The sequence below is a fragment of the Syngnathus acus genome, chromosome 1 (genome assembly GCF_901709675.1).
Source record: "Syngnathus acus chromosome 1, fSynAcu1.2, whole genome shotgun sequence".
Lineage (NCBI taxonomy): Eukaryota > Metazoa > Chordata > Actinopteri > Syngnathiformes > Syngnathidae > Syngnathus > Syngnathus acus.
Genome location: NC_051087.1, coordinates 14,965,972 through 15,089,044, shown reverse-complemented (window position 1 = coordinate 15,089,044; position 123,073 = coordinate 14,965,972). Strand labels below are relative to the sequence as shown.

General features: G+C 44.2%; 1 protein-coding gene and 2 pseudogenes across 4 annotated transcripts; all 3 read right to left on the bottom strand.

Moving 5' to 3' along the window:
* Positions 1–4,970: 4,970 nt before the first annotated feature.
* Positions 4,971–60,953, bottom strand: patl1 (PAT1 homolog 1, processing body mRNA decay factor). Of its 4 annotated transcripts, XM_037254485.1 has the most exons (20): positions 60,811–60,953; positions 58,923–59,031; positions 57,008–57,229; positions 54,314–54,553; positions 54,086–54,159; positions 51,367–51,447; positions 48,853–49,050; positions 47,601–47,702; positions 44,034–44,120; positions 40,273–40,493; positions 40,028–40,172; positions 38,996–39,113; positions 29,824–29,921; positions 27,864–27,923; positions 27,642–27,787; positions 22,723–22,882; positions 18,390–18,515; positions 14,029–14,120; positions 13,744–13,893; positions 4,971–5,835 (listed from the first exon to the last, which is right to left on the bottom strand). In XM_037254485.1, the coding sequence occupies exons 1-20, from the start codon at positions 60,823–60,825 to the stop codon at positions 5,814–5,816; spliced, it is 2,466 nt and encodes an 821-aa protein (XP_037110380.1). In that variant the 5' UTR covers positions 60,826–60,953; the 3' UTR covers positions 4,971–5,813. The 4 variants fall into 4 exon arrangements, 3 of the variants coding, with proteins under 3 accessions (XP_037110380.1, XP_037110399.1, XP_037110390.1); XM_037254504.1 differs by lacking the exon at positions 44,034–44,120; XM_037254495.1 differs by lacking the exon at positions 51,367–51,447.
* A 4,418-nt stretch (positions 60,954–65,371) lies between these two features.
* Positions 65,372–65,480, bottom strand: LOC119130191 (annotated as a pseudogene).
* Positions 65,481–66,104: 624 nt separating this feature from the next.
* Positions 66,105–66,213, bottom strand: LOC119130178 (annotated as a pseudogene).
* Between the last annotated feature and the right edge of the window lie 56,860 nt (positions 66,214–123,073).

Sequence of the window (123,073 nt, the reverse complement as noted above, 5' to 3'; positions counted from 1 at the left end):
CTTTACCTGTTGAATTTGCTTCCTCCACACCCTTCTCTGGTACTCTTCCAATTTGTCATGTAATGTTTGGTTTGCCTCTGTCCAATTAAACAACGTGACATACATTTGCCAATTTTCGTTGTCACATCTCTGTCTCAAAACCCACTGTTCCTCTCGTGAGAGCTCTTCTGTTGTGTTCACCTCAGCTTCATAAACTACTTTTCCCCTGCATCGGTGTTGTCTGTAGGTGTGTGAAATTCGAATCTGGGACGTTTTCTGCTGGATGGTCTCATCAATTGTCATCAATGTCCACACAAAAACACAACTTACAAATAGCACTCCTACTAAAATTATCTTATTTAATTAAATCCTCTTTCCTTCTCCGTAATGCTACTCCTACTCCTTCTGTCCCCCCCTTCTTGGCCGTGTCACGGACCCGGCCAAACAGGGATACCTTCATCCTGACGGAACAAACTCTGGGGCCGGACGGAGTTGCGAATAGTGATACCACCTGCGTCCTTTGAAGTTGAGCTGGGCCGCGTGAGACGTCCTGACCAAGACACGAAAGGGGCCCTTCCACCGGGGGTCCGTCAAATTCTTGGAGATGACTCGGACGTACACGTACGGCGTGAGCTGTTTCTCCACCGACACGCCTTCCTCCGCCGCAGCCGCAGCAGATTTCTCTCCAATCTGTGTAGGGATACCAAAGCAGACAAATAGGACCAGTATGCTGTGTGAGACAAATTTGGTACCGGAACATCCTCCGGTGGGACGAGCGTCGTTGCCGGTCCCGGCAATAGACGACCCGTCATCAATTCAAACGGTGCGAATCCAGTGTGCCTGTTAACGGTTTGCTGCACAGACACCAAGGCAAGCGGAAGTGCTTTTAGCCAATTCATTGTCGTCTGAGCCATGATTTTGGCCAGTTTCTCCTTCAGCGTCCGATTCATCCGTTCCACCTTACCCTGGGTCTGAGGATGGTACACACAACCAAATCGATGCTTTAACCCCAAAATTGATTCCACCCTGGCCAAGGATTTGTTGTTAAAGTGTGTGCCATTGTCAGATCGGATCAGGGCCGGGAAACCATGGGTGGGGATGTAATGGGTGATCAAAGCCTTGATCACAGCAGCAGAATCTTCCTTCGAGCACGGATATGCCTCCGACCAGCCCGAGTAAGCGTCAACCAACACAAGCAAAAAGCGTTTTCCATTCACTCTTGTATTCATGTCGGTGAAATCAATGACCACCTCTGCCCCCGGCCACGGGGCCGGCTGAAACAGGCCGGGCTTAGGCTTCAGCGTAGGGCGTGCATTGAACGTCTGGCAAGACTCACAATCCGCAACGAATTTCCAGACCACGTCTGAGAGTCTGGGATGCCACCAACTTCGGAGATGGATCATCATGGCATGGGGACCCACATGGGAAGGTGTGTGTGTGCTTGTGACAGGACCTCCGCCATCAGCCTTCCTTCCGGAAGAGCGGGCTGTCCTTTGGGTCCTACCCACAAGCCATCTGATCGTTTGACAGCCTTTGCTGCCAGCCAGACCGATTTTTGTTTCGGGGACGTGGCGTCCTGGGCGGCACACAGATCGGCATGTGAGAGTGACAGAGGCAAACGGGAGTCGGGGTGTTCCCCGTCCACAATTACAGGACCGCGGGACACCATCATGTCCGCTGCCCCACCGTACCCAGCCGTCTGTTTGGCCAATTCATCAGCCGCTTGGTTTCCCCTGGCCACTAAGGTGTCAGCTTTGGAGTGACCAGGCACTTTGACAACGGCCACCTCGCTCGGGTACTTCAATGCCTCGAACAACTGCAACATCAAGTCCTTGTGTGCAATCTCCGAGCCTCTGACCATTGTGAACCCATTCTGTAGCCACCCTACCAGATCGATTAAGGCCGCCGACACCGCATAAGCGGAGTCAGAATAGATGGTCACGGCTTCCCCCTTACACTGTCGTAAGGCTAACACCAAGGCAAAGTTTTTACAAGCTTTGCGGGCTCGACTGGGAAAACATGTCACGTGACCGGGACGAGCGTCTTGACCAGAATGAACTCGTCGATAATTTTATTTTATTTTTTTCTTGTGCGGCTTGGCGGCCCAGTACCAAGTGACCCAGGGACCGGTAACGGATATTCGGTGTATAAACTGAAGGGAAGACAACATTTTGACCACATTACCATGACAAGTGGTATCAAATCTTCAGTTTTGATTGTGCCTGTGCAGATAAGGCTCTGGAAAACTGGTTAGTCGGTGTATGTATCATATATATTTTTGCATAATACAAAGTATTAATGTTTTCATCGGGACAGTATATGAATTAGTAACTGTTCACAAGCAAAGCACAGCACAAATGTAGATGTGAGCACTGTATAAGCTATAAACTTATGACTATCATAGAATGAGGTTTAATTTCATACAAATGTTACTATTTTAACAACCACACTGAACAAAAACCAAAACTCATCTTTTTGCAGACATCCTGCCTCGACCAAATATAACGTTCTTCTCTGGCTGCACCGGAGAGAAGCGGCAGGAGAAAGTGGAGATCCTGAAGGGCTACAGCTTCTCCATTAAGTGCTCTGTGGAGCCACATTACCCTAAAGGTCACTTTAGCCTGAATTTTAGTGGCCTCCACCAGATTTTCAGCCAGAGCCAGCCAGATGTCGACCACTCTGCTCACTTCATGTTTGCTATTGCACGTTTTCTGCACACTGGAAACTATACTTGTGTGTACCACAACTTTGTTTTCAGTCAGAGCTTCACCTCTGTGAGCGACACTTTCTCTCTCACCATCACTGGTAAGACACTGTGGGCCATATTCTTCCTGTTCTCTGACTAATTTTGTCTGGACTAATAACTAGAATCTTAACACAGAAGCGTAGTCTTTATTTTGCATTGACAGTGTGTGCTGCTTGAAGGTCCTAACATATACTTTTACAGAGACTTGAGAATGCAATTGCAAATCTTGCAAAAACACATTTTACATTTGAAAATGCCTTAAGGAGCAAATACAGTGTGTAGTCCATGGGTGATGTCCGAATCAAGATTTTTTACCTTATAATCCAATCCAATTTTTTAAGGTGTGCCCTTTCCAATACCAATCCGAAACCACCACCCCCACCTACATATCATATCGTGGATCAGGAGGATTGCTTGTGTGATTCATCACACTTTAAACAACACATTAAACAAGCGTTTAGCTGTTTTTAACAAACCTACACTGAGCTCCTTAATCCCTGTGTGCTGCTCCATGGCGAAAACCAAGAAAAGTGCAGTGTGTGAAGGCCAGCAGATACATAGGAGAATATGGCCTCTACAGAACATACCTTGCAAGACAGTGCAACAAACTTACCTTGCCTTTCTCTGTTTTGTAGATGACGATTTGATTTTGGATGACGGAGTGACCAGAGACAATGACAGCATATCATGTTCTGGAAAGGTGTTCGTGCGCCATGAAAACGAGCTGAGGATGCTGAGTGCAGAGTCATTGTTCTGGGACATGAAGCATGCTTCTGTGGTGTGCAGACAGATGGAATGTGGCACTGCAATATCAACCAAAGCCACATATCTTCTGAACAAGCAAGCTGTGTGGCGTTTCTTCTCTGACTGTGATGGATCAGAGTCTGCTCTGTTGGACTGTGGCAGTGTTGCTCCATGGTTTTCTTCCTCAGTTCTTGTGATTGAGTGTGCAGGTAAGTCTAGGGCTTTGTGTTAGTGGTCTCATCAGTTCGTCTCAGACCTAATTGTCTGATGAAAATGGTATGCTTGCAGCAAACCTTGCTACGGGTGGGACTTGATTAAAAATAATAGAAAACTTTAACAGAACGTTACGTCGGACTCGTACACTGCTAGGGGGAAGAGCAGGCTCCTCTCACAGACTACCTATCTATTCTTTATTTTGCATTTTAAAAGTTTAAGTGTAACAAGTATTTAGAAGGAAGTTAACCGTTTGGGGTTGGCTCGTAATAGTCAACCTCTACTTTGCAGATGGCTGGCATTTTTTAGAACATAATCAAGGTAACACTGTCTTTTCGCTTTGTGTTGAATCGTTAGTAAAATAAAAAAACTACCCTTCTTTAAGTGGTATGCAAACTCCTTTTTATACAAAATCATGCTTTTATCTAGGCCGCCATCATTTTTTTAAAAATGTAATTTTCTCATCAGTCCTAGCAAGGCATTTTTATCTGATTCCTCCATTTTGGTAGCAGTCAGCCGAACTCTGATGTGTCAGTGTAATTGCTGCAAAGGGAAATTGTACTGAGAAAGGTCCCACATTGTTTGGAATACAAACTGCGATCTAAATGCTTGATTCTTTTTTTAACGTGTTAAGTATTTGTAATCAATTATTATAAATTAATGCTTTAAGTCCCACCTCTAGTTTCCAACAATTCAATATTGCCTCTTATTTGTAGGTGAAGTGAAATGTGATAAAAGAACTGTAGCTTTGTCTGTCTTGTCTTTTCAGGCAAAAAGGAGGCAACAAATGAGTGATGACACAAAGCACCCACCGCCATTTTATTTTTAATCACTATTATTAGAATAGTCCATTGATTACCTTCAAAAAGTACTTAAGAAATAAAATGATAAAACACTTAGGATTCCTTTTGGTAAAACAGTTTGGCCTGTATGTAGATGTTTGTCATAGTTTTGTATGATTGTAGGACTTGAACTAATGGACCTTTACATAGGTGGATACTTTTTTTGGTATTTCAATCAGCACCAAATTGTGCACCTTCATAGACCTCTTCACAGACCCTCTTATGTCCCCCATTTTGTCAACAAAGTGAAATAAATTCATGGATCCTTACCATCATTATACAGGTTCTTCCTCTGTACCTCTAACGTAAATTGAAACGATGTGAAATTATCCTGTCAAGCAACCCAAATAAATTTGTGTTTAACATATCTGCTTGAATGTTGAATGCATAAGTTCTTTCTGGGTAACCTAACTAGACTGAGTAAAAAAGCACATATGAAAACTTGCGAGTGATTGAATCTTTATTTGCAAAATGTCTCACAAGAACCTTTCCAATTTATGCAGCGATTCTTCAGTGAATGTGGGACATTACTGACTTGTCTTTCAAACACAAAACTAAGAAAAACTAAAACAAATGTAAACTCTCATTTTTCTTTTAAGGAAACCAATTTTATTCATGTATAAGTATCAAATCAAAGGTGCTCCCAAGGCATGTTTGATTAGGAGTAGGTCTATGACCAACCTCCAAGTATATCAGACAAATCTGTGAACCTTGAGTATGAAGCAATTCTATATATTTTTTTTAATGATGGTTGAAAAAAACTTAAGTCTCCAAAAATGCCTTGAAAAATTATCATCTCCACTGCTTTTTTTTAACCAGACACTGATTACCTTTAAAAGGACAATCATTCCTAATACACACTAAGAATGTACAAACAAGGATGTAAAGCAGATTCATTTAGGCTGTCAATTATTTGATCATTATTATTTATCATTCATTTCTATTTACTATGTATTTGTGGGTTGAGGGAGATTATCGTTGCACTAAAAGAACTGGACAAGAAGATAACAGTGCACTTTTTATATAATAGAAATAATTTTTAATTTGAAGGTTCAACATAGGCATAATTGTAAACAAGATTTTAGATAAAAAAAGCAGATTTAATTATTAAAACTGCTGTTAGTTCATTCAAACGCAATCCTTGTTCTTTATCACAAAAACATACATTAAAATGACTCAATGCGGCCATGCACACACACTCACTGGCACAAACACGCGCACGCACAAACACGCGCAGGCACGCACTGCCTCAAGTGTGGGGGTGGGTTGGATTGATGAACTGGAAACTTCTACCTGGACGAGGCAGGGATCCTGGGAAAGACAAAATATATTATCTTAGAAACTGAATAGCATCATGGTCTGGGGCTGCATGAGTGCTGCTGGCACTGGAAAGCTACAGTTCTTTGAGGGAACAATGTATTGTGGAATACTGAATACTGAATGATCCCCTCACCCTCGCTTTGCCCCCTGGAAACTCCTGGATTTTGGCAGTATAGCAACCCCAAAACCATTAATTTCATCACTCAATTTGAACAATTTTGTTAAAATAATATTCCTGCTTGGTGGGCTACCAAGGTGAATATAATACATCAAAATGGCACAATCAATTCTGGAGTTTTTCCTTTTAATGAAAACTGTTAATTTTTTGCAACATACATATATCTACAACCACATATCTTGTTATCAAACACTCATAATACCTATCTGTAGTTAGCATATAAATCAAAACATATGACAAATATATAAAACAGGGATGAGAATGGCAAATGTGAAAAAACACGGAAAAGTAGCAGGGGGATTATATATATATATATATATATACACACACTGCTCAAAAAAATTAAAGGAACACTTTCAAAACACATCAGATTTCAATGGTGAAAGTTTTTTTGGGGATATCTATACTGATATGGACAGTTTAATGTCTAAGGAACAAAAGGATGCCACATCTTTTGATGGAAATAAACGTTTTCAGCCTACAGAGGGCTCAGTATACAGACACCCCAAAAATCAAAGAGAAAAAATGATATGGCAGGCTTGTCCTTTTTGCCTAAATTCAATTTCTGCAACTCAAAATTCTTTTCAATATCTTGTGTGGCCCCCACGAGCTTGTATGCATGCTTGACAACGTCGCGGCATGCTCCTAATGAGATGACGGATGGTGTCTTGTGAGATGTCCTCCCAGATCTGTCTAAGGGCATCAGTGAGCTCCTGTAAAGTCCGAGGAGCAACCTGGCGGCGTATGATGGACCGAAACATTATATCCCAGAGGTGTTCTATCGGGTTTAGATCAGGTGATCGTGAGGGCCAATTGTGTCAATTCCTTCATCCTCCAGATACTTTCTGCATACTCTTGCCACAATAGGCTGGGCATTGTTGTGGATCAGGAGGAACCCAGGACCTACTGCACCAGCGTAGGGTCTGACCATGGGTGCAAGGATTTCATCCTGATACCTAATGGCAGTCAGACTGCCGTTCTCTCGCCTGTAGAGGTCCCTCCATGGAAATGCCTCCCCAGACCATCACTGACCCACCACCAAACCGGTCATGCTGAATGATGTTGCAGGCATCATAGCGCTCTCCTTGGCTTCTCCAGACCCTTTCACGTCTATCACAGGTGCTCAGGGTAAACCTGCTCTCATCTGTGAAAAGCACAGGGCGCCAGTGGCGGACTTGCTAATTCTGGTGTTCTATGGCAAATGCCAATCAAGCTCCACGGTGCTGAGCAATGAGCACAGGAAACACTACAGGACGTCTGTTTCTGACTGATTGGGCAGAGACATTCACACCAGTAGCCTACTGGAGGTCATTCTGTAGGGCTCGGGCAGTGCTCAACCTGTTTCTCCTTGCACAAAGCAGCAGATATCGGTCCTGCTGATGGAATGAGGACCGTCTACGGCCCTGTCCAGTTCTGCTAGAGTAACTGCCTGTCTCCTGGAATCTCCTCCATGCTCTGGAGATTGTACTGGGAGACACATCAAATCTTCTTGCAACAGCACGCATGGATGTGCCATCCTGGAGGAGTTGGACAATCTGCGCAACTTCAGGAGGGTTAAGAAATCGCCTCATGCTCCCAGTCGTGATAATGACTCTTGCTAAAGCCAACACTTGTGGAAAAACAGTTAAAAAAGATCAAGAGGGAGGAACTTGAAATGGCCTCCACCTTCAAAATCAGTCCTGTTTTGGGGACCATCTCGTTGTTGCCCCTCTAGTGCACCTGTTGTTAATTCCATCAACACCAATGCAGCTGAAACTGATTAACAACCCCCTCTGCCACGTACCTGACCAAAACCTTATCAGAAAAATCTAATTGAATTCATGCCATACCCTGATAAAAAACTGTTCCTTTAATTTTTTTGAGCAGTGTGTACACGCACGCACGCGCACGCACGCACACGCACACACACTACGCCTAACATTAGTTTACATGTAACATCATGTTACTTTCTAAACCCACATGCTTTTCAAAGTAAAAACGTACCTTTGTGTTTTTTTATTTCGATGTGCTCCTTAATGTTCCTAGCGCCGCAACCTCCATAGCTTATCACATCTTGACAAAGAATGCACAAAACCTACCTCGGGACATCAAATTTACGGACATGTTCTGTCAAGCAGGTGGTTACGGACTGCGTTCCGAGTTGTACAATGACGCTACTCTCGAGTCATGCCCATCTGAAGCAATTCTTGATCCCGTTCGACTTGTCTATTTCCCTGGCACGATCCTCGTCTTTTTTCTCTAAAACTTTTGCCAGACTGGCGAAAACCAGCGAAAAAACTGCCAGCCACTCCACCCCATATACTACATCAGGGGTGGCCAACCAGTCAGAGGCGAAGAGCCACATTTTTGACTGTGTCATCCCAAAGAGCCACATCACCCCCCCCCCCCCCCCGCAAAGAGCCACATCAGCCCCCCCCCCCCCCCCCGCAGACAGAGACAGACACACACAGGCCTCTGCTCAGCCAGATTTATTGAATATGTCCCACACCAAGATAATGACAGTTATTTAACAGTTAACATTGTGTGCACTGTCTCACACACACAAACTCTCAGTTCAAGCATGTCCACAAACAGAAATATAACAATTTTCAATAACCCTAACCCTTTAATGAAGTCGCCTTCGTTGTATGGCTTTTTAGCCTGTGCAATGTTCCAAGCCAGTTGATATGATGCACGCGTTACGGTCTCTGAGTGGTTTGTAAATTTTTGGAAAAAATGCATCTGCTTTTCTGCCTGACTTTTCAAAGTGACCAACCTGTGCTTGCGAAGTTCAGTCCCTTTTGGAAATTCCTGGTCGATATTAGGATGGACTGAGCTGAAGTGACACTGAAGATTTGAAGCTTTGAAATGCGCTAATGATGCCTGACATATAAGGCAGAATGGCTTGCCATTACGTTCAACAAAAAAATATAAACTCTCCCACTCTGTTAAAAACGTCCTGTGTTCTTCTTCATATTTTCGTTTGGCTGTGCTTTTTTTCCCTGCCATTTTGAGAGCGAACTTGAAACAAATTATTTACAACTCAAATGAACGCGCGCATTTGTCATCAGTACGTCATTCTTCTTCTTTTCAACTCAAACCGATTCAACTGGTCAGCGCACCACCGCCACCTAGGGGGAATAAATGGCAGCGCCAGCCAAGCATTTTGGCGCTTGTCATGTGAAATCTCCTGAAGAGCCGCATGAAACCAGCCAAAGAGCCGCATGCGGCTCGCGAGCCGCGGGTTGGCCACTGCTGTACTACATATAAAAACAATTTTCTCAATGGATCTACACGATTCACAAAAATGATACTTCCGACGGAAAAAAAACACGGAAACCCGCGGAAGATTCTCATCCCTGATTATTTGTTACCAAACGAAGAGGGCATCGCAACTTATAGCAAGGAATTGACCTGGACATCACTATTTCACAACTGAAAGTCACGGCTTGTTTGTAGGAAGAAAAAATAAATAAAAATCACAACTTCATGAATTAAATGTATTGCAGCACGCAATGCACCCTGGTGACCAAGTGGTGCTAGATCATATGACATTTGTACATTATTACTGCGTTCTGTTCATCAATCTGCACTGTACTCTGTATTGACAGCACACGTTTTGGGAATGACAAAAAGGTCAGCCACATGAAAGTTGTTTGAGAAATGAGCAAGCTTTAACTTATTTTCAAAGCACATGCTTTGCCCTCTATGGGAACCAAGTCACCGTCGGCAGAGGACTACTAGCATTGGCATTTTGCTTTGTTGCGCTCAGCTCAGCAGTTGGAAACTATAGATGGCTTAAGCCACATGTGTCAAACTCATGGTCCGCGGCCCACATCCGGCCCGCCGTGTAATCATATCCGGCCCGCAAGATCATTTTACATTATCGTTATTAATGGCCCATCAATATGAAGCACTGATAACACAATACTGCACAGAACTACAGCTCCTATAATGCAACACTTCGGCTGCCTTGCCGCGCACTTCCGGCTGCCTTGCCGCGCACTTCCCGCGTCAATTAAGTCTAGCTATTACAAGCTATTACGAAGATAGCCGTTACCCAAAGATACCCCTCACGATGCCGAAGAGAAAAGGTGATTCTGAAAACAGAGCCTTTAATAACCGATGGGAGGCTGAGTATATGTTTACTGACATTGCCGGTAAACCTGTGTCTCATTTGTGGTGCTAATGTGGCTGTAATTAAAGAATTCAATCTAAGACAGCACTTTGAGACAAAACATAAGGATAACCTGAAAGACCTGGATGCAGAGCAGAAGAAACAGAAAGCAGAAGAGTTAAAGAAGAATCTGACATTCCAGCAGACGTTTTTTAACCCGTGCAAAATCACAAAGTGAAGCTGCTGTGAAAGCAAGTTTTGTCATGGCAGAGGAGATCCCCAAATCAGCCCGGCCATTTACGGAGGGAGAATTTCTCAAGAGCTGCATGATCAAGGTGTTCGACGTCCTATGTCCAGACTAAAAGCAGTTGCTGGCAAATATAAGCCTGAGTAGAAATACAGTTACTGATCGGATTTGTGAGATGGCCACTGATTTAAGAGTACAGTTGAGTGAAAGAAGCAAAGACTTTATTGCCTACTCGCTTGCTGTGGATGAAAGTACTGACATGACTGATACTGCACAACTGGCCATCTTCATCCGTGGAGTGGACTCCAATTTGCGCGTAACAGAGGAAGTAATGGACATGAAATCGATGCACGGGACAACAACTGGAAAAGACATTTTTGAAAACGTATGTCAAAGTGTAACCGACATGAAACTTATTGGACTTACAACTGATGGAGCACCGGCTATGTGCAGTGAAAAATGGACTAGTGGGAAGGATGCGAGTGAAGATGCATGAGGAGAACTGTACTGGTGAGTTAACAGCATATCACTGCATCTTACACCAGGAAGCACTATGTCCTGAAGAGGTACTATGTAATGAGCACTGTAACACAAACGGTAAACTTTATCCGAGCTAAAGGGTTAAATCACCAGCAGTTTCGGTCCTTTATGCAGGAGATAGATTCAGAGTTTGCCGACATTCCTTATCATACAGAGGTGCACTGGCTAAGTCGGGGGAAAGTTCTCAACAGAATTTTTGAGCTCAGCAATGAAATCTGTCAGTTCATGGACAGTAAAGGAAAAGACTCCACCGTTTTGAGGGATGAAAATTGGAAGTGCGAGTTGGTGTTTCTGGCTGACATAACAGCTCATCTTAATGCATTAAATCTGCAGCTCCAGAGACGTGACCGCATGATCACTGACATGTATGACGCAGTAAAGGCATTTCAAGTGAAGCAGCTTTTATGGGAGACACAAATTCAACATTGCAACTTGCCTCACTTTCCCTATTGCCAAGTAATGTTGAACCAAGTCAGCACAACTGTGTTCCCCAAAACGCACTTTGCCGACAAACTGAGCACACTACGCGCTGAGTTCGCACGGCGCTTTAGTGACTTTGAAGCACAATAAGAGTTTTGAGTTGCTTCGCAACCCATTTGCTGTCGATGTTAAAACTGCACCTGTGCAGATTCAGATGGAACTGATTGAGCTACAGTATAATGGGACACTGAAGACAAAGTACGACACTGCAGGGCCCGCACAGTTCATTCACTCCATCCCTGCTACAATGCCCCAGCTCCGTCTTCATGCGGCTCGAACCTTGTGCATGTTTGGGAGCACATATCTGTGTGAGAAGCTCTTTTCAGCGATGAAGATTAACAAAACAGCACACAGAAGTCGTCTCACTGATGAGCACCTGCAGTCCATCCTGAGAATCTCCACAACACAGGAGTTCACACCAAACATAAACCAACTTGTTGCCAAAAAAAGATGCCAGGTGTCCGGCTGCGATCAGAGCATATGATCAGATCAAAGTCATAAGAGCAAAGAAAACTGAATGATTTGAATTATTATTGCTGAAAAGCACACATTTTATGTATATTTCCAGGTTTTGTAGCATGTTCATATTTCTAACTTGTATAATTTTGAGAGGAGATATTTTTAAGGAGAGCAAAATCTTTTGGGATATTTAAGTTTATTTTTTTATGTACATTGACATAGGTGCAAAGGAATTTGAATGTTAATTTAATGTTAATGAGAGCAAAATATTACCGTAATTTTCGGACTATAAGTCGCTCCGGAGTACAAGTCGCATCAGCCATAAAATGCCCAAAAAAGTGAAAAATAAAAACATATATAAGTCGCTCCGGAGTATAAGTCGCATTTTGGGGGGCAATTTATTCGACAAAATCCAACACCAAGAACAGTCATGAACGAGCAACAACAGGCTAAATGATAGGTATGCTAACGTGACAAACACAAACGAAGAGCTGACGTAACATTCAGAGTTATTCAAAAAATTATTACATAAATAACACGTTAATAAAACCATCTGTGTCACTCCAATTCATTAAATCCATCGATCGTCCTTTGTCAACAATGCGTGCGCGCCGCTGACGGCGCTTGCACTTCAAAATATTCCACAGGCCCATATAACGATATATACATTATATATCAAATAACTATTATATAAGCAATAATGTTATCAAACCATCTGTGTCACTCCAAATCATTAAATCCATCGATCGTCCTTTGTCAACAATGGGTGCGCGCAGCTGACGGCGCTTGCACTTCAAAATATTCCACAGGCCCATATAACGATCTATAAATTAGATATCAAATAACTATTATATAAGCAATAGTATTATCAAACCATCTGTGCACTCTAAATCATTAAATCCATCGATCAAATTCGTCGTCCTTTGTCAACAACGCCGCGGGTGCGCCCTGACGTCAGCCTCGTCGTTATTCCACAGATCTAGTATATAACTATATGGTAGCGTTTACAAAGTTCAAGGAAAGACGTGGGTTTGGTAAACAGCTCTTTATTTAACAAAACAAACTTCCAGGCGTGTGGCGGCGTGGACTTCCAGCCTCGGAAGTGGAAGAGAGCTCCATAGAATAGGACCGGGCGTGCGTAAAAGCCATGACCGAGCCCTATCCACCGTCCTCGGACAGCCACCCGGCCGAGCGCCGGCCCCAGACTTCAATCCACGGAGGTGAAAGAGAGCTCCATAGAATAGGACCGGGCGTGCGTAAAAGCCATAATAGTTTTTCAAACCTTCTGTGTCACTCCAAATCCTTAAATCCTTCAAACTCTTCGTCCGCCGTGTCACTTAGAAACAAAGCTGCTAATGATGCCGGTAGTACGTGGGGTCCTTCGTCATCTTCGTCATCCCGTGATCAATCTTTGTCCTTTATGTAAACAACCGCCGCGCCACGCCGCGTCGCGCTGCTGACGTCACTTGAAATTCAAATTACAGTAATCCCTTGCTACATCGTGGTTCGTTTATCGCGGTTTCACTATTTTTTTTTTTGGAAATCTTTTGAAAAAAACACATATAAGTCGCTCCTTATTATAAGTCGCCCCCTCACCCAAACTATGAAAAAAAACGCGACTTATAGTCCGAAAATTAATAAAATAAATATAATTTATTTAAGGTTTAAGTTTGTTTCAGAATAATATTCCTGTCTGTTTTTATTCATATTTATGTTCCAAAAACATTTAGTTTTAGTGTGTTCAATAAATGTTTATCCTGTTCGGCCCGTGACCTAAAGTGTGTTTCGAATTTTGGTCCCTTGTGCAATTGAGTTTGACACCCCTGGCTTAAACCATACATAGTTCATACATGACTTATGTATCTTCATACATGTGGTGTGAAGAGTGATGTGACTTACTGTAGTTTTTCCTGTAACAAGTCCAAGCGCTGACGGTCAATAAAGCGTGAGAAGAGGGTGATCAGGTTGGTAGGTGTGAAGAGAGGAGATGAGAGGGATGTAGAGGGAATGCTGAGCAACTCCCTGGTTACAGAAAACACCAGCTCTGTCCTGGAGAAGGGTTGAGGGTTTGAAAAAAGTGGGGAGGACCAAATAACGGTAAATATTTTAAAAAGGCATGACTACAGACAGTAAAACACACAAGAGTACAAACACTGGTGAAACTAACATCACAAATTATCTCACCATCGATTGTCATCCATGAGCTGACAGTTGGGGTCAGAACTTTGCATCCTCTCTCCTTCACTCAATATCAGATAGAGCAGTGTCACACCAAACTGAACAGAAACAAAATGACACATTCAGCCTTTGTGGCCAGTTACCTGTATGGCAAGACCACTACAAAAGAATACATAATGCCACCTTATGTCATATGGCGATACATTGCAGTGTGGCTGAAATGAACTTGCTGTCCATTAATTGGTAAAAACGGGTGGGGTTGTACTATGAATCGGCACGAGTAAAGTACCAGTAAAAAACCTGGATGTCAAAAATTAAACAATACTACATTATTTTAGTACCAGTATTACTTGTGCAGGCAGCCTTGTGTGTGTCAGCAGCCACCATGCTCTCTAAGTCCTCAAAAGTTGGTGGGTTTTTCTCACTCGTGAAAGCAAGTTTGGGAGACGTAGAGACAGATGAGCTCTTGCGCTCTAGTATACCGCCTGCAGCGCAAAGAAAGAGGCTCTATGGAACCATTATCGGAGCAAAACTATTTGAGTATGTATAATTCAAGCTACAAATGTGCTAAAAATTCTGACGTAACAAAATCCAATAATGTGTCAAATCCGAAAGTGTCCATTGGTCTATATGTGTAATGTGTACATGAATCTTCTCACCCAGAAGACAAAACAGCACCAACAACAACCCATAATTACTGATAGTCTTCACTGAAAAACGACACCTGTACCAAGGTGTGTGTGTGTGTGTGTGTGTGTGTGTTTGGGCAACAGTGGAGTGGTGTCAGGATGGAGAGGCACAGTCAGAGGACTCACGATATACAGTCAAACCTCGGTTTTCGAACGTCCCGGTTCTCGAACAAATCGGAATTTTTTAACAAAAAATTTGAGATTTTTTTTGCTTCGGTTGTCTAACAAAATTCAGAGGTTGAACCTCGCGAGATGAGCCGGGAGAACCCGAGAAAACCCGACCGCTGTTATTGTATTTTCGTTACTTTGAGGATTGTATTAACCCCTAATCATGCCTCCAAAGGAAGCAAGTGGGAGCAGTAAAGCCATCCTAAAACACAAAGACGCTCTTAAAGCAATGCAACAGTGAGCGCCCGGCGCCCTGCGGTTGCGCGATCGGACCATATTTAGCTCCCTGCGCACTGAGGTCCAGTTACATTTTGGAAAGTACATCAGGACTTTAAAAATATTTTCTAAATTTCAGCGATGGCTCTGTCACAATAATGCGACCAGCGCGGTGCAGTTGCGCGGTCGGCGACGCGCTACGGTTGTGCGTTTGGCGGTGCGCTGCAGTTGCGTGATTGGACAAAATTAAGCTCCCTGCGCACTTAGGTCCACTTAAATTTTGGAAAGTACATCAGGACTTTAAAAATATTTTCTAAATTTCAGCGACGGCTCGGTCACAATAATGCGACCAGCGCAGTGCAGTTGCGAGGTCGGCGACGCGCTACGGTTGCACGTTCGGCGGTGCGCTGCAGTTAGGCGATCGGACAAAAATGCGCAAATGACAAAATGCTTAAAAAAGGCATTTTTTGCTTGGAACGGTTTAAATTCTTTTCCATTATTTGTAATGGGAAAACATGATTCGGAATTCGAACGATTCACTTCTCAAACAGCCTTCTGGAACGGATTGTGGTCGAAAATCGAGGCTCCACTGTACTTTAATTGCGGCATTTATCACACAAAGCTGTTCTTCCGACAAGTGTGAATTTGTAGCCATTTTATCAAACACCTTCACTCGCTGCCTGGTTCTGAGAGCCTATGAAATGCCGCGGGATTTGCCTTGAAATTAGGTCACAATCAGAGTTCCGGATTGACACGTTTTCTGATTGGGCCAAGGATAACGAAACCACGCGAATCTTTCCTGGAAATATTTGATTTCAGACGGATTTGAATGATCGACTGAAAAAATGCCAAAATATAGAAAATATACCGTTAAAGAGAAGCTAGCAATTGTAGCTGCTGCCGAAGCAACTTCTATTAATGCAGTTTCTAAAGCAGGGGTCTCAAACTCCAGTCCTCGGGGGCCGCATTCCTACATGTTTTCCAAGTTTCCCTCGTTAAACACACCTGATTCAAATGATCAGTTCATCCTCACGTTCTGCAGGAGCCTGATAATTGAATCAGGTGTGTTTAACGAGGGAAACTTGGAAAACGTGTAGGAATGCAGCCCCCAAGGACTGGAGTTTGAGACCCCTGTTCTAAAGAATATAATGTCGATTGCCCATTTCAGTGCCTCTTGGCGATCGGACAAAAAGTGTTCTCTATTAATCGCCCACCTCCCCTGTTGGACATAAACCTTCTATAAATACGGTGTATATACACGTATATATATAATATTGTATATACATTCCATGTTTTTTCAATTTATATTTTCATTTATATTTTTTAAATTCATTTTTATTTACACTTTTGTGATTCTTGGCCCCACAAAGCAGAAGGAAATATTATTGAAATGAAGGGGGTAGGTCCTAAGTGTGTCTTGGATATTACACTTAAAAAATCAATTTATTTTTTGTTTAATTTATTATTTCAATTACCGTATTTTTTGGACTATAAGTGGCGTTTTTTTCATAGTTTGGGTGGGGGACTTATATGTGTAATTATTCACAAATTTTTACTTGATCATTAACACATTACTGACTTACTAGTATAGTTGATCACTTCACATGTTATTTTCACTTTAAACCGCATGAGGGCGCACTATGGCTGTGGAATAATTGGAGCCTCACTGACAATGAGTTCCATTCACTGACTTCCAGAGTATGGAGACTTTATGATTTGGAGTGACACAGATGGTTCGATAAACTTGTTATTTACGTTATAGTTATTTAATATATAGTTTATATATCGTTATATAGGCCTGTGGAGTAATTTGGGGATCCAGGGAGCTTGCTTATAGCACTGTGTTGGCTCATATGTTGAGCTCTTGTTTTGTGAAATAAAGAGCCGGTTACCAAACCCAAGTCTTGCCTGGTCCTTTAGTAACGCTACAATATAGTTATATACGTAGATCTGTGGAATAATTGGAGCCGCAATTGATGATGAGGCTGACAACGAGGCTGACGACGAGGCTGACGACGAGGCACGTAGTTCCGGAGTGAACAGCTGTTTTTTTTCTTTTTCCTAAGTGACACAGCGGATGAAGATTCCGATGGATTTAATGATTTGGAGTGACACGGATGGTTCAATAAAATTATAAAATATATTATTGTTATTTGATATATAGTTTATATATTGTTATATGGGCCTGTGGAATAATTTGACCTGCAGCTGACGACGACTCCGACGTCAGCGGCGTGCCGCACACGCCGCCGTTTACATAAATTCGATCGATGGATTTAATGATTTGGAGTGATACAGATGGTTTGATAAAATTGTTGTTTATATTATAGTTATTTGATATATAGTTTATATATCGTTATATGGGCCTGTGGAGTAATTTGAACTGCAACTGACGACGAGTCCGACGTCAGCGGCGCGTCGCACACGCGGCGTTGTTTACATAAAGGACGAAGAATTCGATCGATGGATTTAATGAATTGGGGTGACACAGATGGTTTGATAAACGTATTATCTATGTTATAGTTATTTGAATAACTGTTAATGTTACGTCAGGCCCGTTCTCAGCTCCTCGTTTGTGTTTATGTCACGTTAGCATACCGTATCGTTTGGCCTGTTTTTGCTGGTTCATGTCTGTACTTGCTGTTGGATTTTGTCAAATATATTTCCCCCAAAATGCGACTTAAACTCCGGTGCGACTTATATATGTTTTTTCCCCCTTTATTGTGCATTTTATGGCTGATGCGACTTGTACTCCGGAGCGACCGAGTCCGAAAAATACGATGTATATATTTTAGATATTTTTTTATTTTCACTCTTATTTTTCATGTTGGTGTTTTTTGGTATATAGTATATAGTACAAATAGTAACGCAGATTAAAAGTTTCTCAAAACGTCCATTGTTATTGAGTAACTTGTTACTAATGCATTATCGGCATCACTGATTATAACCCCTTGGAAATGTCCAGCCATCATACTGTTCAGGAGGGCGATTTTCCGTAGATTTATATTTTTCATTTATGAAGTTTTATGTCCCTGAGCTAAACATGGTTAGTTCCAAAACGTGCAGATCCCAAGACCAAAAGCAAAAGATCTTGTGAACATATTGCTTAAGTTGCTAAGAACATGAACACGAAAATAATTTGGGATTTAAAACTAAAATTCAAGACGAAAAAATAATAATAATGGATCATTACTGTTCTGTTTAATCTAATTGGATGTGGGAGTCCCATTATCATGCAGGGTTTTATGTGTAGTAAGCTGACTCTTCTGTTGTGTTACATACAAGTGTGTGTACCTTGTTGTGTAGTACAGTGGCAAGTTGACCCTCACTGCCCTGAAGCTCCTGGAGCAAGTCTGTGAGGGCAGAGCTTGATAAGGACATGATCACCGCAGAGACAGGCTCCACTAACAGGCACAGCACCTAATAATGGCAGAGAAATATCAGTCCTGATGTGCAGATACGATACCTGTAAAAAAAAAAAAAATCACTTCCACAAATACTGTACTTGACAGCAATTCCAATCTACTGTAGCTCCTACCCCATACTTTAACCACTCATCCCCCTCAACATCAGGACAAAACACTTACCGTAATTTTCGGACGAAAAGTCGCTCCGGAATATAGTAGGTCGCATTAGCCATAAAATGCACAATAACGTGAAAAAACCATATAAGTCGCTCCGGAGTATAAGTCGCATTTTGGGGGGAAATGTATTCGACAAAATCCAACACCAAGAACAGACATGAACGAGCAACAACAGGCTAAACGATAGGTATGCTAACGTGACAAACACAAACGAAGAGCTGAGAACGGGCCTGACGTAACATTCAGATTTATGAAAAAAACGATTACATAAATAACACGTTTATAAAACCATCTGTCACTACAATTCATTAAATCCATCGATCGTCCTTTGTGTCAACAATGGGTGCGCGCCGCTGACGGCGCTTGCACTTCAAAATATTCCACAGGCCCATATAACGATCTATAAATTATATATCAAATAACTATTATGTAAGCAATCATATTATCAAACCATCTGTGTCACTCCAAATCATTAAATCGATCGATCAAATTCCTTGTCCTTTGTCAACAACGTCGCGCGTGCGCCCTGACGTCAGCCCTGACGTCAGCCCTGACGTCAGCCCTGACGTCAGCCTCGTCGTTATTCCACAGATCTACTATATAACTATATTGTAGCGTTAACAAAGTACAAGGAAAGACGTGGGTTTGGTAAACGGCTCTTTATTTAACAAAACAAACTTCCAGGCGTGTGGCGGCGTGGACTTCCAGCCACGGAGGTGGAAGAGAGATCCATAGAATAGGACCGGGCGTGCGTAAAAGCCATGACCGATCCCCATCAACCGTCCCCGGACAGCCACCCGGCCGAGCGCCGGCCCCCGACTTCTATCCACGGAGATCAAAGAGAGCTCCGTAGAGTAGGACCGGGCGTGCGTAAAAGCCATGTCCGAGCCCCATCCACCGTCCCTGGACAGCCACCCGGCCAAGCGCCGGCCCCCGACTTCAATCCATGGAGGTGAAAGAGAGCTCCGTAGAGTAGGACCGGGCGTGCGTAAAAGCCATAATAGTTTTTCAAACCTTCTGTGTCACTCCAAATCCTTAAATCCTTCAAACTCTTCATCCACCGTGTCACTTAGAAACAAAGCCGCTAATGATGCCGGTAGTACGTGGTGCCCTTTGTCATCTTCGTCATCCCGTGATCAATCTTTTTCCTTTTTGTAAACAACCGCCGCACCACGCCGCGCACGTCACTTGAAATTCAAATTACAGTAATCCCTTGCTACATCGCGGTTCGTTTATCGCGGTCTCACTTTTTTTTTTTTTGAAAATTTTTGCAGAAATTCACATATAAGTCGCTCCTCATTATAAGTCGCTCCCCCACCCAAACTATGAAAAAAACTGCAACTTATAGTCCGAAAATTACGGTAGTTTGAAGCCATCACCTTTTCAAGTGAGTAAAACTGACATGGAACTGACATGACTATATCAACAAAGTTAATAACATGACTATATTAACAAAGTTAATAACATTTAATATTTGGTGGCATAAACTTTGCATTAACTTTGGACCCAGACCCTATTTTCATGACATATTTGCATCTCTAAACCAATAAAATGCAAAATCACGATGATGAAAAAACACTGCTGGTTAATAATTGGATCCTGACAGAGGCTTGTAAACTTAAGAGGTAATGGCTGCACTCACTGGTCATTTCTCAATATAAAGAACGCGGAGTACACCAAGTGTAATCTTTCTAACACACACGCGGGAACTATATTGTGATTGAATCTTGTCGCCAGAAACGCTTGCAATATATTTGGTGTGAATACAGCATTACACATGAACCCATAAGCACATTTTTTATAGCTCAAGTATGATGCTGACATTTACTTATAAATTATATTATTTCATTCATTAAATATTTGGGACAAAATGTCCTAATACTGTACACTGTCTTGTTTAATAAACGGCAAATGGTGTGGTAAATGGAGTTACATTCAACCTGAGTTTAAAAAATATGTGAAATTGTGATCTTTTTTTTACTTCTTACTAGGTTTTTTGACGGCTCGGTGAAGCACTGGTTAGCACGTCCGCTTCACAGTTCAAAGGGTACGGGTTCGATTCCACCTCCGGCCCTCCCTGTGTGGAATTTGCATGTTCTCCCCGTGCCTGCGTGAGTTTTCTCAGGGCACTCTGGTTTCCTCCCACACCCCAAAAAAATGCATGGTAGGCCGATTGACCTGTAGGTGTGAGTGCGAGTGTGGATGATTCTTCGTCTCTGTGTGGCCTGTGATTGGCTGGTGTCCCCCGCCTACTGCCCGATGACTGCTGGGATAGGCTCCAGCACGCCCACGACCCCCGTGGGGACAAGCAGTACAGAAAATGGTTGGATAGATGGACTATGTGTTTTTCATTGTTTAATGAAAATAATGTTTAATATAAAAGATGTAAATGGAATTCATAAGAGGTCACGCATGAGAGTGATTGATTATATTGTCCTCCCCAAAAATATTCAAGTGGCGTTTGACTTGAGACTTTTTTTTATTATAGACACAGGATGACAAAGACATTTTAAGCACCTACTGTATATAGTAGAATATATTTGTATGTTTTAGTGCCGGGGCTCCAATGTTTTTGCAAAGGGAGCCAGATTTGACTTACAGCAGCTGTCTGGATTCTCGTGGACCAATCAAGAAGAGGGAACTGAAGCGGATTACCCCCCTTGAAGACACTGCCAGGACAATCGAGGGCACCTCCTGCAGTTCTTCGCTTTGAATTGGACATCCACTTTTCTTTGATCTTTTTATATTATGTATTTTATGTGCTCTCTCTGCATCCATTGCAGCCTGGTGATCCTGAAAGGGGGATCCTCCCATCTGTGGTCCCTTGTCAAGGTTTCTCATTTTTCCCCTAGGAGGTTTTTTTTTTTAGTTTTTCCTTGCCCTCTTGGGAGCTTCAGATCAGGGGATGCTTTGAGAATAATTGTCAGTTTATTTTGTATATGTGAAGCCCTTTGAGACTGCTTGTAATTTAGGGCTATATGAATAAACTTGACTTTATTTAGTTAGATTAAATGTATAGGGGGCTGTATTCGGACTGACATTCCTCAGCCATTACCATTGTAAATTAACTTGTAAATATGTAACTTTGCTGTATGCAGATAGGTTGATATTGCAAATGAGAATATATTGTCAATGGCATCACCAGCATAGTTAAAGATTAAAGTATTAATTGATGATTGAAATTAATGATTTTATGAAAGTTGAATGAATGTTTTCATTACATGTATTGAGTTTGTTTTATTATTGTTATTGTTGTATTAATGAGAAGGGTGATATTGGTGTTTCGACTGCAGTAAACAGGCCAGGTAGTATCATGTCAGACTTTTAATCCAAATTAAATCATTCTCCATTTTATCTTTTTTATTTTAACTTCATACACAAAAAATAAATAATATTTTGCCTTTCCCTGTGCAGCGTCACTGGCAGAGAGTCTCTGATCTTAGCGTCGCCTTAGTCCTTGGTGTGTGGACATTTGAATGAGGAATTGTCTGTGTCACTGATTATCAGATTATCACGAACGGACACTTGTGTGCGCGTGAACTGGGAAGGGATGGGGGAGACTGCGCTCGCACCTGATCATGAGCGCTCGCACCTGATCATGAGCGCTCGCTCATGTGCGTTCGTACGCGTTTCATTTCTGTGGCTTGCTCGGGGGCGGGCAGGTCCCCGCGACAGTGCCAGCGGGCTACATATTGATTTTATGACACAATGCTTCGGGACGGTCTAAAATTACACACCGGATTTGGCCCACGGGCCGGACTTTGGTCATGTCTGTTTTAGTGTGTCTCAATATATTGTAATTTAATATCAACTTCGACTTCTTAAAAATCCTAAATTATGACTTCAAGCCAGAGCTCAGGAACTTTATGCAGCAACCTTTGAGCACTACCAATTTGAAATAATTCCCTTTTAAAAATGAAGGAATCAAAATTAAAAATAAAATGAAATTCACTTAATCATTAAAAAAAAATGAGACGGATTAATGACTTATTAGCATAATTGTTAGTTGCAGCTCCAATATGGTAGTAAAAGGTCTTGATTACCTGGTCCTGCTTGTCCTTCTTGGCCAGGGTCGGAAGGTTTCGAGCAATTGCCATGACAACGGTGGCAGCATGAGAGGGGGGTAGGTAGGGTAGGAGCCTGGAGATGAGCCGCTTGCCTTTCCTCACCGACATGATCATTACGCAACGTTCATCGCTCACCCTTTCCAAAGAGCACAAGGAAAATAATTATTGTGTGCAACATGTGTTTCTGTGGGCATGATAAAATCTTTCATTTATACAGTATACCCTCAGTGATTCGCAAATTGCCATTTGAAAACCATTCTCTGAAACACACACCTACGGTTTTTGCACGAATGAGTGGATTACTAAAAATTCCCCAAATTTATTTTTGAGCGGTCATTGCCAGGGTGGAGCTGTCGTGTAATGTCTCCACTTCACAATACATAAAAAAAATAAATTACCGTATTTTCCACACTATAAGGCGCACCTAAAAACCTCAAATTTTCTCAAAAGCCGACAGTGCGCCTTATAATCTGGTGTGCCTTATATGTGGACCAATATGGAGTCGTGGATGAGGACTAATTTATTAAAGTAAGCTTTACGTGTTTATTTTGTGTGTTGAGTGATATTAACATTTGAGCAACGTTGAGTTATTGATATACAGTCAAACCTCGGTTTTCGAACGTCCCGGTTCTCGAACAAATCGGAATTCGAACGAAAAATTCGAGATTTTTTGCTTCGGTTGTCGAACAAAATTCGGAGGTCGAACATCGCGAGATGAGCCGAAAGGACCCGAGAAAACCCGACCGTGCGGCCCGATGCCGACTGACTCCGTTCGTTATTGTATTTTCGTTACTTTGAGGATCGTATTAACCCCTAATCATGCCTCCAAAGAAAGCAAGTGGGAGCAGTAAAGCCATCCTAAAACACAAAGACGCTCTTAAAGCAATGCGACAGCGAGCGCACGGCGGTTGCGCGATCGGACCAAATTAAGCTCCCTGCGCAATGAGGTCCACTTAAATTTTGGAAAGCACATCAGGACTTTAAAAATATTTTCTAAATTTCAGCGACGGCTCTGTCACAATAATGCGACCAGCGCGGTGCAGTTGCGCGGTCGGCGGTGCGCTATGGTTGCGCGTTTGGCGGTGCGCTGCAGTTGCACGATCGGACAAAAATGCGCAACTGAAAAAATGCTTAAAAAATGTGTTTTTTTCCTGTCTTGGAACGGATTAAATGGGAAAAATAGATTCGTAATTCGAACGATTCACTTCTTGAACCGCCTTCTGGAACGGATTGTGGTCGAAAACCGAGGTTTGACTGTATTGTTATTGTTTTCACTATTTTGAGTGTTACTATATTGTGATTGCATTAACGTTTGAGCAACGTTGAGTTATTTATTCTATGTGCCTTATAATCTGGTGCGCCTTATATAAGGACAAAGTTTTAAAATGGGCGATTCATTGAAGGTGCGCCTTATAATCTGGTGCGCCCTATAGTGCGGAAAATACGGTATTTCTTTCCCCATTCGCCATTTTATTGGGTTTTTTTTACTCATCGGTAAGACACGCCTGGAAATTGAGGCGCAGGAGGTGGCGGGGGAGTAGAATGAGTAGTAGTGGCAGTGGTGATTAGCATCATATACGTTATGACTCCTTATTTGCTATTGTGACTCTTGCAACCATGCCAGAAAAAAATAAACATTTTTACCTTCCTTGATTGCATTGTTAATATGTTCAATAAATGGAGATCATTACAGATAGAAAGTGGCAAACTAAATTACATGTTCAACAACAATGGTCTGTCACTGTCATAATAGATGACATGAAAATAAACAGAGGGGAGGTAGTTTACTGAAGAGGCGCCATTTGAAATTGATAGTTTGAGAAATTGTACTTTGATGGGCAGGGGAAAAAAATTCTAAGGCCATATAACCCTACTGTGATTGGCGAATGTGTGGTAAAAGGCCAGTCTTGGGGTTATGGTGCAAATCTACAAGTTTCACATTCCTCTTATAAACGATAAACAATGACAAAGCGATACATCACTGCTTACTATTTAGTTTTGTGAAGTTAACAGCCATGGTGAAAGAAGTCAAGAAATTCTGTTTTTGGGGATGAGTGGCAGTGCATTATCCGTATAATAAAATAAAACAATAATGTGAACATTCCCTAAATGTTCTGTATGCACCCCTCAAATGTTAAGTTAGGGGCTATTGTGACACTAGTTAAAGTTAGTCTGCCCTGGGCAGCCATTTGTACTTGACACTGAAAATCAAGATTGTAATGGGCCTAATATATCTTGTTAGCCTTTAATGTACCGTATTTTTTGGACTAAAAGTCGCTCCGGAATATAGGTCGCATTAGCCATAAAATGCACAATAACGTGAAAAAAAAACATATAAGTCGCATTTTGGGGGAAATTTATTCGACAAAATCCAACACCAAGAACAGACATGAACGAGCAACAACTGGCTAAATGATAGGTATGCTAACGTGACATAAAAACAAACGAAGAGCTGAGAACGGGCCTGACGTAACAGAGTTATTCAAATAACTATTACATAAATAACACGTTTATAAAACCATCTGCGTCACCCCAATTCATTAAATCCATCGATCGTCCTTTATGTCAACAACGGGTGCGCGCCGCGGACGGCGCTGGCACTTCAAAATATTCCACAGGCCCATATCACGATATATACCGTTTTTTCCATGTATAATGCGCAAACTTTAACTAATTTATTGTCCTAAAATCTGGGGTGCGCATTATACATGGGTACAATTTTTTAAAATTTTTTTTTTTTTTTTTTTTGTGAAGAAAATCATGGCACAACAATTTTTGAAGAAAATCTTGTCACGGATGGTTCTTTACAACGTCACTTTCCTCCCTTTTCATTTTAACCTAACTGATCACGCTGGTGCCTTTCTGGGCAGTCGGAGAAATCAACGCCAACAAAAAAAAATACATCCAGCCTAGTTAAGAAATCACCAGAAAGATCACCATGACAATTGTGAATAATAAATAAATAATTATTATATATATTATATATATTATTATTATAATAATAAATAATTGTGATAAATAACTGGAACATCACTCAAATATTGGTGATCCCGTTGAGAGTCTCACATATTTCTTCGCTATCGAGTTTGCTACTGCATGCGCAGTGATACTGACCGGCAGAATAACATCCGGTTGTTCCCAAAGATGATCTTTTTTCTGAAATAATTTTATGTTTACGGACTTAAGTAACCCGGCCGGGTCATACCAAAGACTATAAAAATGGGACCCATTGCCTCCCTGCTTGGCACTCAGCATTAAGGGTTGGAATTGGGGGGTTAGATCACCAAATGATTCCAGAGCGCGGCGCCGCTGCTGCTCACTGCTCCCCTCTCCCCCAGGGGATGGATCAAAATCACACGGGGATGGGTCAAATGCAGAGGACAAATTTCACCACACCCAGACGCGTGTGTGACGATCATTGGGACTTTTAAAAAAAAAGAAATTTGGGTGCGTATTATACATGGGTACAGGCTTTTTTCCAGCATCGACATGCCATTTTTAGGGTGCGCATTATACATGGGGGCGCATTATACATGGAAAAAAACGGTAAATTATATATCAAATAACTATTATATAAGCAATAATATTATCAAACCTGTGTCACTCCAAATCTGTGTCACTCCAAATCATTAAATCCATCGATCAAATTCCTCGTCCTTTGTCAACAACGCCGCGCGTGCGCCCTGACGTCAGCCTCGTCGATATTCCACAGATCTAGTATATAACTATATTGTAGCGTTAACAAAGTACAAGGACCCAAGCACCGGTGTCGACTTTGAGGCGTGTGGCGGTGTGGACTTCCATCCCCGGAGGTGGCACTTCCAGCCAGGGAGGTGGAAGAGAGCTCCATAGAATAGGACCGGGCGTGCGTAAAAGCCATGTCCGAGCCCCATCCACCGTCCCCGGACAGCCACCCGGCCGAGCACCGGCCCCCGACTTCCATCCACGGAGGTGAAAGAGAGCTCCGTAGAGTAGGACCGGGCATGCGTAAAAGCCATGTCCGAGACCCATCCACCGTCCCCGGACAGCCACCCGGCCGAGCGCCGGCCCCCGACTTCCATCCACGGAGGTGAAAGAGAGCTCCGTAGAATAGGACCGGGCGTGCGTAAAAGCCATAATCGTTTTTCAAACCTTCTGTGTCACTCCAAATCCTTAAATCCTTCAAACTCTTCGTCCTCCGTGTCACTTACAAACAAAGCCGCTAATGATGCCAGTAGTACGTGGGCCCCTTCGTCATCTTCATCATCCCGTGATCGAATCTTTGTCCTTTATGTAAACAACCGACGCGCCGCGCTGCTGACGTCACTTGGAATTCAAATTACAGTAATCTCTTGCTACATCGCGGTTCCACTTTTTTTTTTTTTTTATTCTTGAAAATCTATGAAAAAATTCACATATAAGTCGCTCCTCAGTATAAGTCGCCCCCACACCCAAACTATGAAAAAAAAACGCGACTTATAGTCCGAAAAATACGGTAGTTTTATGTTGAAAGATATTTTATGGAGCACCTTTTAATTGGTTTTAATCGTGGTCAGTAAGGTAAACAATGGACAATGCCAAGCTACATCAATAAATATTTGACAAGTTTTGCAAGGGATAATTGTTTATATGAATCTGACCGCATTTGGTCCATCAGCATGTAATATCGACAAAGCAATTATAAGCTTTTGTTTTTCAAAATACTACTTGAAGTAACATTATCACTTTGATGCATCTAAGTAGATTAGTTATGTAGTTCCAAAACAATTTTGCAAATCGAAAAAGGAAAACCTTTCTGGGATAAAGTTTATAAAGTGACCATGGTCTACCAGTGCCATATGACCATCTGCAATTTTGTGCTATTTAAGATCCCTAACTGCCACGAAAAGCCAGGGTCGACTGTATATTGTCCCTACCTGTCATCCCACTCTTTCTCTTGCAGAGAATTACAGAGCTGCATAGTATTGGTTTTGTGCTGCTCCAGTAAGGTCTCTCTGTCCTCCTCTGGTGCATGGACAAAACGTTTCTCAAAGTCTTGGACCTCAAGCAGCAAACTGTAGATCTGAAGACGGTGAGTCAAATTAAACTTTCAGTATATGGGTTGAATTTGTAGAAGGTTCATCAGATTGTCAATTTACCTTCTCCACAGTGTATAGAATCTGTCGTCTTTTATTCCAAACCTGCTTTTCTCTCTTTTCCTGGTGATGAAAGCATGCAAAATGTCAGAGAAAATATTCAAGAGGACATAAAATACAGTACGGTGTTTCTGAAGGTAAACAATTTATATAGTTTTCTCAAAAGTAAAACACAAACTTCCGATGTACCAGTAACAGAACACAGCATCAATTTGAGTGCAAAATATGTGTGGCTTTTGAAGTATTTGATGACAGTCCTCAAATTCTCAAAAAGGGGAGCTCAGTGGGCTAGTGGTAGAGTGTCCGCCCTGAGACTGGAAGGTTGTGGGTTCAAACCCCGGCCGGGTCATACCAAAGACTATAAAAATGGGACCCATTGCCTCCCTGCTTGGCACTCAGCATTAAGGGTTGGAATTGGGGGGTTTGATCACCAAATGATTCCCGAGCGCGGCACCGCTACTGCTCCCCTCTCCCCCAGGGGATGGATTAAAATCACACGGGGATGGGTGAAATGCAGAGGACAAATTTCACCACACCCAGATGTGTGTGTGACGATCTTTGGGACTTTAACTTTAACTTGCTGGCTGGAGAGATGCCAGTCTGTGAGATTTTGAGCATGAGTGTGCATTTAACCTATATGACACTTTTGAAAAAAATATTTCCACCCTGGGAAAACAAGCAAGGTTCTTCGTGTAGTTCTGACAATTCAAAACAATGTACCGTAATTTTCGGACTATAAGTCGCGTTTTTTTTCATAGTTTGGGTGAGGGGGCGACTTGTGTTTTTTTTCAAAAATTTTCCCCCCCAAAAAAAGTGAAACCGCGATAAACGAACCGCGCTGTAGCAAGGGATTACTGTAATTTGAATTTCAAGTGACGTCAGCAGCGCGACGCGGCGTGGGGCGGCGGTTGTTTACAAAAAGGACAAAGATTGATCACGGGATGACGACGATGACGAAGGGTCCCACGTACTACCGGCATCATTAGCGGCTTTGTTTCTAAGTGACACGGAGGACGAAGAGTTTGAAGGATTTAAGGATTTGGAGTGACACAGAAGGTTTGAAAATCTATTATGGCTTTTACGCACGCCCGGTCCTACTCTACGGAGCTCTCTTTCACCTCCGTGGATAGAAGTCGGGGGCCGGCGCTCGGCCGGGTGGCTGTCCGGGGACGGTGGATGGGGCTCGGTCATGCCTTTTACGCACGCCCGGTCCTATTCTATGGATCTCTCTTCCACCTCCGTGGCTGGAAGTCCACGCCGCCACACACCTGGAAGTTTGTTTTGTTAAATAAAGAGCCGTTTACCAAACCGACGTCTTTCCTTGTACTTTGTTAACGCTACAATATAGTTATATACTAGATCTGTGGAATAACGACGAGGCTGATGTCAGGGCGCACGCGCGGCGTTGTTGACAAAGGACGAGGAATTTGATCGATGCATTTAATGATTTAGAGTGCACAGATGGTTTGATAATATTATTGCTTATATAATAGTTATTTGATATCTAATTTATATCTCGTTATATGGGCCTGTGGAATATTTTGAAGTGCAAGCGCCGTCAGCGGCGCGCACCCATTGTTGACAAAGGACGATCGATGGATTTAATGAATTGGAGTGACACAGATGGTTTTATAAACGTGTTATTTATGTAATAGTTTTTTTTAATAACTCTGAATGTTACGTCAGGCCCGTTCTCAGCTCTTCGTTTGTGTTTATGTCACGTTAGCATACCTATCGTTTAGCCTGTTGTTGCTCGTCCATGTCTGTTCTTGGTGTTGGATTTTGGCGAATAAATTGCGCCCCAAAATGCGACTTATACTCCGGAGTGACTTATATATGTTTTTTTTCACTTTTTTGGGCATTTTATGGCTGATGTGACTTGTACTCCGAGCGACTTTTAGTCCGAAAATTACGGTAATCATTGATAAAAGAAAACTGCACAGACACGCTGTATGAAACGTACCTCGTCATCTGAGCGCGTGGTGACAACTGCATCAATCATTTTGCGTGGATTGTTGACACTAGAAACTGTCAGTTTACCCAAAGAGCCTGCAAATTGAACTGTGAGAAAAGAACAATGAATCAGGGATGAGAATAGCAAATGTGAAAAAACACTGAAAAGTAGCCGGGGGTCTGGGGGGCCGACCGGGCAGCCGTATGATTACGCAATCCTCAGAGGAGGCAAGGCAGGAAGTTGGCTCCTCCGAGCGAATCGTCTTCGGTTTTAAAATAACTATAAAAATTCGGCGATTTTGGTTCAAAATGATACAAAACTACTGAAATTAAAAGGAAAATGACTTTATAATAAAAACAATTGAATTTGTTTTTCCCCTTTTCATGATGGCAGGGGAGGTGCCTCCTCTGACCGCACGTCCCTAATATACGTACTATATATATCATTGAACACTTCACTGGTTCTTCTATATCAAACAAATTATTTTAGGTGCATTACCTGCCATGTTTCGGCGTATACTTCCGCCTTCATCAGAGTGTCACTGATGTGGTTGTGACGCGTCTTTATCAGCTGACGGATGAAGGCGTGGCTCACCTGTCAGATTTGATAGGTGAGTCACGCCCTCTGCTGTCCGTTCACCTCTCCAGAATGCTGTTCCAGGTTGTAGAGAGCATGTAGGCTCTCTCGTCCCTGTTGATGGTCCTCGGGCCCCGCTTGCGGATCTCAATGGCCTCCCTGATCCAACGCTGATGTTTGTTTTCTTCGGTGCGGACGACCTTTTCCCAGTCCATGATGTGATTTTCTCTTTTACAGTGGTCGGTAATGGCTGACTTGTAGTGTTCCTGTTCTGCTTGTTGTTTTATTGCTCTTGTTTGTCTTGTTGCTGTCTCCTTCTCACACTCCTTCTTGTGTTCTGTTTTGCTTGTGATGAAGTTCCTCCCTGTCTCCCCGATGTATGATTTATTGCATGATTTGCAATCATCTCGTATATAGAATTGCATTTATTTTCCGGGTTGACTGTCTTTTGGGTGGACCAGTATCTGACGGAGTGTTGTATGCGGTTTGATAGGTGTGTTTATGTTGTATTTTTTCATGGCTCTTTTGATGCGTTCCATAATTCCTCTCACATACGGCAACGTCACCATTCCGCTGGGTTCTTGTTTCCGTGTTTGTTTCTTTCTTTCCCCTTGTGTTTTGTATTTTTTGTTTTTCACCTGTTCTGCACCTTTGGTTATTGCCCATTGTGGATACTGACATTTTTTGAGTGCGTGTTGTATGTATTTTTCTTCCGGTGTTATGTCCTCCGGATCCGTGATTATTGTTGTGCGTTCGTATAGTGTTCTGACTACTGACAGTTTATGTATAGTGGGATGTTCTGATGTCCAGAGGAGGTATTGGTCGGTGTGTGTAGGTTTTCTGTGTACTTTTATTTTTATATCTCCGTTGTCTGTGTGGTGTATGTTGATGTCTAGAAAGGCTATGGATCGATCTGTTTCTTCTTCATGAGTGAATTTGATGTTACCGGTGGTGTCTATGGTGTTGAGGTGGTCTGTGAGGTGTTGTGTATGTCCTGTTTTTGTTTTTTCTAGAATGTCATCGACGTAGCGTCTCCATAGCGTGGGTTTGTATGTGTCCGGGGCTGTTAAGTTAAAGTTAAAGTCCCAATGATCGTGTCACACACACCTGGGTGTGGTGAAATTTGTCCTCTGCATTTAACCCATCCCCGTGTGATTTTAATCCATCCCCTGGGGAAGAGGGGAGCAGTGAGCAGCAGCGGTGCCGCGCTCGGGAATCAGTTGGTGATCTAACCCCCCCAATTCCAACCCTTAATGCGGAGTGCCAAGCAGGGAGGCAATGGGTCCCATTTTTATAGTCTTTGGTATGACCCGGCCGGGGTTTGAACCCACAACCTTCCAGTCTCAGGGCGGACACTCTACCACTAGGCCACTGAGCCTAGTGCCTTTTGTTCTAAAGCCTCCATAAAAAAATTGCACATGATGGCAGAAAGAGGGTCTCCCATGGGGAATCCCTCTTTTTGCCTGTAGATTGTGTTTCTGTATTGGAAGTATGTGGAGGTGGCGATGAAATGGAGTAGTTGGGTGATGTCCTGTGCTGTTAGATTTGTGCGTTTCTTGAGTGTCCTGTCTGCTGATAGTCTGTCATGTACTATGTGTATGGTGGCCTGTGTGGGTGTTTTTGTGAAGAGTGAAATGACGTCGTGTGATATGAACATTTCATCTCTCTGTACCTTTATGTGTGTGAGTTCTGTGGCGAGTTGTTTCGAGTTTTTGCAGTGTTGATCCGTGAGTCCTAGTAGTGGTTTTATTATTTCTGTGAGTGCTTTTGAAAGGTTGTATGTGACTGACCCTATGCTGTCTACGATGGGGCGGAGAGGTGTACCCGGTTTATGGATTTTTGGTGTGCCATAGATTCTGGGGATGATGTTTGCTGTGGGTATTAAGTGATTGTATGCCTGTTTGTCTATTTTATTTTCAATGAGTAGTGGTTTGAGTAATGCTTTGAGTTTATTTTTCTTGTCTTCTGTTGGGTCTTTTTTTACTACTTCGTAGGTGTCGTCCTGTAGTAACTGTTGCATCGATTCTTCGTAAGTGTCTGTGTCCATAATTACTGTTGTTCTGCCTTTGTCCGCTGGGAGGATTGTAATGTCTTTATTTTTTGCTTGTGTGATCATTGCGTTTGCTTCCTGTTTTGTAATATTACTGGGTGGTGATTTAGCCGTTTTTAATATACCTGCAACTTCATTGCGTAGTGCTGCTTTTTGTCCTGAATTATGTATTTTTTCGCATGCTAACTCCGTGGCTTTATCGTTGATGTGTGTGTGGTCCGGTTGTGCCTTCTTTAGTGCGATGAGTCTGTCCAATTTCCCGATGTGTCGTTTTTTTGTGGCGGCGAATTCCTGTTCGTGTGTTATCTAAATGTCCGTGTAGTGTTGTTTCCGTGTTATTGTCCAGGGCATACCGGTGTTTGAATTGTTCCGTCAGTCACTGTAGTTCATCGTTGATGTTGTTGAGTTTGTTGGTTGTGCAGCGTATCCGTTCTTTGACCAGAGTCATCCGCACTCTCCTGATAATCCTTTGCGCGTTCCTGGTCGGAATTGGGTTCTTGATTGTCAGGCTGGCCGGCGTTATTTCTTCATCCCGGCAGCGTAGATTGAACCTCAGGTGGCTCCTGTAGCGAGCTCGTTTTTTCGTCAGCTTTTCGAGGAGGCGAAATTCCTTGACGCAGTTCTATCCATAACTTCTTCGTAATAGCCTACATGCTCTCTACAACCTGGAACAGCATTCTGGAGAGATGAATGGACAGCAGAGGGCGTGACTCACCTGTCAAATCTGACAGCCATGCCTTCATCCATCAGCTGATAAAGACGCATCACAACCACATCAGTGACACTTTGATGAAGGCGGAAGTATACGCCGAAACATGTCAGGTAATGCACCTAAAATAATTTGTTTGATATAGAAGAACCAGTGAAGTGATTAAAAAGGAAAAACAAAATGAACTTAGTGCAACTATATATCATTGAAAATTTATTCTTTAACGATATCATGATAATATCATGACAATAGCGTAACATTAGCTTACATGTAACATCATGTTACTTTCTAAACCCACATGCTTGTAAAACTAAAAAAAGTACCTTTGTGTTTTTTGTTTCAATGTGATCCTTAATGTTTCTAGCGCCGCGACCTCCATAGCTGATCATATCTTGACAGAGAATACACAAAACCTTCCCCGGGACATCTACTTTACGGATATGTTCCGTCAGACACGTGGTTACGGACTGTGTTCCGAGTTGTACAATGACGCTGCACTCGAGTTCTTGATTCCGTTCGGCTTGTCTCTTTCCCTGGCACGATCCTCATGCTGGCGAAAACCTTTGCTGAGTAGGCCCTAGATCAGGGGTGGGCAAACTACGGCCCGCCAACCCTGAACAAATTGTATTATTAAACATTTTTTTTGGTCATTTTGCCTGCAATGACTGCGTTTCCCCAGTAGATGGGGAACCGCTCGCCTGCGCATTTACTACCGGAAGCCGTGTCAGAAAGCTCGGTGCACACTCACAAGTGCGTGTACGTACTCAGTAGTACGGACATGGCGCACTCGCGCTCTATTTGTATCAGTCCCGAATTTAGAGCGTGGGCTGTGACGACAGCATTCTTGTAATTCGCGCGCTGAGCTTTCAGATACAGTTTTACGCTAAAGCCACCCACAAACCTTCCCCTGGAATCCTTCTATTAAAATGAGTCGTCCAAGGAAAAGCAAGGTGGACACAGTGCCGAGTGTTTAAAAAAGAGTGGCCAATTTGGCTCGACGTACGCGACGTGACGTTCAGCCACATCAACATCAACCCGTCACAGATCGAGGTAAACGGACCAACACCTCGGATCTCTCCTAAGAATTGCCACAACAAATTTTACTCCAGACTATGACGCACTAGCAAAAAAGGGAGACCAACAACACTGTTCCCACTGAAAATGAAGGGGAGGCTCTCAAGTTTGTTGTAAAAAAATGCATTTTGAATATGATTTGTACACATAGCAGGGATTGAAACTAGCGACCATTCTCATTTTCAAACAATGCAGGATGCTCAAGGACATTGATGCACCACCTGTTTGCGACTAATCTTAACCTGTAAAGTTCTTAAGGCTTACTTTAAGGAAGTGTTTCCCGTTTCCTCACCTCTGTTACCAGGTGTTTGTGAGTTAAAACTCTGCTCTGATTTTCAGATACCCCTCACCGTGTTGCCGTTTTGATTACTTTATTTGGATGTATGCTTTCACCGATTCTTCAAGATGATATATTTGGTCAGAATGTTTGCCGTTTGATGTGATCTCATAAGATAAACATCTTTCATTAATCTGACCTGCAGGCACTGAAGTGATGGAGACTGTTATTCATAATAACAGTGTCGTATTTTATGAGAATCACTGATAGCAGTTTTTTAGTGATTTTTTTTTTTTTTCTTTTTAATGCTGTTAATAAATGCATTTGTTTTCAAATAACTTGTTTGGAATATCCATGCTTTACTACCTACTAAAGGCCAAAATCTTTTATGCAATGACCTTTACAGGTCGCTTACATTACTTCACACAAACACTACGTCCATCTGCTTCTGGTTCGGCCCTCCGGTCCAAATTTAGAACCCAGTTCGGCCCGCGAGTCAAAAAGTTTGCCCACCCCTGCCCTAGATCTAACTAAATAACTCGACTACAAGTGATGAAAACCCAATCGCAAATTCACATTGTGGCGGTGTAAAAACACTAGTTCTCCGTGTAAGTTCATCCATCCATCCATCCATCCATCCATCCATCCATCCATCCATCCATCCATCTTCTTCCGCTTATCCGGGGTCGGGTCGCGGGGGCAGCAGCTTTCGGAGGGACTCCCAGTCTTCCCTCTCCCCAGCCACTTCATCCAGCTCATCCCGGGGGATCCCAAGGCGTTCCCAGGCCAGCTGAGAGACAGTGTCTCCAGCGTGTCCTGGGTCGTCCCCGGGGTCTCCTACCGGTGGGACATGCCCGGAACACCTCCCCAGGGAGGCGTCCAGGAGGCATCCTGATGAGATGCCCGAGCCACCTCATCTGGCTCCTCTCAACGTGGAGGAGTAGCGACTCTACTCAGAGTCTCTCCCAGATGAGCGAGCTTCTTACCCTATCTCGAAGGGAGAGCCCGGACATCCTGCGGAGAAAACTCATTTCGGCCGCTTGTATCCGGGATCTCGTTCTTTCGGTCACGACCCATAGCTCGTGACCATAGGTGAGGGTAGGAGCGTAAATCGACCGGTAAATTGAGAGCTTTGCCTTTTGGCTCAGCTCACTCTTTACCACGACGGACCGGTACAGAGTCCGCATTACTGCCGACGCTGCACCGATCCGCCGTCGATCTCGCGCTCCATCCTCCCCTCACTCGTGAACAAGACCCCAAGATACTTGAACTCCTCCACTTGGGGCAGGATCTCTTCCCCGATCCGGAGAGGGCATTCCACCCTTTTCCGACCGAGCATTTGGAGGGGCTGACCCTCATCCCGACCGCCTCACACTCGGCTGCGAACCGCTCCAGTGAGAGCTGGAGATCACGGCCTGAAGAAGCCAACAGCACCACGTCGTCTGCAAAAAGCAGAGACGCGATGCTGAGGTCCCCAAACCGGACCCCCTCAACGCCTCGGCTGCGCCTAGAAATTCTGTCCATAAAAACTGTTAATAAAATCAGTGACAAAGGGCAGCCTTGGTGGAGTCCAACCCTCACTGGGAACGAATCCGACTTACTGCCGGAAATGCGGACCAAACTCTGGCATCGGTGATACAGGGACCGAACCGCCCTTATCAGTCGGCTCGGCACCCCGTACTTCCGAAGCACCCTCCACAGAACCTCCCGAGGGACACGGTTGAACGCCTTCTCCAAGTCCAAAAAACACATGTGGACTGGTTGGGCGAACTCCTATGCACCCTCGAGGATCCTGCCGAGGGTGTAGAGCTGGTCCACTGTTCCACAGCCAGGACGAAAGCCACACTGCTCCTCCTGAATCCGAGGTTCGACCTTCTGACGGACCCTCCTCTCCAGCACCCCTAAATAGACCTTACCAGGGAGGCTGAGGAGTGTGATTTCCCTGTAATTGGAACACACCCTCCGGTCCCCCTTCTTAAAGAGGGGAACCACCACCCCAGTCTGCCAATCTAGAGGCACTGTCCCCGATGTCCACGCAATGTTGTAGAGGCGTGTCAGCCATGACAACATCCAGAGCCTTTAAGAATTCCGGGCGGATCTCATCCACCCCCGGGGCCTTGCCACCGAGGAGTTTTTTAACTACCTCAGGGACTTCGACCCCAGAGATTGGAGAGTCCGCCTCAGAGTCTCCAGGCCCTGCTTCCACAATGGAAGGCGTGTAGGTGTAATTGAGGAAGTCTTCGAAGTATTCTCCCCACCGACTCACGACGTCCCGAGTCGAGGTCAGCAGCACGCCATCCCCACTGTAAACAGTGTTGACGTTGCATTGCTTCCCCCTCCTGAGACGCCGGATGGTGGACCAGAATTTCCTCGAAGCCGTCCGGAAGTCATTCTCCATGGCCACGCCAAACTCCTCCCACGCCCGGCTGCCTCCGGAGTCCCGCAGGCCAAAATGGCTCGATAGGACTCCTTCTTCAGCTTGACGGCATCCCTTACCGCCGGTGTCCACCAGCGGGTTCGGGGATTGCCGCCACGACAGGCACCAACGACCTTACGGCCACAGCTCCGGTCGGCCGCCTCAACAATGGAGGCGCGGAACATGATCCACTCGGACTCAATGTCCCCCGCCTCCCCCGGGACGTGGGAAAAGCCCTGCCGGAGGTGGGAGTTGAAGCTCTTCCTGACAGGGGATTCTGCTAATCGTTCACAGCAGACCCTCACAGAGCGTTTGGGTCTGCCAAGTTGGACCGGCATCTTCCCCCACCATCGGAGCCAACCCACCACTAGGTGGTGATCAGTTGACAGCTCCGCCCCTCTCTTTGCCCGAGTGTCCAAAACATGCGGCCGCAAATCCGATGACACGACTACAAAGTCGATCATCGAACTGCGGCCTAGGGTGTCCTGGTGCCACGTGCACACCCTCATGTTTGAACATGGTGTTCATTATAGAAAATCCGTGTCGAGCACAGAAGTCCAATAATAGACCACCGCTCGGGTTCAGATCGGGGGGGGCCGTTCCTCCCAATCACGCCCTTCCAGGTCTCACTCTCATTGCCCACGTGAGCATTGAAGTCACCCAGTAGAACAATGGAGTCCCCAGAAGGAGCGCTCTCCAGTGCTTCCTCCAGGGATCCCAAGAAGGGTGGGTACTCTGAGCTGCTGTTTGGTGCATAGACACAAACAACAGTCAGGACCCGTCCCCCCCACCCGAAGGCGGAGGGAGGCTACCCTCTCGTTCACCGGGGTGAACCCCAATGTGCAGGCGCCCAGCTGGGGGGCAATAAGTATACCCACACCTGCTTGACGCCTCTCACCGTGGGCAACTCCAGACTGGAAGAGAGTCCAGCCCCTCTCGAGAGGGCTAGTACCGAAACCCAAACTGTGTGTGGAGGCAAGTCCGACTATGTCTAGTTGGAACTTTTCTGCCTTGCACACCAGCTCGGGCTCCTTTCCAGCCAGAGAGGTGACATTCCATGTCCCAAGAGCCAGCTTCTGCAGCCGGGGATCGGACCGCCAAGGTCCCTGCCTTTGGCCGCCGCCCAGCTCACAATGCACCCGACCCCTTTGGCCCCTCCCACAGGTGGTGAGCCCATGGAAACGGGGACCCACGTTTCCTTTTCGGGCTGTGCCCGGCCGGGCCCCATGGGCGAAGGCCCGGCCACCAGACGCTCGCCTTCGAGCCCCACATTTGGCAAGAGAAATCTGAGTCCATATATGTTTTTCTTCATAAGGGGCTTTTTGAGCCGGGCTTTGTCTGGCCCCTCACCTAGGACCCTTTTGCCATGGGTGACCCTACCAGGGGCATGAAGCCCCAGACAACATGGCTCCTAGGATCATTGGGACACGGAAACCCCTCCACCACGGTAAGGTGACGACTTCCGTGTAAGTTAACAAGTGGAAATGATGTGATGAAAGTAGTGCCAAAATGCTGCCGAAAATAAGGCGGATCTTGATGCATCACTGCTGCCAGTGAGTTCGGTTTACAGAGGCAAGCCAATTTCCGTACTCACAGCCGAACTAATTTTGCCTTGAGATGTGCCAAAAGATGCCGTCGTTCGGTACCCCCGAACCTTTTTGTCATGTGTTGAGGAGTCTTCTAAAGTATAATCTAAATTTTAATATTTACTTCTCAGGTATTACCTTTATTTTAACCCAAATTTAACATCTAAAAGGGTTGCCTTGAAAGTAACAAAATATAAATTTTAAAGGAAAGATTACTAGTCGGAAAAAAAAATCGTAATCGAATCAAAGGCAACTCTTGTGAATTGAAATCAAATCGAATCAGGAAAATAGAATCAATACCCAGCCCTTGTCTTATGCGAACAAACCACATTTGGCAAGAGTAATTAAATGAATTAAATTGGTAACTGCTTTGCCTTTTTTTGTTTACCCTAAGCTGCCGGAAAAAAAGTCATCCTGATGCACTGGGGAAGTAGTGTGGGAGTGCACCTGCAGGACAGGAATCTGTTCAGGTTCTGCAAGTGTCTGAATTTACCTGGTCTGTAGGTGTGTTCAATCTTGGCAACTTGTGGAGTGATGAGCTTGGTAGTGTGCTCTTTTTTACTGCTGTCTCTCTCTTTTTCCTGACGCTTTTCCATCTTTTCATAGTAGTGCTGTATAACAATATAATGATGGATTATGACCATAGAATAATAACATAAATTACAGCACAATTTGATTGGCCAGGATTTAAATCAAATTGAAATGCATATATGAGTCTCTGTGCATTTTCATGATGGAATCCCAGAGGTTGAACACAATCCAATCCAGTTTGACCTTTTTATTGTTCTAGATTTTTTATATTCTTATTGTAGGAGTAGAAGGAAATAATTACAATTTTAGAGGAGCAACAATTAATGGGTAATTATTTTCGATAATTGATGAGTAATTTGGATAGTTTTCTAATTCAAAATTGTCCAAATGCCCTGAACTGTCAGGGTCTCAACATTATGCAATTTATGTAGTTCTCTATGAAAGCAGCCCAAAAATATTTGTGTTAAATCAAAATGAAAAAAATTGGTTTTACTTTGGAAAATTATTTTGTTACAAATTATACAAGTAACTGAATCGTAATTAATTCATGTCAATTTGAAATAATGACAGGTTTTTAAATAACTGCATGAAAATTAAAACATTTAAATAATTAGATTCACCGATTAATCAACAACATTTTAATCAGTTGTCAAAATTGTTAGTTGCAGGCCTTTTGATATCATGCTTACTGAAGTGACCTCTCATGAGATATAAGGTTTTGCGTGACGCATATGCAGCACATTCTTTTGGGAAAGTTGTCGCAAAAAAGCCACAAAGCCACACTGAACTGAGGTACATCTTGCAATATGATGTTCCCTGTGACACCGCACAACAGCACTCCAAACTGCTAATGTTTTGTGTGGCTTTAGACGGATATGTTACAAGAAAATGTAATCAAGTTACACTGTAAAACTTCAGAGGCTCCACTGCATGGACAAAGTGACAAGTCAAAGTTTCAACATGAAATACACAGCCATATAACATTCTAACAAACCTGATAATAGTAGTCATCCAGGAAAGGGTCAGTACTTTGAAGTTGCATCATTTGGATTTTAGTGACCCATTCCTTCTCTTTCTGAGTCATCAGGTTACTGTATGGGTCTCTGCTGCGCCAGTCCCCTCCTGTTCTGCTTAGGTCTCTTCAGGGTAAAAAAAATGGTACAAATGAGATTGGTTTTATGAGAAGGCTCAGCTCTTGCATTGTTAAAAGTACATAATAAACGACGGATGATCACATACCCGCTCCTGTTTTGCATGCGCTGGGTAAGTATGCGCCGATGTTGAGGATGGAGATGAGTGGCGTTGTGCCTGATGGGTGGCATGTGGTTAGGATGACCATGAGGATACGGCGGCCCCATTCGATGACCGTGTGTAGGGTGCGGGCCACTGAAAAATGGTCTGAAACCACCACCAGCTGGTAACAAAGGAGGCACTGGACCACCACGAGGAACTCCTGCCACCTAGAAAGAGAAGAATGTGTGATATAAATAATGTCATACATACAGGACAGTACATACAGTATCCAGTGTCCAAATCCAGTTGTGGAGGGCAGCTATCCAGCATGTTTTAGATGCTTCCTGCCTCAAAAGCACCTGATCCAAATGATCAGGATTGTTATCAGGCTTCTGCAGAGCATTTGACTCAGGTGGAAGAAGGAAACATCTAAAACATGTAGTATAGCGGCCGTTGGGAGCTGGATTTAGACACCCCTGCAATACATGCGCACAGTTGCAAGAAAAAAAACACGTTTGGAATTAATAGGAATTTTGAAATTGGTTATGTAATACAATCTGATCTTAAAGATTAAAGATTAAAGATTAAAGATTAAAGTCCCAATGATCGTCACACACACACCTGGGTGTGGTGAAATTTGTCCTCTGCATTTAACCCATCCCCGTGTGATTTTAATCCATCCCCTGGGGGAGAGGGGAGCAGTGAGCAGCAGCGGTGCCGCGCTCGGGAATCAGTTGGTGATCTAACCCCCCAATTCCAACCCTTAATGCTGAGTGCCAAGCAGGGAGGCAATGGGTCCCATTTTTATAGTCTTTGGTATGACCCGGCCGGGGTTTGAACCCACAACCTTCCAGTCTCAGGGCGGACACTCTACCACTAGGCCACTGAGCTGGTAATCTTCATTTTCTCGTTAAAACAAATTGTGTTTTCTTCTTCATAAGAAACAATCATACATTTCCATCAATGTTCCCTCTAATTCTTCATGCTTCGTAGCATTCGCACAAACTCCTTGAGCATCCCTCGGACCATGGTGAGCAACATCAGACATGCACATGATGAGTAAACCAGTATCCCATATGTCCAAAACGTCAGATCCTAACAAGTTATATGATATAGCTGTTAAGAAAAATTCAAACCACCTTTATATCAAAATAGAACAAATAATTGAAGAGGTTTGTAGCTTTCATAAAAAATAAGGCCAAGTTTGTTCATTTCTAGTCACTTGACCATCTGAAACGTGCAGCCTCATTTAAGGGTCTCGTAAACTACGGCCACGTTTGGAATTTCTGAATAGAGTGCCTGAATCTGAGTGTCGCCTGCAGCGTCATGTCTGTAGTGAGTGTGACTGTATGTGTCAATGTACTATGTTTTAAACTATAGTAGAAAATCCGTTTGCACCCTTGGTCGCACTAGTGAAACCGTAAGGGAAGTGGGAATGTGTGGAGTGTCCTGTTCGTAAATTAAACTGGGGTGGAAATGAAGGGATGAGTGTAGAAATGCCATGTGTGTGCGTGGTGACTGAGATTGTGAGAAAAGTGTGAAATTGCTCAGCATGCGTTTTAAAAGGAACATAAGTTTCCATGTTTTTACTGAACATTACAATGCAAGATGTAAAAAGTGTATGATCCACTGGATTTAGGTGAGCATCCTGGTAGCAATGACCTCAACCTAAGGTTTTTTTAAGTTGATACCTGCACAATGGTCCGAATGAATTCTGGAACATTTCTTTTTACAGAACAGTTTTAGTAAACAATATTCTTGGGATGTCTGTGTAAATTGCTCTCTTGGGGTCAAATTGGGTTGAGGTCAGGAGTCTGACTAGGGCATTCCATAATTTACTTCTACCCATTGGGTGAATGTCATTTCACATCGTCCAACCTAGGCAGATGGTGTCGTAAAGGAAAAAGTATTGGTACAGTTGGGAATTCCTGTTTCCAGTAACTGATAGAGCAAAGCAGTCCCAAATCGTGAAGCCCCCTCTACCATACCTCACAAATAGGAAAGGTTTTGATGGTGGTGTGCATTGTATATATTCCTGACTGAAAATGACATCACAGTGACAAGGGCTCAACGTGTAAATGTCACATGACCAAACCCAGGGCTGTACGAATAAGTAAGCCCTAATATCTCCACAAAGATGTGAAAGACGCATTGCCAGTTGTGAAGAAAACTCTAGATTTCGGCTGTTGCTGCTGAGGATTGACCAGGCAGTAGGTTTCAATATTCTTTTCCCACTTAATAAATAAAATGGCCAAATAAAAATGCAGCATTTTATCATTACTTTGATAGTGTTTGTCAAATCATTTCATTATTTTAATTACCGTAATTTTCAGACTAAAAGTCGCTCCGGAGTACAAGTCGCATCAGCCATAAAATGCCCAAAAAACTGAAAAAAAACATACATAAGTTGCTCCGGAGTATAAGTCGCATTTTGGGGGGCAATTTATTCGACAAAATCCAACACCAAGAACAGACATGAACGAGCAACAACAGGCTAAACGATAGGTATGCTAACGTGACAAACACAAACAAAGAGCTGAGAACGGGCCTGACGTAACATTCAGAGTTATTAAAAAAACTATTACATAAATAACACGTTTATAAAACCATCTGTGTCACTCCAATTCATTAAATCCATCGATCGTCCTTATTCAACAATGACGGCGCTTGCACTTCAAAATATTCCACAGGCCCATATAACGATATATAAATTAGATATCAAATAACTATTATATAAGCAATAATATCAAACCATCTGTGCACTCTAAATCATTAAATCCATCGATCAAATTCCTCGTCCTTTGTCAACAACGCCGCGCATGCGCCCTGACGTCAGCCTCGTTGTTATTCCACAGATCTAGTATATAACTAGATTGTAGCGTTAACAAAGTACAAGGAAAGACGTGGGTTTGGTAAACGGCTCTTTATTTAACAAAACAAACTTCCAGGCGTGTGGCGGCGTGGACTTCCAGCCACGGAGGTGGAAGAGATCCATAGAATAGGACCGGGCGTGCGTAAAAGGCATGACCGAGCCCCATCCACCGTCCCCGGACAGCCACCCGGCCGAGTGCCGGCCCTCGACTTCCATCCACGGAGGTGAAAGAGAGCTCCGTAGAGTAGGACCGGGCGTGCGTAAAAGCCAAGTCTGAGCCCCATCCACCGTCCCTGGACAGCCACCCGGCCGAGCGCCGGCCCCCGACTTCCATCCACGAAGGTGAAAGAGAGCTCCGTAGAGTAGGACCGGGCGTGCGTAAAAGCCATAATAGTTTTTCAAACCTTCTGTGTCACTCCAAATCCTTAAATCCTTCAAACTCTTCGTCCTCCGTGTCACTTAGAAACAAAGCCGCTAATGATGCCGGTAGTACGTGGGGCCCTTCGTCATCTTCGTCATCCCGTGATCAATCTTTGTCCTTTTTGTAAACAACCGCCACGCCGCGTTGCTGACGTCACTTGAAATTCAAATTACAGTAATCCCTTGCTACATCGCGGTTCGTTTATCGCGGTTTCACAAATTTTTGAAAAAAAAACACATAATTATAAGTCGCCCCCCCACACAAACTATGAAAAAAAACCGCGACTTATAGTCTGAAAATTACGGTATCTTAAATGTTTAAGTGGGAAACTGCAGAAAACTAAGAATTTGAGAAGGGGAAATACTTATCCACAGCGCTCTATGTATGTGCAGTCTGTCTGTAAGTTTGAATGTCAGATAATTCAAAACTTGTCTGTAAACAGAATCTTATTTTTACTGTGGCTGTACCACTGACCTGAGAGTTGAGGAGCTGGGCCCGTTGAATCTGTGACAGCATCGGGCCGACTCCTGGAGGAAATGGTCCACGACACAGTGGCGAGTTCTTGTGGGGGAGAGGGCAAAAATTAAATAAAAATCTAAATTATAATGGAAAGTTTTGATGATGATAGAACTTTATTAATCCCACAGCAGGGAAATTTACTTGTCACAGCAGCGGACAAGAGTGCAAGAAAACAAGTGCCAAATTTAAAAAAGGATAAATAACAGACAAGGACAAAGACAAGTGCCACTAGTAGCGGTAGAGACGAAACACAATTTTATCAGGCGCCACGCATGTTGTAGAGTCTGACAGCAGTGGGAATGAAGAACCTGCGGAATCTTTCCTTCCTACACCGTGGGTGAAATAGTCTGCTGCTAAAGGAGCTGCTCAGGGACCGCACAATGTCATGGACATTTTCAGTGACAAATGAAACTAAATAAGGAAATATTTTGTTGTGATGATATGAATATCACAGTGATGAGAATGGCAAATGTGAAAAAATACTGAAAAGTAGCCTGGGTGTGGGGGGCCGACCGGGGGTCTGGGGGGGATATACTGTATTTTTTGGACTAAATGTCGCTCCGGAGTACAAGTCGCATCAGCCATAAAATGCTCCATTAAGGGGAAAAAAACATAAGTCGCACCGGAGTTTAAGTCGCATTTTGGGGGAAATTTATTTGACAAAATCCAACACCAAGAACAGACATGAACCAGCAACAACAGACTAAACGATACGGTATGCGAACGTGACATAAACACAAATGAGGAGCTGAGAACGGGCCTGATGTAACATTAACACTTATTCAAATAACTATGACATAAACAACACCTTTATCAAACAATCTGTGTCACTCCAACTCATTAAAGCCATCGATCAAGTTCGTCCTCCTTTATGTAAACAAGTCTGACGTCAGCGGCGCGTTGCAGTTCAAATTTTTCTATTCAAATAACTATAACATAAAGAACACGATTATCAAACCATCTGTGTCACTCCAAATCATTAAATCCATCGAATTCTTCATCCTTTGTGCAAACAACGCCGCGTGTGCGGCGCGCTACTGACGTCGGACTCGTCATCAGTTGCAGTTCAAATTATTCCACAGGCCCATATAGCTAGATATAAACTACATATCAAATAACAATAATATAAACAACAATTTTATCGAACCATCCGTGTCACTCCAAATCTTTAAATCCATAGAAATCTCCGTCCTCTGTGTCACTTAAAAAAAAACAAAAAAACAGTTGTTGACTCTGGAACGCCATGCGCCGCTGACGTCAGACTCGTCGTGGCTCCAATTATTCTACAGATCTACGTATATACTAACTATATTGTAGCGTTACCAAAGTACCAGGCAAGACATGGGTTTGGTAACCGGCTCTTTATTTCACAAAACAAGAGCTCAACATATTAGCCAACACAGCAAGCGCCCTGGATCGTTCTTCCCGTCGCGGAGGCTAACGTTGCCCGGCCAGCTGGCCGGCCGCTTCCCTAACCTTAACCCCCCCCCCTTATTTTGACCATATGATCATTTTTATGCATATTTTCCAACTCCATGCTGTATAAGCTTGAATGCTTACTCAATACAAGCACATCAAGTGATGTGTATTTGTGTTATGAGGGGTAGTGGAGGGTGGTGGGGCCTCAGCAGATCAACACCCAATATAACAGCGCATAATTATTAGGCAGCTTGTATTCCTCAGGCAAAATGGGGCAAAAAAGAGATTCAAGTGACTCTGAAAAGTCAAAAATTGTAAAAAGTCTTTCAAAGGAATGCAGCACTCTTGAAATTGCTAAGATATTGGGGCGTGACGTCAGAACCATCAAACATTTCATTGCAAATAGTAAATTTTCCTAAAAAGCCAGAATCTCACTTTTACTCTCTTAAAGATTCAAGTTTAAGGTTTATTAACATTTTGGTTGACTGAGAGCACTGTAGTTGTTCAAAAACAAAATTAATCCTCAAAAATACAGTTTGCCTAATAATTCTCCACACTGTATATTTTTTCCAAGGCATCAAAACTATGAATGAACACGTGGCGTTATGTAGTTCACAAAAAAAAAAAGGTGAAATAACTGAAAACATGCTTTATATTCTAGTTTCGTAAAAAATAGCCACCCTTTGCTCTGGTTACTGCCCCGCACACTCTTGGCATTTGATCGATGGACTTCAAAAGGTAGTCACTTGAAATGTTTTTTCAACAGTCTTGAAGAAGTTCCCAATGGTGGTGAGCACTTGTTGGGCCCTTTGCTTTCACTCTGTAGTCCAGCTCACCCCAAACACTCTGATTGGGGTTCAGGTCCGGTGAATGTTGGAGGCCAGGTCATCTGTCGCAGAAATCTCTTCTACTTGTTGCCTCTCTCATGGTCAAGTAGGGGCTACTTGACCACGAAGGCCAGATTCAAGCAGTCTCCTTTTAACAGTTGTTCTAGAGATGGGTCTGCCACTAGAACTCTGCATGGCATTCATCTGGTCTATGATCTGAGCTGCTGTTAACTTTCTATTTCTAAGGCTGGTGACTCAGGTGAAGCCAAGGTGACTCTTGGTCTTCCTTCACTAGGTTGGTCCTCATCTGTTTCAGTTTCATTGTCACGCTTGATAGTTTTTGTGACTCTACATGGGGACACATTTAAAGTTTCTGCAGTTCTCCGACTGATCTTCATTTCTTTAAGTAATGACGGCTACTTATATTTGTTTAGTTAGCTGATTGTTTTTGCCATAATTTGAATTTGAATAGTTGTCCAATAGGGCTGTCGATCGGCTGTGTATTAACCTGACTTCTGCACAAAAAACTGATGCTCACAACCCAATTGATGAAGCAAGAAATTCCATTAATTAACCCTGATCAGGCACACTGTGAGGCGAAAACTTCAGGTGACAACCTCTTAAACCTCGTTGAGAGAATGGCAAGAGTGTGCAAAGAAGCAAAAGGTAGCTATTTTGAAGAAACTAAAATACAAAACATGTTTTCAGTTATTTCACCTTTTTTTTGTTAAGTATGCTTGTGTTATTCAAGGTTTTGATGCCTTCAGTCAGAATCTACATGTAAATAGTCCTGAAATAAGAATGCATTGAATGAGCATCGAATGAAACTTTTGGCCTGTACTGTGTGTAATCAGATTGAATTTGAAAACCAATTATGTTGGGATTATTTATCAAATTGCTAAAATAACGATCAATCAATTGCTTTACGGTTTCTCCCCTGAAAATTTCTCAATAGATTTGCGCTTACGTCGAAAGTGGTTATTTGTGGTCTGAAAAAGTTGGAAATCTGCCGATCGGAAGAAAATCTTCATCTCTGTCATCAATATCGCAGTTGTGTAATATGAATTAAGTAGCAAAATCTATCCAGTTTTATCCATCTCAGAAGGTGGCCATTTTGCCATATACTGTCAACTGAAAATGACATCAATGATTGACCGTATCGAAAGATACTTGAAATAGAGTGACTCACACTGATGCAAAAGGTAAAATTAGATGATGTAACACAAAAGCAGTGTGGCATTGATACCCATCGAAGAAGGTAGGGAAAAAAACTCACAGCAAAATTGAGCAGAGTGTTGGGTGACAAACGTTCAGGGAAAGGAGGAGGGTATCTGTGCTGGATTGGGGCTCTCACATGAACTGCTGTAGGATGATGAATCTTCATACACACAAACACAGAAACAAACAGAAGAAGAAAACAGTTTTAGTGTGGATAAAACAGAGTAGCTATTAGTGGTGCAACGGAACCTCTTGATCGGTGATCTGTAACGGATCTCCAATCAGGGTTTGGGTAGCACATGGTCAGCAAATTGGTTGGTGAAAAAGAATCTGTTCACGTGAAGGAAACATTAGCAGAGGAACTTGAAAACTCTCGTGGATCATGCAAGTCAGGTATCACCAAATGTGGTGCCCGCAGCCCCCAAAGGACCACTTCAATAGCTCACGGGCCTGTTCGCTGACCAGTGACATGCATCTATTTTTTTTTTTGGTATGTTAACTGTTCTAAAAAATGGCTCCTCTTGCCAGTAATCTGCGTTATTTTTGTTGTTGCTATTCTTATTGAACCACACTTGTAATGGTCTAAATGTGGAGATGGCACTTATTCTGTATTTTTACACTAGTGAAGGTCAAAGGTCAGCATTGTAGCACATGCCCAAATCATAGAATTAGTAGGGGAAAAAACTGTGGGTGAAATAATGACCAGAAGACTTACTGCCGAATAATTTGAGCAAAATTGTGACTTATTCATCACGAGATATCATCACATTTAAATATGCTGCAAACCAGTGATGCTTCAATTAGCCCTAATTAAGACAGCTGAAACGTTGGCAATAAATTCCTCTGCTAGAGTGCCTTAGCTTCTCCTATGCTTTTAATTCACTATTTTTTGGCCATCAAGCTTGAAAAGCACCTGTTAAGCGTTGACATGACTACGCGTTCAACGTTTTTGATCCACAATAGCACTTTCATCCTCCTCCCTTTTTTTCTTCAAATATATTTTTGCTGATCTGAAAAACTGTCAGAATTGTGACTCAAATCCGTGATTCGGTCTGAACTGTGAGGTTTTTTTATTCGTTGCACCTGTAGTAGCTATTAGCAGGATTGCAAAAAGCTTCTTGTAATCTTGATAAATGGCCAACAGTAACATCTGAATTCTGACATGACTTAGCCAATTTCTATAAATAAAGGTTTTAGTTAGCTCATACATGTAGTCTTGTCTGTTTCTAAAACAAAATCTTCTGCAAAGAAAATCAAACAAGCAAGAAAAAAAAGAAATGTATCCCTGGAAGCTGTGATCTGCTTTGTACCTGATGATTTAAGACGTGACTTATTGGTTGCTTCGGCGGAGTTCCAATGGGCACTGCCCTGACTGGAGGGGAGCCAATCACAGGAGAAGAGGAGCGTGGAGGTGGAACCCTTTCTGACAGATCCCGTCCATCGTTCCTCCCCTGAGATGGACGTTTTGGAAGTCCCACCTCTTTTATTATTGACATTAATGGACTATCCTGAAGAGCCATCCAAAAACAAGCATGGGGTATTAAAACAACAATGTAATTAATCTCATAACACATAAAAAATGTGCCAGATTACCGTAATTTCCGGACTATAAACCGCTACTTTTTGCTCAAGTTTTGAACCCTGTGGCTTGTTGTCCGGTGCGGCGTATCTATGGATGTTTCGTGATTTTTGTGATGACTTTATCACTTTTATACACTCGTAAAAAGGCTGTGGGCCGCTGTTGTGCGAGCGATATGTGACACGGTCATTGGAGAGAAGAGTGGTGTGTTAATCGCATGTCCTATCCGCCAGGCAAATAATGCCATGTAATTGACACATAGAAGAGACAGAAAGAGATCAAGAAGTGATTTGTTCGAATTCTGAATCTATTTATCCCATTGCAAATAATGGAAAAAAATTTAATCCGTTCCAAGACTAAAAAAAAAAAAAACGCCTTTTTTAAGATCATCAAAGAGATGTCTCGCTTTGCCACAAATGCCGTCCCTCGCTAACACTATCCTCCACTAACTGTTGCTCGTTTATGAAAATTAGCAACAGTTTCTCCACTTCTTCCAATACTTGTGGCCTTTGTTTGCTAAGCACAGTCGATCCTTTAGCAACATCACTTGCTTGAAGAGCGTCTTTGTGTTTTAGGATGGTGCTTATCGTTGATTTTGCCATGAAAAACTCCTTAGCTAACTCGGACACACGCACACCAGATTCATATTTTGCTATTAATTCTTTCTTAAACTCAACAGTTTTGCGCACTACTTTCCTCTTTTCACCATCAGCAGCTTTACTGCTCCCACTTGCTTTCTTTAACACAATCCTCAAAGTAACAAAAATACAATAACAACGAACGGAGTCAGTCAGCATCCGGGCCGCGCGGTCGGGTTTTCTCGGCTCATCTCGCGAGGTTCGACCTCCGAATTTTTGTTCGACATCGGAAGCAAAAAAATATCGAATTTTTCGTTCGTACTCCAATTTGTTCGAGAACTGGGACGTTCGAAAACCGAGGTTCTGCTGTATACATTTTTTATAACGTGGTACAAGTGTACATACTGTAAATATGTTTTTAGAACTCTTTTATTATTATAAAAAAATTTCTATAACAAGGTACAACACTGTAAATATGTTTTTAGAACTCTTTATTATTATAACAGTTTTTTTATAAAAAGGTACAAGTGTATGCACTGCAATTGTGTGGACACTCCTTGCCTTCTGCTGGCTGCTCAATTTAGAAGTTTTATTTTGACTTTTAATTTTTTTTTTAATTTGGAGAAAAAATCCACGATGTAGTGAAACCGCGATAAACGAGCCGCGATGTAGCGAGGGATTACTGTGTGTGTGTGTGTGTGTGTATGTGTATATATATATATATATATATATATATACACGTATATATATATATATATATACACGTATATATATACGTATATATATACGTATATCAGTGATGTGCGGTGAGGTTCATGACAATAAATTTACTTTGCTATCCAAGCTCTACAGCGACTACTTAACATGGGATCAAAGTGTCATTTCTTCAGTGTTGTCCCATGACAAGATATAATTAAAACAGAAATGAGAGGGGTGTACTCACTTTTGTGAGATACTGTATATTGGCAGTATTCAGGTTTCGAAAGGCCACGTAGATATTAAATCGGGATATTCGAATGTGGGAGTAACTCGCGCATGTTAACAGGTTACACCGAACGTTTCCAAAACCAGAATTTTGATCTTCACCAAAATTTTGACTGCATGTAAATGAAGTCAATAACAACTACTCCAAATTGTCCCAATGTTTTAGTGTAAATAACAAAGTACATACTAAATAGAAAATCACATTAATTATCATTATGTTGCAAATCTGTAATTTGCAGTTAATGTGTTCTACTTTGCCAAAATCCTCCACAAGGGGTTGAATGGACCACTGGACGGGCTGGTTTTGGCTCCGGGCTGTACGTTTGACACCCCTCCTTTTGAAAGGAATTTTTCAAACGAACAATTAAAATTTACACTTCGTATCAGAGCGTTCAAGCTTTTTCCTACAAAGGTTCTCCCATAGGAATGTCTCCAATGTTCCAATTGCGACCCGTTAGTGTTTCTTAACCATACACCAAAAGTAAGGGCCTACATCCATTTCTCTTTGCTGTTGATAAAGAAGTAAAAGCTAAAATAATAATTTTAAAAAAAAGTTCCAACATTGTAACATGGCTTCATTAATTTTCAATTCCATACGATACACAAAATTCTTAGTGGTCAAAAATCTGTCTTCTAAAATCTGTATAATAATAATGAAAAGAAGTAGAAAAAAAATTACTCACCTCCATGTGTGTAACTAATCCAGGGCTAACACTGACTGGTCCAAACCCCATACTGTTCTCCCAGATATTGCGTGAGTTCATCTTAGAGCGATGAGGGGGAAATGAATAAGTATTAAAAAAAAAACATGACCATCACCATATAGACAGCTTAAGCAAATAAACAAGCTGCTGCAAGGACAAATTTGTATACTGTATATTAAAGACTCACATGGCTGACCCGGTAGTTATGTATTGTTTTCTGCTCTTGAGCTTTAAACAGTGTGTAGCAAGGTAAAACAAGTTTTAAATAAAGTTTAAAATGACAGAAGAGCAATGTATTTGTATATTCATAATTTGATGGCGGTGTTAGCAACATAATTTTGAAATAAGGATGTCTCGATTATTCGGGCCAATGATGTGATTTTGAGCTGATCTGGTATTGCTTGACAAGATGAGTTTCATTTATTTTCTGAACATTTAAAGGGTACAAACTACAAAGCCACACAATAATCCAAATGTGTACATATACTGTATGTATTACAAAATAGAACTAATAGCTTATTTTTAGACAACACACCATTACGTTTCAGGTTGGGTTTTTTTAAGCAATGTACCGTATTGGCCCGAATATAAGATGGTATTTTTTTGCATTGAAATAAGACTGAAAAAGTGGGGGTCGTCTTACATTCGGGGTCTACACATTATACCCATTCACAAGGATAGATGGCGGCAGATATCTTTAAAGATTAAAGATTAAAGTCCCAATGATCGTCACACACACACCTGGGTGTGGTGAAATTTGTCCTCTGCATTTAACCCATCCCCGTGTGATTTTAATCCATCCCCTGGGGGAGAGGGGAGCAGTGAGCAGCAGCGGTGCCGCGCTCGGGAATCAGTTGGTGATCTAACCCCCCAATTCCAACCCTTAATGCTGAGTGCCAAGCAGGGAGGCAATGGGTCCCATTTTTATAGTCTTTGGTATGACCCGGCCGGGGTTTGAACCCACAACCTTCCAGTCTCAGGGCGGACACTCTACCACTAGGCCACTGAGCTGGTATTGCTTGACTTAAAGCGAATGCTGAACTTAACTCCCCAGGCCAAAGCGAACCCGTCACGAAGAAGAAAACGAAAAATAGCGGTAGGACGAAGAAGAAAAATAAAAAATAGCGGTAAGAAAGAAAAGAGAAGAAAATAAGAGAAGAGATAACAGAAAATGTGAGGACAGTGACACTGAGCACAGCGAGGCAGAGGATGTTTGTGAGGAGTAATGTTCTGACACGACAGATCTCAGCTACTCTCAAGTTTAAACCAGTTTGCATTATTTTATTGCAATGTTTTTCCTTATTCAAATTTGTTTCAAGACTACAGTTACAGTTAGACTTCACTTTGATGGTTAATGCAGTTATTGCGATTTTGTTGTTTTATCACAGTAGATTGGTTTATTTACATTTCAAAAACCAGAAGCCATTCATTTACAAATGTGATTGCACTTTAGTTTACATATTTAAATGTTCAGATATTAAGATGTGATAGACAGTTTTTGCATGATTTGAATGAGGGAAAATAACATGCTTTTTCTCTCGAATATATTATTATAATCATTTGTTTCAGATGTACTGTAATTATTTTCTGTCTAAAAATTAAATTTAGTGTTCAAAAAGTCTTTTTTCAAACTTGAGTCTGGAAAAAGAGGGGGTCGTCTTATAATCAGGGTCGTCTTATATTTGGGCCAATACGGTAATTAGTGACAGACACACAAACGTCTCCTCCGCTACGCACAGATCCGATGCTGGCAAAAATAGAGTGGTGTGTTTGCCTCGATAGGTTGTTTGGCGAGAGAGGCAAGCCGAAAGATACCCCTAAATAAGTCTGCCTTGTCTGATATAACGAAGCCTCTTGACTAAATGGTATCGTCAAAATTGAGAGTTGCACCTGTGTATAGGTTTTTCCCTCTCCCATCATCTTTTTAACTAAACCCTTTTAACTGTTCTTCAGAACAATGTCTTGATCGTCCCAAAGCATGTTCACCGGATGCTGGTTCCATCTTTTAATAGACACCTGAATCACAAAATCGTCAAATTGACTGAATGTCATAGACTACTCTTCTTGTGAGCATCCGTTTTCTACTTTTCCTTACTTATAGTGCAATTTCACAGCCTTACGAGAGTACATATTGTGAATGGTCTTGTTTGTGAAAATCTACTAGTACCTTGTAACAATAAAAAACACACTCAAAACCTGGATTAATCTTTGTAGTTACATAGCACTACTATTACTCTGAACACTACTGCATTTGTTGCCTTGACTACTATTCTTTCATCTGCTTCCATTTTTTTTCTTTTGACGGTTGGCAAACACTTGGTACAGTAGTCATTTTCTTTAGCATGCTATGACGCTGGCCACCGGCAGTAATTCATGACTACTACTACTCCTCAATTTCGTCTTGTATCTTTTGACAATTGGCAAATGACAATTCTAGATGTAATTTTAATAAACATAATTTGCACCCGAATGTCACAGACCAGCCAAAGTTTGCAGAAAAGTGTGATGTATAGTTGAAGCTGAAGCAATCATTTTAAGTAATGTTCGGGCAGTATGTTACCCAAATAAAACGTGTTTTCTTTGCTTAGTCACACACTCATGCATGCAGGTGAATCACTGTTCCATATTTGGCAAGTAAGTGGAGATCTTCACTGAGCCACAACAATTTGCCTAATAATGAGTACGATTGAAAACTAACCTGGCCAATGGAACCTGGTGCAGAACGAAGTAAATGTTGCTGCTGTTGGTAGGTGAGCATTGGTGGAGGATGGCCTGGAGTGGTGCAAGAAAATATTTCAGTCAAGCAGGTCATAGAATGAAACTACATTTCACAAGACTAACATCGTACCACGTTCCATACATTCAATTGTCATGTGTGACAATGGCGTTGAGAACACACACTTGTATGATTGCTTTTACTTCTCACCTGAGGTGGAGGACCCAGGAGGCTGTTGATGCTGATGGGGCTGTTGGTGGGGATGAGGTGAATGTGAAATGGGGGAAGGTTGGTGCAGAACCCTGGGCCTCAAGTCATGGCCCAACCTTTGGTTTTTGATAAAAACAGGCCTCTCTGCTGCTCCGACTCCAGCAATAGCAGGGTCAGCTTCCAGGACAAGTCTTGCCAATGACTCAGCCAAGTGACCTTCCCTTCTTCCATCTTCCACATCTGGTAGCAAATGGCAACAAGAATACGCAGGGTTTGGGTCCAGCCTATTGCTCACACACGGTGCTTCAAAAAATATTCATATCTCTTTAACTTCATCACATTTGTGACCTCACAATCACAAACCTAAATGTATTTTGTTGAGATTGCATGTGACAGACTAACTCAAAGAAGCAAATTGTGAAGTGAAGCAAAAATGACGGTGTGTGCATTTGTATTCGGTCACCTGTACTCTGAGAGCTCCAAACATACTCCAGTGCAGTTGATTTCCTCCGGAAGTCACTTATCAATTTTTATACAACTTTTCTGTTTGTCTTCATAGCTGCTAGGTTTAATATAGTTTCCGATTTTTAATTATCGTTTTTTTCCATGTATAATGCGCAAAATGTAACTAATTTATTGTGCTAAAATCTTGGGTGCGTATTATACATGGGTACAACAATTTTTGAAGAAAATCTCCCTCGAAATAAAACTTGAAATCACCTTTCTTCTAGTTTGTTGTCAATCGCGCATCGCATTCAGCCATCCTGCCCAACACACTTAGTCAGTAAAATTCATAATTGACAACACATCGTTTGATGCGATGGTGCAATCCTTGATGGTGTGTTATTGTCAAATATTGTTTGTTTTTTAATCTCCATCGCAAACAGGATATCATACGGAGGCCGCCATTACAGATGCGCTTTCTTCTCTGCTGTTCACTTCAAACACGCTCCATACGAACACAATGCTCTCGTATCAGACGCTTGCTCGATCACCTGCTCGTTTGCTGTCACAATGTACCCTACACAAATCCGAAACATTTCTTCGCTATCGAGTTTGCTAGCGCATGCGCAGTGATACTGACCGGCAGAATAACATCCGGTTGTTCCCAAAGATGATCTTTTTTCTGAAATAATTTTACGTTTACGGACTTAAGTAGGAGTCAAAATTTGGGTGCGTATTATACATGGGTACAGGCTTTTTTCCAGCATCAACATGCCATTTTTAGGGTGCGTATTATACATGGGGGCGCATTATACATGGAAAAAACGGTATTTAAGGACTTGACTTGACTTGCCCAAGAAAAAAATGACTTGGGACTTACTTGAGACTTGAAGGTTAAGACTTCAGACTTACTTGAGACTTGCACATGTGTGACTTGGTCCCATCTCTGGTTATTTGATATATTTTATTTCGTATAGCAACTTGTATATGTTTTTATCGTTACAGTTCAGTACTTGTTGGCTCGTTGAACTCTTGTTTTGTTAAATAAAGAGACGTTTACCAAATCCACGTCTTTCCTTGTACTTTGTTAACGCTATAATATAGTTATATACTAGATCTGTGGAATAACGACGAGGCTGACGTCAGGGCGCACGCGCGGCGTTGTTGACAAAGGACGAGGAATTTGATCGATGGATTTAATGATTTGGAGTGACACAGATGGTTTGATAATATTGTTGTTTATATGATAGTTATTTGATATATACTTGATATATCGTTATATGGGTCTGTGGAATATTTAGACATCAGCGGCGCGGCGCATACGTGGCATCGTTTCCATAAAGGACGATCGATGGATTTAATGAATTGGAGTGACACAGATGGTTTTATAAACGTGTTATTTATGTAATAGTTGTTTGAACAACTCTGAATGTTACGTCAGGCCCGTTCTCAGCTCTTCGTTTGTATTTATGTCACGTTAGCATACCTATCGTTTAGCCTGTTGTTGCTCGTTCATGTCTGTTCTTGGTGTTGGATTTTGTCGAATAAATTTCCCCCAAAATGCGACTTGTACTCCGGAGCGACTTATGTTTTTTATCACGTTATTGTGCATTTTATGGCTAATGCGACCTATATTCCGGAGCGACTCTTAGTCCGAAAAATACGGTATGTTTGTTAGTTGGTCCCATTATTTTTGATTCCTTAAAAGTGTGAGCCAAATATATATATAAATTGCTCCAATTCCTACACTGTTCACCTGATTCAGATGTAACTACTCTAAAATTAAAGCTGAAAGGCTGCAGTTAAAGCACGCCTTGCACGCCTTAGTGTGCGACTATGTGATCCATGTTGCAGACACATTGGCAAACAAATTTGAAAGAGAACTTGAAAAGAAATTTGAAAGAAAGCTAAATTCACAATGATTTGCAGAAATAGGCATCTTACGAAAGATAAAATGATTGGGTAATTTCAGACTTCATGGGTGTGCAAGCACTCCAGAGATGAAGAAGCAATTAAAAAAAATTAAATATCCACAATTTGTCTCCTTTATGGTCAATTATAATACAATCTATTTCAGGGTTCAAAAAGTTATATTTGTTGATTAATGTCTTCAAACTTTACATTTAAAAATAAGATTTATAGATCAATTTGAGATTTTGTTTAAATTAACAGATTAAGGTGTGCGCTTATTTCTACAGAGGTTTTCTTTTTGACCATTTGAGTGCATATGTTTCCTTTGTTATCACTAACCTGGTTGGTGTATACCAGAGGAAGAGTGTTGGGGTAAAGAGAAGGGTGAGTGATAGGGAAAATGGCCCGCTGCAGATGTGACATGGGTGGACGATGAATCCTCCTCAGCTGCTCCTGAATTTGATTCATTTTTTACGCTCACTCCAATTCCAAGCCCCTCTCCGAGTTCATCTCGCTCATCAAGCTCAGCAAGGCGTTTATGTTCCTCTTGCCAATCATCATCTGGAAGAAGAAAGAAGTCAAATTAGTTGTTCGTTCAGACACTCCTTTTGCAAAAAAATAAAAAATAAATTCTTATTTGTAAATATTACCATAATTTACAGAAATTCTTATTTGTAAATATTACCATAATTTACGGACGACAAAGAACACGGTCAGTTAGTCCAGCTCATCCCGGGTGATCCCAAGGCATTCCCAGGCCATCTGAGAGACATAATTTCTCCAGCGTGTCCTGGGTCATCCCTGGGGTCTCCTGCACTAAACCTCACCAGGGAGGCACCCAGGAGACATTCTAATCAGAGGCCAGCTCATCTGGTGCCTCTCAATATGGAGGAGCAGTGGTGAGACTCTGAGTCCCTCCAGGATGACTGAGCTTCTCACCCTATCTCTAAGGGAAAGCCCGCACACCCTGCGGAGGAAACTGATTTCGTCGTTCTTTCAGTCACAACCCGTAGCTCATCAGCATAGGTGAGAGTAGATCAATCGGTAAATCAAGTCCACTACAGCATCACACCAGACGCTGCAGCGATCCGCCTGCCGATCTCCTGCTCCAGCTTTGAGAAGCCAACAGCACCGTATCATCTGATAAATGCCCAAATGTGATCCTGAGGTCGCCAAACAAAACCCCCTCAACACCTCGGATGCGCCTTGCTATTCTGTTCATAAACGTTATGAGCATAATCGGTGACAACGGGGAGCCTTGATGGAGTTCAGCCCTCACCAGAAACAAATCCAAACTTACTGCTGGAAATGCGGACCAAGTCCACGAAACACATGTAGACTGGTTGGGCGAACTCCCATGCCCCACGGGGATCCTGCTGAAGGTGTAGAGCTGGTCCACTGTTCCACGGCCAGGACAAAAGCTCCTCCTGAATCTGAGATTCGACCTTCCGACGGACCCTCCTCTCCAGCACCCCTAAATAAACCTTACCGGGGAGGCTGAGGAGTGTGATTAGTCTGTAGTTGGAACAAAGCCCACCGTCTGCCAATCTAGAGACACTGTCCCCAATGTACAAGTGATGATGTTTGCATGTGGCCAATCTTGGTAAAATATTTCATCATCAACGCCTCCAACGGTACTCACACGAGGCTGTACCAGCTCAGTGGGCTAGTGGTAGAGTGTCCGCCCTGAGACTGGAAGGTTGTGGGTTCAAACCCCGGCCGGGTCATACCAAAGACTATAAAAATGGGACCCATTGCCTCCCTGCTTGGCACTCAGCATTAAGGGTTGGAATTGGGGGGTTAGATCACCAAATGATTCCCGAGCGCGGCACCGCTGCTGCTCACTGCTCCCCTCTCCCCCAGGGGATGGATCAAAATCACACGGGGATGGGTTAAATGCAGAGGACAAATTTCACCACACCCAGATGTGTGTGTGACGATCATTGGGACTTTAACTTTAACTAAGCTGATATGAAGAGGGTGAAATTGGACAGTCGAACTGTGACGTGTTTGCCAATTTCACTGGTCGGATATGAAAAGACTTTGTGTGAATCGATTGATGGCATGAAGCCATCGATCCATTAATTTTTTAACTGCTTTTATTCACAAGGGTAGTTAGTCGGTAAAAAATTATGATCACATTTGAAGCTGCAAGGACTAAAGCATTGGAAAAAATGTAGTGGTAGATAATCCGGAAAGTATGGGACATTTTCAGGAGATGTCAGCAACTGATGTACAACACAGCATAACTAACCTATAGCCCCAGCCCCAAAGGTGTCATCATTAAACTGGTCAATTTCATCTTCGTCTTCTTCTACTAGTCCGTCATCTTCTTCCTCCAACGTACAGTCTTCATCCAGGGACTGGAATATAAGATAAGATAAAATATGAAGAAATTGCAATTAGATTTTGAAAAGACGTTTGAAACTGAAAATTTGGTGTAAAATGGTTGGATGTTATACTTTTAGAAAAATATCTCAATATGCAGGTTGTGCACCGCACAGACACCGGTGGACGAATGCATGGACACTGTAATTAATTCTGTTCTAGCAGAATTACCCACAGTTTCCATTTTAAAAGAACAGCAAGAGGTGCCTTGTCCCTTTTTAGTTGGTAAAGATGCCAAGGACAATATTATCATTGTTTAAATTTAGGTGCATCCCAGTGCCAGATTAGCATTGACTACAGGGTGCTCCAGTCTCACTCACACGAGGCTGTATAGGAAGCCTCCTACCTAAAAATAAAGAAACGACAACACAAATGCAATTGTTGAGTTTATAGCACAGGATATGAGGCCCGTCAATAGATAACGGCTGTTTTTTTCCTCCCAATGAACAATCGGACGGTTTAAGATTTGGATGACTGAAAGTTGACCAAGACTTTTGGGGGTTGACTACAGCCCTAATCACTACACAGCAACACGATTTTGGCAGCAAGAGATTTAAACTGTACGCGTGTGTATCTGTGTAAGGAATTTTGACCAGAAGTGGAAAATGAGAAGACAGATGAAGCTGAAAAGTATTTCTGGAAAATGAGAAGACAGATGAAACTGAAAAGTATAACTTTAAGGTGTTACTCAACAGTGCGTTTTTAATTTGTCTGCGAAACAAAACTGATTTGGTCTATTTTTTTTTAATATTTCATGCGTTTTTAAGCATTATATTTATTAGAACAACGACCATAATTGCAAATTTTGCTAATTGTCTGTAATTGCAATATATTTCAAATCATGTTAAGCTGTTAATAACACTATGTTGTCACTGCATTAGACATACAGTGCCACTAAAAAGCATAATTATTCCAAGATGCACATATTTATTTATAACAGAAAAGCACAATAACGAAAATGTATGCTTTTCTTTTCAAGGCTCCGCCCAGCTGAAGTAGCTTTTGTGTAGTTTAGCCACTTTTATCAATTTATTAGCTAGCTACAGTTCTCTGCTGGGTAGCATTGAGCTAACTTTAAGTTCAGGATGGAAATGTGGGATACTTATTTATTTCAACATGAAAGCAGCCATGTGTATTAATGTCAACACACAAATTGTCAATAATAAGACTATATTGAGAGAACTATTGATTAGAAAATTGGGTTTAAAATGACTGAGCTCGATCTCCGTGTGTAAAACGTAGCATCAAAAGCCACGTCCAGGGTGTGTGTCAAATGTTTCACCAACACGTCAATGCCTCCCGATTACATGAGCACGATGTACAAACATCAAAGACCGTGAGAATCAACGCATTCTGTTGGATTCTCTGTCACAAGTGAGTAACAAACAGGTCAACCCCTTAGCAACAATCAAGCTAATCCTGACGTTAGCTTGCATCACGCACGACCTAGAATTTCATTCTTAAACGTAACCGACTACGTGCAGTTTCGGCAACCATTAGGGACAACAATGACACACAGAGGTGGGGTAACCGTATGATTTAGGGGTAAAGATGATGTGAGCCTCCGCGGTCTGCAGGCAAACAGTGCCGCGTCGCTCTTTCTCCTGCAGCTCATTACGGCAGGCTATGGGCTGCTTCATAGGCCTCCAATGGGGCAGATTCTAAACGTAACTCACCTCCAAACTGGTGTTGCTTTTTGAAATGTCAACTATTTTCCGAAACGCGGCATTTAAAATTCGAGGTAAAACACTCACCTGAAATCGAAACATTTATCCGTAGATTTTAGGCTAGGTAGGCGCATCAACAGTGAAACGGCGCGCGAGTGACGCATTCGTTACGTTCACGTGAACGTGCGTTTGGAAATGACGTGAACGCGCACACATTCGGACCCACGCGAGTACCTCCGGTCCTCTTCGCTGTAATCTTGACTCAGTCACTAGATCGAGTCTACTGTGAATTGATTTGCTGGTGGGCCTTTAGTGGAGCTTTTTTTAAAGTAATATCCCTTCCAAAATAATTAACTGTGTATTATTATGAATGAAAGTAATTCATGTAAAGTTAATAAAGGTTAACTTTGGGAATGCACATTTTGGTTCCTTGGGGGTAAAACAATGCTGCTAAATAAATAAGTAAATACATACATACATACATACATACATACATACATACATACATACATACATACATACATACATCTGACCACGTGGTGCAGGGCCAACAACCTCCTGCTGAACATCGACAAGACCAAGGAGATTGTTGTTGACTTCCGGAAGGGTCACGCCCAACACCTGCCGCTGACCATCGACGGTGCTGTGGTGGAGAGAGTGAGCAGCGCCAGGTTCCTGGGGGTGCACATCAGTGAGGATCTCTCCTGGTCCACCAACACCGCATCACTGGCGAAGAAGGCCCAGCGCCGCCTGTACTTCCTTCGGAAACTCAGGCGAGCGGGCGCTCCTCCGGCCGTCATGACTACATTTTACCGCGGCACCATTGAGAGCGTCCTCTCCAGCTGTATTGCTGTTTGGGGTGGCAGCTGCACTGACTACGACTTGAAGGCCCTGCAGCCCATAGTGAAAACGGCTGGTAAGACTATTGGTGCTTCTCTCCCCTCCTTGAAGGACATTTACACCTCCCATCTCACCCGCAAGGCGACCGAGATTGTGAGTGATGTGAGTCACCCCGCTCACTCTTTGTTTGATCTTCTGCCCTCTGGGAGGCGGTACAGGAGCCTGCGCTCCCGCACCACCAGACTCTCCAACAGCTTCATCCTCCAGGCTGTTAGGATCCTGAACTCGCTCCCTCTTTCTGCGTAGCGTCCTGTTCTTTACTGTCTGCTGTATGCACACTGGCTCGGTTTTGCTCCTCTTTTTATTGGGTTATTGGTTTATTATTTATTCATCGCTCATTTTATTTATTTATTATTTTTTATTTATTATTTATTGTTTGTGCCTTCTTGTTTTTATTTTCTGTCGTCTACTTGTATGTCTCGTCACCGTGGGATAGAGGAAACGGAATTTCGGTTTCTTTGTGTGTCTTGACATATGAAGGGATTGACAATAAAGCTGACTTTGACTTGACATACATACAGTGCCTTGCGAAAGTGTTCGGCCCCCTTGAACCTTTCAACATTTCGCCACATTTCAGGCTTCAAACATAAAGATATAAAATTTGAGGGCTTCATTGCCTCGTTAGCTAGCCTGTCGCCACATATTATGCAGAGTGGGCTTGGCGCGTCATAGTCTTTTAAATGCAGCTTTCCTTTTCTTAGAAGTCGTAGCCTCTTCTTCTTCCGTCTCCTCATTGGGCTTTTTTCCCTTTCCGAAGAAGCTCTCCAAACATCTCTGTTTCTTGCTCATTTTTGCTTGCTTCGCGGGCTCAACTGAGGTAACATGTCACGTGACCGAGACGAGCGTCTTGACCTGAACCGACGGATGTAATTGGGAGAGAATCGCCAATTTTTTTATATTTTTCAAAATAAATACTTACTCATTTTTGCTAGCTTTGCGGGCTCGACTGGGGAAACATGTCACGTGACCGGGACGAGCGTCTTGACCTGAATTAATTGATCGTCGATTAAAACTTTTTTTTTTTTTTTGTCTGTGTGGCTTGGCGGCCCGGTACCAAGTGACCCACGGACCGGTACCGGTCCGCGGCCCGGTGGTTGGGGACCACTGGTCTAATTAACTCGAAACACCTGCAAGGGTTTCCTGAGCCTTGAAAAACACTCAGCTTGGTTCAGTAAACTAAATCACAAGTATGAGGAAGACTGCTGATCTGACTGCTGTCCAGAGAACTATCATTGACACTCTCCATTAGGAGGGTAAGACACAAAAAGAAATTTCTCAAAGAGCAAGCTGTTCACAGAGTGCAGTTTCAAAGCACATCCACAAAAAGTCTGTTGGAAGGCGGAAATGTGGCAGGAAACGCTGCACAACCAAGAGAGATGACCGCAGCCTTAACAGCATTGTGAAGAAGAGTTGCTTACAGAATTTGGGGGAGCTTCAAAGACAGTGGACTGAAGCTGGAGTCTAGGTATCAAAAGCCACTGTTCACGGATGTGTCCGGGAAATGGGCTACAATAGCCTTATTCTCATGGTCAAGCCACTTAACTCAAGACAACAGAAGAAGCGTCTGACTTGGGCTATGGAAAAGAAGCACTGGACAGTTCCAGAGTGGTCCAAAGTCCTCTTTTCAGACAAAAGCAAGTTTTGTATTTCATTTAGAAGTCAACGTGCCAGAGGCTGGAGAAAGGCTGGAGAGAAGCAAAATCCAAGTTGCTTGAAATCCAGTGTGAAGTTCCCACAGTAAGCGATGGTTTGGGGAGCCATGTCAGCTGCTGGTGTTGGTCCACTGAGTTTCATCAAGTCCAGAGTAAATGCAGATTTTAGAGCACTACATGCTTCCGTGTGCTGAAAAGCTCTATGGAGATGATGATTTCATTTTCCAGCATGATCTGGCACCTGCCCACAGTGCCGAAACCTCCAGTAAATGGTGTACTGACCATGGCATTACTGTCCTCCATTGGCCTACCAATTCCACTGACCTGAACACCATAGAGAATGTGTGGGCTATTGTGAAGAAGAACCTGAAAGACACCAGACCCAACTATTATACGTGGTATCATCTGTCCCAGTGCGCCCCAGTAAAGGGTTCCTGCAAGGAACCAGATCCGCCATCGACAGCGTCCCCGCCCCTAGTTCATACAGAGGCAGAATAATCCTCTTCCCCCTTGGTGGCCAGGTAGTCCACCCTGAGCCACTGAAGACAACGACCACGCAGCAGATATTTCCAAGTTCTCCCCGGACGGAGCAGAGCTGCGAAGGGGTTGAGAATCGTGCTCACCCTCCACCAATGGGCGTGCCAAGCCCCCAACGGCTGAACAATCACGGGCAATTTTTATCCTGAACTGTTGTTGTTGATAACATTCTGGTCGCCTAAGGCAGAGGGACCGTGTGAGACTTTTCCTGCAAAATAATATCTAGCCGCAGGTTTTTCACTCATACAATATTTGGACTGGAGTATTGAGGAAAAACCTCATCTTCACTGGAAATTATTGCTGTCATTGTATTTTCTTACTTATGTTTGATTGATCGGGATTGACATAATCATATGATAAAACAGGAGGGATATGTTAGGGTTTACAGAATATCTTCATCGTATGATTATGTTGGAATGTAACCTGTAATAATTTACCTAGCTTGTGCTGTCTTAACAAAAGTAGTAGAACTAAGTGCTAAGATCTTTTCAACTGATTTGACTAGCTGCAGAGGAAGCAATCAAAGTTGCCTTGTTTACACAACGTCGTAAAAGGCCCCCTGCTATGCTTTAATCAGCAGGCCAGGGGCTTCACCCCATCCTGTTCACCCACACCCCCACTTTCAACCCCACTCTGTTTCTCTCAATAAATATGCACCTGATGAGTCAGACTTCATTCGATCATCGCTGTAAGCACAGCGACGAATGGACTCTCCACCTGCAGGTGTCTAAAAGGACTTACTTGTCTCCTGTTTGGTTCTTGCAAAATAAGTTAGAGTGAGCACCACCCTAACACAATCGCCCCTGAAACTAGCTAACGAGGCAATGAAGCCTTCAAAACTGCTTCGGCACATGGAGACCAAGCATTAAAAGACAAACCTTAACCACTTCGATTACGCCTGGATGGGACCGGCTCGTTTCTGAGAAACAAGCTCGGTGCTCCCAATAATTAAACGTAATGGTGAGTTTTATTTTTATGTGGTTTATATTTGTTTTTATGCCAGTCGTAGCATTTTATTTAATCGTATTGATCTATTTATTATAAATGTATTATTTATTTATATAGATGTATTGTTTCTTTGTATAAAGGCAGGTCCGCAAAAATATTTCTGACGCGTAGCCGGTCCGTGGCGCAAAAAAAGGTTGGGGACCACTAGTCTAAAACAATCTGGCCGTAACTGAAATAGGGTTCTACACGAATGCCTCACGGAAAAGTGAAGTGCACAAAACCTGCATTTGGCTGTATCAAAATAAATGTCATGAAAAAGGTAAAAACACGACATGGAAGCGCAATGTGTTGTGCTGGGTTCTTTTACAAGTAAAGACTGCTGCTTTGAGTTCACAGGGAGCCATGCTCTCTATTCACTGTACATAGTCTTCCCTCTAGCGGTAAAAACGTAAACTACAATGCTATGGCTGTCACCACACAATAGTTTCAAACTCGTGTTATAGTTTCAGTGTCGGAGTTCAAACGAGGCTTGCTGTTTCCGAATGCCATTCGTGATGGGTGTTGTAAAAAAAAAATTGCTGAAACGACTGAAGTGCACATAAGAAAGAAAAAGCTTACAGCACCTGGTATTCCCAGGCGGTCTCCCATCCAAGTACTAACCAGGCCCGACCCTGCTTAGTTTCCGAGATCGGACGTTCTCAGGGTAGTATGGCCATAAGCCGTGAGTTGAGTCAGAGTTGTGCATTTTATAGACGTAATCGCCCGTGAAACCATGACAAGCAGCGGCGGTACTTGATGGCTGTTGTAAAGGTTTCCTTTCACAATTGACGTGGGGAAAAAAATAAAAAAGGCTTTCAGCACCTGGTATTCCCTGACGGTCTCCCTTCCCTTTTTTCTTTACAACCAGGTCCCAAACAGGCTTTCTTCCAAGTCTTTTGGTGTTTTATGGAAACATGGCTATGGTGAAAAGTTATTGACAGCTTTTTATGCAGTAGCACGAATTTGCCGTTGCGACCTGCATTTTGCTGTATCAAAATAAATGTCTTGAAAAAGGTAAAAACACGCCATGGAAGCGCAATGTGTTGTGTTGGGTTCTTTTACAAGTAAAGACTGCTGCTTTGAGTTCACAGGGAGCCATGCTCTTTATTCACTGTACATAGTCTTCCCTCTAGCGGTACAAACGTGAACTACAATGCTATGGATGTCACCACATTATAGGTTTCAAACTCGTGTTGTAGTTTCAATGTCGGAGTTTAAACTAGGCTTGCTGTTTCCGAATGCCATTCGTGATGGGTGTTGTAAAAAAAATTGCCTAAACGACTGAAGTGCACATAAGAAAGAAAAAGCTTACAGCACCTGGTATTCCCAGGAGGTCTCCCATCCAAGTACTAACCAGGCCCGAACCTGCTTAGGTTCCGAGATCGGGTATTCTCAGGGTAGTATGGCCGTAAGCCATGAGTTAAGTCAGAATTGTGCATTTTATAGACACAATCGCCCCTGAAACCATGCCAAGCAGCGGCGGTACTTGATGGCTGTTGTAAAAGTTTGCTTTCACAATTGACGTGGAAAAAAAAAAAAAGAAAGGCTTTCAGCACCTGGTATTCCCTGACGGTCTCCCTTCCCTTTTTTTTACAACCAGGTCCCAAACAGGCTTTCTTCCAAGACTTTTGATGTTTTATGGAAACATGGCTATCGTGAAAAGTTATTGACAGCTTTTTATGTGGGAGCACGAATTTGCTGTTGCGACCTGCATTTTGCTGTATCAAAATAAATGTCTTGAAAAAGGTGAAAACACGACATGGAAGCGCAATGTGCAGAGATGGGACCAAGTCACAGATGTGCAAGTCTCAAGCAATGTTCCCTCTAATTTTTCAAGTGTCTGTGCAAACACACACGCTCCCTGTGCACACTGTGGACCATTGTGTGCAACACCAGATTAAATAAATAAATGAATGACTGAACGAATAAATAAATAAATAAATAAATAAATAAATAAATAAAATATTGTCAACGAGAACTTTAACATACTCAGGGTCGGAATTTGTTTTGTGTGACAGCTCGTTCCTTTTCTGTCGGTCTTTTGCGCTCTCCCACAATAATGTACCGATCCCCTGTCCCATCTTGAGTCTTTGTACAATTCCAACAGCTTTCAAATGTCATTTCTGCTAAATGTGACGCTTGAGGTAGCCAAACTTACATTCAGTCCATATTTTTCCCTCCGTAAACTCGCCCGCCACTTTGGCTTCACTGCATGTTTTGCATAGTAGACCATTCTCACTCAAAAAAGAGAAAATCACACCCAGCTTCACCGTTTGTTCTTTTATTTGACTGACATTTTAACTCCTCCCCCACCGTCTGTTGTCTTCCGGGTTAGAGCACGCTGGCGTCAGATTTGTTGACTGCCGCTTCTGTCCCGGACCGTGTCCGTTATTTGTTTTTCGTTTTCCCGTTTTCAGTGCACCCGTCTCTTTTATTTTTCTCGTGTTGTCTTTCGTCCACCTCGCATCCCCGCAGCTCCGCTCTCACCTATCTGTTTCCTCTCCCTCGGACTACCAACTACGTTAGCCAGCTAGCCAACAGCCAACTGGCCAAAACCACCACCGGAACCTCCTGCCTCCCGACTCGGAGCCTGTGGCCGCCTGCTATGGACTCGTCGGCAGTTCTGGCCCGGCTCTCTGGCCTTCCGTCCGGCGTCCTTGGGGGACGGGCTCCACTCCCTGCGGGCTCGCCAACTGTGGCGCTGCTATGTGCCGCCGTGGTGCGTTGGGGCCTGCCGTTCGAGCGGGTGCAGTCGAGGTCGACCGGCATCACCACCTGGTCCACTGCTGCTTCCACACGAGGCTGGGATCCTTCGCCGTCGCCGCTACATCTGACCAGCATTTCCCCGATGGCTCATCCATCTCCTCTTTTTGGACTGCCAACCCCCCGTCACCCCCACCTCCCGTACTGGCAACCTCAACAACCTCCGCTCCCGCCCCTCCTGCTCCTCCATCCATCTCCTTCGCACTGCTGACCGATGTCTTGTTAACTATAACCTATTGTCTCTCTCCCCCCCCCCCCCTCCACTCTTTTTTTGTTCCATGTAAAAGCGACTTTGGGTTACTGAAAAGCGCTATATAAATTGAATGAATTATTATTATTATTATTATTTGCACACACTCCGACAACCATTCCATCTTAAAAGAACCGCGGCATCTCTTATTTACAGTACTTTGGCTTGACGAGTGGATGCGTCGCTGCTCGTTCGTTTTGCCATGATAAGGGGTTAACTTAGCATTTGCATCTCTTGACTCCGCCGCAGTGTTGTTAGCTAGCAAACCTCCACGGGACGGATGGGCAGGACACATTTTCAGGCACTGTCAATGCTATGATTGGCTATGTAGCGTAAGTGAACCATATAACATTGGCTGGTCAATCACTGATTTGCACTATAGAAAGGCACAGAAAGAAAGTCATTGGTCCACTAAATTAGATTAAATTACGTCTAACATTAGATACTGAGCAATTAGTGTATGCTGAATTTTATTTTGTGTGCAGCATGGAGTTTCTTGTGCGCAGAGACTTCGCGAGCAGTGCGCAATTGCGCAGCTGCGCAGCTTAGAGGGAACACTGGTGTCAAGTCTCACCTGAGTCTCAAGTAGGGATGGGCGGATCGATACCAAAATATCGATATATCGATCCAGGCTGCTCATTTTTGAGTATCGATCTCCCTAGCTAAAATATCGATACTTACAATTATTTAATTATATTTTTCCTCTTTTTTTTCTGCTCCAATTTGACGACTTGCACTCATGCTAGCACTACTTTTCCTTCCGCCTGCTGCACCGGCGTGTCCTGCTCTGCTCTGCTCCCGCCCCCTTTTCTCACAAGCCAAGCCCTCCTCCTCCGCCTCCCGTTCCAATCCAAACACAAACAAGCATGGCCACGGCGGCGGCCCAGTCCGAACGTAAGAGAAGTCTGGTTTGGAGGTATTATATTTTAGTTAATAACAACGAGGCAAGATGTGAAATATGTCACAAAACGATTAAATATTGTGGCAACACCACAAACTTAACAAAACATTTAAGTAAAATTCACCCCACGGTTCATGAAGAGCTGCAGTTGAAACGTGCCGCAGACACTAAGGCAGCGACGGAAAACCCTGCAGCCACACCGAGGCTAAGGTACCAAAGTACCTTAGAAGCAGCGTTTCAGAAAGGCAAGACATATCCAGGTATCAGGTGCTAACCAAAAATCGTAAGCATTTGTGGTTGATGTGCTATTTGAAGCAATAATTACTGCGCTTTAGTCAGTCATTTATAAATAAAGTTTTCCCCTTTTCAATTTGTGGTCGAACGCCATACGTTTTATTTGTAACTCCACTTCCTATAAACAACACTAAAATATTACAATATTAAATGTAAGTATCCAGTGGCTTTACAAATTGATAGTTTTGCTGCTCATGACGATTAAGCCCTGCATCTCTGTTGGTACCATGTCTCTTTTTACAATATACTAAAAGACAAAACTTTTTCCCAACAACAGAGAGAGAGAGAAAAAAGTAAAGAATAGCTCCTTTTAATTAAAGTTATACTATTAATATGCATCTTCCATTAATGTTTTTCTAAAAAGGTTAATAATTCATGTACATGACGTAATACTTTTTTCTACAAAATTCAATAGATGACTCTCCAAGAGCAAGAAACATCACAGACCTGATTGCCAAGATGATTTGCCTGGACCTCCAGCCCATATCAATAGTGGAGGACAGGGGATTTAATGCCCTTATGAAGTACGTTGACCCAAGTTTTAAAATGCCTAGCCGCAAAAAGATTAAAGAGGAAACTATAACGCACATGTACACAGCCTGCTGCAATGAGGTGAAGAGAACTTTAGAAAATGCTGAGAGTGTGGTTTTAACAACAGATATGTGGACATCAAGAAGCACTCAGTCCTACTTGACAGTGACCTGTCACTTTGTGCACGACTGGCAGATGGTAGAATATGTCCTAGAAGCTAATTGCTTTACTGAACAGCACACTGCCGCTAACATTAGTTTAGCGCTGAAAAGAATTACAGATCATTGGGGCATTACTCAGAAAGTGGCAGCAGTCATCACAGACAATGGTGCCAATGTTGTGGCTGCAGTTCACCAGGCTGGTTGGACCCAGCGCTCGAACACAGGGGCAGAATCAAAGTTCAGTGGTGTTGATTGCGATGATACGTCTCTGAAGATATCACCTAGGTAAGTAACACTTGGGAGATGGGGGCTGCTACTGCCTTTTAATCTTGTGTGTCCGTATCATTTGCAGTGAAACACCTGCTGTAGTATACAAATGTGCAGGTCAATAGTCACATGTAAGGCACAAAATATTGATGCAGCATGCAACTGCATTTAAATTGGTTTTTTTGGCGGGAAATTACACTTCCGGTATCGATATCGGATCGATATCGGGTATTTTTGGGCAGGAAATACTTGGTATCGGATCGAATCCAAAATCATTGGTATCGCCCATCCCTAGTCTCAAGTCTTAACCTTCAAGTCTCAAGTAAGTCCCAAGTCATTTTTTTCTTGGGCAAGTCAAGTCCTTAAATAGGTCAGGTCAAGTCCAAGTCAAGTCACCTTATTATTGCAATTTTACCCGCAGAATCTGATCTTAGTAACGTGAAAAGACAAGATATAAGTAACTTTAAGTAACCATCATTGTCGAATGTGTCTAACCGGTTTAAAAAATATGACAATAATTTGGATTTGCACTGTAATTACTGATATTCAGTAAAATACACCATAGAATCAAACAAAAAAGAAATTACCTCATACAATGATTGACAGCTCAATCTAAACAAATGAACGTCTGCCGACAGTGTCTGACACATTTGAGTTGCAAATATGAAAAAATAATCTGAAAAAAATCTGAAAGAAGAAACACATTAAAGAGCATTAGAAACATTTTATGTTTCATCTGTAACATCTGGAGACACCAGAGCTCTATAAACTTCAAACGGACAAAGTTTGAAGTTGTCGTCTGGCTGTCTGAAATGTTTCTGTTGCATATCTTGCACTGTGCTGTCCGTCTTTTGCCGTCATAAAGGTAATTACGATGGCCGAAGGTACCGCTCCCGCTGACATGTTTGTGCATGTCTGATATAAAGGGGCGTGATTCCCCAATAAACGCGTTAGGTAGGTAGAGAGGGCACGACTGATTGATTGACAGGGTAGCGATCCAATCATGACAACGCCATTCTCAGCCTGCGCTCCTACCGCGTTATCGATATTACTTTTTTAAAAGTATTATTAATTTTATATTCAAACTGAGGGCGGCTCGGTGGGCACTGGGTAGCACGTCCGCCTCACAGTAAGGAGGGTGCGGGTTCGATTCCACCTCCGGCCCTCCCTGTGTGGAGTTTGCATGTTCTCCCCGGGCCCGCGTGGGTTTTCTCCGGGCACTCCGGTTTCGATCATGTTGGCTTCTACCTCTTCCTCTGGCCCACTGGGACCCACGGAAGAAGACTGTTGTATCTTCATCTAGGTCATCATCATCATCGTCTAGATGAAATACATCAGAACGTTTGCCTCTTTTGATCACTTTTTCAGCATGTCTGGCCCATTGCATAGTTGTTGTCACACTTGCAATATCTACTTCCACCAAATGTTTCCTCACCCAGTTGCCGATTTCAGGGCGGAAATTAGTAAGGAGCGCATTTTTAAGCTGTTGCTGATAAGCACTCTCAGCTGCATCATTGAATGGGATGCCACTATGCACCCTAGATTCTTTTTCAAATCTTAAGCTAAAATCATCAGTATCTTCCCCAGGCTTCTGTTTTATTCCTGCCAAATGACCATAATTCGCTTGTCTTCGAAATATAGTTCTCACTTTTTGCACAAGATCATTCCATTGTGCTGCATACTCCCCTACCAATTGATTTCCCTCAACGGGATAGGGAAAGGGCCCTTGATTATTTCTACCTGTATAATGTCCTCTAACCTTGATTGATTGATTGATTGATTGATTGATTGATTGATTGATATCTTTATTTCGAACATCCAAAACAAAAAAGAAAAACAAAAAAACAAAAAACAAAACAAATAACACTCTAAAGTGCCACATAAGTCCATACAACAAAAAAATAAACCAACAAATAGAAGTAAATACATTAAATAAATAAATTAATAATAATACCGTATTTTCCGCCCTAAAAGGCGCACCTAAAAACCTAACATTTTCTCAAAAGCCGACAGTGCGCCTTATAGGCCAGTGCGCCTTATATATGGATCAACTGATGAATTTGTTGATCCATACTGGTTGTACACAGTGCTCTGCCAAAATGTTTCAGTACGTTTTAGTACGACTAATAAATTACAAGGTCGCATCGCTTCCCAGCATTACGGCAACTGTAGTCAGGGGGCGTCACCGAATAGCTGTTGTACCCGCGAGGCTATTTCCTGTCAAAATAGGCTGCTCTGTTAATGTTTCGAGTAAATCTACGGATCGATATGGAAGGGAAACATAGGTAAGTAGTACCAATGCGTTAGATCGAACTTTAGTCAGTTCCGATCATTTTATAGGAGATCGTTTGAGAAACGCGATTGTTTACACTTTGCTGAGGCTCATGGGAGATTGCGAGGTGAGGCTCGTGAGACTTTGCGGATGGCTAATGCTATTGCGATAGCTGCTATACGTACCAGGCTATTTCATGTCAAAATAGGCTGCTCTGTTAATGTTTCGAGTAAATCTACGGATCGATATGGAAGGGAAACATAGGTAAGTAGTACAAATGCGTTGGATCGAACTTTAGTCAGTTCCGATCATTTTATAGGAGATCGTTTGAGAAACGCGATTGTTTACACTTTGCTGAGGCTCATGGGAGATTGCGAGGTGAGGCTCGTGAGACTTTGCGGATGGCTAATGCTATTGCGATAGCTGCTATACGTACCAGGCTATTTCATGTCAAAATAGGCTGCTCTGTTAATGTTTCGAGTAAATCTACGGATCGATATGGAAGGGAAACATAGGTAAGTAGTACAAATGCGTTGGATCGAACTTTAGTCAGTTCCGATCATTTTATAGGAGATCGTTTGAGAAACGCGATTGTTTACACTTTGCTGAGGCTCATGGGAGATTGCGAGGTGAGGCTCGTGAGACTTTGCGGATGGCTAATGCTATTGCGATAGCTGCTATACGTACCAGGCTATTTCATGTCAAAATAGGCTGCTCTGTTAATGTTTCGAGTAAATCTACGGATCGATATGGAAGGGAAACATAGGTAAGTAGTACCAATGCGTTAGATCGAACTTTAGGCAGTTCCGATCATTTTATAGGAGATCGTTTGAGAAACGCGATTGTTTACACTTTGCTGAGGCTCATGGGAGATTGCGAGGTGAGGCTCGTGAGACTTTGCGGATGGCTAATGCTATTGCGATAGCTGCTATACGTACCAGGCTATTTCATGTCAAAATAGGCTGCTCTGTTAATGTTTCGAGTAAATCTACGGATCGATATGGAAGGGAAACATAGGTAAGTAGTACCAATGCGTTGGATCGAACTTTAGTCAGTTCCGATCATTTTATAGGAGATCGTTTGAGAAACGCGATTGTTTACACTTTGCTGAGGCTCATGGGAGATTGCGAGGTGAGGCTCGTGAGACTTTGCGGATGGCTAATGCTATTGCGATAGCTGCTATACGTACCAGGCTATTTCATGTCAAAATAGGCTGCTCTGTTAATGTTTCGAGTAAATCTACGGATCGATATGGAAGGGAAACATAGGTAAGTAGTACCAATGCGTTGGATCGAACTTTAGTCAGTTCTGATCATTTTATAGGAGATCGTTTGAGAAACGCGATTGTTTACACTTCGCTGAGGCTCGTGAGACTTTGCGGATGGCTAATGCTATTGCGATAGCTGCTATACGTACCAGGCTATTTCATGTCAAAATAGGCTGCTCTGTTAATGTTTCGAGTAAATCTACGGATCGATATGGAAGGGAAACATAGGTAAGTAGTACCAATGCGTTAGATCGAACTTTAGTCAGTTCTGATCATTTTATAGGAGATCGTTTGAGAAACGCGATTGTTTATAGAGGGCTCGTTGGTTATTGGCTAGTGGATGCATACCGCAACCCTAGTCAACCTCAGTTTGATGCAGTATAGCTTCTATTTTATGCGCCTTATAAGCCGGTGCGCCTTATATATGGACAAAGTTTTAAAATGGGCCGTTCATTGAAGGTGCGCCTTATAACCCGGTGCGCCTTTTAGGGCGGAAAATACGGTAATACATAAGTAAATAAAAAAATAAAGAATGCTCGAAAAGGACTAGGAGGAAGCATAGCTTTTTAGATTCCTAGCCCTTTCTCACTTCATCCATTGAACCAACGATTCAACATACTATACTGTAATTCTACAATATAACACAAGTAGACAAACTTGCACACTTATTGTTCTGTTTCATTTTTACTTGTGTGTAGCCCTTTGGTACTCTTAGCCTTTGTACCCGCTAAACAACATATTTTTATACATTTTTTTAAACTGGTGGATATTTGGACTTTGCTTGAGTTCCTCACTTAGATTGTTCCATAGTTTGACCCCGGTTATAGTTATACAGAAACTTTTAAGGTTGTTCTTATGTTTAAGATTTTGAAGTTGTGATTCCCTCTTAACTTATAACCTCCCTCCCGATGCCTAAATAAGTTTTGGATATTATCTGGTAGTTGTTTTGCTTTTGCCCTATACATGATGATTGCTGTTTGATAAGATACTATGTCAGTGAATTTCAATAGTTTGGATTGTATGAAAAGTGGATTTGTGTGTTCCAAGTAGTTGACTTTATGAATAGTCCTTATTGCTCTTTTCTGCTGAATGATAAGTGGCTGTAGTGAAGTTTTATAAGTATTCCCCCAAACCTCAGCACAGTAATGCAAATAGGGCAAGACTAGAGAACAATAAAGTGTACGAAGTGAATGATAATCCAGTAATTCTTTTGCTTTGTATATGACTGCCATGCTTCTTGAAATTTTAGACTTTATGTTTTTGATGTGTGGCTTCCAACTAAGCCTGTCATCTATTATAACCCCAAGAAATTTGTTTTCCTGCACCCTTTCAATTTCATTTCCATCTATTTCTATTCGTATCTTTATATTCGCTTTGCCAAATACCATAAACTTGGTTTTACTTACATTTAATGATAATTTGTTCCAGTCGAACCACATTTTTATTTTTTTCATTTCCTCATTCAGCATTGATTCCACTTGTTGGATGTCATCACCTGAACAAAAAATATTTGTGTCATCTGCAAAGTTGACGAGTTTTAGTTCTTTAGAGACTTTGCACATGTCATTTATATACAAAATAAATAATTTAGGGCCTAAAACTGACCCTTGTGGAACACCACAAGCTATTTCCAGATATCCAGAACAGTGATTACCCAACTTTACATACTGTTGCCGTTCTCGCAGATAATCCTTTATCCAGTCTAATACTAATCCCCTTATCCCATATTTTTCTAATTTATTGAATAGTATATTATGATTAATTGTGTCAAAAGCTTTTTTGAGGTCAATGAAAACTCCTACTGCATGTTGTTTGTTGTCTATTGCATCTGTGATTTCCTCGATTGATTCCATTAATGCCTGTGCTGTTGATCTGTTTACTCTAAAACCATATTGGTTCTCTGCAAATAATTTATGTTTTTCCAAAAATCCATCCATTCTACTGTTAAAAAGCTTTTCCAATATTTTTGAGAGTTGTGGCAATATTGAGATAGGTCTGTAGTTTGTAAAGTTGTGTTTGCTCCCAGTTTTATAAAGAGGAATGACCTTAGCAATTTTCATCTTCTTTGGGAATGTACCAGTTAAAAATGACAAGTTACAGATGTACACAAGTGGCTTTGAAATCCCCTCAATGATTTGCTTAACTAACATCATATCAATCCCATTGCAGTCGGTAGATGTTTTATTTTTACATTGTTGCACAATGTTAATGATTTCATTTTCATCAACTGCCTTCAAAAACATTGAGTGAGGATTCCTTTCTATTAATTTATCTCTGTTGCCTACATCTGGCGCTGGAATCGGTATGTTTTTTGCTATTTGAGGCCCAACATTTACAAAGAACTGATTAAAACTGTTTGCCACTTCTTCCATATTATAATTTTCAGTATCATTTATAACAAAATATTTAGGTAATTTATGTTGTTCGGTACCTTCTCTAATAATGTGGTTTAGGAGAGTCCATATCCCCTTAATATTATTTTTGTTATCCTCTAATTTATTCTTATAATATTCTTTCTTACTTAATCTTATAATATTAGTTAATTTATTCTTATATCTCTTATATTTATCTTCAGCGCCTTCTGTTCTCTGTTTTATGAAGTTCCTATAGAGTAAATTCTTCTTTTTACAGGCATTTCTTAAGCCTTTCGTCAACCATGGACTGTCCTTATATTTAGTTTTTTTGTTATATTCCTTGATTGGACAATGCTTATTATATAATGAAGTGAATATAGTCATCAATTTATGGTATGCATTATTTACATCTTTTTCTTTATATATTGCATCCCAGTTCTGTTCCATTAATTCATGTTTTAGAGTAGCAATTGTCTCATCTGTCCTAATTCTTCTTTGTTGTTTATACACCCCAATTTCAGATTTGAAATTATTGTCATATACTGTAAACACTGGAAGGTGGTCAGTAATATCAGTAATTAATAACCCGCTTGTTGTCCTGTTTTCTATTATATTGGTGAATATGTTATCTATCAGAGTAGCACTCTGTGATGTTACTCTCGTGGGTCTAGTGATTGTAGGAAAGAGACTCAGGCTATGCATTAAATTTAAAAAATCATCAATATTTTGTTGCTTATTTGGGTTTAATAGATCAATGTTATAATCCCCGCAAATAAAAATATTTTTATTGCCTTTTTGTAAAATCACACTTTCTATCCATTCTGTGAATGTCTCAATGCTAGAACCAGGAGCTCTATAGACACAACTTATAATGTCTTTTTTCTTTTCAACACAAATCTGTATCGTGAGACATTCAAGAAGATTGTCCACCGCCTGTGTCATAGCCTCTACAATCTTGAATTTCATATTCAAATCAACATAGATTGCAACACCACCCCCCGCTTTGCTCTGTCTGTTGTTGCATATGAATTCATAGCCTTCCATCTCAAAGTGCATTCCCTTCTCAGTCGTAATCCAGGTCTCAGAAATAGTTATTATATTAAATGATTGTTTGAATGTGTTTAAGTAATCCCGAATGCTACTAAAAATTTTATATAGACTCCGGCTATTGAAATGGATAATAGATAGCTTATCTTTTGTTAAGATGTCCGTATTGTACTGATCATTGCTGTAATAATAACATGTGTTGTTTGTGGTGGAGAAGAAATTATTGTCTGGGTCGATGTCCTGATCTATGTCCAGAGTGCTGCTTTCACTGTAATCAAACGTCAGTTGGAGTTGTTCATGTTCTTGTATCCACTGTGTTACCTGTCCATTGTTGCTTGATGTAGGTTGAGTAGTGTCCCTGAGCATTATGTTTGTGTTTTGTGTTGTTACCTCCATTCAGTTCCAAGTCCACTCCAGTTGAGGATACTTATTCGAGCTTTTCCAGTTCCTCAATACTCCTCACCATCAGTATCTTGGCCTCTTCTGGTGATCCATTAAGCTTGATGTATATCTTGCAATTTCTGGTCCATGTACTCTGTATTTTTTTCATTCTTCTCAAGTGACGTGCTTTCTTTGCAATATCCGCATTGGTCTTTGTCAAATGTTCATTTATGTAGATGTCTGTACCTTTGAGCAACTTACCCTGTTTTAGAAGTGCAACTTTGTGCTTCCTGTTGACAAATTTCAGAATGACTGCAGGCTTGTCGTTGCTGTTTCTTCTGGGCAGTGGATGACATGCTTCGACCTGGTTGGAGTCCATAGTTATTCCTTTAGTTTGCAGAAACTCAGCTACCTGTTGCTCGGCTGAGCTTGCATGTTGCTCACAGCCATCGTTACTTGCCGTCACTGCCCTTGCATAAGATATAGGTTTGATCGCTATTCCCGTGATGACAATGTCATTTATTCTTGTGTATTGCTCGATGTCCGCTACCCGACTTTCAAGGTAGGCAAGCCGCTTGTCCTTCTCAGCATTGAGCATACGGAGCGTCTTTACCTCTTCCACCAGTGCCAAGATGTTTTTCTGCTGCATCCTTACAGCAGAAACTTCTTCCGAAAGGAAGTCAAGTGACCTTTTTATGTCCTCGACCTCCTCCGTGGACATGGTTAGTTTTTTTTTCGGCCCCATATTGCTCACGTTGGTCGCAGCTCTCTTTGACAGCTCAATCAGCTGTTCTCCGGTAAATCAGCTGTTAGCAGTCTGCTAACAAACTTGCGGGTTCACGATCTGCTTAGATCGGTTACGTTTTCTTGATTTGGGTTATTTTCCAGTCCTCCTTTGCCCAGTCTTTTCCCAAAGAGGACATTGCAGCTTCTCCTGCTTCATGCCCATTCATTCTATAGGAATGTATGATTCCAGCCATGTCTTCTGCCCATTTATCTGGGTCTTCAGCAACAGGGGTAACCCCTTCAACTGCTTTTCTTGCCTCTTCCAAAGTCCATGGCCGAAAAACATACGTATGTGGAGGTTGGCCTTCCCCTACAATAGGGTTTGGCACCTGTATCATTGGGCACACATCAACATTGTCCATATTTTGGGAAAATCTAGCAGCAGTGCTCAAACTTCTCGTTTGTACAGGACTTCTAGTAATGTGACCCTGACCTTTTTTTCCGTTATATGGGGGAGGGTGCAGGTCTGCTAAACTTGGATACAAGTTTTGCATACGAGCGGAAGATCCCTCTTGCTTCGCTTGAGCTGCACTTCCAGCTGCGGCTGGAGCCGTGGCCGGGACAGTGCGCCTGCGCACTGTGGCCTCATTGTCTTCCGGCCTGACAAACATAGTCGCAGCCTCATCACTTTTCAACTTTCTATCTTTTGTCTTTTGGATTTGTTCTCTTCTCTCTTGTGAAGCTTTCAACCACAGTCTAGCACAGGAGTCGGCAACCTTTTTTACTCAAAGAGCCATTTGGGACCGCCCCCCAATGAAAAGAAAGCACCCGGAGCCACAACCCATTTTAAAAACATTATATAGGGAAATAGTCTGCTGTTTTTTTACCCACTGGGAGCGTTTCTCAAGTCACAAGCACATCTGTACACTGCATCTAACAGACTGAGGACAAATGAGCGGTGTCTGCCGGACCCCTACGTGTAGCCCCGGCCCTCTGCACAGTTTTGTTTCAAACTGCTCAGGGAAATAATTTTTAAAAAAGAATTCAGTAGATAAATAAAGAAGATGTTTTTCTCAAAACTTCACTTTGCACTCCACCATTCAGCTGCTCACAAAGAGAGAGTTAATGCTGCGAAAGGCATCCTTTTTTCAGAGCATTTAAAACAAGTGTTGCTCCTCTTGCATGTACTGAAAGCAGTAGCAGTAATGCTGCTGCTAGTACTAGTGCATCAGAGGCAGTAGCTAGCATAAATGCACCTGTACCATCAGCAAGCACTGCTTCGCCTGTTCCTCCTCCCTCAACATGTGCTGCCTTAAAGCCCCTTGTTCAGCTACCTAGTGACTTAAATGTCAATGCACCATCCCAGCCAATACTGGGTAGCTACCCAAAGCGTGCATTTGGTGCAACATTCAGGTCATTCAATCCTGCCTGGTACCGCTCACGACCATGGCTGGAGTACTCTGTTGTGCGGGATGCATGCTTCTGTTTCCCCTGTCGGAAATATGGTAGCTCTGCTAATGAGAGGAATTTTGTTTTTACTCTTACTGGTTTTAACAATTGGAAAGCAGCACTCGAACGAGACAAGGGGCTACAGAGGCATGTGTCCAGCCACGACCATGTGCACTCTTCCACCACCTGGACTCAGCACAAAAGCAGAGAGGCTACAAGGGGTACTGTTGACTCTCTGTTGGTTGGTAAAACCCAACTTGAAAAAAATCATTATTATGTCAAGAGTGTGGGCAGTGCTATTAAGTTTCTCTCTGTGAATGAGTTGGGGCTCCGTGGGACTGCAGAAACTTTGAGACATGATGCAGGTGGTGATTAAAGATTAAAGATTAAAGTCCCAATGATCGTCACACACACACCTGGGTGTGGTGAAATTTGTCCTCGTCATTTAACCCATCCCCGTGTGATTTTAATCCATCCCCTGGGGGAGAGGGGAGCAGTGAGCAGCAGCGGTGCCGCGCTCGGGAATCAGTTGGTGATCTAACCCCCCAATTCCAACCCTTAATGCTGAGTGCCAAGCAGGGAGGCAATGGGTCCCATTTTTATAGTCTTTGGTATGACCCGGCCGGGGTTTGAACCCACAACCTTCCAGTCTCGGGGCGGACACTCTACCACTAGGCCACTGAGCTTTGAGACATGATGCAGGTGGTGATGATGTTGCTTCAGGGCTTTTTCTGAAACTCATGGAGTATACATTAGAGAAGGATGAGAAGCTAGCAAGCATTGCTAAGGGTATCCCAAAGAATGCAAAATACACATCTAAGGATATCCAAAATGAAATGATCCAAACACTGGCAGACATGGTGCTTGCAGAGGTCAGGAAAAAATATGAAAATGCTGATTCTGCAGGGTTTTGCCTCAAAAGTGATGGGACCAGGGACAGGTGCAATGTGGAAAATTTGTCTGTGACGATTAGGTTTGTCAGCAATTCCATGCCAGAGGAGCATCTTATTGGGTTGATTGACTTGCATCAACTTGATGCAGAGTACATCACGCCTGAAATACTGACACACCTTTCTGATGCTGGCTACAGTGCTGACAACATACTTAGCCAGTGTTATGATGGAGCTTCTGTGATGAGTGGGATAAGAGGTGGTGTACATCACTTCTTTGAGACTGGAAAGTTTCTAGTGCTGGTGCTTGGTGTCTTGAAACCAGCAAATGCAATTCTACAGTCTCAGTCTGTGGATTTGTGCAGTGCTTCTGAGGTTGTTGGTGCAGCACTGGAGTCCTTAAAAAGCCTCCGTGAAGATGAGGATTGGGGAGAGTCATCTCAGGCAGCTGCTGGGGATGATGCACCGCCTCCAAAGAGAAGGAGGACAATGAGCAAATGTCTTGGTCAAAGTGTTGTGCTCTCAACTGTGGGCCATACAGACTCGGACGATCCAACCATTTCCCCCTCTCAGTCTCTGAAAAGATCTCTGCTCAACATCCTTGACAGGGCCATTTCAGAAATGGAGAATAGATTTTCTCAGAAGAACGTTGAGCTGATGAGAGCCATATCTAGTCTTGCACCCAAATCCAGCACATTTCTAGATTCAACCGGGTTGCATCCTCTGTCTGCGCTGGCTGGCACTGTGGCAGATGATCTAAAAAATGAAATTCTTGTGGCAAAACAGATGTTGCTCAAGAAATGTCCAAATGAAACAGACCTATCCACTGTCTGTAAACACCTACAGGAGTACAAGGAAGCTGATGAACTCACACCACTCTTAGAGTCTCAGAGTCATTACTGTGCAATAACATCCTGCTCTTCACACCTTTTTTGAATTTGTCTACACTGTTTTTGCCATTTTTCACATGTCCTGAGTGTTGTTAGTCACCTAAATGTTGAACAGAGGGTGTGTTTTACCGAAGTCAAATTCCTTGTTTGGCACGCTCAAACATGGCGAATAAAAAACTCTTGAATCTTGAATCTTGAATCTTTTCCTGAGTTGCATAAATTGTATGTAACAGCCCTGGTAATTGGTGTGTCTTCAGCATCGTGTGAGCGTTCCTTGTTCACATTGTCACGGGTCCTAACCCCTTATCGTCGCACCATGTTACACAAGCGAAAGATAAATTTGGTCATCTTAGCCCATGAGAGGTCCATAACGAGTAACTTGGATATGGATGAATTTGTGAGAGTTTTTGCACAAGGAAATAGGAGACTGGTGTTGTAGAGTGGAGTGGGAAGAAAAAATTGTGAGAAAGGAGGAGATTTTAGTTATTAAGTTGCTAATGAAAAAATACATTAAAAAAAAGTTATGTGTTATATGTTCTGCTCTGTAACTGTTATGTTGTACAAATTAGTTCCCTAACTATTTTGTTGTCGAGTGGAGTGGGGAGAAAAAATAATGAGAAAGGAGGAGATTTTAGTTATTAAGTTGCTAATAAAAAAATACATAAAAAAAAAGAAGAAAAAAAAGTTATGTTAAATGTTCTGTTCTGTAACTGTTGTGTTGTACAAATCAGTTCCCTAACTATTTTGAGTTATTAGCTAATAAATAAAAAATTATAAATGTTTCTGTTTTTATAAATTAGTTTGAGAACTTGATGTTTGATGATTTTATTTTCATAAGACTTCCTTTCAGTTTTGTAAATATTGATGATAGTGACAAGTCTTTCCTTTAGCATGAAATGATTTTGAGAATTAGGCCATCCAGTTAAGATGAATGTTATGTTGTTGAAAATGGTTATTGCTTGGTTGTTGAAATCTGGATGAAGGGTATTTTATTTTACTTTTCATTTATTTAATTCATTTATTTTTCAGTTCCCCCCCCTGAGGGATTGCCACCTTATTGTGGTCAGGGGGTTTGCTTGCCTCAGTGACCCTAAGAGCTATACCAGCAGAAGCTTTAGTCTTCAGGTGGGACACCCAAGCTGGACAGGTCTTAGTGTAGAGGCCTGACAGTGCAATCCACTTCTCCAGGTTGAGATCTGGGCACACAGCTAACAACTGCCGTGATGAAAACACAAAAAGTGATAAAAATGTGTAAAAAAAAAAAAACATGCCCCCTTCACATTTCTGACTGCCCCCTCTTATGTGCATTCCTAGAACCGGCCCTGATTCAAACTGAAAACATAAACTAAATAACACGGAAGCCATTCAAGTCATCGTGTCTCAAGTCAAGTCCCGAGTCTTTAACTTCCAAGTCCATGTCGAGTCTCAAGTTTTTTTATTTTTGTCAAGTCACAAGTCATCAAAACAGCGACTCGAGTCGACTCGAGTCCAAGTCACAGTGACTCGAGTCCCCATCTCTGCATGTATGCATATATATGCCTAAATATTGTTTTTCAATATATCAAAGTCAAAGTCAAAGTCAGCTTTATTGTCAATCCCTTCATATGTCAAGACACACAAAGAAACCGAAATTCCGTTTCCTCCATCCCACGGTGACGAGACATACAAGTAGGCGACACAAAACAAAAACAAGAAGGCACAAACCATAAATAATAAATAATAAATAATAAATAAAATGAGCGATGAATAAATAATAAACCAATAACCCAATAAATAAGAGGGGCAAAACCGAGCCAGTGTGCATACAGCAGACAGCAAGAACAGGACGCTACGCTGAAAGGGGGAGCGAGTTCAGGATCCTAACAGCCTGGAGTACGAAGCTGTTGGAGAGTCTGGTGGTGCGGGAGCGCAGGCTCCTGTACCGCCTCCCAGAGGGCAGAAGATCAAACAAAGAGTGAGCGGGGTGACTCACATCACTCACAATCTTGGTCGCCTTGCGGGTGAGATGGGAGGTGTAAATGTCCTTCAAGGAGGGGAGAGAAGCACCAATAGTCTTACTAGCTGTTTTCACTATGCGCTGCAGGGCCTTCAAGTCGTAGTCAGTGCAGCTGCCACCCCAAACAGCAATACAGCTGGAGAGGACGCTCTCAATGGTATCGACTGCAGTTTCACATTAGATTGCTGGTTCGAGATGTACTTTTATTATTATTATTATTATTTTACTAAACATTTAAGTTATAACTTGTCTGGTGTTTTACTCCTTGTTTTTATATTCGCCAATCAAAATATAAAAATCAGACATTTGGTTAACTGCTTTATATGACAATATGTATATGTGTTTTACGTTGTTATATGAGTTGGAGTCCCCAAAATAATAAACGTTTTTTTTTGTTCAACCTTTTATTCAAACACAAACACATTCGATATACCGTAATTTCCGGACTATAAGCCGCAACTTTTTTCCCCCAAAAAAGAGCGAGACAGACGAAGAAGAGATAATGCGCCGAAGAAGACGTGCTAGTTTGTGTTTTGAACATTTCGCGCATCACGCACACACCCTCATCATGGAAAACACACGAAGAAATGCATTTGATGCAGCTTTGAAGTTAAAAGCAATCGATTTGGCTGTCAAAGAGGGAAATAGAGCTTAAATGGCGGCGCGGCGTATTTATGGATTTTTACAGCCTCCAGGGGGCGCTCTAGCAGGAAGCAAGAGCGAGACAGACGAAGAAGAGATAATGCGCCGAAGAAGACGTGCTAGTTTGTCAAGACCAGGAGTCGGCAACCTTTTTTACTCAAAGAGCCATTTGGGACCGCCCCCCAATGAAAAGAAAGCACCCGGAGCCACAACCCATTTTGACATCATTATATATATTATGCATGTATATATTATGCTATGTACAAAAAACTATTGCATTTATGAAAATGAAATCAACGAACTGCTGCAGAGAACACAGAATTTTATTTCTGCATGTAACAAAAAGCATTTTACACTTGGTTGATGCTTAATTTCAAATAAAATACCCGGTGTCTATTTGAGTCCTCGCATTTAAGAAATAAAAATCCAAACTTACCCAACCCACTGAACAAAAAATGCAAACAACCTGCAGTCACCCGTCCTCTTATTTATGAGATAAAAATCCAAACGTATCCAAATATTATCCACCAGCACTGAACGAACAATGCTAACCAAAAAAATACGCAGTCTGCTTCTGTCCCATTGCGTGTACTGGAGTGTGCAGCCACTTGTCCTCCTGAATTAAAAAAAACGACTACTTCACTTAATATATAGTTATCACGCTGGTAGTGTGCTGGAAAAACGCCGGCAGCCAGACGTGAGGGACGCCAGGAATTCGAATGTCGCACATCGGCGGATGTGACGCATATTTTGGGCGGTAAAAATATTAAAAACGTTTAATTTTAATGTTACAAGTTTACCATAATCTTCAAATTCAGAATTATATTTTAAAATGAACAAACTAAAATAAAATTTAATTTTTATAAAATACTCATTTTCCAAAGTCACAGGGAGCCACAACAGAAGGATGAAAGAGCCACATGTGGCTCCGGAGCCATGGGTTGCCGACCTATGGTCAAGACGGACATTACTGAAAGGAAGCTTTTATACACAAACCGTCATTATGGGGGACAAAAGAAATGCATATGATGCCGCTTTTAAGCTAAAGGCAGTCGATGTTGATGACATTGTGTTGCATCACCCTTTTCTTTATTTCGTGGTCCCGTCTACTCTGGAGCTATACGTGTCGCTCGCTAGTTTAATGTAATTTAGCGCTTCGTGCATGAATAAAATTAGCATGAACAGACCCTCATCACACTCGAAGAAATGCATAAAAGCGACGACGAAAGTGAGACTGAGAAAGTGCGAGGCGAAGGATATCTAACGCTATTCCAATCGGACACTGAGGAGGAAGACTTCGATGGTTTCAGTGCACAGGAGGAAGATGAAGACGATGAAGCTCTTTATTTTACTTTTACTAGTATGTTTTATTTAATCAAACCCTATTAGTGCTGTGTTACTTCCGTGTTGCTGCGGTATTACTGCCGCCTCACAGGCAGTGTTTGGAAAGAAATGTTAAGGTATGTTATTCAAACTTTAAAAAAGCTTTCTGTGTCCAGTCTTTCTTTGTTAATAACTCGCGTGCACACTTCCGTGTTGCTGCGGTACTACTGGTGCGTCACAGGCAATGTTTAGAAAGACATGTTAAAGTATGTTATTAAAACTTTAAAAAGGCTTTCTGTGTACTGTCTTTCTTTGTAAAAAATGCGTGTGCACGTGCGGCTTATAGTCCGGTGCGGCTTATATAAGAAAAAAACTAAAATATCCCCGAATTTTAGCTGGTGCGGCTTATAGTCCGGTGCGGCTTATAGTCCGGAAATTACGGTATATAATAACACCATCAACTACAAGCCAACAAAAACAAAATTAAAACATCAATGTCGGCATAAAGCAGGGGCTGGCAAACTTTTTGACTCGCGGGCCAGAATGGGTTCAAATATTTGACAGAGGGGCTGGGCCAGAAGCATTTGAACACGCAATGTAATTGATTAAACCTGGGGATTGAAATGTGTGAAAAACAGACACAATTGAAGGTGCACATTTAAAGAAATCAAACGGATACTGGAAAAAGATCAATGGAATCACTTTCAACATTCAGAGCATATTATTACCCAACGAAAGAAAGGGGTCTTTAAATTGAGAGCGATGTGCAGCACGTTGATTAAGCTACTGTAATAATAATAATATTAATAATATTTTCTTTATTTTTTTTATTTTACTGGTTCTTTTCGCTGTACTGTACTTGTATTGTACATTGACAATAAATTTGAATCTAATTTAATCTTTTATCACAGACAAATTATTTAGGTTGATTTACCTGTCATGTTTCAGTGTGTACTTCCGCCTTCATCAGAGTGTCACTGGTGAAGTTGTGACGCGCCTTTATCAGCTGATGAATGAAGGTGTGGCTCACCTGTCAGATTTGACAGGTGAGTCACGCCCTCTGCTGTCCGTTCACCCCTCCAGAATGCTGCTCCAGGTGGTAGAGAGCATGAAAGCTCCCTCGTTCGTCTCTGTTGATGGTCCTCGGGCCCCGCTTGCGGAACTCGATGGCCTCCCTGATCCAACGCTGATGTTTGTTTTTTTCAGTGCAGATGACTCTGGCGTTTTCCCAGTCCATGATGTGATTCTCTCTTTTGCAGTGGTCGGTGATGGCTGACTTGTAGTGTTCTTGTTCTACTTGTTGTTTTATTGCTCTTGTTTGTCTTGTTGCTGTCTCCTTCTCACACTCCTTCTTGTGTTCTGTTTTTCTTGTAATGAAGTTCCTCCCTGTCTCCCCGATGTATGATTTATTGCATGATCTACATGGGATCTCGTATATGGAGTTGCATTTGTTTTCCGGGTGGATTCTATCCTTTGGCTGAACCAGTATCTGACGGAGTATTGTGTGTGGTTTGACAGGTGTGTTAATGTTGTATTTTCTCATGGTTCTTTGGATGCGTTCCGTAATCCCTCTCACGTACGGCAACGTCACCATTCCTCTTGTTCTTGTTTACTTGTTTGTTTTTTCTTTCCTCCCTGTGTTGTTTTTGTTTTCGACCTTCCCTGCACCTTTATTTATTGCCCATTGTGGATACTGACATCTTTTAAGTGCATGTTGTATGAGTTTTTCTTCCTGTGTTCTGTACTCCGGGTCCGTGATTATTGTTGTGCGTTCGTGTAATGTTCTGACTACAGACAGTTTATGTATAGTGGGGTGTTCAGATGTCCAGAGGAGGTATTGGTCGGCGTGTGTGGGTTTTCTGTGTACTTTTATTTTGATATCTCCGTTGTCTGTGTGATGTATGTTGATGTCTAGAAAGGCTATGGATCGATCTGTTTCCTCTTCGTGAGTGAATTTGATATTGCCGGTGGTGTCTATGGTGTTGAGATGGTCTGTGAGGTGTAATGTGGGTTTGTATATGTCCGGGGCTGTTGAGAGTGCTTTTTGTTCCAAGTCCTCCATGAAAAAGTTGCACAGGATGGCAGAAAGTGGGTCTCCCATGGGGAATCCTTTTTTTTGTCTGTAAATTGTGTTCCTGTATTGGAAGTATGTGGAAGTGGCGGTGAAATGGAGGAGTTGAGTGATGACCTGTACACTTAAATTTGTGCGTTTCTTGAGTGTCCTGTCTGCTAATAATCTGTCATGTACTATGTGTATGGTGGCCTGTGTGGGTGTTTTTGTGAAGAATGAAATGACATCATGTGATATGAACATTTCATCTTTCTGTACTTTTATGTGGGTGAGTTCTGTGGCGAGTTGTTTTGAGTTTTTGCAGTGTTGATCTGTGAGTCCTAGTAGTGGTTTCATTATTTCTGTGAGTGCTTTTGAAAGGTTGTATGTAACTGATCCTATGCTGTCTACAATGGGGCGGAGAGGTGTACCTGGTTTATGGATTTTTGGCGTGCCATAGATCCTGGGGATGATGTTTGCTGTGGGTACTAAGTGATTGTATGACTGTTTGTCTATTTTATTTTCAATAAGTAGTGGTTTAAGTAATGCTTTGAGTTTTTTTCTTGTCTTCTGTTGGGTCTTTTTCTAACCACTTCATAGGTGTCGTCCTGTAGTAACTGTCGCATCTGTTCTTCGTAAGTGTCTGTGTCCATGATTACTGTTGTTCTGTCTTTGTCTGCTGGGAGGATTGTGATGTCTTTATTTTTTGCTAGTGTATTCATTGCTCTTGCTTCCTGTTTGGTAACATTGCCGGGTGGTGATTTAGCCATTTTTAGTATACCTGCAATTTCATTACGTAGTGCTGCTTTCTGTCCTGGATTGTGTATTTTTTCGCATGCCAACTCCGTGGCTAAAATGAAATCCTCGTGGGGTATGTTTTTGGGTGTGATTGCGTAGTTGAGTCCTTAGCCAGTATGCTGCGCTCTGCCTGTGTGAGTTTGTGCCGTGTTATGGTCCAGGGAATACCGGTGTTTGAACTGCTCCGTCAGTCGCTGTAGTTCACTGTTGATGTTGTTGAGTTTGTTGGTTGTGCATCGCATCCGTTCTTTGACCAGAGTCATCCGCACTCTCCTGATAATTCTCTCCGCGTTCCTGGTTGGGATCGGGTTCTTGACTGTCAGGCTGGCCGGCGTTACCTCTTCATCCCGGCAGCGTTGGTTGAACCTCAGGTGGTTCCAGCAGCGAGCCCGTTTCTTCGTCAGCTTTTCCAGGAGGTGAAATTCCTTGACGCATTTCTCTCCGTAACTTTCTCGTAATAGCTGTACTACGTTCATTTTGTCTTCACTTATAGATTTTACTGTTTTTTTTATCACCGACAAATTATGTTGGTTGATTTACCTGACATGTTTCGGCATGTACTTCCGCCTTCATCAGAGTGTCACTGGTGTAGTTGTGACACGTCTTTATCAGCTGATGAATGAAGGTGTGGCTCACCTGTCAGATTTGACAGGTGAGTCAAATCTCAGCATTCTGGAGGGGTGAACGGACAGCAGAGGGCGTGACTCACCTGTCAAATCTTTTTTCCCCTCATCTTTGTTCTTTGGGAACATAAGTGTCGTTGTTCGTTTCATTCACAAGTCCAATTTTTCAGGCGGCTTTGTCACCCGACCAAATCTGGTAACAGTCCCTGTAGGTCAGAGGTGACTTCTGTTTCTTCTGAGTAGACGCCTGTCGGTCTCTGCCACATAATACCTCGGAGTGTTGGCTGATCTGATGACAGCTCCTGTGGTTCTCTCAGTGGTAATCCAAACTTTCTGACCAGTAGTCAGTTGTGGGAGGGAACGGTGTCTCAGGATGTAGTTTGTGGCCTGCCTAATCCTCTTTTTTTTCTCCTTTATGCAAAAGGCCTGCAGGTCTGGCCACTTAGGATCCAGCTTGGCTGCTGATTGTGGTAGAGATGTACGTAGGTTTCTTCCCATCAGCAGCTGTGCTGGTGAGAATCTGTGTGCCAACGGGGTGGACCTGTAGGCCAGTAGCGTTCTTTTTCAAGTCAAAGTCAAAGTCAGCTTTATTGTCAATCCCTTCATATGTCAAGACACACAAAGAAACCGAAATTCCGTTTCCTCCATCCCACGGTGACGAGACATACAAGTAGGCGACACAAAACAAAAACAAGAAGGCACAAACCATAAATAATAAATAATAAATAAAATAAAATGAGCGATGAATAAATAACAGACCAATAACCCATTTAATAAGAGGGGCAAAACCGAGCCAGTGCGCATACAGCAAGAACAGGACGTTACGCTGAAAGGGGGAGCGAGTTCAGGATCCTAACAGCCTGGAGTACGAAGCTGTTGGAAAGTCTGGTGGTGCGGGAGCGCAGGCTCCTGTACCGCCTCCCAGAGGGCAGAAGTTCAAACAAAGAGTGAGCGGGGTGACTCACATCACTCACGATCTTGGTCGCCTTGCGGGTGAGATGGGAGGTGTAAATGTCCGTCAAGGAGGGGAGAGAAGCACCAATAGTCTTACTAGCCGTTTTCACTATGCGCTGCAGGGCCTTCAAGTCGTGGTCAGTGCAGCTGCCACCCCAGACAGCAATACAGCTGGAGAGGACGCTCTCAATGGTGCCGCGGTAAAAAGTAGTCATGACGGCCGGAGGAGCCCCCGCTCGCCTGAGTTTCCGAAGGAAGTACAGGCGGCGCTGGGCCTTCTTCGCCAGCGACGCGGTGTTGGTGGACCAGGAGAGATCCTCACTGATGTGCACCCCCAGGAACCTGGCGCTGCTCACTCTCTCCACCACAGCACCGTCGATGGTCAGCGGCAGGTGTTGGGCGTGACCCTTCCGGAAGTCAACAACAATCTCCTTGGTCTTGTCGACGTTCAGCAGGAGGTTGTTGTCCCTGCACCACGCGGTCAGAAGGTCAACCTCCAGCCTGTATTGAGTCTCGTCTCCCTTGGTGATGAGACCCACCAGAGTCGTGTCGTCAGCAAACTTCACTATGCGGTTGCCGCTGCAGGTGGCAGCGCAGTCATGCGTCAGGAGGGTGAAGAGCAGCGGACTGAGCACGCAGCCTTGGGGGGCCCCTGTGCTCAGCGTGATGCTGGCGGAGATCTTGTCGCCAACACGTACCACCTGTGGCCTCTGACAGAGGAAGTCCAGTAGCCAGTTGCAGAGGCAGGTACTGAGGCCCAGCTTGTCAAGTTTGCCGATGAGACGCTGCGGCACAATGGTGTTGAAGGCAGAACTGAAGTCCACAAACAGCAACCTCACATACGAGTCCTTCCCCTCCAGGTGGGTGAGGGCCGAGTGGAGGGCAGAGCAGATGGCATCCTCAGAGGACCGTTTGGCCCGGTACGCAAACTGGAAGGGGTCAATGGTGGGGGGGAGAACTGACCGGATGTGCTCCAAGACAAGCCGCTCAAAGCACTTCATGATGATGGGCGTAAGTGCCACGGGGCGGTAGTCATTGAAGCAGGACGGAGCAGGCTTCTTCGGCACAGGTACGATGGTGGCAGCTTTGAAACACGACGGGACGATGGCCTGCTGCAGGGAAGTGTTAAAGATGTCCGTGAAGACACCCGTCAGCTCACCAGCGCAGTCCTTCAGCGCTCGACCCGGGATGTTGTCCGGGCCCGCCGCCTTACGGATGTCGATAGCGGCAAGCGTCCTCCTCACGCTGTCTGCTGTGGTCGCTGTTTTTTTCCCACAAGTCTTTGATGGTCCGTACCGTGCCTTCCGCCTCCCCATTTGCCTGAGAGTAGCGGGGGCTGCTTGTGATCAATGTTCCCTCTAAGCTGCGCGCGTGCGCAATCGCGCACTGCCCGCACAGTCTCAGCGCACAAGAAAATCTATCCAGCGCATAAACAACATCAAGATAATGTATTAATTACCGTTTTTTTCCGTGTATAATACGCAAAATTTAACTAATTTATTGTCCTAAAATCTGGGGTGCGCATTATACATGGGTACAAATTTTTTTAAATTTTTTTTTTTTTCCTTTTTTTTTTTAAGAAAATCATGGTACAACAAAACCAACAACAGGACTGACCGACAAAGACGTGGAACAAAAAGACAGGGTGACATTACCAAAGACAGGAACAGACACCAAACAGACATCATGACAGTAACACATGCAATGATCCGACGGTGAGCGAGGGGCAGACAGGACTTAAATACAAAACACGTTACAAGAACAATAGTGTGTTTGTACTGTGCTCTGGTCATTTCGTCAAAGAAGGGATAATAGTCCTCTTCTCTTCTTGACTGACAATGAATGTGATAGTTTAATACAATCAGCAAATAACAAAATGCGTATTACAGGTAATATTTTATTTCACAACACTTTGCCTTGTTCCTTTCGTCTCTGCTGTTCACTTCAAACACGCTCCATACGAACGCAATGCTCTCGAATCAGACGCTTGCTCGATCACCTGCTCGTTTGCTGTCACAATGTACCCTACACAAATCCGAAACATTTGTTGCGGCTCCGAGTCACGACGAGGGGCAAGTTTTGGTTTCCAAGGGTGTTTTTATTCCTCTTCAACGTCTCTCCCATACAGAGCCGCCTTTTTCACATGTCCGCACGTCACTTTCCTCTCTTTTCATCTGATCGCGGTGGTGCCTTTATGGGCAGTCGGAGAAATCAACGCCAACAAAAGAAAATACATCCAGCCTAGTTAAGACCATACCAAAGACTATAAAAATGGGACCCATTGCCTCCCTGCGTGTGTGACGATCATTGGGACTTAAAAAAAAAATAAATAAAATAAAAATAATAATTGGGTGCGTATTATACATGGGTACAGGCTTTTTTCCAGCATCAACATGCCATTTTTAGGGTGCGTATTATACATGGGGGCGCATTATACACGGAAAAAAACGGTAATATTAGATTAGAATATATTATTATAATATATTATATCAATTATATTATATTAATATTAGACCTGATCTAATTAATTCGCCCAATAATATTGTTTTTTTTGTTTCTCACTCAGTGAGTGACAGGTGTCCAGCCAATGATACGATACGGTTCACTTACGGTACGAAGCCAATCATGGCATTGACGGTGCTTGCGTCTGGGCCCTGCCTATATGCGCCGTGCAGGTTAGCTAGCAGGTTAATTGATGCTAATACAAACCCCGCATCATGGCGAAACGAACAGGCAGCGATACATCCACTCACCAAGCCACAGTAAAAAAGAAATGCAGTTCTTTTAAGATGGAATGGCTGTCGGAGTATGTGCAAATTGAAGAAAAAGCGGTGAAATTGGGTGAGATTTTTTCTTTTTCAAGTGAGAAAGGTCTACTCTGCAAAACATGCAGCAATGCCAACTGTGAAAGAGGATTTAGTTTAATGAATCATATCAAAACAAAATCCAGAAATCGTCTTGAAGTGACACATTTGGACCAGCTGATGCGCATAAAGTCAAAGCAAGAAGCAGACGAAGCCATCAACCTGGACAAAGTGTACAACCATTGGAGAAGTGAGAAGGACAGATGTGAAAAACAAGGTCAAATTTAAGTCAGATTTGTGCATATTCTAGTGACTGTTATTAAGATTTTGTCTTTATGGATATTAATCATTAAATGTTGTTACTATAAGATCATTTATGGGTAGTAGAAATGCCAAGAAAAACTGTGTAATTAGATATTTTACAGACAAAGTGTTACAGGAATTTGCACTGTATCACAAGCTACATTCAGCTCAGTGGCCTAGTGGTAGAGTGTCCGCCCTGAGACTGGAAGGTTGTGGGTTCAAACCCCGGCCGGGTCATACCAAAGACTATAAAAATGGGACCCATTGCCTCCCTGCTTGGCACTCAGCATTAAGGGTTGGAGTTGGGGGGTTAAATCACCAACTGATTCCCGAGCGCGGCACCGCTGCTGCTCACTGCTCCCCTCTCCCCCAGGGGATGGATTAAAATCACACGGGGATGGGTTAAATGCAGAGGACAAATTTCACCGCACCCAGGTGTGTGTGTGACGATCATTGGGACTTTAATCTTTAATCTTAATCTTACAGCACAAGTCATTGTGCAAAATGCGAATGTTTTAATGTGAGCAAAATGTTATATCTGAAAGGTGTATATGTCTCATATCTTCCAGAACAGGACCCTCAGCCAGGCCAAAGCAGGACTCTTCCCATGGCCAAAGCAGGACTCGTCCTATGGCCAAAGCAGGACTCTTCCCATGGCCAAAGCAGGACTCTCACATACTGTATAAGATCAACACATCCCACTACTGGGGCCCGTTGTCCGATACTACAATCTCTGCAGTCCCATGCCTGGCGAAGACCTCTTTAATAGCTCTGATTGTCACTTCAGCCGAAGTGCTTTTGAACTCTGCTATTTCAATGTATCTTGAGAAATAGTCTATGATCAACAAGTACTCTCTCTTGGACCACTCGAACAGATCCATTCCAATCCTTTGCCACGGGCGGTCCGGCAGGGGAGTAGGCAGCAGTGGTTCTTTGAGTTGTGATCTGTGTGTATGACGTATTCCACAACTTTCCACCAGGTGTCCTATCTGGGCGGAGATGCCCGGTCACCAGACCGTTCTCGGGGTAGTCCTCATATTTAATGTGATAGATGACGTCCTCTTCAGTGTAGTCCGTCTGCGATGTGGAGGCTTCGTTGCTCTCGGAGTCAGGGATGAGAATTTTCCGCGGATCCGCGGATTTTCGTGTTTTTTTCCGTCGAAAGTATTTTCATGAATGGCCGCCCCACGTTGTTCTTGATGGGTCCTTTTGGGGTGCGCGTCACGTTTTCTACACAGGCTTCAAACCAGGCGCCCACGGTCACGTCCCTGCAGTCTACTAGCGGACTAATTTTGTATTTCCCGATTCCCGGATCCACTAGCGTGTTCTTGCTGGATGTCAGCGGTTGGGTGTCGCACATGGGACTCTAAGGCTTGATGCCATTTTTTGTGCTAGCTGAGTTATTAGGGGCAATGGCGTCCGGGTTGCTCTCGTCGGCAGTCTGTGTCGTTGTGATCATTGTCTTTATCGTGGGTCCTTGGCCAGAGGCCTGTCCGGAGGATCTGTTTGGGAGCAAATCAGCAGCTGGACAATGTCATTGAGACCCACATTATAATCAAATGTTGTGTGGCCATCTTCCATCCGCTTGCCCCGGTAGAAGAGGCGCTGTTCCTGTGGGCTCACATTGAAGATGTCCGGTATTTTCACGCGGAGGGTCTCGATGTTGGTCAGCCTGGAGAGATCATCCACGGTTCGGGTCTCCTTGCGGACGTGGATCCACATCGTTGCGCCGCCCCTGTTTTTAATACGTCTCAACAAAAATGAGCGGTTGAATGTTATTCTGTGGAGAATGTTGAGTCCTGAAAAAGGGGTGCGGTGGTAGAGACGGACACAATCCGAGTCTCTATCGCGCTTTTTCCACAGCAGAGGCAAAAAACATCGGCCATCGGTGAGTGCTTTCCAACGTAGTTCTGCTCAAATGCTGCTTTAACAGTCGCATATTTCTTTTTATGAGCCACAGTTAATTGCAAAACTGCGAGCACATTATCCGCTGCATCTGCTATTGCATACAGGAGTGAATTCACCTGGTATTCTTCCTCCCTGTTGTCGAGAGCCGTTGCGATGCGGAACCTCTCGAATCTGCGGATCCACCGTGGCCATTCTGGAGGGGTTGAAATGTCAAATAGGTCTGGGGGTGGCAGTTGCACAGCTGTCGCCATCTCCCTTGATTCTCTCTTTCACAGGCGGGACCTCAGGTGCACCGTTGCTCGCCTCACTTGCCTGTGTGCTGGTGCTAACATGCTAGGACTCCGCTCTGGGCTCTGTCGTCTTCCTAGTGGTCAGTTTCGGTTCAAACTGCACAAAAACATTTCAAAAACTTTAGCTCAAAATAACACGGAGACTCACAGTTTGCCACTTCTGACACCATGTATAATGATCACACTGGACACAGACGGGTTGCTTCGAGTTATCTTGGCTTCCGAACTTCGTGCCCACATTACATGCAATGCCTTACGCCGTAACTTTATGCCATAAAGTGTGTCGGCTGGCAATGGCATAGCGGCAATGCTGTCTGTCACTCACTCGTGAATCTTCGCGAACGACCAATCAGCAGCGCCAGCGAGCGATAGATGGAGGAGGGACTTTACAAGTCAGTGACGTAATTTCCCGTTCATGAACGAGTCAGTGACGCCGGGTGAGAGATAGTGATGTGCATTCCATTTCTTTTAGGTGAACTGAATCTTTAGAATCAGTTCACTCAAAAGATTCCCCCCTAACCCTAAACACACACACACACAGATTCTTTTGTTTGTTTTTTACATCCAGTGGAATCAAGCCATACACATCAAACAATACAACTACAACAATACACCCCCCCTAACCCCCCCCCCCCCCCAATTATTATATATAATAATAATTGGCTCGGGTAATTAACACATTTCAGCCGACACACTTTATGCCGACATTGATGTTTGTTGGCTTGTAGTTGATGGTGTTATTATATATCGAATGTGTTTGTGTTTGAATAAAAGTTTGAAAAAAAAAAACCCGTTATGCCGACATTTGTTAATTTTGGGGACACCAACTCATAACGTCATATGATGGCGCCGCGGATGGCAGCCACGGTGAGTCGCTCTCTGTTTATTTGTCTTATTTTGTGTGTTTTCTGTGTCCTCTGCTGTCCATCCCGGATCACTTTTACCAGAGAAGCGCTGTTAAACATCGGACAGTCTTCTTCTGGTATTTTCTCTCCTGTTCTCTCCGATTCAGACTGTTTGTCGGAGATTCTAGCCGGAGCGGCGGTGCTGTACAAGCTAGCGCGACGACGGCGGCGCGGAAAACGAGCCGGAGCACTCGTAAGGCTGAGGCAGAGAGGGTTCCGTTCTGCCCTACCGTCAATTCATCTGGCGAATGTCCGCTCCCTGGCGAACAAGATGGACGAACTGCTGCTCCTCACTTCAAGGAACACGGACTTCAGCAGATCCGCCGCGCTGTGCTTTGTGGAAACGTGGCTCAGCGAACGAACCCCCCACCACGCCGTGGAGCTAGCCGGGTTCAGGCTAACGCGAGCAGATCGCAGCGCGGAGCTCTCCGGAAAATCAAATGGAGGTGGTCTCTGTTTCTACATTAATGAACGTTGGTGTACTGATGTCACGGTGTTGAAAGAGTTTTGCAGCCCTCTCCTAGAAACACTTTTCATAAACTGCCGGCCGTTCTATTCACCACGGGAGTTCTCCTCGATCGTCATGGCGGCTGTTTACATCCCACCACACGCACGTGCGAGTGAAGCCACGCAGATGCTGGCTGACCAGGTAACAGACATTGAGAAACTTCTACCAAACTCACTAATCATTGTTCTGGGTGATCTTAACAGGGCGAACCTCGCACACGAACTGCCCAGATACAGACAGCACGTAACGTGTCCCACCAGAGGGGCACAGACTCTGGACCACTGCTACACCGTGATCAAGGATGCATACCACTCTGCGGCTCGGGCAGCTTTAGGAATCTCGGACCACTGTCTAGTTCATCTGATCCCGGCCTACAGGCAGAAACTAAAAACTTCTAAGCCTGTGGTGAGGACTGTGAGGAAGTGGACAGTGGAGTCAAGGCAGGACCTCCAAGCCTGGATGGAAGTGGATTTCAGGCGAGACCCTTCACCACTTTTACCCCTCACTATCCGCAGTAATACTATTCTCTCCACAGACACCTTCAAGTTCCTGGGAACCACAATCTCTCGGGACCTGAAATGGACCGGCCACATAGACTCTGTCCGAAAGAAGGCCCAGCAGAGGCTGTACTTCCTGAGACAGCTCAAGAAGTTCAACCTGCCGCGAGAGCTTCTGAAGACCTTCTACACTGCCATCATCCAGTCTGTCCTCTGCACCTCCATCACTGTCTGGTTTGGATCAGCCTCCAAACAAGACAAGCACAGACTGCAACGGACAATCAGGACTGCAGAAAAGATCATTGGAATCAACCTCCCATCTATCCAAGACTTGGATTCATTGAACGATTCGTTTGAACAAATCTTTTGAGTGAACTGATTCAAAAGATTCAGTTCACCTAAAAGAACTGGAATGCACATCACTAATTCTGACAGTTACTTAATTAACATGGTTTGTCTCCATTAAATTTCTATGGTTATAGTCTGACTTTATTTCTTAATTACTTACAGCGTAACCCAGTCAATAACGGGTGGTGTCATTGAGCCAGGTCCCTTGTAACCATGTTTAACTTTTAGCTTACATTGAAATGTTATGCACATCAAAAGGTGGTCGCAAAATGCCTTGAATTTTTTTTCTGCGGCCTAGCAAATTTCATGCATCCTCATCTAATATTAATATCGAAAATTTACCATTTATCCTCGGTCTGTGTTTGCAGAAGCAGTCCAGGTATCATACCCGGAGGCCACGGAGGAATCAGTGTATAAATCTATAGCACTGAAATTAAAACAGGCGCCAGCGCGTTGTGGTGGTGGGGGCTATATGAGGAAATTAACCAAAAGATTTTTTTTCTATATTTTGAATATTTTATTTTTTGAATGTTGTCCTTATTTGACGCTGTCTAAATAATGATATATTTGCACATTATTCTGTTTTTGATGGTTTGATAATGTTTTCAAAAATGCATTTATTTAGATTTGCAGTTAGCACCAATATATACACATATGTGTGACTGAAATAAAGTTAGAAGTCCAAAAACACACTGTATATTTTCCCAAAAATCCTGGAACTACACAAAGGTAAGGATCTCAGGTTAAATGTATTGAAGTTGAATAGACATCTAGTGTCAAGGAACGGAATGGAGCAGGGCGACCAAATGCAGCTTGGACCAGGGTTTATTGGAGAACACAAACTAACAGACTCGGCAAACTGACATGACTTAACAAAACCAACAACAGGACTGACCGACAAAGATGTGCAACCAAAAGACATTAAGACGACAACAATCCGACGGGGCGTGAGGGGCAGACAGGACTTATATACACAGTGGAACGGCTTGGGACGAGACGTGACATCTAGATGTTCAAATGATTAGCGCTGATAGCTATTAGCCATCATTCGAACATCTACTCAATAAACGTCTAAAAACACTTTCACATAAAAGACGTCTAAAAGACGTTTATTGGAGAACACAAACTAACAGACTCGGCAAAACTGACATGACTTAACAAAACCAACAACAGGACTGACCGACAAAGATGTGCAACCAAAAGACATGAAGACATTAAGACGACAACAATCCGACGGGGCGTGAGGGGCAGACAGGACTTATATACACAGTGGAACGGCTTGGGACGAGACGTGACATCTAGATGTTCAAATGATTAGCGCTGATAGCTATTAGTCATCATTCGAACATCTACTCAATAAACGTCTAAAAACACTTTCACATAAAAGACGTCTAAAAGACGTCTATGCCATAGACGTCTATATTTGTTACACTTTTAGACGTGTTTTAGCCGAGACGTCTGGTTAGCATATAGACGTCTAATAAACGTCTATTAGACGTCGAAATGCTCGCAGACTCATGAGACAAAGGAGTTTGGTTTAGTGAGAGGATAATTTACTCACAATGGCACCCGAATTGTGTGTGGACTCAATGGTGATGTAACGGCGAAAGATCGCCAGTAGGGGGCAGTCTTACCCTTCTGGCGGAGAAATGACTGCAGCAGACGGATTCTGCGGAAATAGCACAGCGGAGTAATTAATTAATTATAATTTTGCGGTGTAGTAAAAGTGTCGTCAAAAATTAAAAATACAAAGAATAACGACAAAATAGGTGCAATATAGCTACTGTGGTACAGTGCAACTTCTGGGTTATAAATGATGATAGAACTATATTCATCCCACAGCGGGATAATTTACTTGTCACAGCAGCGTACAATAGTGCAAGAATACAAGTGCCAAATTTAAAAAGGATAAATAACAAACAAGGACAAAGACAAGTGCCACCAGTAGCGGTAGAGACGAAACACAATTTTATCAGGCGCCACGCATGTTGTAGAGCAGGGGTCTCAAACTCCAGTCCTCCGGGGCCGCATTCCTACATGTTTTCCAAGTTTTCCTCGTTAAACACACCTGATTCAAATGATCAGTTCATCCTCACGTTCTGCAGGAGCCTGATAATTGAATCAGGTGTGTTTAACGAGGGAAACTTGGAAAACATGTCGGAATGCGGCCCGCGAGGACTGGAGTTTGAGACCCCTGTTGTAGAGTCTGACGGCAGTGGGAAAGAAGGACCTGCGCAATGTTTTCTTCCTACACCGTGGGTGTAATAGTCTGCTGCTAAAGGAGCTCCCCAGGGATTGCATAAAGTCATGGAGGGGGTCAGAGGTGTTGTCCACGATGCAGGGATGAGAATCTTCCGCGGATCCGCGGATTTCCGTGTTTTTTTCCGTCGGGAGTATCATTTTCGTGAATCGTGTAGATCCGTTGAGAAAATTGTTTTTATATTGGGGGGGAGCGGCTGGCAGCAGTATTGCGACAACAGCCACCTTATTTTCGGCAGCATTTTGGCGCTACTTTGTCACATCATTGGCCTACTCATTTGCCTAATTATCAAACGTTTTAGCCTGCATGGAGAAAGTATTAGAGAAAAAAGACGAGGATCGTGCCAGGGAAATAGACAAGTCGAACGAGCGCAGTGCAGTTGCGCGGTCGGCGACGCGCTACGGTGGGCGTTCGGTGGTGCGCTGCGGTTGCGCGATCTGACAAAAATTCGCAAATGAAAAAATGCTTAAAGTCTTGGAAGGGATTAAAAATTTTCCATTACCGTAATTTTCCATGTATAATACGCCCCCATGCATAATATGCACCCTAAAAATGGCATGTCGATGCTGGAAAAAAGCCTGTACCCATGTATAATACGCACTCAAATTTGGACTCTTACTTAAGTCCGTAAACGTAAAATTATTTCAGAAAAAAGATCATCTTTGGGAACAACCGGATGTTATTCTGCCGGTCAGTATCACTGCGCATGCGCTAGCAAACTCGATAGCGAAGAAATGTTTCGGATTTGTGTAGGGTACATTGTGACAGCAAACGAGCAGGTGATCGAGCAAGCGTCTGATACAAGAGCATTGTGTTCGTATGGAGCGTGTTTGAAGTGAACAGCAGAGAAGAAAGGGACAAGGCAAAGTGTTGTGAAATAAAATATTACCTGTAATACGCATTTTGTTATTTGCTGATTGAAACTGCTAATTAAACTGTGAATTGAAACTAATAGGTAGAGTACTGGCTTTTCTCTGGGCACTCCGGTTTCCTCCCACGTCCCAAAAACATGCTTGATAGGCCGATTGAAGACTCCAAATTGTCCCTAGGTGTGAGTGCGAGTGCAAATGGTTGTTTGTCTCTGTGTGCCCTGCGATCGGCTGGCAACCGGTTCAGGGTGTCCCCCTCCTACTGCCCGATGACGGCTGGGATAGGCTCCAGCACTCCCGCGACCCCCGTGGGGACTAAGCGGTTCAGAAAATGGATGGATGGATGGAAGGTAGAGAACTGAACTCTCGCTCTTTATATAGCTGACGTGTCTTGCGCATCCGTTCTGCGCATACTGTCATGGCGGCCTCCGTATGATATCCGGTCTGCGATGGAGATTAAAAAACAAACAATATTTGACAATAACACACCATCAAGGATCGCACCATCGCATCAAACGATGTGTCGTCAATTATGAATTTTACTGACTAAGTGTGTTGGGCAGGATGGCTGAATGCGATGCGCGATTGACAACAAACAAGAAGAAAGGTGATTTCAAGTTTTATTTCGAGGGGGATTTTTTTCAAAAATTGTTGTACCCATGCATAATGCGCACCCCAGATTTTAGGACAATAAATTAGTTAAAGTTTGCGCATTATGCATGGGAAATAACGGTATTTGTTATGGGAAAATATAGATTCGGAATTCCACCAACTCGCTTCTCGAACCGCCTTCTGGAACCGATTGTGGTCGAAAACCGAGGCTTGACTGTATTATATTCACCTTGGTAGCCCACCAAGCAGGAATATTTTTTTAACAAAACTGTTGAAATTGAGTGATGAAATTAATGGTTTTGGGGTTGTTATACTGTTTCCAGGGAGCTTTTCCCCCTGAGCCCCGTCCGGGGCATTGCTCCTGACCCCCTGCGGCCCCAATGGGGGGCTGTGGGCCCTGTGCCCCCCAATAGGGGCCTGTGGCCCCTGCAGCCCCCAATGGGGGCCTGTTGCCCCCGGCCCACTGCGGCCCCCATTGGGGGGGCCTGTGGCCCCTGGCCCCCTGCGGCAAGTGGGTGGGGACACAGGCCCCCCCCCAGTGGGGCATGCAGCCCCCAGACCCTGGCTACTTTTCAGTATTTTTTATCATTTGCTGTTCTCATCCCTGGTTGGCTCGGCACACCGTACTCCCGAAGCACCCTCCACAGAACCTCCCAAGGGACACAGTCGAACGCCTTCTCCAAGTCCACAAAACACACATGGACTGGTTGAGCAAACTCCCATCCCCCCTCGAGGATCCTGCCGAAGGTGTAGAGCTGCTCCACTGTTCCACGGCCACGACGAAAGCCACACTGCTCCTCCTGAATCCGAGGTTCGACCTCCCGACGGACCCTCCTCTCCAGCACCCCTGAATAGATTTTACCAGGGAGGCTGAGGAGTGTGATTCCTCTTTAGTTGGAACACACCCTCCGGTCCCCCTTCTTAAAGAGGGGAACCACCACCCCACTCTGCCAATCCAGAGGTACCGTCCCCAATGTCCACGCGATGTTGCAGAGGCGTGTCAACCAGGACAGCCCCACAACATCCAGAGCCTTTAAAAACTCTGGGCGGATCTCTTCCACCCCTGGGGTCTTGCCCCCGAGGAATTTTCTAACTACCTCAGTGACTTCGACCCCAGAGATTGCAGAGTCCACCTCAGAGTCTCCAGGCCCTGCTTCCACAATGGAAGGCGTGTCGGTGGAATTGAGGTCTTCGAAGTATTCTCCCCACCAACTCACGACGTCTCGAGTCGAGATCAGCAGGACGCCATCTCCACTGTAAACAGTGTTGACGGTGCACTGCTTCCCCCTCCTGAGACGCCAGATGGTTGACCAGAATCTCCTCGAAGCCGTCTGGAAGTCATTCTCCATGGCCTCGGCAAACTCCTCACACGCCCGGGTTTTTTCCTCAGCAACCGCCGAAGCCGTGTTCCGCTTGGCCAACCTGTCGGCTGCCTCCGAAGTCCCGCAGGCCAAAATGGCCCGATAGGACTCCTTCTTCAGCTTGACGGCATCCCTTACCGCCGGTGTCCACCAGCGGGTTTGGGAATTGCCGCCACGACAGGCACCGACCACCTTACGGCCACAGCTCCGGTCAGCTGCCTCAACAATGGAGGCATGGAACATGGTCCACTCGGACTCAATGTCCCTGCCTCCCCCGGGACGTGGAATTCTGCTAGACGTTCCCAGCAGACCCTCACAGAGCGTTTGGGTCTGCCAGTTCGGACCGGCATCTTCCCCCACTGTTGGGAAAAATATATTTTTTATCATTGGATTCTATGTATCTACTTATGTGTGCAAGATCTTCCACAGTATGTGACAGTTTGACTTCGTGATAATGACTTGGGAGCATATGGCTGGCTGAGGAGCTCTTGACTGGAGTCATGAGTCGCGCTATACTCCCTAGTTAGCTTGAGGTTGTTATGGGATGGCTGAAGCAGACAAACGTCTTATTTAAGTAGAAGTCATGAGTACGCCACAGAGGTATGCATCCCAGGGGCACTAAGACTACGTCTTTGTTAAGCTAAAGTCATGAGACGACCATACTGCTCTTTCCATAATAGTATCTCTGTTGTTCTGTGGTCATGAGATGTAATTATGGAATGTCCTTCCTGTCTAAGAAACTATGCATTCATGTAGACTTGCCCCATTGTTGTTCCTCAATAAAAGGCACGACCAAACAGGAGCAAGAGCGCGAATCTCAGCCACACTTGGTGTGTGTCTGATTTGCGCCCTTCTGCAGAAGTCGCTTGCCATCGAACACATCTCCTGCCTCTGTGAGATTCTTTTCAGATAAATGTTGTGAACCCAACACCCACCATCGGAGCCAACCCACCACCCCGTGGTGATCACTTGACAGCTCCGCCCATCTCTCCACACGCGTGTCCAAAACACGCGGCCGCAAATCCGATGACACGACTACAAAGTCGATCATCGAACTGCGGCCTAGGGTGTCCTGGTGCCAAGTGCAAACCTATTCCTTATGTTTGAACATGGTGTTCATTATTGAAAATCCGTGTCGAGCACAAAAGTCCAATAATAGAACACCACTCGGGTTCAGATCAGGGGGGGGGGGCGTTCCTCCCAATCACGGCCTTCCAGGTCTCACTTTCGTTGCCCACGTGAGCAATGAAGTCGCCCAGTAGAACGATAGAGTCCCCAGAAGGAGCGCTCTCCAGCACTTCTTCTAAGGACCCCAAAAAGGGTGGGTACTCTGAGTTGCTGTTCGGTGCATAGGCACAAACAACAGTCAGGAGCCGTCCCCCCCACCCGAAGGCGGAGGGAGGCTACCCTCTCGTTCACCGGGGTGAACCCCAATGTGCAGACGCCCAGCCGGGGGGCAATAAGTATGCCCACACCTGCCGGATGCCTCTCACCATGGGCAACTCCAGAGTGGAAGAGAGTCCAGCCCCTCTCGAGAGGGCTTGTACCAGAGCCCATACTATGTGTGGAGGCAAGTTCGACTATGTCTAGTCGGAACTTTTCTGCCTCACACACCAGCTCGGGCTCCTTTCCAGCCAGAGAGGTGACATTCCATGTCCCAAGAGCCAGCTTCTGCAGCCGGGGATGAGACCGCCAAGGTCCCCACCTTTGGCCGCCACCGAGCTCGCTTTGCACCCGACCCCTTTGGCCCCTCCTACAGGTGGTGAGCCCATGGGAAGGGGGACCCACGTTTTCTTTTCGGGCTGTGCCCGGCTGGGCCCCATGGGCGAAGGCCCGGCCACCAGGCGCCCACTTTCGAGCCCCACCTCCAGGCCTGGCTCCAGAGGGACGCTCTGGTGATCCGCGTCCGGGCGAGGGAAAACTAGGTCCATATATTTTATTCAACACAAGGGGTGTTCTGAGCCGTGCTTTGTCTGGCCCCTCACCTAGGACCCTTTTGCCATGGGTGACCCAACCAGGGGCATGAAGCCCCAGACAACATAGCTCCTAGGATCATAGGGGCACGCAAACCCCTCCACCACGATAAGGTGAGTTGTCACCTTGCTTATCTATACTGTAAACCGCTCAGTTCTTTATTAAATAAAGACAGCTTTAATCCTGACATCAAGGAGTGTCAGATCTGGTTCGAAACAGTTAACTTAAGCTCAGCTAGCGTGGGTGCATGCCAGTGGAAATAAACGAGTCCCCGCGGTCTTAACGAAAACAGCAAAATCTATTTCGAGCGGTTAACAAAAGCCCCAAATCTTATAGGAAAGAAAGCCGCTGAAACAGCCGCGATCAATTTGATCCCGGGTCTCGACACCGGGGTCTTTTTTATTTTAAAGGGACTGGTGTCCGGAAATGACGGAATTAATCTAACAATAGATTTATTACTTGAACAGCGGTTAGACTCGGAAGGAATCTTCTTTCCGTACCGGCTTAAATAAATTCTTGTCTAAATTCTAGGAATGTTAGGTTTGCGAGCAATGCTCTTCCATCTTTCACCACTGTAGTTACTGTTAGGTTTATTTTCCTAAACATCTCACAAACAATGAGAGAAGACGTTTTCGGTTTCTTGCGAGGAGAATTAGGAGAGCTGTATGGTTCTCCCACAATTACCCCCGCAAGGAGAAATAGGAGAGACGTACGCCTGCCGTACGCTGGTCTCAACTGTTGGATTTTGTCCACAATTTAGGGAGCGCGCTATCTGCGCCTCACGGCAAAAGCCATTGCCAATCACCTGTTATCCAATTTACTCACTGCATGCTCGTTTGATTTCTTCAGATTTAGGAAAATGCTAAGACACTTAAGCAGAAATTAGACTTACACAGGTTGGTTGAGTTCAATCACAATTCTTGTTAAGAAAGCTCTGTTTTCAGGAAAGTACAATACAGCGCTGGGCCCTTCAAGAGCAGAAAGTCTCCATTCAGAAAAGGCAACGTTCAAGGTTCTTTGGTCAGCTTATATTCAGTTGCACATGCCGGTGTGGGCCGAGTTTGATGGGTGATGAGTCTTTGGGGTGGGGCAAGTTCGCAGGAGATTTTGATTCCATGGGAGTGGGTGCTGATTATAGGCGATTCGGTGTGTGTGGGGGCTGTTGTCTTCCATCCCGTCTTTCAGCCTTGGCGATCATCTTTGGCCGAGTCTTTGGCTGGCTCCCTCTGGCACCTGCTGGTTTTTATTTCCAAGTGACCTTCCTGTAAACATTCTCCTCCATTCTTGCACATACACTGTCGCACCTCATTCTTTCATCATTCTTTCAATTTTGTCATTTTGTACGAAATTATGTGAGCTTCTTGGCTGTGACATCATTAATCTGTTAATGTTCCCTGAATATGCAAAGTTTCTTTTCTTTGTTAGGCAAAATATTTCCCTCTGTCCAGAACGTTCAGTAGTAATCGAAAACTGGCGTCTAGCATTAGTCAAAACATAAGATACAATCAAGTACTGAACATTTTTAGACGACTTTGGCAGTGTCCGTGATTTAGAGAATCATCAGGCATGCATTAAACAGTTCCTTAAGGGTGTCAAACGCGCACTTTATTAAAGTGGCACCGGCTCCCCGGTAACGGGTTCAATAAGCCGGCAGTGAAGGGACTAGTCCGTACGCTAACCACCCGAGTTAAATTAATTCTACTAGAATCAATCTAATTTCTATACGACGCCAATCCCGCTAAAGTCATCCGACGCGCGAGCCGAGTAACTCAATTCGAGGCAAGTCGTCGATATGTCCGCGCCGTAATGATGGCTCCCTTCGGTTGTTTGATGCTGGTATTACGTTACGGATATTTTTTAGATGCCTTTGTTAAGACCTCAAGGATTCGTTAATTTACTAGAGCGCCCTCGCTCTAGCTGAGCTCAAGATAACTACTTCGAACCAGATCTGACAATTCCTGATGTTAAGGATTAAAGCTGTCTTCACTTTAAAAAGAATTGAACGGATTTAAAGAATGACTATGATAGGGAAATAAAGACATTTTAAAGTTGTAATTACCGCATATGCTCGACATAGTTAATACGAAATAATCGATAACCGAATTAAGGCTTAAGAAGAGATTTAATGAATAAGCAAGAAAAAGAATTACAAGTCGAAAAAACAAAATAACAAGACTCACCCACACAGAACAAAAGAGGAGACTAAAGGTCTAAAATCCTATTTGGTTGAACAAGTCGAGTGATCGGCTCTCCTTTGTTCCAAAATCCGAATTCTGTTTAAAAAAGAGGAAAGGTCTGGCCGTGAGGAGCCTAGCCAAAAAAGTAAAATTGGCGACATCTCCTTTCTGCCCCAGCGGCTGTCTCCTCTGCCTTCCTCGAAGCTTAAAATTTGACAAAGTCCAATTCGAAGACTCTGGAAATTCATCTTAGTCGATTTTGGTTCAATCTCAAAAAGAATGCAAAATCCATCTTCGTTCTTTTACTCCGGGCAGCGTCACGGCCATCGCCCTGACTAGGAAGAAGCGCGCCCGCTCTGTGTCCGGGCAACATATTTATATGCTTCTGGCATTACCTCATCGGAATTACCTCACCGGCACGTGAGGTGGCCTTTCTCGAAGTTTCTGGAAGCTTCGAGAATGTTCCTTAGCTGATCCCTGACCAGGCCAGCTGGAAACCACTGGTTGTCTTAGCAACCTTGCTTCAAGCAGCAATCACCGGAAACAGGTGTTTCCTGTTTTGCTCGTTCTTTCTTTTAGCATTAGCCCTTAATGTCTCCCCTCAACTTAATACATTCAGGTATGGATGGAACACCAATGTACAGGTTGGTCAAAACATTGCAACATGAATCACATATATCTTGTCTAATAAAGATCAATCTCAACACATAATAGTACTTAACACAATAATGGGTTCCTCCAACTTAAACACATATATTGATATTGCTCAAGCTGTTACATCTTAAAATTATGGCATAGCAAACTCTTATTCCAAAATTGTGCGTTGCTACGTGTTTGAACAGGTCGTGTCCTCCCAATTGCTAACAATTTAATTTATTAGATTTGTTAATTTCCATCAGGTCACCCCTATGTCAAGCTTTACCACCATCTCCTGGCGAAATTTTGAACTACGACATGTTTTGGGATAGCCAATGTGCCTGGGCCAAATTCAATACCTAATTTTACACCATCTCGTACCACCATGCCACTTGACAAGGGTCATTAAGCTATTCAGGCAATATATCAAAAAACATTTGTTATTTCAAAGTGCTCAGAACTATATATCAGATCATAAAGTTATAAAAACCTTTGTCATTACCATCCATCCATCCATCCATCCATCCATCCATCCATCCATCCATCCATCCATCTTCTTCCGCTTATCCGGGGTCGGGTCGCGGGGGCAGCAGCTTCAGGAGGGACTCCCAGACTTCCCTCTCCCCAGCCACTTCATCTAGCTCATCCCGGGGGATCCCAAGGCGCTCCCAGGCCAGCCGAGAGACATAGTCTCTCCAGCGCGTCCTGGGTCGTCCCCGTGGTCTCCTACCGGTGGGACATGCCCGGAACACCTCCCCAGGGAGGCGTCCAGGAGGCATCCTGATGAGATGCCCGAGCCACCTCATCTGGCTCCTCTCAACGTGGAGGAGTAGCGACTCTACTCCGAGTCTCTCCCGGATGACCGAACTTCTCACCCTATCTCTAAGGGAGAGCCCGGACATCCTGCGGAGAAAACTCATTTCGGCCGCTTGTATCCGGGATCTCGTTCTTTCGGTCACGACCCATAGCTCGTGACCATAGGTGAGGGTAGGAGCGTAAATCGACCGGTAAATTGAGAGCTTTGCCTTTTGTCTCAGCTCTCTCTTTACCACGACGGACCGGTACAGAGTCCGCATTACTGCCGACGCTGCACCGATCCGCCTGTCGATCTCGCGCTCCATCCTCCCCTCACTCGTGAACAAGACCCCAAGATACTTAAACTCCTCCACTTGGGGCAGGATCTCATCCCCGATCCGGAGAGGGCATTCCACCCTTTTCCGATCGAGGACCATGGACTCGGATTTGGAGGTGCTGACCCTCATCCCGACCGCTTCACACTCGGCTGCGAACCGCTCCAGTGAGAGCTGGAGATCACGGCCTGAAGAAGCCAACAGCACAACGTCGTCTGCAAAAAGCAGAGACGCGATGCTGAGGTCCCCAAACCGGACACCCTCAACGCCTCGGCTGCACCTAGAAATTCTGTCCGTAAAAATTATGAACAGAATCGGTGACAAAGGGCAGCCTTGGCGGAGTCCAACCCTCACTGGGAACGAATCCGACTTACTGCCGGAAATGCGGACCAAACTCTGGCATCGGTGATACAGGGACCGAACCGCCCTTATCAGTTGGCTCGGTACCCCGTACTCCCGAAGCACCCCCCACAGAACCTCCCGAGGGACACGGTCGAACGCCTTCTCCAAGTCCACAAAACACATGTGGACTGGTTGGGCGAACTCCCATGCACCCTCGAGGATCCTGTTGAGGGTGAAGAGCTGGTCCACTGTTCCTCGGCCAGGACGAAAGCCACACTGTTCCTCCTGAATCTGAGGTTCGACCTCCCGACGGACCCTCCTCTCCAGCACCCCTGAATAGACCTTACCAGGGAGGCTGAGGAGTGTAATTCCCCTGTAATTGGAACACACCCTCCGGTCCCCCTTCTTAAAGAGGGGAACCACCACCCCAGTCTGCCAATCCAGAGGCACTGTCCCCGATGTCCACGCGATGCTGTAGAGACGTGTCAGCCATGACAGCCCCACAACATCCAGAGCCCTTAAGAAATCCGGGCGGATCTCATCCACCCCCGGGGCCTTGCCACCGAGGAGTTTTTTAACTACCTCAGTGACTTCAACCCCAGAGATTGGAGAGTCCGCCTCAGAGTCCCCAGGCCCTGCTTCCACAATGGAAGGCGTGTCGGTGGAATTGAGGAGGTCTTCGAAGTATTCTCCCCACCGACACACGACGTCCCGAGTCGAGGTCAGCAGCACGCCATCTCCACTGTAAACAGTGTTGACGTTGCACTGCTTCCCCCTCCTGAGACGCCGGATGGTGGACCAGAATTTCCTCGAAGCCGTCCGGAAGTCATTCTCCATGGCCTCGCCAAACTCCTCCCACGCCCGGGTTTTTGCCTCAGCAACCGCCGAAGCCGCGTTCCGCTTGGCCATCCGGTACCTGTCAGCTGCCTCCGGAGTCCCGCAGGCCAAAACGGCCCGATAGGACTCCTTCTTCAGCTTGACGGCATCCCTTACCGCCGGTGTCCACCAGCGGGTTCGGGGATTGCCGCCACGACAGGCACCAATGACCTTACGGCCACAGCTCCGGTCGGCCGCCTCAACAATGGAGGCGCGGAACAAGGTCCACTCGGACTCAATGTCCCCCGCCTCCCCCGGGACGTGGGAAAAGCTCTGCCGGAGGTGGGAGTTGAAGCTCTTCCTGACAGGGGATTCCGCCAGACGTTCCCAGCAGACCCTCACAGAACGTTTGGGTCTGCCAGGTCGGACCGGCATCTTCCCCCACCATCGGAGCCAACCCACCACCAGGTGGTGATCAGTTGACAGCTCCGCCCCTCTCTTCGCCCGAGTGTCCAAAACATGCGGCCGCAAATCCGATGACACGACTACAAAGTCGATCATCGAACTGCGGCCTAGGGTGTCCTGGTGCCAAGTGCACACATGGACACCCTTATGTTTGAACATGGTGTTCATTATAGAAAATCCGTGTCGAGCACAGAAGTCCAATAATAGAACACCGCTCGGGTTCAGATCGGGGGGGGCGTTCCTCCCAATCACGCCCTTCCAGGTCTCACTGTCATTGCCCACGTGAGCATTGAAGTCACCCAGTAGAACGATGGAGTCCCCAGAAGGAGCGCCCTCCAGCACTTCCTCCAGGGACTCCAAAAAGGGTGGGTACTCTGAGCTGCCGTTTGGTGCATAGACACAAACAACAGTCAGGACCCTTCCCCCCACCCGAAGGCGGAGGGAGGCTACCCTCTCGTTCACCGGGGTGAACCCCAATGTGCAGGCGCCCAGCCGGGGGGCAATAAGTATACCCACACCTGCTCGACGCCTCTCACCGTGGGCAACTCCAGAGTGGAAGAGAGTCCAGCCCCTCTCGAGAGGGCTTGTACCGGAACCCAAACTGTGCGTGGAGGCAAGTCCGACTATATCTAGTCGGAACTTTTCTGCCTCGCACACCAGCTCGGGCTCCTTTCCAGCCAGAGAGGTGGCATTCCATGTCCCAAGAGCCAGCTTCTGCAGCCGGGGATCAGACCGCCAAGGTCCCTGCCTTTGGCCGCCGCCCAGTTTGCATTTACTTTGTCATTACCACCTATCAAAAATATCCAGTTATGTCTTCTTTATTGATTTGGTGTATAGGTATAATTATATGCTTAAAATGTTTCTTTTTTTGATTTAATATGTGAATATCCTTTTCTGTTTATGTACTTTATTCAATGAGGTTTGAACATATCTGTTTTTGTAGCTAGGCAGGACTTTTTGTATTTTGACCCCATTCCTTCACTTACTCCCATGATATTATCTATTGCTTGAGACATACTTCTTACTATCTTACACTTATAGTTTTTATATCTATGAATAGAGCAACTCCTCCACATCTTTTTACCTTCCTATTTAATGTATAACTCTCATACCCCTCTATGTCAATCTTTTCAGACTGATCATCCTTTAACCAGGTTTCAGATATTGCAATTACAGTAAACGGATTATTCATATCTTTTAAGCGTTGTTTGATCTTAGAGATGTTTGCTTTCAAGCTCCTACTATTAAAATATATAATTGATATTGCTCTATTTGTTGTTACATTCTTGTTAAATTGCTCTACAGTATAGCATGTACAGTTCCTTTGAGTGTAGTTGATAAAGAAGTTATTCACAGGACCAATATTGTTCTCTATGTCATATCCCTTATGTTCAGTGAAATCATCCATCCATCCATCCATCCATTTTCTGAACCGCTTAGTCCCCACGGGGGTCGCGGGAGTGCCGGAGCCTATCCCAGCCGTCATCGGGCAGTAGGCGGGGGACACCCTGAACCGGTTGCCAGCCAATCGCAGGGCACACAGAGACAAACAACCATTCACACTCGCACTCACACCTAGGGACAATTTGGAGTCTTCAATCGGCCTACCAAGTATGTTTTTGGGATGTGGGAGGAAACCGGAGTGCCCGGAGAAAACCCACGCGGGCCCGGGGAGAACATGCAAACTCCACACAGGGAGGGCCGGAGGTGGAATCGAACTCGCACCCTCCTAACTGTGAGGCAGACGTGCTACCCAGTGCGCCACCGAGCCGCCTCAGTGAAATCAAATGTTTTCAAATCAAGTTCTTCATTTTCAGTTATCAGTGCTTGTTTGTTAAACACACCAGTTGGAGAAGAAAGGCATTTGTCAATACTGTTCATGGTGGGTTGATAATTTCACCAGGTTTTTACCTTCCATGATCTAGAAGTACTACAACCTTAGGTTCAACGGAATGATGTACAGGTTACTGGTCTCCTTCGTACCTCTTAAGTTGCTCTATGGCACTGATGCAGAAACCATGAGAACTTTCTGCTGCCCCAACAGGTTTGATGAACACCTTAAAACCAGCAGTCCATGTGGACTGTATTTTACCATTTTTCTTAAGAGCTCTTGCTTTCTTAGCCATTTCACCATTTTTCTTAGTGAGGTGTTCATTAATGTACACGTTCGTGCCTTTTAGTTTTCTACCTTGTTTGAGCAGATTTATCTTACTTTTCCTGTAAATCGGACAATTATAGATGGTATGACAGGCTTGCCATTTAGACTCTTGGTTGGCAGAGTGTGGCATGCCTCAATATTGACAATGTCAATGACGATGTCTTTACTCTGGAGGAAGGTTTTTACCTGCTCCTCGGTTGTCTCATGTTCAGGATTGTCCTCAGAAGCAAGGCCTTTCACAGCCTGCTGGTAGCTCCGTGGTTTGATCTTTAAACCTGTGATGATGACATCGTTCATTCTTGAATACTGCTCCAAATTGTCTAGTCTATTTTCCAGGCTGACAATTTTCTTATTTTGTTCAATGTTTAATTGTTTGAGCTGCTTCACCTCTCCCATCAGCTCTGTAATAATAGCCTGTTGCTTCATTATGGTTTCCACATTTGAAGACATCACTTCCATTGATAAATTCAGCTCCTCCATGTCCTTCTGTAGCACTTTCATGGCCATCCCGGTTGTCAATCTATACCTGATGGTAGCTCTCCTCCTGGGGCTGGAGGTGCTATCCCACTCAGCCAGGTGACAGATCTCCTCCTGGGGCGGCTAGTGGTGCTAGCCCACTGGGCCTGGTGGTGGCTGTCCTCCTGGGCCTGGTGATGGTAGTCTACTGGGCCTGGTGGTTGGTGGCTGTCCTCTTGGGGCTGGTGGTGCTAGCTTACTGGGCCTGATGTTAGCTCTCTTCCAGGGGCTGGTTGTGCTAGCACACTGGGCCTGATGGTAGCTCTCCTCCTGGGGCTGGTGGTGATAGCCTACTAGGCCTGGTGGTGGCTGTCCTCGTGGGCCTGATGGTGTTGGCCTACTGGGCCTGGTGATAGCTGGCCTCCTGGTACCTGGTGTTGGCTGGGCTCCTGGGGGGATGCTCGCTGGTCCGGCGCAGGTGGCTACAGGTCCAGTGAAGGCCGCGGGTCCGGCGTTGCTGGCACGCATTCCGCCGTCGGCCGCAGGTCCGGCGTTGCTGGGACGAAGTCCGGCAACGGCCGCGGGTCCAGCGTTGCTGGCTCGAGGTCCGGCGACGGCCGCGGATCCGGCGACGCTGGAGTGGGACCCTAATGCGGCCGCGTGTCTGATGGCGCCGGGAGGAACCCCAGTGGCGGCCGCGGGTCCGGCGTCGCTGGAGCAAAATCCGACGCCGGCCGCGGAGCCGATGGCGCTGGAAAGCTCCGACGTTTGGTGGCTCGGCGACTTCCCGACAAGGAAGAAGCCTCGGCGTGATCGCTCTTCGACCTGATCGCTCTTCAAAGTCTTTGCTCGCCGTGATCGCTCTTCGAATTATGTGGCCCACCAAGACAAATTGTGCATCGGCTTCATGTGTCAATAATTACTAATTAAAACATAAGAATAGTTGAATCAAACTGTTGATAAACTGTACTGATTAAAACATCATACCAACATTTGAATCAACCTGTTGATTAACTGCACTGATTAAAACCAGGGCTGTGGAGTCGGTTCGGACTCGGGGACTCGGACTCGGTCGGACTCGGCAATTTTTTGCCGGACTCGGACTCGGTGCTGATTTTGACCGAGTCCACCGAGTCCGACAATAAAAAAAAGAGGCAAGACGCAGCCAGAGAGTGTCAGGTTACAGTCAGCGCGGTAGGAGTTGGAAGAAGCAGTAAAAACTCCACCAAACTCGTCGTAATGACCCGTGATATATGTTATATCCTTACTATTTTCCAGGTTCTTAGATAGCAAGAATAGGTCGGACAACGACGTGAATGATAACTGCTTTATTCCTTACTCACAGTGCGTTCACAGGGCGTACCAGAACAACACAGAATGCCCATCCCACTTCCGGGGTTTTTCTACTACGGAATTTGAGTTAGCCCAAAATACACAACATCTCTTCCCCTCTTACAATGAACGTGCTATATGCATGAACAACATAGTCTTATGCACCTATAACTTGACATCTTCAAGATCTATCAATAACTACCATTAAACAATTATCATATATGGTCCAGACAATTATGACAACAATATTCCCATGAAACCTTAACTTTGGGTGAGGGTGGACTACCTCGAATTATACCGAATTATAGCGAAAAACCGATGTCGTACGGCGTCGTACGGCGTCAACACTATGTTGTTTTCAATAAAAACATGAAGAACTCACGTTTGCGTCAGTCAATTTTAATTTTTATAAAGGATTATTCTCATTTGATGTCTTTAAATTCATCCGCGTTCTGCCATTGAAGCGGGGTGCATTCAAAGACCAGTCGTACAGACGGAAACGTTTTGTGATCAAATCTTTCATAACGAGAATGATTTGAGTGAATTGATTTGAATGAATAATTGGGAAGAAATTTCAGTTCTGAAGGCTCCTTTTGTCAAGTCAAGTCAAGTCAAGTTTATTTGTATAGCCCTAAATCACAAGCAGTCTCAAAGGGCTTCACATAGACAAAAATTGACAATTATTCTCAAAGCATCCCCTGATCTTAAGCTCCCAAAAGGGCAAGGAAAAACTCAAAAAACCCTGCCAGGGGAAAATGAGAAACCTTGAGAAGGGACCACAGATGGAAGGATCCCCCTTTCAGGATCACCAGGTTGTAATGGATGCAGAGAGGGCACAAATAATACATAATATGAAAATCAAAAAAGTGGATGTCCAAGTCAGAGCGAAGGGCTGCCGGAGGAGCCCTCTACTATCCTGGCAGTGGAGGTTGAGCTGCAGATCCCCCAACCTGAATTGGCCCACGAGAATCCAGATAGCCGCTGTCAGCTTGGGTGCCACCTAAGGGGGGGGGGAGAGAAAACAAAACAAACTCCGGCCGAATCGGCCACTACAGGTTACTTAAAGGCCATGTCATAGAAATGTGTCTTTAAACGTGTCTTAAATGTTTCTACTGAGGTAGCAGTCCTAATATCCATTGGGAGGGCATTCCAAAGCTCTGGAGCCCGGATAGAAAATGCTCTAGACCCTGCAGACACTTTCTTGGCCCTCGGTGTCGCTAAAAGGGTAGCGTTTTGCGAACGAAGGTTACGAGACGGAACATAAGGAACAAGCAAAGTGTCCCAAGCAAAGTGACAGATGGTGGGGAGGGGGGATAAAAATTGTAAAATCAACTCACTCAAATCATTCTTGTTATGAAAGATTTGATCACAAAACGTGTGTGGCTTTTTCTTAAATGAACACGTTTGACATTGCTATCGTGTCAGCTTTTAATTATATTGCGCTGTCATGTTAAAGCAAATTAATAAATGCAACAATATTAATTTGCTTTGAAAATACCTGAGTAATAAAATAAAATGGATGGATGGATGAATAATGATCACATTTAAGTATAAAGTCTCCTTTGTAATATATACTCCTTGTAGCCTGTACCCAAAAAGAGGAGTTTCTTTGCATCGAGGTTTATGCAAAGAGCTCACGTAATTATATTGTTGCGTTTTGGTGAAGTGAATGAGTGTTCCGTCTGTACGACTGGTCTTTGAATGCACCCCGCTTCAATGGCAGAACACGGATGAATTTAAAGACATCAAATGAGAATAATCCTTTATAAAAATTAAAATTGACTGACGCAAACGTGAGTTCTTCATGTTTTTATTGAAAACAACATAGTGCTGACGCCGTACGACATGGGTTTTTCGCTTTCCAAATAAGGGGTCGTCACTAATTATTTGTGTTTAGATAAATGTCTGAGCTATAATGGTGTAATTAATGATTAAAACTTGAAAGTATCTGTTTATTGTATTCGTTTATATGTTTAATAAAGACAAAGCCATCACAAAACTGTTGTAATTATTTAGATTTTGATCTAAATTAGCCTTGAATAAAGACTAAGCAGTCACATGAATTAAGAGAAAAAATTGGACAGCCGGACTCGGACTCTGGCTCATGGTCAAGAGGCCGGACTCGGACTCGGTGCAAAAATCCGACCGAGTCCACAGCCCTAATTAAAACATCATAAAAACATTTGGATCAACCAGTTTATTTTACTAATTCTTAACACGCCACCATACAATCCTATGGCAGTGGGCATCCCTTTGTTAATCATGTGATAATTTTGCTTTAAACTGTTACGGCTAGTACTGCTTTAGCAAATTTATCATCCGTTGCCACAATAATTTGTGGCAGTTCATAATCTGAATGGTGGTGATCCCTGATTGGTGCCCCTCATACCCATCTGACCCATCAGTGCAGGGTGGGCGTGGCTTCATCAGTGATTGGTTTCAGATGTGCCACCAGGTGCACTGATTGAACCTGCTATTTAAAAAGGACTCCGTGCATTCAGGCTTGCTGTTTGTTGCGTGAACTGTGTGGCTAGTCAATCTGTCTCCATATTTGCTGAGGTGTGTTTGTAATGGTCTTCTATGTACTACTTTGTGTCAGTTTACATTCACCTTGTGATGGTGAGAAAACGTTCTTAACACAATAAAGCATTTTAGCCTAATGATGCACATTTGAACAACCAATTTTTTTTTAGATCAGCAAAATATATACATCATATTCAGTACAAAAGTATCCACAGAAGGCGAATTAAAAAAAAAAAAAACAATGACACAGAAACAAAACAAAATGAAAAGACCCCTAAGGCTCAAAGTTCAGAAAGCTGACCGAAAGGGTTAAGGCTGAAGCTAAATAGCTTGTAAATGCCCTAACCTGTTTGCCTTTAAGTCTTACATGTAGGCATATGCAGTACACATGCATACATTTAAATCCACATATATCCATGTACGTATATATTTACAACACCTAGTGTTCATACATACACATACATGCCCATATACACGCCACCTACCACCTATACATTTAAATACACATACACAAATAGAAATACAAAATGTCCCATAGGTCCTGATTTACCTCCCATCATATTTGTACTTCTCCAGAATAAAGTTTTTGTACTTTCTTTTAAACTGGACAAGATTTTTACATCCCTTGATCTCTTCCGGCAATGTGTTCCACAGTTTCACCCCACAGACAAACAGACACATGCTCTTCAAAGTGCTATGAGCAATCGGTTGTTTGAGGTTCAATCTGCCTCTCAGCTCATATTCCCCTTCTCGCTCACTAAACAATCTTTGAATATTTTCGGGGAGTGGATTTTGACGTGGTTTAAACAGAAATTGAGCAGTTTTTAGTTCTACCAGATCCCAAAATTTAAATGACAGTGTTTTTAGAAACAGTGCATTTGTGTGTTCATAATATCCTACCTTATTTACTATCTGTATTGCTCTCTTTTGCATGTTGAATATTGTCTGCAGGTTACTCCTGTAGGTGTTTCCCCATACTTCGACACAATAATTCAGATATGGTAAAAAGAGTGTACAGTACAGTGTTTGCAGTGCTTTGTTGTTCAGTTGTTCTTGTTTTACATAAAATCCCCACAGTACTTGCCAGCTTGGATCAGATATGCTTGATATGTGGTTTCCAGTTTAAGTTGTGGTCGATTATCACTCCTAAAAATGTATTCTCAAACACTCTTTCTGTTGGGTTCACAACATTTATCTGAAAAGAATCTCACAGAGGCAGGATATGTCTTCGATGGCAAGCGATCATCTGCAGATGGGCACAACCCCAGACACACAGCAAGTGTGGCTGAGATCCGCGCCCTTCCTTCAGTTTGGTCGTGCCTTTTATTGAGGAACAAACAATGGGGCAAGTGTACATGAATGCATAGCTTCTTTAGACAGGAAGGACATTCCACAATTACATCTCATGACCACAGCACAACAGCGATACTATTACGGACAGAAGCAGTATGGTCGTCTCATGACTTTAGCTTAACAAAGACGTAGTCTTAGTGCCTATGGGACGGATACCTCTGTGGCGTTCTCATGACTTCTACTTAAATAAGACGTTTGTCTGCTTCAGCCATCCCATGACAACCTCATGATCTGTTCATGGATAGCTAACTATGGGGCTTATTGTATAGCACGACTCGTGACTCCAGACATGAGTTCCTTAGCCAGCCATATGCTCCCAAGTCATTATCACGAGGCCAAACTGTCACATACTGCGGAAAATCTTGCACACATAAGTAGATACATAGAATCCAATGATAAAAAGTATATTTTTCCCAACACTTTCCAATTTAACACTATCGATCATTCATTCTGCAGAAGTATTTGGGTGTTTATTTCTTTTGCCAAAGACCATGCATTTGGTCTTTTTTTAAATTTAAGGATAGTTTGTTTGCGTCGAACCACAACTTAAGCTTCCGCAATTCTGCTGTAACAGCCTCTGACAGCTGCTGGAGATCATTACCTATACAGAAGATGTTTGTGTCATCAGCAAAAATGACATACTTCAGAATTGTTGAGACATTGCAGATTTCGTTTATGTATAATATGAAATATTTTGGTCCTAATATCAACCCTTGCGGTACACCAAGTTATATATCCAAAAGAGAGGATTTATTTCGCCCACCTGCACAAACTGTTCTGTTTTTGTCAGGCTCAGAGCAGGGAGAGGACTCGAATGCAGAGTTCGATAATTGAAGGAGTTTATTTCCTCTGCGGATGACGGCTCCAAAAACAAAAGGCGCCTCACAATGAGGGAAAAAGGAGACAAACAAAAGTGCCTCTACACGAGGAAAAAAGGGCTGAGAACTGCAAACTAAAATCGCCTCACAAGGAGGGAAAAACAAAGGCAAGATCGCACGGGAAATAGCTGGGGCTATGGAGTCGCTGGTGGTCATGGCTCGCAAGACGCACTGGCACAAGGCGAGGGGAAGACGCAGACTAAATACACATACGGAGAGAGGAGGACACAGGTGCGGGCAATCAGGGCGGACAGCCAGACCCGCTGACCCTGCTGGTAGGCGGGCGCCGGCCGCCGTCGCCGGTCGGCCATCCTTTTTACTCGGTCTCCCTGGCGGACCAGCGTGGCTCGCGCGGCCGCCCAGATACGGCGACATCTCCTCACCACGGCGCGCGCCGAGGTCACCGACACCTCCGGTTCGTTGTCAGGGAAGACCGGGGGCTGACAGCCGAAAACGCACATGAACGGGGACATTCCAGTAGCTGTGGTTGGAAGGGAGTTATGGGCGTATTCTACCCAGGTCAAATTTTTGCTCCACGTGGAGGGGTTTTGGGTCACCAGGCAGCGGAGGCCTGTTTCCAGTTGTTGGTTGATGCGTTCGGCCTGGCCGTTCGCCTCCGGGTGATAGCCCGATGTGAGACTCACGGTGGCCCCTATGAGTTTACAAAACTCCTTCCAGAACCTGGACACAAACTGGGGACCCCTATCTGAGACCACGTCCCGCGGGAACCCGTGTATTCTAAAAACATGGTCCATGAGGACTTCGGCCGTTCGTTTAGCTGAGGGCAACTTGGGCAAGGCAATGAAGTGGGCCATCTTAGAAAATCGGTCCACTACTGTGAGTATCGTCATCTTCCCTTTGGACTCGGGAAGCCCCGTGACAAAGTCCACAGAGAGGTCGGCCCAGGGACGGGAGGGAATGGGGAGAGGTTGCAGCAACCCCACCCGGGCGCCGGGGGTGTTCTTGTTGCGCGCACAGACGGAGCAGGCTGCCACGTACTCCCTGACGTCGGCCTCCATGGAGGGCCACCAGAATCGCTGCTGTACAACGTACAGGGTTCGTCGTACGCCCGGATGGCAGGCGAGCCGGGAGGTGTGTCCCCAGTGGACGACTTGGGGACGCAGCCTGGGCGGCACAAAAATTCGATTCGTCGGGCAGTTACCAGGGGGTGGTGCGTCGCCGTTGGCCTGCTTCACTTGATCTTCTATGGGCCAGGTTACGGCCCCCACCACACAGTGAGGACGAAGAATGGGTTCGGGCTCCTTGGCCTCCGGATCTGGACTGTAGACGCGGGACAGTGCATCAGGTTTGACGTTCTTGGCACCCGGTCTGTAGGACAGGGTGAAATTGAAACGGTTAAAAAAGAGCGACCAACGAGCCTGGCGTGAGTTCAGCCGTTTTGCGTTTTTGAGGTACTGTAGGTTTTTATGATCCGTCCATACTAAGAAGGGTTGTTGGGCTCCCTCCAGCCAGTGTCTCCATTCCTCGAGCGCCTGCTTCACCGCCAACAACTCTCGATCACCTACGTCGTAGTTCTGTTCGGCGGGGGTCATCCGCCGGGACAGGTAAGCGCACGGATGAAGCTTGTTGTCCTCTGGTGACCTTTGGGACAGGACGGCGCCGATTCCTCGACTGGAGGCGTCTACCTCCACCACGAACTGACGAGAGGGGTCGGGTAGTGTGAGGATCGGGGCAGTGCTGAATCGCCTCTTTAGTTCCTGGAAGGCAGCCTCTACCTCCGCCGTCCAACAGAAGGGGGCTGCTGGAGAAGTCAGAGCATGCAGCGGGGCCGCTGTGGCACTGAAGCCTCGGATGAAACGTCTGTAGAAATTAGCAAAGCCTAGGAATTGCTGCACTTTCTTGCGGTTATCGGGTCTGGGCCATTGGGTCACGGCGCTTACTTTTGCTGGGTCCATTTGTACCTTACCGGGGTTTATGATGAAGCCAAGGAAGGATATAGTGTCGACGTGGAACTCGCTCTTCTCCGCCTTCACGTAAAGGTGATGGTCCAGGAGGCGTTGCAGGACCGACCTAACATGGTTCTCATGGGTCTCCGTATCAGGTGAATAGATTAGAATGTCATCCAAGTAAACATAAACAAAACGATCTATAAAGTCTCCCAGAACATCGTTAATCATTGCTTGAAACACTGCGGGGGCATTGGTGAGACCAAATGGCATCACCAGGTACTCAAAGTGTCCTCGAGGGGTGTTGAATCCCGTCTTCCATTCATCTCCCTCCCGGATGCGCACGAGGTGGTAAGCGTTACGCAAATCTAGTTTGGTAAAGACCCGAGCTTGCTGCAACTGATCGAAGACCGTCGCCTTGAGTGGAAGAGGGTATCGGTTTTTAATAGTGATCTGGTTGAGGGGGCTATAGTCTATGCAGGGGCGTAGGGTACCGTCCTTTTTGCCCACAAAGAAAAACCTGGCCCCTGCAGGGGAGGACGAGGGTCAGATCAATCCCGCCTTGAGCGACGTGTCTATGTACTCGTTCAGAGCTTGGTTTTCGGGTTCCGAAAGGGAATAAAGCCTCCCCTTGGGTATAGTAGCCCCAGGCAGAAGCTCTATAGCGCAATCGTGTGGACGGTGGGGCGGTAGCGAGCTAGCCTTAGCTTTGCTAAAGACCTCCACGAGTTGGTGGTAACATGCAGGTACCCCTGTCAGGACCGGGGTTTCGGGGTCTGGGTCACGAGGAACGGGGTCTGGACCAGAGTCGCGGATAAGGTTGATCGGGGAGTTAGGGGTGAGACACGACCCTTGGCAACGGGGTCCCCATCCCCTTATCTCGCCTGACTCCCAGTCCACGGCGGGGTTGTGGCGCGATAGCCACGGGTGCCCGAGGATAATCGGATTCATGGGAGAGGTGACCACATGTAGTCTGATTTCCTCATGATGATTCCCGAATGACAGTGAGAGGGGTTCAGTGACTTGAGATATATCGAAGAGTGCCTGCCCATTGAGTGCCTTGGCATTCACGGTTTTGGCTAGTGGTTCGGTCTTTACCCCCAATTGCCGGGCAAAAGCCCAGTCGATCAAGCTCTCATCGGCCCCGGAGTCAATTAACACCTCTAGTTGGGTGCTTTTCCCGAAACGGGTAAGCGTACCGATGGGTAGGCTCCGACCCTTCTGCTGGCTACCGGAGAAGACGCTTACCTTCATTGTCCGTTTCTCGGGGCAGGAGACGACAATATGTCCCAGAGCGCCGCAGTAATAGCATCGACCTTCCTGGCGTCGGCGCTGCTTCTCCTCGGCGCTCAACTTGGCTCTGCCGAGTTGCATGGGTTCAGCCCCGGGCGGTAGCAGTGCCGTGTTCGATGGTTGGCGGTGTGTCTCGAGGTGCGGCGATGCCAACCCGGCCACGGGGGGGGAAGACGGTCGCGCTCCGGCTTGCGCGCTCCATCTTCCTGTCCTGCAGGCGATTGTCTGTGCGGATAGCCAGCGCGATGAGAGCGTCGAGGTCAGCGGGGAGATCGAGGGGAACGAGTTGGTCCTGGATGGTTCCAGAAAGGCCCTTGAGGAAGACATCATACAGGGCCGTCTGGTTCCACCCGCATTCTGTGGCCAGAGTGCGGAAGCGGATCGCGTAGTCGCTGACTGACTCTCGCCCCTGGGACAGCTGGCACAGCTCGCGCGCCTTTTCACGGTCCGAGGAGACTGGATCGAATACCATGCGCAGGGCTTCGACGAACGCGGAGAGAGAGCGGCAGGTGGCGGAATCCCGGGCCCATTCTGCCGTTGCCCACGCCCGGGCTCTTCCTGTCAAGTACGAGAGCAGGTAGGCCACCCGGGAGCGCTCGGTGGGGAAATCGCCTGGGGACCGCTCAAATTGCATCTCACACTCTGTGACGAATGCTTTGCTGCCCCCGGGTTCTCCAGCGTATCGTTCAGGGGGAGCCAACCTGACTCCCATTGCCATGGGCGCGGGAATCTGCCGATCGAACGGGGAGGGCACTGGTGGACTGGGGGTCGCTGTTGGTCCAGCGGTCAGCAACGTGACAATGTCCTGCATCTGTCGGCTCAGTGATCCCACCTGGGTGGCCACCGCCGCTCTGAAGTCTTCTTGGGTTACCCGGATCTCGTGGACATCCACTCCCAGGGCATCGACCTGCTGCTGGTGTTGGGCTAGCGTCGATGCCTGGGAGCGCACTGCGGCGGCCAGCTGTTCTGACTCTGCCGAGTCCATGTCTGGCCAGTGCGTACTGTCAGGCTCAGAGCAGGGAGAGGACTCGAATGCAGAGTTCGATAGTTCAAGGAGTTTATTTCCTCTGCGGATGACCGCTCCAAAAACAAAAGGCGCCTCACAATGAGGGAAAAGGGAGACAAACAAAAGTGCCTCTACACGAGGAAAAAAGGGCTGAGAACTGCAAACAAAAAGCGCCTCACACGGAGGGAAAAACAAAGGCAAGATCGCACGGGTAAAGCACGGGAAATAGCTGGGGCTATGGAGTCGCTGGTGGTCATGGCTCGCAAGACGCACTGGCACAAGGCGAGGGGAAGACGCAGACTAAATACACATACGGAGAGAGGAGGACACAGGT

What these genes read in the sequence shown, in the direction of transcription:
- patl1 (XM_037254485.1), bottom strand. An exon ending in TGAACACACCTACAGACCAG is followed by an intron (nt 29,922 to 38,995) that starts GTAAATTCAGAC and finishes CTTTTCTCACAG; the next exon opens with TTCAATTTGCAGGCTCTTTG. An exon ending in GAGAAAGAGTGGGATGACAG is followed by an intron (nt 22,883 to 27,641) that starts GTAGGGACAATA and finishes CTCTTTGGAAAG; the next exon opens with GGTGAGCGATGAACGTTGCG.